The sequence below is a fragment of the Leucopleurus acutus genome (assembly GCF_964270905.1).
Source record: "Leucopleurus acutus genome assembly, chromosome: 1".
Taxonomy (NCBI): Eukaryota; Metazoa; Chordata; class Mammalia; order Artiodactyla; family Delphinidae; genus Leucopleurus; species Leucopleurus acutus.
Window position 1 is genome coordinate 5381443 of NC_139142.1, and position 141961 is coordinate 5523403.

A 141961-nucleotide genomic window follows, 5' to 3' on the forward strand; every position below is an offset into this window, starting at 1 on the left:
GAGATTAAAACTCAGACATACCCTGAGGGAAGGTGGCCATCTACAAGCCAAGGAGAGAAGCCTCAGAAGAATCCAACCCTGCTGACATCTTGGTCTTGGACTTCACCGTTCAGAATGGTGAGGAAATAAATGTCAGCTGTTTGAGCCCCTCAGACTGTGGTACTGTGTTATGACAGCCCTAGAAAGCTAATACAGTAACCAGCCTTACTAGTCCCTGATTTATCTTTCCTGTTCCTTGTTGTTCAAATGAGCAGATGTATGTATATTTTCTTATGTCTCCCTTTCTTTTACACCAAATGTAATGTGCTATACATACTCTTCTGCTTTTTCAACTTATACTATATCCTAGAGGTCATTCCACATCAGTACATCAATTGCTGAATAGTAAGTCAAACATACATTCCCAGAATAAATCCCGCTTGGTCATGATGTAAATTCTCCTTTTCATACATTGTGGTATTAAATTTTCTAATACTTTGCTTAGGATTTTCACCTCTATGTTCATGAGGGGTAAAGGACTGTCATTTTCTTTTCTCGTAATATCCTTGTCAGGCGTTAAGTATCAGCATTATTTGCCCTTATAAAATGAGTTAGGAAGTGTTCCCTCTTTCTCTATTTCCTGGAAGAGTTTGAGAAAAATTGGTATCATTTCTTCCTTTAAATGTTTGGAAAAATTCACCAGTGAATTCTTCTGGGCGTAAAGGTTTGTTTTTGGTTGGGGTGCGGGGAGGCAAGGAAAAAGGTGGGAAGGGAGGAAAGTTTTAAGTTACAGATTCAATCTTTAATAGACATGACTGTTGAGATTTTCTGTTTCTTTTATGTCAGTTTTGATAAGTTGTGTTTTTCAAGAACTTAGTTAATTTCATCTAAGTTGTCTGTGTTTTAATGTAAAATAGGCTGGACCAGGAGGGCTTCACTGAGCAGAGACCTGAAGGAGGGAGGGAAGTACGTCACGCGGATATCGGGGGAGGGGGCGGGTATAGCAGAGAGAGGAAACAGAAGGTGCAAAGGCCCTGAGGCCTGCGTGTGCCTGGTGAATTGAGGAACAAAATGCAGGCCAGTGGAGAGCAAGAGAGATGAAGAGCGATGGAGATGAGGTCAGAGAGGTGATGGAGATGAGGTCAGAGAGGTGATGGAGCCCAGACCGCCTAAGACCACCCAGGCCATTGTAGGGTCTTTGGCTTTTACTCTGAGTGATTGAGGGTTTAGAGTAGAATATCGTGGTGGTCTGACTTACGTTTCAAATGGTCAGACTGGCTATTGGGAACAGACTCAAAGATGGAGAGGGAAAGCCCAGACAGAAGGTTCTTGGTCCAGGGAGGTGGCAGTGGAGGTGGTAAGCAATGGTCACGTCTGGAAAGACTTTTAAGGTAGAACTAGTAAGATGTACTGACGGATTGGATGTCAGGCGTGGAAGAAAGAGAAAGGTCAGGGTGGACTCTCTGGACTTTAGCCTGAGCTATGACCATTTTCCCAGTTAGGGAATATTGTGGGAGGGGGAAGTTGGGTGAGGAAGTTCAGGACTGTTTTGGAGGGCTTACGGGTGAGGCGATTATCAGGCACCCCGTGAGGAGGTCAGCAGGGCATTGGGTAGATGGAGTGAGAGTTCAGGGGATGGCAATATAAGTTTGGGAGTCATTGGCATGTAGATAGCTTTTAAAGGACTTGACAGGTTGGTGTCACCAAACAGGTGAGTGTAAATTGAGAAAAAGGCCAAGGCATGAGCCCTGGGGCTGTGCTATGTCCAGAGGTCGAGAGACGAAGAGGGGCCAGAAAAGAGACTGCTGACTAGTGAGATGGGGTTAAAGAAAACCAGGGGCATATGGCCTCCTGTGAGCCCATTGAAGAAGAGGGAGTGGTCAGCTGGACTATAGGCTGCAGATGGGTCTGGTAGAGTGCGGACTGAGCTCTGACCACTGGGTTTAGCAACATGGAGGACAGTGGTGACCTTGACAAGAGCAGCTGGCTGGAGCTGGCTGAGCCAAACCTGATGGAGTGGCTTCCAGAGGGAATGAGAGAGGGTAATTCAACCGAGTAAGTGTACACAACTTCTTTCAAGAATCTTCTCTTCTTGGAGAAATGGGGTGGTACCTGGGGGAGATGGGGGAAAATCACAGCATGTTTTAATTACAGCCCAGAATATAGGAGCCATTTACTCTGTACTTAGGATGTGTCTTTCATGTGAGACTCTGTGGACTCCGGCGTGAAGGAGACACCACCTCTGCCCCGGGCAGTTTGGCAGCAGCAATGGATCTATAGAAATTTACAGCCCAGGGAAGGATGCAGTGTGATGGATGAAGCCCAGGGCTGGTGGAAGCTCTGCAGGGGGACCTGACCCAGCTGAGCAGTCACAGAAGTCTTCCTGGAGGAAGTGATGCTCGGCTGAGCCTTGAAAGGGAGGCAAGAGGCCTCCACCTCTGGGAAGCCTTCCCTGATCTGCCTAGTCAAGCTATCTTGCCTTTGTTCTTGCACAACGTCCCCCATCTTCATCTCCTTAGAACTTGCTTCATTCTGCTTGGTATTGGTCATTTATCTGGATCCCATTTACTTGTATCGGGAACCTTCCATACCCAGATGCTCAGCTTGGTACTTTTGACTGCGTTATCTCAGTGAGTTCTCAGGGGGTCTGAGGTCCTGCTATGACTCCCACTTTACAGATGAGCAAACTGAGGTGCTGAGGGGTGAAGTATCTTGCCCAAGGTCACCCTGCAGGCAGTATCAGAGCTCTGATTTGGATTCGGTTTGGTCCCTACCCAGCAAGCCTTGTCCTTCACTTCAGGAGCCTTTACACAGAGTAGGGGCTCAGGAAATGATTTTTTGAGATGATGTAAAAAAGAAGTGAGGCTGGCTGCGCAGATAACAACTAAGAGCATGTCTTGCATCCGTGCTAGCCCATCGCAGGACCTGCTGCGGGCGAGTTGAGTGGTTTACACCTGGTTGCCTGAGCTAAGCGGTGAGAACTGGGGAGAACTGAGGCATGACCCTTGCTCCAGGCTAACTCCAGGGGGCCCTGTGTGGCACCAAATCCTCCAGTGCCCCACTTCTGCCTAGACCCCTCCAGGGGCCCCTGAGGATCAAGTTCAGTGAAATTAGCCTGGCGCATCTTCTAGTCTGTCTTTGCCTCCCTCTCTCGGCCCCTTCCCTCCCTCCTGTCCCTTCCTTCTCCTTCTCCCCCTTCTTCCCACCTTCCCATCCTTCATTCTTTCTCTCTCTCTTCTTTTTTTCTTTCTTTCCTTCTTCCTGCCTTTTTAATCCCACCCTCCCTTTCTTCTTTTTCTCTCTGTTCCTTGCCTTCTTTTCCTTTTATTAAAAATACCATAAACTATTTTCTTTTATACGTTTCTTTTTCTTAGTTGAGATCATGCAGTGCGTTGGGTTTTGCATTCTGGTGAGGAAGCAGGTCCCAGCGAGGGCAGCACTTCCGTGGGTCACTCACTGGTCCAGCCTCATCATCCTGCCCCTCCCCCATCAGCGTCTTTGCACCCTCATCCTCTGCTTCACCTGCTACCTCTCCCCTCGCTGCTCCGTGCATTAACCCTGGGAGCCTCCTTTGTGGGGGTGGGGCGAAGCCGGTAACACACGGTTGAGTGAGCCCTGGTCTCTGCCCGCAGTTACTGTCTGGGTGAGGGGATGAGGGAGAACCCTTGAAGACTGGGAGGGGTTGCTGCTTCTGGAGCAGGGCTAATTGCTGCGGAAGCAGGAGGACAGAGCGAGCGCCTAAGCAAGGTGGGCCGAGGGGGACTGGCTTCCAGGATGGGGCCCTGAATGATGAGCTGCCGCCTGTCACCTGCTGCAGGAGCCAGGCCAGAGCCCCCCAGGCAGAGGGAACGGGTTCAGGCAGGGAGGCCGTGCTTGGTTTGCAGCGAGGAGGTGGCCCGACTGGAGATGAGGTTTCAGTGGGCCTCAGTTTCCCCATCCGTCACCAGCTGGCACTAAACCACTCATCCCGGGGTTCCTTTAGCTCTCAGTGTTCCCTGGGGGAGCTTGTCCATTCTGACCCATCCGGACAATGAGTCCCTGGCAGTTTGGAGGGTTCTATTTCCCACTCAGAGGGGTGCTGGGCCTCCCGACCCACGAGGACATGGCAGAGTGGTGAGACTCACCTCTGGGTGGCCTGTGTTCCAAGGCAAGACCCCTGGGAGAGGCCCCTATCCCGACCGGGACCCCGCCAGGCCTCAGTGAGGTCCCATGTGGCCTGGGTGGTGCTCTTTGCTGCCCCCTGACACCCTTGTCCCTCCTGAGTCAGTCTCTTTAGGTCCTGAGGACCTGGTGGCCTTCCTGAAGGGAGACACCTTGTTTGAGGTGAGGTCTGGCCAGTCTGACCTCAAGCACGGCATGGGTGGCACCCAGTGCTGCGGGGAGACTGGGAGAAGATGGCCTGGAGGGAGGGAAGCACCGTGTTGAGTCGCCCCTTTCCTTCCCTGACAATGGAAGGTTCCCATCACGCCCGCCATTTTCCTGTCACCAGCTGTCGTCCTAGGTGACTGGGATTTGTGAGCTCTTCCAAGCCTTTGTCAGGCCTAATGGTGACAAAGTCCTGTGGTTTCTTAACAGCTTATTTCACATTTGTTGACTGACAGATCAAAAGGGCATTTGGGGAATCTGGGGCTGCAGCCACGGCCCGGGAGCCGGGGCCAGTGGGGCCCACCCTCCAGGCTCGGGCTCTCCCTCTGTGCATGGGCCCCTTCCCGCAGCCTCAGACTCCCCCTGAGGTAGGTGGACAGCATCATCTCTTGACTCCTCCCAGCCTAAAAGTTCTCTGATCTAAATCCATCCATCAAACACTATTTTGAGGGTTTTGAAGTGAAGCCTGGGTGTTTTACATCATCCCACACACCTACTTCACACCTTCCAGAGTTTCAAAGTCTTTTTGACTGTCATGTCAAATGGACACATTTCTGGACCAGAGGGGCTCCATCCATTATCCTCTTTTTTCTGAGGAGCTGACTGGTCACCTCTACATCCTGTAGGTTTGTTTGCTCCCAGTGGCAAGTTGCACAATGAGGAATAAAGTCTTCTAGATTAAGATCTCTGTGTTGCCTTGAAGGTCCTCCCTTCTTCCATGTGATGGGGGCAAGCCTGGTGAGAGATGGATAAAGAAACAGTGCCATGAGTAAATATCAGAAGATGGGGAAAAAAAAAAAAGCTCAGAATAAGAATCCTAAGTACAGTTATGTAACAAATCAGGCTATTAATCAGGTTATTACTGTCATGGAGCCATGCTTCTGCTCCCCAAACTGACTGGTAGAGAAATTTCCAGTTAAGGCCCATTTGCCTGTTTATTCAAGTAAGTGCTGTTTCTGGATATGGTGGCAACAGGCACAGACTTCCAATATCCCAGGTGCTGGTCCACATTTCTCAGCCTCCCTTGCAGTTATGCTGGGTCACATGACTAGCTCTGGCCAATGGGCTGTGAGTAGAAGTGATGTGTGTCACTTCTGGCTGTGGCAGTTAAGAGCCAGTGGCCTCTTTGATGTCCTTCTTCAGCCGCTATGGCCCTGGAGGCCACTTGGAGTGGCTAGAGGGGCAGGAGGGCCGCTAACATGCAAAGTATAGGACATCAGGAAAACTGTGTGCCTTTCTCGTGTCAAACTCTTCCTGTAAGAGATTATTTTGTTTCTGCAGCACAGCCTGCCTAAACCTAATGTGAGGATATAGAAATGAATGGTACCCGCACTACCACACTTGGAATCCTAACTGCTGCTTCTGGCTGTGCAGCACGGGGCTGGCTATGTAACTTGGTTTTTCTCTCCTGTAAAATGCGATATACTGATATGTACCTGACAGGGTGCATGTGTTGGAAGAGTAGGTGTCAACTGTTCAACTGTAGATGTCAGCTGTACCCCTACTATGTGTACTAGGCCTGGCACATAGTAGGGGTACAGACCATGTCCGTTCCAGACCATGTCTGGAAGCCCATCCCCATTTCTCCACTCCCTCACAGCCTAGCAGGAAGAGAGTCCCTGCATTAGCTAAGTAATATCCACTTGTCATTCATCCCTGCGTCTGGTCAAAGTTGCAGATGCCTGCGTCTGGGTGTGAACCCAACACTTCTCAGAAGTGTGAACTCTCCATCTGGCTCCCCAGTGGCTGTACACACAGGCCAGAAATTGGTAGAGCCATCCGGAGCCAGTCCTGCCCAGGCTGGACCTTTCTTAAGAGGGTCCGTGGGGAAGAAGGTAAAAAGTTGTCTTTCCTCTCTGGCACATGTAGGAGCAGGGCTGTTTGTTTGACTGGATGATTCATGGGGGGGGGGAGGGGAAGAGAAAGCAGTGGGTCTTCTACTTCACCCCAAGGGGTTTTCAGTAAAACTCCACGGACCCAACTTTTATCCAGTTCCATTTCCTTAGTCCTGCATGGTCATTGGCTACCACCGCTACGAAGTGGGCTGTTCTTTGTTGTCTCTTGCTTTTTATCCTTTGTTTATTAAACCCCAAAATGAAAATGAAACCCAACCACACACCAAGCTAACACCTCAAGCGGCTGCAGAGTTTCAGAGGTGGCGGCTCATTTTAGAGTCAACCTTGTGGCCATGCTGGGTGCGAGCTTACTGGGGGGCATGTGATCTGAGGGCCGATGGGAAGCCCTCCCATCCCAGAATCTCCTCGCTGAAGTCCTGCTTTTCCCCAAGTTCTGCCATTATAACTGGAGTCTGAAGTTTGTGCAAGTACCGAGAGAGGATGAGAGGGCAGCGTGGGTGTATGAGTGGGGCTTCAGGGTGGAAGGAGGGACCCGCCATCGTCTTGGCATCGGGGTGTTTCTAGTCCAGTCATCACTGCTCTTTTTAGGGTGACAAGGAGGACTGACAGTTCTTGTCAACATTCTCTTTGCAAATGTGAAACTCTTGGGAAGCTTCTCACAGCGTTTCACGGCCTTCAAGAAAAGGCCGGCAGCCTCTGAGCCGCCTGAGAGCAGCGCCCTCATCTGCGTGGTCCAGCTCTGTTTCCCGTGCCTCGCTCACGCTTTGCACATGGCAGGAGCGCGTATCCGCTTCCTAGAGCTGCCGTAACAAAAGCATCATGAACTGGGAGACTTAAAACAACAGACATTTATCGTCTCACAGTTCTGGAGGCCTGAAGTCTGAGATCAAGGTGTCGGCAGGGCCACACCCCCTCTGAAGGTCTAGGGGAGGATGCTTCCTTTTTTTTTTTTTTTTTTTTTTTGCGGTACGCGGGCCTCTCACTGTTGTGGCCTCTCCCGTCGCGGAGCACAGGCTCCGGACGCGCAGGCTCAGCGGCCATGGCCCACGGGCCCAGCCGCTCCGCGGTCTGTGGGATCCTCCCGGACCGGGGCACGAACCCGTGTCCCCTGCACCGGCAGGCGGACTCTCAACCACCGCGCCACCAGGGAAACCCTAGGGTGCTTCCTTGCCTCTCTAGTTTCAGGTGGCTGCTGGGCTAGTCTTTGTCTCCGTGGACATGACCGCCCTCTCTGTGTTTCTCTCTGCGTGTCCCCTCCTTTTCTTATAAGGACTCAAGTCATATTGGATTAAGGGTTCACCCTAATCCAGTGTAAGGTCACCTTAACTAATGATATCTACAAAGACTGCTCCCAAATAAGGTTACATTCACAGGTACAGGGGTTAGGATTTCAACATATTTTTTTTGGGGGGAGACACAATTCAACCCACAGCAGAGCACAACCCATATTTACCAAGTGAATGATTAGACATCTGGGGAGCAGAGAGGCCACTGGAAAATGAGGCAGAGCTGGCCACAGAGAGGAGGGCTCAGCACTTAAGATGAGCGGATACATGCGAACATCGAGTGCGCTGGGCTGTGTGAGAAAGGCTGCCGTTTACCCAGCTCACCACTCTGCTGAGGACCAGGGTCCTTCCCTTCTGAGGGTCATTGTGCACTTTTGCTGGCCGTTCATTTGTTCATTAAGCAACTATAGAGAGGCCAGCCTCCCAAGCCGAGTTCTGATGAGATGGAGAAGGAAAAGACACAGTTTCGGCTCCCAAGGAGCCCCCAGCCAAGCACGGAAGATAGCTCTGATGATAATTTTGATACCATAGGCTGGTAGATGTAGATCTAGAATTCTAAGTGGAATTCGGGGAAGATGTGGCAGAGCAAGATTTTTTAAAAACTGTGGTAGGACTTCCCTGGTGGCGCAGTGGTTAGGACTCTGTGCTCCCAGTGCGGGGGGCCCAGGTTCGATCCCGTCAGGGAACTAGATCCCACGTGCATGCCACAACTAAGGAGCTGGTATGCTGCAACAGAAGAGCCCTCGAGCCGCAACTAAGACCCGGAGCGACCAAATAAATAAATATTAAAAAAAACCCAAAAAACGAAAACATTGTGGTTTAAAAAATAACTTTTATTTTATCCAAGTCAGGCCCCCTTGATCTGAAAAATACTTGACCTCACAACTGCTGGGGAAAATCTGGGCACTCTGACTAGGGTCAGGATTTTCTCTGCAAATACCAGGGCTTGGGTGTCGCTGACGGGAGCACACTTCCCCGCAATGGCTCGGGGCTGGAAGAAAAAGTGTCTCACACGCTGGCTGTGAAGTTTCCAGGGGAGAATGTCCTCTGCAGGAGGAACAAGAGCTACCCTGTAGCCTTCCCTGTTCCAGAAGGCTCCGTGGTGAATACATAATTAGGCCCTCTGTAATTACCGGTTTGAATCTGCCTAGGACACTAGGGCTCCCACCCCCTAATTTACCTTATAAATTTATTCTGTTAAAAAAGTCGAAAATGTCAGTCTTCTGTGAAAGCTGCATAAATGAATTATCTCCCGGGATGACAGAAGGTGGGAAAGAGGGCGAAGCTTCGAGAGGACATTCTTTATCGTGCGTGTCTAAAACTACCCCCACTGAGCACGTACCCTGCACAGAGCCCGGCCAGCCGGCTCCCTGTTGCTGATGGCAGAGGGGGAAGGGAAGGATGCCAGCTCCTTGGTGTCCCCAGCAGGTGGGGAGAGGGGGCATTTAACACCTGCCCCTTTGGACTTCTGAGAGTCTTACCCGATGTGCAGTTTCCAGTGATGGAGGCCTCCAAACAGAAGGGAATGAAGGGAAAAAACGAGGGAGCTTCTTAAAAAGGATCCCATCCAACCTCGTCTCGCCGTGGCCCCTGCCCCCAGGACGGTCCCTGTGTCAGGACAGTGTCCGCCAACCACTGCGTCTTAAGGCCAGATGAGCCCACAGAGCTCTTCAGAGCCCAAGGACTGCTCCTGGGATGCTTTTGCAAAACTTTATTAAAAATGTATGGCAAATCTTCTACGACATTTTAGAAGATTTGGAAAATTAAGTTTTTTTAAAAAGACACTCTAATCCCATAATCCTAACACAATAGTGGTCATTATTTCTGTATCTCCTTCCAGTCTTTTTTTCATAGGTGGTGAGTTTATCTCCCCCCTCTCTGCTAACACAAAGTACTGTGGCCACAACCTTTTTTAATTTCTTGTGGCTGATTATAAAAGCCATAAATGTTGACTACGGGGAATTTGGAGATTGAGAGAAGGAAATGGTGAGGCTCTGCTCCCCATCTCTGAGATGGCTCCCGCGTACACACCAAAGGGTGTCTTCTCGGTCTTATTTCTGCATGCTTGGCTTTTTCAGGGCCCCCGTGCAGACCTATTAAGTCTTGTATGGACGTCTTGCTGTCTTGTTCATTGATAACCTATTATATGCCCGTCATGGGCGGAGGAGAAAAGACAGACTCTGCCATCTGCTTTGAGGAGCTCAGAGTCCAGTGATGTGCTGTAGCCTGCTTGCTGTTAAAGACAAGGTTAACCTCTGGGTCTGCCCAGAGGTTAGCCTGGTCCCTGACACATAGTAGGCGCTTCACCAACATTAGTTAAATACGCTCATGAAAGAAATCCAGGGAGAATTATTCTTTTCACTCCTGAAATGAAGTGCTCAAGTGTATACCATAGATTGGGTTGGATGTGAATTTCCTCTTGATCTCAGCGTCAGGCTCCATGAAAAGAATAATATCTATAATTTATTAAATTCCTACTATGTGTCAGGCCCCGTGATCTGGGCTTTCAAATAGATTATCTGATGTAATCCTTGCTGAGAGTCTGGGACATAACATAGGAGGACCTGGGATGCTGGGAAGGGAAGCAGCTCTCCTGAGGTTTCCCAGCAAACAGTGGGTACAGCAGGGGCTCAACCCCTGTGCCTCTCGGAGGTGTGGATCAAGATGCTTGTGCCCCGCCCTGCACGTCTCACAAGGTTGCTGGAAGCAGAAACTCAAGTCTGGGTGGCGACCGGGCTCTGCACTCTGTAACAGTCTGTACCAGTATTAGTATTTGTCTATTCTGAAATTTAACCAGAAGACCCCTCTGTCTACCCCCACTCCCTCTGGCTGGACTTCAAGCCCCTTTCTTCTGTTGAGCCATCTCTGAGACTCAGCACATCCAGACCTTCTTTAGTTTTGCTCCTTCATCCCATTTCTAGATTACGTGGCTTCAGAGCCATGGTCGTGCTTTCCTGGATCTTGCTGTCCCCAGTGGAAGAAAACATCCTCTCCTAACCCCATCCTTGCTTCTCTTTAAATTTTCTCTTTCTTCTTGGGTTCCGTTCCTGCACTCACTTTGCTTTGCTGACTTAGTTCCACACCCAGTGGTACCTCCAGTCACCTGCTGCTGCCTTGCAGGACGGCTGGGAGTCCAATCTGGGCAGAGGCTGGTGGCACGGCTGTACCCGAGACAAACCTGGTGGTGATTCTGGCCCGGCCTCTTCACGAGTGGCCTTGGGCTTCCTGGGGATGAAGGTCCTTCTCTTCCCAGGATTAGATAAGATAAACTGCCCGAGTCTCTCTCTGACCTAGCAGGCCTTGAGGGTCTGGGGAAAATTCTGTACTCTGTTCAGGACCCCTGCCTCCTACTCCTTCGCTCCTATAGCACTTAGAATGCATGGCCACGAGACCCTTTGGTGGGCTAGGTTACAACTACTGCAGTCCTGTAACTGTGTCTGCTTCACCACGTGGTCCTCGGAGCGGGGGTGGTGTGGCAAATTCAGGCCTGTCTGAACGAGGAACCACACAGCAGTCTCTGGACCTCAGCGTGCTTGGCACACGGCAGGCACCCATCAGTGTGCATTGTTGAAAGGATGAGTCACAGCGATCCTTACGGGGTGACTGCTACGTGCCAGGGACTGGGCCAGCACTTACCTCCGCTCAGCCAGTAGCCCACAGGGGCTCTGGAGCCCCATCTGACAAGGGAGGTCACCGAGCTGAGAATGAAGGCCCTCCCCCCTCTCCCCAGAGCACCCAGCCAGTGGGCACCTGGTACACAGTCCAAGACCCCAGGTCTGCGCCCCTGGCTGCACGCAGTGGCAGGATCGTGCAAGGCAGGGGGAGAAACTCTAGTAGGAGGCAGTCGGCAGCCCTCTCGGGAGCTGACAAGTGGTCTGGCCTTCCCTCCTGGCAGGGAGGGTTTAGGGGGTAGATGACTCAACCAGATCCAGCCTCCATTTTTCATTCTGGAGGAAACCCTTGATGGGCCCTGGAGGCTAATTGCACGGCACTGGGAGTAATGCAGCTGCTGTAATCCTTGTCACCTCCAACAACGCAGTGGGAGCTTCCGCTGGATCACACGGGGCGTTTGGGGGCTATGTACATCCGTGGCGGGTGTCACTGTCAGAGGTCGGGCAGGGCACTGGGGCAGGCAGGGAAGCAGCGCCACCTCACATGTCTTTAATTAAAAGAGGCCCTCCGTGACCACTGCCCAGCCTAATAAGTCATTTCCAGTCGCAGAGAAAGTTTCTGTTAAAGACCTTGATGAGAAGCGGCAACTCAGAACATCCCAGCTGATCTCAGGAGGAGACTGCCTTTCCTTACAGTTTCTGGGGAAGAAATCGCTACCTGGCCCGGATATTCCAGATTTGGGGGTCTCCCTGCGGCCCCCCTTGGGAATCTGGGGGCAGGCCTGCCTTCCCTTACTTGGGAAGTGTAATCCTTAGAGATCAGAAGGAACCTGAGAATAAGACAATTCAATAAAGTCACAATAAAACATCCAAAGCCTTTCATACTTTTTCACTTTCTTTAACTCAATTTATTTTTCATTTTGTGGACAGAGATTTAGTCTGGGTATTAGTTTATGATTTTTTGCCGAAGGAATTACTCAACACACACACATATAAAAAGGAAATATTATTTTTATCATTTATTTTGTGCCATGTATACCATAGGAGAAAAAAAAAAACAACTGAGCGAAATCACTTCAGTACCGCTGTGTTTTTCATTACAAAGTTATTACATATAGAAATTACTCCAAATTATCTGAAATGAATGGAAATTATGAGGTTTAAATTCCCCAGGTTACTGCAGGCACAGCTCTGGAAATTTATTTTGTCATCTTGCTGAACATAATTGCTACAACAAAATTTCTTCCATTTTACAACTGCAGCATAACTTATTTATACCGGTGTAGCTATAATTTTACATCAATAAGTTGCATGGGAAGGAATACACAGGTGGTAATTGAAAACAATAATTTGTGCTGAGGTCCATGTGGAATGGTTGGCTGAAGGAAAAGACTTCAGTTACCATCGGCAACGGCTTCGTGTCACCGTGGCTTCTTCCCATCCCATTAGCTGACACCCGTCAAACCATCCAAACATCCTCCATTTTGTATTCCATGGCCGCCGTGGTGAGAGTCGGGGCTCTCTTCGCACCACGGCCCGTACATCCTGGTCCTGAAACTGAGGCCACAGGACCCTGGGGGGAACTCAGGGAGTCCCCGGCCACCCTTGTGCAGCTCCTGCCCTTGTGTTCTCCTGGATTTCCAACTTGCTTCTGGGTTGGGTGCCTTTAGGTACCCAGAGCTAATTAAGGTGTTTGATAGATTTCAGTTGGAGTATGAGTTCTTGCCAGAAACATCAACAATTCGATTCCCCAAACACGATGCCGAGCGTTAAATCCACTACTGCTTTCTCCATTACTGTGTTCCTTCCCAGCTGGAATGTGTGGTCTGGGTACAATACCGAAACGGTCCCCAAACAGGCGTCCTCACTCTTCAGTTCTCTAATTGTTCCTGTTAATCAGATACAAATAATGAAACTGCAGACGCCTGTGCTAAATCTCAACAGTTGATGAATCTATGGGTTGGAATCTGGAAGTCCAAATTCAGATGTGAAAAAATCGACCATAGATCTGCCCTGTGTAGATGGTGGACCATTGGACACAGGTCAAAGGTGGGTGTCTTTGCTCCTGTGCAGTGTTCCATTTCAGGACACATACGGGAGAGAAAGAGAGAGAGAGAGAGAGAGAGAGAGAGAGAGAGAGAGAGAGAGAGAGAAAGAGAGAGAGAGAGAGAGAAGCAGAGGGGCTTTGTTGCAAGTTCAAATCGGAAACATTATTTGCCACATCCATATTTTAGAAGCCATTGTTGTTTCAACGATTCCAAAGGCTTAAAATCACACTGAAATCATGTTTTTAAAGGACCCAGCTTAAACTAATACCAGAATGCACAGCAATCCAGCGTCTCAATCTTCCCTCTACAGCATTAATTATCTTTTGTTGCAGCAAATTGTCTGCCTTGTAAGTTGAGCCCCGTAAATTGCGTCTTCAAGCAGATGCAATGTTTTAGAATGCGCACAATGGGAGAACTTTGATAACTTCCACGTACTGTAGATACATTATTCCACCTCCAATAATGCACCTGCAGTTCAAACTTTGTGTTGTAGAGGTTGTTTATTTGTCAGTTTGCAACCTTAACTCTCCGCTTTGAATAGAGGGAATGGCCCTTAAGTGTTTTCTAGGATACAAACTACCTTTGTTGAATTCACTTGAAAGCGTACTGTGGGTCTTTCTAAAACTATGAGACAGCCGATGAGCTCTCCCAGATTCCCTCATCTTTTCCAGCTCTGGAAGGCATATCTGAAAACAAGGTGTTGGCCGGTTTTCAGTTTTATTTTTTTGGTAAGTGACCCCTTGCAGCATCCTCATTAACGGTGCCTTTGCCTTTCAGAGGGATGCTCGCCTGACTCATGCCTCTCTCTCCTCTGCTCCTCCCTAATTGAGTGCTTCCCCCTTACTTCCCTTTTTCACCGCTTCCTTTGTAGAGCATCACAGCACAGACAGGAGCATTCAGAGCCTACATTGTTGGGTGGGGGGAGGGGGGAGGGGCGCAGAGCTCACAACTGAGTCAGTCAGAGATGTCTACAACTCCAGCTTAGCATTTACTGAAACTTCCTCTTTCTCAAACTGCTTAAGGATACAAACTAATTAATCCTCACAGCTTCATAAAACCCTTGTTAAGAAGGTGATCATTATTGCCTCCCTCCTCGGCGCCTCCCCGTTTCTTATCACCAAGTCACCTCATTGTAGCGCCAGGTCTGACGACAGCCGCTGACAGCCAGAGTTGGAACAGAAAATTCCCTTCTGAATCCCAGTTCTTTCCCCAAATGAACCATTTTAACTCTCTTTCTCTTCCCTGTCTGTGCTCTAAATAGGGTAGATTGACGGTCACTAGCCCACTGAATTCAAACTGGTGTCTGTGTGTGCGTTTTGCATTTTCAGATATACAATTTGGAGACTTGGTGACAGGACGGAAAGCAGCAGAGAGACCCTTTTTGTACAACACACACACACACACACACACACACTCACACACCACACTCCCCACAGCCACTCTGATCTCTGTGTATGTGTGTGTGTGGGGGGGATTGGTGCGGTTTGATCATCTTCGTGAACAATGTTTCTACCAAGTCGACCAACTGGGTGATGCCAATCCCTACCAAATTTGAATTGATGACTCAACTAAAGAATTAAAATTAGCAAGGCAAGAAAATTCCAAATGAGGTGAGAAAGCTGTAGAAATAGTTCCAGATCCCCTAGTACTGAGCCATTCAATATCATTTCTGATGACAGGGACAGAGCTAGGAACATTCGATGTGGGCGTAAGTCTTTTTCATATACGGAGAGCTGGGTAAGTATTTTTTAAGGAAAATAATACATGAATCAGGAACAGTGACTTTGGTTTAACCCCTTGCAGGCTGCAGCTATAAAGCCTGCAGGCAGGGATGCCTCAATTTCCTAGAGCTTCCATGCTTCCCGTAGTCGGAAATCTACCACTGTATCAAGCCCAGGTATTACTGCAGAAACAAATAAGGTGCAAATTAAGCCCTGTTTTAACAAAAGCAATGTTGCTAAATTCAGTGCATGGAAAGAATCAACCTCACACTTGTTGGAAGGCAAGTTTTGTGGGCCTGTCTCTGCTGTAAGGTGACAATGCAAAAAACTTCTCCAAATCTAGCAAAGCCTTAATTGAGAGCTATGGCTCCTAGAAATTTGCTGTAATTTTCAGAAATGACATAAAATAATTCTAGAGGATATGCCAGGAAGCTTAAAATGCCTCTTTTGTCTTTTTAGGCTTTGGGATTTGATAGCTCCTAGAGATTCTGGAACAGTAAAGAAGGAGATAAAGGCCATCTTGGGAACCTTATTAATATGTACATAAATATGACTTGCATAGGACTTCCATTGCAGTTTCTTCGAAAGTTAAAACAAGTCAATCCACTGATCAGATCGATGTGTTTTATTTATCCTCATCTTTGCAGTCAATAGCGTTTATAGACTCCAAGGAATAGAAATCAGCAGACACAGTTTGCCTCTGAGTTTGCCCTACACCTGTGAATACGAAAAGATCTGCCTTCTCTTTGCCTGGATTTTTTTCTTTTTTAAAGCATCAGAAATGAAGCCCAAGGTAATTTGATAAGATATGTTGTTGAGTTTTTATATTGCTACAAAGTTATCTGACTACATTTTAGAGGGTGGATCCGTGTTTAAAAACCAAACAAACAAATGAAACGACGATTTTCTTTCTGCAGAAATATTGAGTTCCCATTTTTACTGACACTACACATCTCGATTCGTTCCAATTTTCTGTAAAGACATAATATAAAATATAACAGCTCAGAAGGCAAAGATAACATTGCAGAATCTCGAATAGAGCCCCACCTTAGCTAAGAGTTAAGCACTGAGAATCGTTCAAAAAATTTTAAATAAGAAGCTCGGCTAGGGGGTCACGTGACTGTTTAATCTGCCCCCATTGCATGGCGTGGTCCACGCAGCACACACTGGGAATCAGAGCCCCACACAAGGTTAGTAAAAAGACGCTCTGATTTGATAAATGATTTCCGAACTAGTCCTCAATAAAGAAATTTAAAGAAACTGAAAAATATTAAGGATTATCTGCTGGAACGCACTGTGAAGCTAGAAATATTTGTGAGTTCAAAAAGCTTTCTGACCTCTCCTTTTTTTTGAAAGATGGTGCAGAAAATGTGGCATTTCTTTCTGTCTGATTGCAGTCTGCACAAAGCCCCAGCTCTGGGCGGAGCACACAGTAGGTCTACAGCACGTTCTGAAGAAAAGAGTCGGAAGGATTGTGGTATTACTTTAGGACCACATTTGTACTTGCAATTTCCCATTTATATTTTCATATGTTAAGCACCTGCCTCCCCCCCATCCCCTCATTTTGGGGATGGGAGTGACTTTTACTCTAAACAAAGGCTTGGTAGGTCAGGGAGTGGTGTGTGTGTGTGTGTGTGTGTGTGTGTGTGTGTGTGTGTGTGTGTGTGTGTAGTAACCTTCTCAGAAGGGTCTTGGATCCCCTGCCTGCCAGGGGTCCTGAAGACGGGGTAGGGACGGGGCTGTGACCCGAGCTCCGCCACCCCACTTTCGCTCTGCCCGCCTGTTGTCTGGGCATCGAGAGAGTGGGGAAACTGGGGGCCAGCTGCCGTAGCCGGGCGGGGTCGAGGGAGAGGTCAAGGTCGGCGGAGAGGCAGCTATTGATCCTACTTGGAACGCGAGACAGGGAGCATAGCAAGACTAAAGGGGGAGCTGTGAGACCAGACATTAACAGCTTTCAGCGCTAATGATGCCCGTGCCAGACGGGCAGAGGGAAAAAAAGGAGACTGGAGCGGCAGCTGGGATCGCTCGCTGCATGCGCCCGGCCGCCTCTCCCGAGAGGAGGAGAAGTAGGAGGAGGGGGAGGAGGGCGAAGGGGCCAGCACAGGGCTGGGCAGGGGCAGGGCAGCCTCTCCCTGGCCGCCGCGAGGTGGAGCGCGCCGGCGGGCTGCGGCGTGTCCAGCCCTGCGCCGGCCCGCCCGCGCGTCCCTCTTCCCGCCGTCGGGGCAGCGTGGGGCCAATGAGGAAGTGCTCCCCGGGTCAGTCGCGGCCCGCGCCGCCCCCTGCCCGCTACTTCCTGCTGGGGGTGGGGCGGGGGTGCCCCATCCCTGGACCCAGCCGCCCGAGCGCGCGCGATTAGGCAGCTGCAGCCGGGGGCCCCGGGCACCCTGCACAGTCCGCGGAGGGGCCCCCTTCCTAGGAGGGGGCTGCCCCATTCCCCCAGGCCACAGACCGGGTCCCCCATCCTTGTAATCGGCCCCGGGAGGGTGAGGGTCGCGTGCTGGGATTTCGGGCGCCGGAGCGCCGGCGGCGCGGAGAGGCAGGCCAGCCGCGGCGATTTGAGTCCAGACCTGCCCCCGTGCGCTGTGTGACCTTGGGCAAAGCGCTGTCCCTCTCTGGACTTCATACCACCAGTGCTCAGAGAGCTCTCCCAAATTTAAGAATGTGGGCAAGTTGGGATGGCCGGTTTACGGTTTTCTTAAGAAGTTTATTCAAGGTGCGTGTGGGCATTTTTTTCTTACTTAGGCCACTTTCCTGGAAAGATTTTCGTGGTAGGGCTGCATGGGAGGAGGTGCTTCCAGACTTTGGACCACGTGGAGGTGGGGTGTAGGTGGTGGGTGATGGGCTGCAGCGCGCAGCCCCGGGTGGGTAGCTAGTGCGGACTGGCTCGCCCCCCGCGCCCCTTCGCCCCCCACGCCGCCCCCTCCGCCCAGTCTCCACCCGCTCGTCCGCCGACCCTGCCGCCCGGTCCGCAGAGCTGCACGCTAGGGCACATTTTATTGTTATTAGTTTTTAGGTGGGGGTGGCTTGGGCTGAGAGGTTTTTCTGTCCTCGCCAATGGGCGCTGCGCTCTGTTAAGTTGTTGGTGCCGTCGCCCGACCCACGACCTTGGGGGCGAACGCCCCCACCCCCGTATCCTCCCCAGAGGAAAAGGCCCTGAGGGAGGCGGCGCTCCCGGAGGCGTCACGGCCCAGCCTTTCGCTCCGGTGAGGCCGCCAGGGCCCGGCCTGGGGGCGGGGTGGGGTGGGTGCAGCTGGGCTCGCCCGCGAAGCCCAGTCCGGAGCCAGGCCCGGACCCGCCCTCGCCGCCTCCCGGCCCAGACCCGAGATGCCCTGGGAACGGTGAGGGGGCCGGCCGCGTGGCACGCCCAGCCGGGAGGGCAAGTCGCGAAATAGATGAAGTTGGCTGCGGCCTGGGGAGGGACGAGGAGGTTGGAGTGGGGGTGGAGGTCCACGCGGACTGCGGCCTGGCCTTGTCCCCGGGCCACGGACAGGCGCCCACAACTCCTCTTGTCCTCGCCGGCTGCAGATCAAACGGCTGACAAGGCAGCTGTGTCCTTCCCAGTCTGACGGGCGATTTCCAGTCCTGCCCTGGGCGGAGGAGCCCTGGGGGAGGGGGGCGTTACTTCCAGGCTGCAGTAATTGTCAGGGGGTGGGAGGGAACTGGGGGACCTGAGGGGGTCACCCACACGAGTGGGTCCAGAGATCCGGCCACACCTATTTCTGGGTCAGCAGGTACGAGAACCTCTCCCACGTGGAGCAGCCCTGCCCTTCACCCCCACGCTTCCCACAGATCTCGACGTTGGGGCCGGGGTGTCCGTGTACACCGCAAGGAGTTAATGGGATGAGGTGGAGGGAGCGCACAGATTGGGGTGAACATTCCTTCCGGAATGCGACTCAGACAAGGTCTCGCGTTTCCCCTCCCCCAAATGTGCCCTTAATTCTCTGCTCTTAGCATCTTTTATTTTGTCCGCTCCGCTCTCGCCGAGTTTGGAATATCAGGATTTATATGGAGACACTTTTTGGAAGTTTAACCCCGACCCCTCGATAAAACAAAAGTGAAAACAACCAAGCTACTTTTCTAGGGACATGAAGCAATTGACCATCTGCCTCCAGTCCCCGTGTCGACCCCAACCCTCTTTCACAGCCATCCCCACGCCCCCCCCCCAAGAGCTTTCGGATGAGTGGGTGGGGACTTGCGTTGATTCAACTTACTTCCACGCACAGCGCACTCCGCCCCTCTTCTCTCGGGGTCCAGCTCCCTGGAGGGGAGGAGGGATGGAGGATTTTCTTTTATTTAAAAATATCCTGCCCAGCGTCCTCCCTCCCCCCCCTCCCCCAGGCGTTTTGCGCTGGCAGTGCAAGGGGAGGAGAGGAGCGCTCTAAAACGCTGCACGTGTGGCCGGCCTGGACTGCGGGTGTGCGCACGGGCGAATGTGTGTGTGAGTGTGTGTGAGTGTGTGTGTGTGTGTGTGTGTGTGTGTGTGCGCTTTCTTGTTCTCTTACAGGGTACAATGTTAAAAAGCCACCGCTAGTCGCCCCCAGTGCTCCGACTCTCTGGGTCTTTTTGTCTCTAGTGCAGATTAAACGTCACGTCCGCACTTGAACTTGAATTTTATCCCATTGTACAGAGGCAGCCCCAGCCATAGAGAGACCGAGAGCTCCCAGAGAACCCGGACTCCGCCATCTTCACGTTGCAATCTATAGCTCCCAGTCCGCGCCCGCACCGACCCAGGCGCACTGGGCGAGCCGCCCCTCGGCCCAGCTCCCCTCGGGCCCGCGGCGCCAGGGGAGCGCTGGGGAGCGCTCGCGGGGACCCGGCAGCCTCTCCGGCCGGCGCCAGCCTGCCAGGTGAACTGGGAAGGAGCCGCTCCTGGAGTCCCCCCAGAGCCTCGGAAGGGTCAGTCTCCGAGAAAAAAACAGGCAGCCCGCAGAAAACCCAGAAACAACCGAACCGGGGCAGTTTTACATTGCTTTGGGTTTCTGGAGGGGGCGGGGCGAGGGGGTACGAGACAAGTCCCCAAGTTTTCTTTGCTTTTTTTTCTTTTCTTTTTCTTCTATTTTTTATTTGTTTGCATTTTTTTTTTCCTTTTTCCCCCTCCTGGTAGAAGTGCGCTTTCCACCTACCAGACCCTGAAAGAAAGTGTCAGGAGCCGGTGCAAAATCCGGTTTAAGTTCAAGAAGACATTTGCAAGTCCAGGAGGCCAAGCAGTTTGAAGAAGTGTAAGCAATTTTTTTTTCCTTGAAAAGAATATATTTTTGAAGAAACCAGCCAGTCCACGGCAAGCAAGAGCAGATTTTTTTTTTGCCTTTCTCCTATTTTAGATCGAGAGGTTTTCCTTTTTCCTTCTCTATTTCTTTTTTTTGCAAACAAAACAAAAAACAGCATAGAAGAAAGCGCAAAATAAAGAAGAAGAAGAGGAGGAAGAGAGGGCAAGAGGGGAAGGAAAAAAAAAAAAAAACCAAAACACCAACCCGGGCAGAGGAGGCGCGGCGGCGGCGGCGGCGGCGGCAGCGGCGGCGGCAGCGGCGCGGCGCGGCGGCAGCGGCGGCGGCTCGGACCCCTCCCCCGGCTCCCCCCATCGGTGCAGCTCTCCGGGCGATGCCAGAATAGATGCCGGGGCAATGTCCCGCCGCAAACAGGGCAACCCGCAGCACTTGTCCCAGAGGGAGCTCATCACCCGTAAGTGTCTGCGGCGTGCGCGCGAGGGGCCGGAGGATGGGGCTCCGGGCGCCCGGGGCTGGGGACACCGAGCCAGGCGCAGCCGGGCCGGGCGCCGGGGAGGCCCGCGGGCTCGCAGCGTCGGCCCAGAGCATGGTAGGGGGCGGGGGGCCTTGGGAAAGTTTCTTTGCAGCCCGGAGAGTCCGGGCTCTGCGCACTCAGACGCGCCTCGGGCTCGGGGGCCTGCGGAGCGGGCTCCGGGCCGGGGAGGGGGCGCGCGGGCTGGAGGAGGTGTGTGTGTGCGCGCGGATCCCGGCTGGACGCTCGCCCCTCCGAGCGGCGTGTGTGGCGGCGGCGGCGCTGGTGGCGGGGTTTGGAGAGGAGGGGGAGGGGGCTGGGGGAGCGGAGGGGGAGGGGAGCCGGGAAGTGGGGAAAAGTTGGCTAGCGCGTGGGTCCGCGCTGACGGCGCGGGCGGAGGAGAGCGGGGTGCGCTCGGGCCTGGGGGAGATGCGGGGCGAGGGGCGGCCGCCGGCTCCGAGTCCCCCAGGCGCTGCACCCGGCCGGGCAGGGCGCCGGCCACGCCGGTCCTAGGATTCCGCAGCCGCCTTTCTCTCCCCTCCTCTTGCTATTTGCAAAAGAATCCAGCTGCGTGGCTGTTTGCCGGGCTCCTGCACCCCAACCCCCATTTCCCCACCTCCGTCTGTCTCCTGGGATGATCTTGTCTTCTTTCCCCCACTCCAAAAGAAGGTGGGGGCATCGGGGGCTGGTGAAAAATCCCCGCCACGGGGGGAAAAAAAGCGTTGTTAGCTAGGAGTGGGATGTGCTTGTACAATAGTGGAGGGGGGGAAGAAAAAAAGAAAAAAGGAAAGAGATCTATCAATCTCTCACCCATCTTCCTATCTCGGATCTTTCATCTCCCCTATCTAAATAAACAAGGCAGGTCGCAGTGGAAATCCACCGGCTGAAATCGTGTGGATTTCAAGCAAGTGGCGGGGCGGGCAAAGTCAGGCAGCGGGGCAGAGACGCAGCAGCTTCCAGCGCCCCAGTCGGGTTTATTTAGCAAAGGGAAGAAGCGTGCGGGAGCGGGCCAGGTACGGGGTTTGCAGGGGAGCTCGCCCGGCTGCCTGCACGCTTGCACCCCCGGAAGGTCGGCTCGCAGCGCTCCCCGCCCGCCGCAGCCCGCGGGGCCGCTGCTCCGCGGCGCGCAAACCTTTCCCCGCGGTCCTTTCTCTCGCGGTGCCTGGGTCGCCTTTGCTTTTTTTTTTTTTTTTTTTTAATTTTTTTGAAACTGCAATAGAAATAAAACGTCCTCTGGGTGCCATCGAAACAGCGGGCAGGTTGTGTTCCTGCAGTCCTTGGAGCACCTCGTCAGGCTGGGGCCGGGCTGCCGGCGCGGAGCTGGAGAAGGGCTGCGCGCCCAGCCGCCGCCGAGGACCGGCTGCGGGGCGGCCGAGAGCCGAATATTTATGTTATATTTTAAAAAATTTAAATAAATAAATAAATATATAAAGGGGTTCTCCCCTCCCCTGAAAACCCAGCATAGGCGCCATCTGCTCGGAGCATTTGCTGCTGCCATCTCTCCTTTGTTACAGCAGATACATTAGTAAGAATTTGTGGATTTATTATTATTTTGGGGGGAAGGGAATAGATATTAAAGTGGGCTTGCCTTGGGAGAGGGATACATTTCTGGAGGGAGGGAAGAGGACTTCTATTTTTCATCATTGTAACATCAAAGGAGACTCGCTGGTTGCATTTAAAACAAAATGTTTTGCGACCATATTTGAACCTGGTTTGGTCAAGGTCCTCATCGCCAGTTGACATTTCGTCCTTTACCAATCCTTTAGCAATCGCTTATTCTACCCCCCTCCCCCGTTTAGATGGTGGAGTGGCTGTTAGAATGTCTGTACTTGCAGACGCCTAATTTCTCCAGGAGGCAATTTGCCCCACAGAGCCTCTGTATAATTGCAAGGGTTGTTTTTGAGGAGGGGGAAGTTGGGGGTGGGGGAGTCCTGGAAGGGGGAGCTGTCTGGGGTGCACTGCCAAGCTGGCAGCAGCGAAGGAGCCAGGAGTGTTTGCAGTTGTGTGTAAAGGGGGAGAGAAGCAGGTAGGTTCGCTTTGCTTTTCCTCTGTCCTCTCTGGTGTTCCTGGGACCTCAGGAGCAAGCCCTGGCCAGGAGGACTGGCGGCAGCTGGGCATGGGGGTCGAGGGGTGCCTCGTGCAACATCCTTCCATCCTTCATTTGTTTCACGGCTGTTTCAGTCTTGCTCAGAGCAGTGCTGGGGAAAGCCGGCTGACACTGGAGCAGTGGCAGGGAAGGAGAGGTGGGGAGGAGACCAGGGGGCAAAGGATATCCCACCTGCCTTCCTGGAGTGCACGGAGCCCAGGGCATATGCAGGGGTTTAAGCAGGGAGAGTGGTCCAACCAGTTTTCAGACAAGGCTATTTATTATCCAAAAGCAGCTGGCTTTTCTGTCTGTCCTATGTCACCCGGGAGGTGGGAGTGCAGGCAGGGGAAAGGCAAGAATTGGATGCAGTTTCGGCTGTAGGGCCTGTGCAAGTGTGCCTTTCCACAGTGATGCAGGAGTTGTGGGTCTCGTGTGCTCTGGAGCCCTGGCCAGCAAAATGAGTGCCGCCACAGCCCCGATCTGGTGTCCACATTTTAGGTTTCAAATGTGAAAGAAACAGCCTAAAACGTGGTGCATCTTCAGTTGGGTGGCAGCCCGCCGGCCTCAGGTTCTTTAGAGATGATGCAACTTAGTATAACTGATGGTTTGAGAAACAGAAGAGCACACAAACAGCATTGATCATCTTGCAGGGGGGTTGGCAAGTGGGAGAAGGGCTCCATAATGAGCTAGTTAAATTTACAGACAGGGCCAGTGAGAAGAGGAGTGAGGTAGAAAAGAGAGAGTGGGAGACAGCTGGGGATGAAGACTGAGGCTTCTGGTTTGTTTCAAAATGTTTGACCCAGATGGATATGGCTTTTAAAACCGGAGGACAGACACAGCTTTCAAGAAAAACAAACACAAAACAACACAGTGACAGTAGTGGACAGGGTAGGATGAGGACCAGTGACTGGCCAGGCAGAGGGAAGGGCCGTGAGCCCACTGTGCCAGGCCGGGTGAGTGGGGAGGCGGATGAACCCCAGGCCGTGCAGGAGCTCTGAGGCTTCCCGAAGGAAATAAGAAGGCCAGGGTAGATTACACAGCCCCAGCGAAGGTGATTTTTTCGACAACCCACCAACAGGTTTCCTTGGAAGGTTAGTAATTTTCCGTATGAATTCACGATTTTGCAGAACTACTAGAGACCCCAGATTTGACACGGAAGTTAGGGTGTGTTAATTCCATGGTTGCCTTTTAAATTAGGCTTTGCTGTGGCTGTGTGTTTTGAAGGCCACTGTGCTTACAATTATCTTAACTCCCCAGGGTAGAGTATATCTCCAGGTGTCCACATATCTTTCGAAATTGGGCCGCTGATAAATTTCATAAGACCTGGGTCCCTCTTTTTTTTTGGTAGTTGGTGGGGGGAGTGAAGTTTGTCTCCCTTCTGCACAGAAGGGAACCCCATATCATTAGAAGTGTGATATAAGTCAGCTGCTCTGATTCTAAGGGAGAATAGAAATGTGTTCATCCAAGGTGTTACGCCAGGCGGACTTTATTCATTTGTAATTCACACCTGAGAGAAAAAATAGCCATGAGCATATTTTAACAACCCATAATATTTTTAAAGTGTAGTCTTTCCCTCCCTGAAAATTACGCACGGGGGCATATTTCCTTTTTTTTTGAGGGTGGGAGGTGGCTCTCTGTGCTTTGGCCTTGGCGATTTTTGTCTGGCCTTCAAAATATTTCGTAACAGAAAACGAGTCATTTCTCAAGTGCTGGAGTGAATGCAGTTGCTTTGGTGAAGGCGGCCTTAGGAACATGGAGGGAGGCTGAGTCAGATGCTGGGGTGTGATGCTTTGCTGACCACTGTGCAGGGCCAGATGGGTCTCATTGACCAAAGGGGAGGCCAATTTTGGGTGCCCCGGACAGTAATTAGCATCTGTCTCAGGTGAGATGGAAGCGCGCAAAGCAATCGATCAGTTTCCCACTGTAGAGGGCACTGGTTTCTAGCGCCTTATCAGAATCGAGCTCTTGGCACTGTCTTTGGGCTTAGAACACGGCTTGCACCCGCCTTCTCTTTTTCCTTTTCATCTCCTTTCTCCGATCGCTTTGCATTCTCTGTTGCTTGTTGTGATAAAATACTTTCCAAAATAAACTTTCAGTTGAATTGGCTTTTAGTTGATGGCAAGGCTGCAACGCCCAGCAGCGTCTGGCGCCTCTTGGCAGCTAGGGGGAGCTCGGTGCCCGTGTCATGCGTGGAGCCGTCGCTGCGAGGGGCCGGGACCCGGCTTCCATCAGCCGCGAAAGCAGTTTACGTTGCTGCAAAATGTCCTAAGTGTGAAGTTGTAATATTGATTTTCCTGCAGAGAGTCGAGCAGGACAAAATGAGAATATAAGTTTGAGAAATCTATTTTCAAGCCATCGGCATTGATTTACAAGCCCTCACTAGGCAGATGGGGACAATTTTCTTTTTTTAAATTTTTTTTTTTAAACAGTTACAATTGTTAGCTTTGAATGGGCGTGTTTCCTCCGGTTAGTCTGTGGTCTTGACTTTCTGAATTGCATTAGGTCGTTGAGGCATGCCTGATGGGGTGAGGGGGTCTGGGAAGAGTGAACCTCGTTTTGTCCATTCCTGTGTTGCATGTCACAGACCTGGGGATCTGCCACTGCTCTGGGGAGTCATGCGTCTCAAACAGCTTGATGAGTGGAAATCTTTTCAGCTCAGATTTTATAACACTTGGATCCTCAATTCCATTTATTAGGTAATGTTCCCACTGTACTAAGTGAAATAGCACCATTTTCCAAAGAGATAAAATGCCAACTCAAATAATGTGTAAAACTTTGTCTGGAAGGAGTATGTGCTTGCTAGACCCAGCGTTGCTAATACCTTTCACCCCAAACGGTGCCCTTAATGGATGGCTTTTAATGACACGATTTCTCCCCTAACCGTGTAATTTTGTGCTGGGGAATATGTGTGCTTTTGATCACGGAATTTGTGGATCTATAATGTCTTCTTCTCCAAGTTCAAGAAATCTGCAGAGGGCTTCCCAGGTGGCGCAGTGGTTGAGGGTCTGCCTACCGATGCAGGGGACACGGGTTCGTGCCCCGGTCTGGGAAGATACCACATGCCGCGGAGCGGCTGGGCCCGTGAGCCATGGCCGCTGAGCCTGCGCGTCCGGAGCCTGTGCTCCGCAACGGGAGAGGCCACAGCACTGAGAGGCCCGCGTACCGCAAAAAAAAAAAAAAAAAAAAAAAAAAAGAAATCTGCAGACAGCACAGTTAACCCAGAGTCTTCTGCTTGAGTTCAATATATGGGCAGAAGAGGTTACGTGGCGACAGGAAAGGAGTGCTTTATTCTAACCTGAAAGAGAAATAAATTAGGTCAGACAAAAGCCTAGCGCTGTCATCAGGCAGAGCAAGAGCCTTCACTCTCCAGTACAGAGGGCCAGCAATTTATCTGATGATTTCTCGACTTCATTTAATGTTTGAATCGAGCCTGCTGTAAGCATATTGTGGCAGCGAGCTCATTTGACGACTGAGAGACGAGGCGTCACTGTCACCTCGAAGCCTTGGGCTGGGACAGTTGCCTCTGGCCTGCAGAAAACCGTTAAAAAAATTCATTTCAGAAATCCCCAGTCCTTTGCCTTGGAACTTGGGGGAGTTTCACAAGCTGTAACTAAACACAGACTACAGATACCACAATGTGTGAAGAAAAATATTATATGGGGGAGGGTAAAGATGGGGTCCTTGACCTTTGGGGACTATCTCCTCCATCTCCTATGGCTTAAGGAAGGACCTTCTGGCTGTCCAGTTAGGTCTTACCGTTAGCTGAAACTCTCCAGGGACTTTGGACTAAGTTGAATGCTGTTGTCACATCTGGGAGGACAAGGGACAGTAAATGCTCTTTGGGGACCATGCCCACGGTCAAGTTGTTGATGCCGGCCAAGCATGTGCAGGTGGTGTTAGCTGTGGGCCCACTGGGGTATTTTTTTCATGGGGAGAGGGCACATCAGAAGACCAGGGATGAATGTCTGTGTCACCGGCTGCTCTGAGCATGGCTTTGTCACTTTCCAGCTCTATTTACTCACACGCTTGGGCCTGGGGGCCTGTGTGTCCTTTTCCCCACCCCCTGCTCCCAATCCCACACATCTTCCTTCCTTCCCAGAGAGCCAAACCTCAGTGAGATCTACCCGAGCTGTCGTCCCCTCCCCAAGAAAAGCCATTTGTTGACCGCCTCCCTGGAGCAGTAGTTTTCCCCAGGCGAGTATAAAAAGTGCCGAGAGCAGGCTATTTGGAGACACATGAAAAGCAGAGGGACACACTTCGTGTGTCTTCTGCACGAGCCTGCGAGCGGGGTGAGGGGAACAGCATCGTTTTTACTGGCAAAAGTGACACCAGATTGCGCTTTGATTAATGGTGCTACATTCACGGGGACTCTCGTCCGGCATTTTGACATATGCAAGTCTTTTGTGTAGTTGCTGAAATTCAAGAAATTCATTCTTTATTTCTTTTTCCGAGGCAGCTGATCATCTGCTTGGGTGTTGAATCAGACAGACTGAGCTCTGGTACTGTAATGAAATCCCAGACCACACAAAATTAGGTAACTTCAAAGTAAAAAAAAAAAAAAAAAAAAAAAATCCTCTGTTTTACACAACTTTTTTATGACCCCCTTCAATTGAACTGCTGAAATGCAAATACACTTGAGAATGTTCTAACAACTTCTGTGCTAAAACAACACACAAAAATGACTCAAGGAAGTTGAATGCCAGTGTTACTGTGATGAACGTGCACCTCAGAAATGGATGCCCTGCTGAGAATTAAAAAAGTGGTGGAGGATCACGTTTAAATTTCTCCCTTGGAAACGAGATGCTGAAAGCAGCTTCCACTCTTTCTAGTTTGCTGTCAGCCTCAGAGACTCTCCTCCAGTTAAGGGCTTGTAGCTCAGCGTCCTGTATGGATGGTCCCTTTCTTCTGCTGAGCACCTTTGGAAAAGCACAGCGTTAAATAAAACAAATCTCTTCGCTGGGCCCCGAAGAATGCTTTTACGTCGCATCGTTGTGAGCTCTGTTGTGTCTCTGAAGATTTAAGGCGTTTGCAATTTTCTGGAATCTTCTGAATGTGTTTAGAAGTATTTCTGTACCTTTCCTTTTTTTTTCTCTTTTCTTTAAAGAACTATTTTATTTCTCAAATCATAGGTCACTCCATTCTTTGGTCTCATGGACTTGACTTTTTTCTTAGTAACCTTTTAGTAGTGGACGGGCTCTGTGAATACACCTGAACGCTGCTCTCCTCAATGGGCTCTTTTTCCTGCTTTTGACTGTGTGAGACCCGGCCTCCGGAGCTCAGTTTTGCGGGATCTGGAGAGGTGGATGCAGTGGGGGAGGGGGGAGAGGTTGGACTGAGTCCATGGAGCAAGTTAGGGTGTGTTGCAGCGAGCTGATTTTAACACGCTAAAGTATTCTGAAACCAGGCAGGGGGCATGGAGGACAATATGTGTATGTGTATGGGGGTGCCCCTCACACCCTCAGAACTCCCCACCTGGAGTCTACCGGCTGGGTTCTTCCTGCACCCCAAACCTCTCCTCGGATCAGGAATCCCCGCCTTCCTGAAAGGCAGGCCAAGCCTTCACCATGATGGGCCCGGTCAGCCAGACCCTGGGTCATTTTCACGGGAAGGGAAATCCACGTTACAGATAAGGTTGTGCCCTGGCATCCTTCTCTCTGCCCAGATGTCAGAAATCTTGAACATTTCATTTTGAGGCGTGTGCTGTGTCTGGCATGGAGCAGATGGGGCCTTGAGGGGTGGTGGCCGGCCCTGGTGTGTGCCCGTCCCTGCAGCGGATTTGAGGGCGCTGGGGAGGTGGCCTTTGAGGGTCTCAAGGAGGCTCGGGGTCTGGGTGACACCTGGAACAGGCTGGAGTCCTTAGCCCTTCTCCCTGGAGGGCAGGTGGTCCGGGAAGAGAGAGCTCGTCTCTCTGCGGAACCCATCTCTCACCAGCCTGGCTGCACCCCCCCGGGTCGGGTCCTTGCTTGGAGGCGGGAGTTTGGTGGGCAGACGGGGGGCAGGGACCCGGCTGCGTCCTGACCCTTCGTGGCCCCTCGAGGAACGTCCTCGGGACACGTGCCTGGCTCAGCTGAGGCTCCCCGCTTATCTGCGACTCCTCTGCCGGGCGCTGCGCGATTCCCTCTGTGCGGAGAACTTCATAAATGTCTTGTCGAGCCTTTAAGCGTCATCTAGTCATAGATTATTTTCTCCACCAAGAATTGATTCCTTCTCTCTCCCATCCACCCCTCCCCCCGCCACACACGGTTGTTATTTTCTCTTGGAGCCAATAAATTAAACATTGATGGAAGCTCAGAAAGTGTTGTGCTCCGTCGAGTTCGCGTTTTAGTGGCGTTTAGGTGTCGCCTGGGGTCTCGGCCCCTCCCTGACTGTGCGCGGGGAGGAGAGTGAAAAGATCCTTTTGCAGATTACTGGTGAGCATGGGCCGGCTGGCAAAGGCTCCGTCTTCGTAGGAAGCAGGTGTAACGTCTCCAGTCAGAGGCAGGGCTCCGGCAGGCGGATGGGTGCTCAACGTTTCTTGTAAACACTCGTGCAAATAGGATGGCGGCTGTGACGTTGGTGGCCCAAGATTTTGAGAGCCTGGCACCCCTCCTCCCCACATCCTTCCCCTATCCACCCACGCCCCCATCACTGAATCGATAACTCTATGTAGGTGTCTCCTGGTCTGTGGCTTAGCCATTAAGGACAGCGATTTGGATTTGAATCAGTGCAGGGGTAAGGGGACACGGGCCTGTGCGCTGTGTGTGCAGCAGGGCACACACACTGTGCTCTGGGGACAGAGGCCCGCCCCTTGGCTGGAATTCCCCGAAGGGCAGGTGCAGGGGCAGTTGTTAGGGGAGACCCAGGGTGGGCGGGGCCCTTGGAGCCCAGCGTGTGTGTAGGGCAGTCACTGACCAGGTAAGGCTCGCTAGGCCTTTGCAGCTGCCGGGGGCCTGTGGGCTGCTTGGCTGGGCCGGTGTTAATGATGTCTTTCCATCTGTCTTCTGCCCACATTCCTTCTCAGCCAAGCATGGGGGAGCGAGTCTTAGGACCAAGTGCTTCCTCGTCCACTTAACAACAACGTCCATTATTATCTGCGAACCCTGATTTCATTGCTTCTGAATGCATTTATCAGCTGGGAGGAGGCCTCGCCTTGTGAATTAAATGTGGTTTTGTTGTAAAGGAAAATTACAACAAATGTGTAAGTGTGTGTGTGTGAATACACGTTTGTCCATGTGCTTTCGGACGTCACATTTCAGGACCCACCCCAATCTGATACCTGACGTTTAAACAGGTCGTCTGCTGCATTCATTCATCTTTCCTCCTAATGAGTCAAACATTTTAGCGATCCCGCTACTTTATTCAGCTCGTACTAGTGAGGGCAGCAGTATTTTCCAGGGCTACCTGACACTCGGGGAGCTTTGTGTGAAAGCCAAAATCCTCTCAGGGGGAAAGACCTCATCTTCACCTTCTTTTTTGGAAGAAGTTTGCCGGACAGGGCAGCCTGAGGGACTGGTTTGTAGGGTCTGGGAATTTGAAAGGCTGTTTCGTTTGTCTGTGGCTTTCCACTTTTCTGGTGCCTTCTCATCGCTGGGTGCCTGTCCCAGCAGGGGCCGGGTTCTCTGAGGCTGTGTGGGCTCCATCGAGGTGCCCACAGGTCAGAGGAAGGAAGGTTCTGGGGTGGGGGCCAGGCCCATCTCACTTTGCCCTCCTCTGAGCTTGAGCAAGTGGTTCTTTCTCCTTTTATTTCTTCTGTGAGGGACAGGGTTCTAAGAAGGGACACACACACAGACACACACACGCACACACATGCGCCCCACACGCCCAGCTCGGTATCCGCCTGCCAGCGGAAGTGAAACCACAGCCCTTTGGGGGTGTCTCCGAAGGCCTTGAACATGAGATTCAGCAAGCTGTCTTGGTCCACCTGCTCTGGCCTAGAAATTTGACAGTTTTGGGGTTCGGGGTGACGTCGCTGCCTTCCTGGGAAGCGCCTCCTGAAGAGTCAGAGCCCAGAGCTCCCCGTGCCAGGGGCTGGGCAGAGGGAACCCCATTATTGGAGTTGGGTGAAAACCCCTGTCATCCTAGGGAGTTTTGCTTTCAGCACTGCAAGTGGGGAGGGGGGGAAGGGGATTTTTTTGTGTTTCTTTTTCTCCTGCACGCCCTTGGAGGAGGCAGTGAGCTGGACCCAGGGTCTGGAGACCCGAGTTCAGAGCCGTCTGCAGGATGGGACGCCAGCAGCGCCTGGCTGCTCAGGCTGGTTGGCTGGAGGGAAAAATTAGACCTGCAGCCCAGTGAACGGCTTCGGCTATTTTCAAACTCAATTACTGGGGCTCACAAGGGCTTGCTGCGTGAGGAAAGTGAAAAGGCAGAGGCCGCCAAATAAAGGAAAGAATACCAGATGTTACCGAAAACAGCAAAACAAAAAAAAAGGAGAAAAAGGAAAAAGTACTGGTACAGAGTCCTTAGCAAAAGATGGAGGGGCGAGGGAGGGATACTTATGAACAGGTGACCTTTGCTCATTTTTAAATTCGTCTGTGTTTCTTTTTAAAGAGAAAAGAAATTTGAAATTACGTAGCTTAAAACCTCCCAACGGAGAGGAGATATTCATGCTTCTTCCCAAAACTCCCACCAGGAGTACGGATGGACGGACTTGGCTGAAAAGTTAATGAAAAGCAAAACCAAGCACAACCAAAACAAGGAAACCACAGATGAGATTAGACGGCAGAAAACACCGCCCCCTCCTCAGAAAGGATGAGCAAGTTGGGATTTGGATGGATGAGCTGTTGTCTCTGTTTATTTTTATCAAATGCCCTTATGGAGGCAGCCGGCTGCCAGGCCCGCTCAGGAGGGCCCGGGTACCTCCACAGAACTCACCCCTGTTTCATTTGAATTCTCAATTTCATTTTGTCCTTTTTCTTTTGCGTTTTAGCGCATTTCCTTTGTGCCTCTCTCTCTCTCTCTTTTTAACGAAACAGTATTTTGACATTCTCCCCCCCATTTATTAGAGTTCCTTTTCTAGAAATGGCCTACAATACATCCTTATATTTCTAAAGAACTGTTTTCACAGCCCTCTCCTTTGGCTCTGAAATTATGTATATGTAATTGGTAATTAAAGGTGCGAGCTTTTCAATATAAACAGTATTGCTCAATGTTAGATCATTAAAGGGGAAAGAGGCACTGAATAATTACCTTTCACACTCTGGCAAACCGTTCACAGGAACCTGGAACCCAGTCCCCCCTAGAACCACTGTTCGGCGTGAGGGTTGTGATTACATTTTAACCATAGCAAAGCGTCTTTTCATAAAATAAATGGGTAAATGAATCATGTAGCATTGTCTTCCAACTCTTTTTAAAATAAACCCCGATTTCTTTTTAAAGTGTAATTAGTGGTTTCTGGGGCTGCCTTTGTGCACTGTTTCTCATACCTTATAGGTTCTTTTTGTTAGAGGTATGCAGACGAGAGATTTCGGATTTCCTCATCTGCGGGGTGTTTCTGTGCGGTCACATTTCCAGTGCGTTTCTACGTGTAATTCATCGAGGGTTCTGTCTGCTTTTCTATAAGCACAGGCGGGATCTCAAATTGTCACTTCCCTTCTCAGCAATACCTGTGCACTGACCCGTGCATGCCTAGTTCATACATGTTACATGTGCCGTCTATCCGGTCTTACACATGGACTCTCACAGGCCCTGGAGAAGCTTGTATTCAGAAAATACAGAGCAGTGATTTATATGTAGGATGGAAGATGCCACAGAATTTTTTCCTTAAATTGTCTGTTCTTTGGCTCTGACCCGTCAATAACTTCACTGCCACGGAATGTGTTTTCCCCCATTCCATTTCTTCCCTCTGTTCTGTGGTTTTCATTATCCTTTCCTAAATACCGTACAACAGAAAATGTACCTGCCTCCTCGGGTTTCAGACCTCTGGCCGCCCTCTTGCTTCTCTGAAGACCCTGCCGCTTGTGCTATCTACATGACGACTGACATTTGCTCTCGAAAAATTCCACCCCGAATTTGCTCAGACCCCGAGGAAGGATGCAACCTCACTGTCCGCGTCCCTTATTTATGACAGTTTCGGCTGCCGTGTCTCCCAGTTTTCCCTGAGGGGGTTGCTGCGTTTTGAGGCATTTATTAGCTTCAAAATAGTTGGGTCCCGTGCCCCCTACAAAAAAGAATGAAAGGAGATATATCGGCTGCTAAAGAAATATGAAAACGTACAGCCCGTTGAAAGTGTGGTTCGTCCTCTGCCAAGAAATGCTTTTGTAGTCTGAAGAATTATTTTTTTTTCTTTTCTTTTTTCTGGGAGTGACAATAAAACCAACAAACAAAAAAGGACAGTGGGGAGTTGGTGAGTGTCGGGAAATCTACAAAGCAATGGAAGGCTGACCGGGAGCAGAGTAGTTTGGCAGGAAAGCCGGCTCCCGCTTTCAGCCAGCCAACTCCCAGCGTCTCTTCCCTGCATTTTTCTTTTTTTTTCTTTCAATATTTCTTTTTGAACCAACGCTCACTTGTTGCTTTCTGAGCCCGTGGGTTCCTTTCTCTCGCAAGGACTGGCCCTGGGACGCCCGTCTGGGTTTCTGTTTTCTTGTCTGGTGTGCAGCCAGGTCTCAGGTAGAGGAATGCAAGCAGGACTCTTATGAATGGGGAGGACGTGAATGAAAGGTGGGAGGGAAGGGAGGGGGCAGCCTGAGCCTAAGCGGGGAGAGACAGCTCTGGCTCCCGGTTCTCAGCCTTGGCCGCCCGTCGGAATCACCTGGGAATCTTACAAAAAAAAAAAAAAAAAAAAGGAAAAGACTGATTGATGTTTGGCTCTCAGTGTAGTTGGTCTGGGGTGCAGCCTGGGTGTTGGGGGTTGTCAAAGCTCCCAGGTGGTTCTTTGATGTTGCAGAGTTTGAGAGACACCTCTCTAGACGGCCCAGTCTCTGGTGAAACCAAGATGTGTGTGGATGTGCGGGTGGTCATGTGTGTGTGTCCCTATGCTGAGTTGGTGGTGGTGGGGGAGGCGGAATTGGCAGGAAATAAACTAGAAAGCAGTAAGATCAGTACCACTTAAGCAACAACCTCTGGGAGCTGCAGCGCTGCTCCCAGAGCCTCAGTTTGCCCATCTGTTGCACGCAGGATGGTGAACCCCCTGCCTCCAGGAGTTGTGGGGAGGACGTGGTGACGTCTAGCATCCTGCAGCGGAGGGGCCTGCCTCTTGGTGGGGAAGGGTTGGAATGAGCGCTGGGTGCCTGTGATTGCCTAAGCCCATCTTGTCTTCTCTGCCCCCCCCTCCCTTCTCCTTTCTCTCTCCAGCAGAGCCTGAGCATGTGGAGGCCACCATCCTCGAGGAAGATGAGGGTCTGGAGATAGAGGAGCCCAGCAGCCTGGGGCTGATGGTGGGGGGCCCCGACCCTGACCTGCTCACCTGTGGACAGTGTCAGATGAACTTCCCCCTGGGGGACATCCTGGTTTTTATAGAGCACAAGAAGAAGCAGTGTGGCGGCAGCCTGGGTGGCTGCTATGACAAAGGCCTGGACAAGGGCAGCCCGCCGCCCTCCTCACGCTCTGAGCTCAGGAAAGTGTCCGAGCCGGTGGAGATCGGGATCCAGGTCACCCCCGACGAAGATGACCACCTGCTCTCACCCACGAAAGGCATCTGCCCCAAGCAGGAGAACATTGCAGGTATGGAACGTTGCACTCGTCTGGCCGCTGCCGAAGCCACCTCTCGGGTCCCAGGCCTGCCCTCGCCCCTCGCACTGCGGGGGGGCTCGCCCTCTGTCTGAGGGTGCTGGTGCTGGGAGGGCCCGGGGGCTACCAGGACGGGGCCACAGGTGGGCTCGCCCTTGCTGTCCAGTGACCCTCAGGAGGAGACGGGCCTGGAGCTCGGAGAGGCCCGGTGGGCTGATGATGGCCGCTGTGCTTTTGGCCACAGGCTCCATGGTGGGGCCTGATCCGTGGGCGGCCAGGAGGACAGGATGGACGTTCGGAAGGCTAGCTGGCCCTCCCCTTGCAGGCGTTCTTGGCCTAGTCTCTGGCTTTGGAAGCAGATAGTCTTGGGTGGAATTCGTTCTTCACAACTTGGACAAGTCAGTTTCCACATCTGCGCAGTGGAGCGAATGAGACCCATCTCGTCGGGGTGGTTGTGAGGCTTATGAGATGTTGCGTGTGGGTGGGGCCTTCATTTCTCCTCCCCTCTCTGGCCTCCGTTTCCCATCTGTCGAAAGAGGCTCCTTCTGATGTTGCCTGGTCCTAGGCGTAGGTCTGGGGAGGGGCCTGTGAGAACTTGCTGGAGCACGTGCCCCTTGGGGGAGGTTGGCCGTCCCTTCTGCCATGCCCACTTGGCCGGTCATCTGGACAGCTGGCTTTTAGCACCTGAAGCACAGGCGTAGAGGCGTGCGTCCTCGGGCAGTCCGGCTTATGCAGCAAGTCCTCTCCGGGTCAAGGTCACGGCGCACCAGAGCCTCTTCCAGGGAGCCTGTGCTCCGTGCAGCCCAGAGTGTTTGCTTCCGGTTCATACTTCTGAGCTCAGGGCCCTGGCTGTCCTGTGTTTCCTAGAAACAGCAGTCTGTCCTGCAGCAAGACGCTATCGGAGTTCATGCAGGTGAGGGTTTAGACCCTGCCGATAGACTTTGGACTACCTTCAGGGTCAGAGCCGCAGTTTCTCCACGTGTCACCAGGAGGGACGATCCTGGCAGGCCTGGTGTGTGGGTGAAAGGAGCAGAGGCTCCGCAAATGCTTTGCTGGTGGAACTTTTCTCCTGGGGGTCCCTTCTGGTGTGGCAGCGCACAAGCAGCTGCTTGGCTGGCAAGTTTGTGTGTCCGTCTCCACCGTGTCTTGGTCCAAAACAGACTGGATGGACTGAGGCTTTGGGTGGTCCTTGTGGGGTGAGCCTGAGGGAAGTGGGGCACTCTGCTCCCACGGTGAGATGGGTGGGCATGGCCAGGAACCCCCCATCACCCAGCAGGCAGTTAGGGTGATGCAGCAAGCCCAGCTGCTCTGTGGCAACCACCTGGCAGCTCTGTGACCTTGGGCCTCCCTTTGCCCATCTGTACAGTGGGATTAATGGACTCTCTCTCCTGTGAAGAGACTGTGGTGGTGTGCAGATTCCTGCAGGCACCGGCTGGGCCCTGGGGAGACCCCGTCTAACCAGACTGGCCTGTGCGGCCGGCCTTCTTGTGGGTGTCCTAGCACGAAGTCTCCCACACTCTTAAGTCGCCAGGGGCCTTGAGAAAAGTGTCTGACACGTTCAGGCCAAAGTCCTGTAAACCCTGGTTTCTCAGAGCACCGTGTAGATCTGAGTGATCCTTCCTTAGGGCCAGAGCCACGATCCACAAAGGTGTTGGGCCCCTTTTGTCCGTGTTTCTTTTCTTTGTCTGACGCTAGAGGGGTAGTTCTCACCAGTGGTATAAACACCTGGCATCAGTGCACACAGACCTTTCAGGGTGGCTTCTGCCGATGAGACGGTCCCCTATTCATGTTTCAGTGGAAGGGCTTTCTTCCTGCTTTCTCCAGAACCCATGCGAATCCTCATTTCGCATGGAAGGTATTTTCCAATGAGAGGCTGCAGATCATTGTGGGTAGGTTTGTTTGTTTGCAGATCATTGTGGGTAGGTTTGTTTATGATTTCATAAACGTTAATCTTCAAGGCAGCTTTGTCCTCACCCCCCTGTCCCCCCGTCCCCCACCATCCCCCCCTTTTTTGGGTTGTAATACTGCAGTGGCCTACAGTATTTTTATTCTCTGTGTGACGAAAGATATTCTTGGCCCTTTCTGTTCAGCAACAGGACGAATGGATTTCTTCATTCTTGAAGAAATATGTAAAATAATCCCTTAGAAGTCTAAAGAGATATGTTTGTTCAAAGCATTTAAAATGTTATTTTAATCGAAAGCACAAGACAGTCTCCATGCTGTGTCAGCTGAAGACGACCATTCCATTTTAACAGCCCATCATGCTCTTTCCTTCCCAGTTTCCCTTTTTGCTTTTTCCCCTCCCTACTTTGGCACCAACTTTTCTTTTCTTTTTTTTTTAATAAAAAGGAAAGATTAAAGAACAAAACTTCAGTGGCTCCAATGTATAGTCATTTAATATGGTGGGAGCATTAATTATTTTAGCTTAATTGAATTCTGAGGACGGCAGGAGTTGCATTTTTGTAGACAAGCCCTGTTTATTATTTCTCTGTGTAGATTAACAGTAAAGGAAACACAGATAACTTTCAGTTATTTATTGTAAAATAAATGTGTCAATTCATGTGTAAAGCAAGCTGCTCAGAGATAATTGAGTCTTTATATTTTAAGAGGGGGACTAAGAATTACAGGCGCTTCTCCACCCGGGCTTCCGGAAATCCACACAGCTGCTGCCCCGGCCGCTGGCACCGCTGGCCTCGCCCAGGCCTCTCCTGTCCCTGCTCCCCGGCCGTGGCAGGGGCATGCTCCGGCCAGTCCGTGCTCCGCTGTTGTCCCCAGAGCTGGCCCCGCTCGGTAGCTGGTCAGGGCGGGGAGGGCTGATCCCTGGGACTCCGCCTCTGGCTTGGCTGTCTGAGGCGAGGTGCCCAGGTGGTCGTGAGGGTCCCGCCTTTCCCGGAGCCCACAATCTGAGTGTGGTCCAGACAGGCAGGTCCCAGCTCTCCTCCTGCCAGGTGCTTCTAGAGGTAGGGCTCCAGAGATGGATGGGCAGGGCTGGCCTGTAAATATGTGGGATCCCTTCCACCGTTAAGGGCAGCCCCAGGGTGAGAACTGTGTTGGAATTCCGTAGATCATGACACCAGGCTTGGACCCTTTCTTGGAGATGGTATTCTGGAGACGGGTATAAAAGAAATAGTTAATTCTTCCTTTTTAATTTTTTTTTAATGATAGAGAAGTAGGAGAGTAGAAAGAGGACGTTTCTGAAGCCTTGTCTCCTGGAGGATATTCATTCATTCATTCATTCATTCATTCATTCATTCAACCAACAACTGAGCACCTACTGCCGTTCCCCCACCCCGGACATCCCCACCTGAAAGAACATCCAGGGGGTGGGAGCATGTGGGAGGATGGCCATCTGGGCCGCTGCTCTGTCCCGCTTGGGGGACACGGCCGGAGTGTGAGCGGCCCTGCCCTTGATGTGTGCGGTCGAGGCCCGGGGCGCTGCTCCTTGACCATGAGCTGCGGGTGGAGGAGGTCCCTGGAGCTTGTGTGCAAGGCGCATCTGCAGACAGAGGGCTGGCATGGGTCAGAGGTGAGGGCTTTGGCTGGAGACCTGACTCAGGGGCAAGCATCGGATACATGTCTGCCTGAATAGGAGTTCTTTACGTTTCTCAAGATCCCTTCGTGCTGCATTCTCCCTGCCTCTGTGGAGGGTTCTGATGGAGCTGGGGGACCCATGCATCAAGGGGAGCAGGAAGAGGAAAGCCTGGGAGGGGAGATGAGTGGGGCCCAGGCTTCGCCAAGAGCATGAGTCTCTGAGCTGTTATCTGGGATGGGCATCCTGGGAAGGGGTGAGGAGAAGGGGGTATAGGGGTGTCCAGGTTTGCGGCCTCCACTGGAGAGCCCAAGTCTGCGCCCCAGCCTGCTGCTTGCCGGCCCCTCGCATTGTGAGTTGACCTTCTGAGCTGCAGCTTCCTCATCTGGGAACCTACCTGACAACACTCATGGCGTTTAAATGACATGTGCCTGGTGCACGGTGCACGTACTGCAAATATGAACACCCTCCCCCTTCCCTCACGGATGCTCTGCTCTCTCCCTGGCTCCGTCGTCTCCTGGTGTTAGTACTGTAGGTCTCCCTGGGATCGGGGAGAAATTTCCATGGGGTTCTGAGGATGCCATCATCAGAAACAACCTCAGGACGACTGTCCCGTCTGGTGTGTCACCCCTCCTTCCCCTGTCTCCAGTCACATTACTGTCATATGGTGACAGCTCTGAGGGCGGGTCGCCCTGGGGGTAGGGTCCGGGGGCGGGGGTGGGGGGGTTGAAGGAGCACAGGCTCTGCTGCCAGTCGGCCAGGGTGGGATTTACGCGCTCACCCAGGCAAGTCACTTTACTTTTCTGGGCCTCAGTTTCCTTGTCTGCACTTACTTTTTTGGCTTCAGCTCAGAATTCAATGAGGTGAGGGTGTTAAGCGCCCCCCTAGCACAGGGTCTGGCCTTGGATAGACCACTGAGAAGTGGAAGCATCTAGAAATCTTTTAAAAGAGCGTGGACCCTGCCTGGTGGCATGAGGTGCTTGCTTTTCTAAGTCAGAACCTTGAAAACTTACTTTGGATATCTCTCTCAGCCGTTCTCTCCAGATTCCTCCTTAGAATTCCTATTTTATAGCCCCCGATCACAGGTATTTTATTTTTGCATGTTACCACCCCTTCCGCAACCAAAAGAAGCTGTCACGGAAGGAGTGAGCTATCAGCTGCCAGAAACACGTTTGCCTTTTGCCGTTTTTTTTGTTGTTGTTGTTGTTGTTTTTTTTGCTCCTCCTCCAAAACCCCAAATGTCAGATTTCTGGAGAAATGCAGGAGACAGGCAGTGGGTGACAGGACGTGGCCGGTCCCCCTGGGCTGGAGGTGGCGGGCAGGTCCTTGGTGTGACGGCTCCACCCGCTCTGTACGTCTTTATTGGGAACCCGGGAAGGGCCGGGGGTGTGTCTGCGGGTAGGGGGTGGGGTTCACGTAGCAGGCAGGGCACAGACCAGAGCTTTGGTTTGGGGTCCCAGTGACAAAATGCGTTGCAGAAAAGGGCTTCTGCTCAGCTGGAGGATTTACGTGCTGCTCTGAGAACGTTTGTTTCAGACTGTAAAAAATAAATGAGTGTGAAAAAAAGAATATTAGCTTGGCCAGTGGGAGGAGCTAAATAACTTGCTTGTGCTGGAAACTGGAGATAAACCCCACTTGCAGGTTGTCTTAAAAAACTTGCATTTGATATATTTGGAGTTGTTATTTTCCCTTCAAATTAAGATTAGTTAAATCCATGTGTGCTGGGGCCTGGATTATCTTTTTTATTATTAAATCGTGACAGCTAATTACTAGTTCTGTCTGCACCAAGGAGTCATGGAGTGTTCTAGACATGGCCCTGGGTTCCGGCTGGGGTGCTGGGCATTGCAGGGCTGACCTCAGAGCTTGGGCAGGGCCTGTGGGTTGTGGGGAAGAGGGGGCCAACTTGGTCACCCACACCGTGCCAGGTGCTTTTCTTGGGTTATCTCACCTTGAAATAGACGTCAGTCTTGAAACAGATACCATTAACCCCACTCTGAAATCTAGATATTTCTAATCCCACTTTGAGCTGGGGCTCAGAGAGGTTAAGGGTCACACAGCAAAGTGGAATCAGATTCAGGTCTGCCTGGCTTCCTCGGATAGCACAGGGTGTGGAGGCCTTGAGGGAGAAGAGGTATTCTAATTCTGCCTGGCTGGTGGAGCCATTGGTGGCAGGCACTATCTCTAGACCCCATTCAAGGAGGTCTTTGAAGACTGTCCCGGGTATGACACTTGGAGATACTGCCAGGAGGCCTCAGGCCCCCAGAAACCTTGATGCACAAGCCCAGGCATCTTCATACAGTTGCCCATACTTCCTGGTGAAGGTGGCAGAAAAGCAAGCAATAAAATGTGAATTCAGATGGACCAGGGCTGGAATTTGGGTTTTGCCAGTGACTTGTATGATCTACAGCCAAATGTTCACGTCTCCAAATCTGTTTGCTGTACAATGGAGATAATCTTTCTTACCATTCAGGCTTGTTATAAGGTTTGGTTTAGACAATGTATGCATATAATAGGTCCCTGTAGATTCTTAACTGTTAATAATAGAGCTGCCAGTGGGGTGCATGGGGGTTCTGGCCTCCTGGCCTGAGCTGGAAGGATCTCTTTGCTGATTCCCCATTCTTGCCTATTACGGGACTTGTCTGAGCTTGTGTAACTGGTTGCTGGCGGGGCTGAGTCCAGACCCCGTTTATCTTGAATAGGGACAGGTGACCTTTGGCCACACCAGGCTGCCCAGCCCTGCGGCTTGAGGCAAGCCATTTCCCCTCACGGAGTTCTGGTTTCCTCACCTGTAAACGGGGGGTGAGTGGTCCCTGTCCTGCTGGCCTCCCAGGGAGGCAGGAGATGGCAGGTACCTTGGTAAACTGTCCAAACCATGGCAAAGAGTGTCAGCAGCTACGCAACATGACCGTAGCACTGAGTCGTAGTTGGAAGTTGTATTGAATTAAGAAGACATGAAGTACCGGTCAGCTAGAGGGTCATTGTTTTCTCTCCTTTTTAGGTCTTGGACCTTATTATCTGTGATTTATATAGGTGGATCCCTGCTTCCAGCAGTAGGGCAGGAAGGGAGAAGGAAAGTAAAGCAAGAGAGTGAGAGGAAAAGGCACTGGGCTCCCAAGCGGAGAACCTAACCAGCATTCAGCCTCAATTATTATTATTATTATTATTATTTATTATTAGGGTTTTTATTTGACAGTAAATAGTTAGTAGTTGACTTAAGTTTTTTATTAGGCATTTGACAGCTTTTCCCCCCCTAATTTTCGTGCCTGACTAATGCATAACCAGCAGCTGTAGAATCTCTTTGGAGTGGGCTCTACGTCAGTAAGTTATATAAATAAGGCAGCCTGGCTGTCACCCCCTGTGCCCTTGGATTTCTCTTTTCACCGAGGAGACAAAAAGACTGAGTTTTTCATATTTGGATTTTTAATTTAACGCATCCTTATTAGAACTTCCAACATGCCAGTCACTGAAGGGTTTTGCACATATCAACTGATTTAATCCTCCTAGCAACCTCACTTTACAGAAAAGGAAACTGAAGCACAGAGACGTTAAGTCATTTGCCCAAGGTCACACAGCCAGTGAACAGAGGCCCATGGTGTAAACTCCGGCAGTCATGCTCTTTCCTGTGGTGAGGCATGGGCTGCCGGTGGTTATATTTCATCCCACGTTCCCATCCACTGTCTCTGCCCCACCAAGGCGGTAAATCAGATATTACTTTCATTTTGTAGACGAGGAAACTGAGTCCTAGAGACGTTAGGCGCCTTGCACAGCCACCCTGTGAGTCAGTGGCACGGTTGTGTCTAGAGACCAGGCTCCTGACTTCCAGCCAGTGACCTTCGCAGGGTGGCATGGGGTCCTCACCGGGTCATCTCCAGGGAGCCCAGTCCGCCCGGGGTTCACGTGGGTCTTTGTGGCTCGCACGGGCCCCTTCTGCTCCCGATTTCCACCCTAAGGGTGAAGCTCTGTGATGGCCCCTGGGGTCTAGTGTGGGGTGCAGGAATCAGGACAGTGGACCCCCCAGCCCTGTCTTAGGCATGTCTGTGTGCCTACCGCCATCTGTGCAAAAAAACTGTCTTGTTGGGAGCTGACCCCCACCCAGGGTAGGGTTAGTAACAGGCAGGTGAGCTTATTGGATGCAGTGTGGGGAGGGGCAGGCCCCAAACCTGTGGCCCGCATGCTGTGTGACCTTGAGCAGACCCTACCCCTCTCTGGGCCTGAACTTCCTTAGCCAAAATATGAGAAGGAGCCCCCAGTGGTTTCTGACAGCTTCTGAAGCCTGGCAGCAGGGTAGGGGGTGGACTCCAACTTTCCACCTAAATTCCCTTCCTTTTTTTTTTTTTTTTTTAAAGAAGTCAAAAAGTTTAATTTTATTGAATAAAGCAAGTTTATTCAGGCACTTTCCTCATTTGTTACATATTGGGCTTGGAAGTAGGTTTTCTTTGAAGAAATTGGTGGCTGAAAATGAAAACTGTTACACTAAAGGATAAACAGGGTCTCCTTCTGCTCCAAGCTGTGAAGATTCTTCTGGGAGGATCTGGTGCACGCACTGTGAGACTGATGGAATTTAGGCTCAGGGTACCTTGAGTGCCCAGGCCCCTTCTGGGCACTGTCCCCACTGTTGTAGATATGGCTTGTTAAGAGGACCGCCCCGCATTGTATAAACCTCAGGTCCCACAGAATCTGGACCCATCCTGGTCCAGGCACTGCTAGGTGGCCGCCAGTGACCTAAGGGGCAGGAGTGTCAGCTTTGCTGGAATTGAGCCCAGCGGGGAGCTCCAGATGGCAGGGTGGGGTGGTTCAGGACTTGGAGGCCCTAAGCTGGACTCAGGGGTAGGGAGGCCTTTTTGGAGAAGGCAAGGCTTCGTTTTTTTGTTTTTTGTTTTTTTTTGTGGCCTCTCCTGCTGCGGAGAACAGGCTCCGGACGCGCAGGCTCAGTGGCCGTGGCTTACGGGCCCAGCCGCTCCGCGGCATGTGGGATCTTCCCGGACCGGGGCAGGAACCCGCGTCCCCTGCATCGGCAGGCGGACTCTCAACCACTGCGCCACCAGGGAAGCCCAAGGCTTCGTTTTATTTTGTTTTTAAGTGGGTGTCCTTAGGGCTGTCTTCCTGGTCTGCTGGTTTTGCTCTGCAGGCTCCCCTGCGTGGAGGCGCTCAGGAAGGAGGAGTCTGTGCTGAGGCTAGGTGGGTGTGGGAGGGGAGGCCTGGGAGGGAGAGGTGGGACCACTTGAATGAGAGACAGGTCTGGGAGAAGAGCTGCCTGCCGCTGCTCAGACAGCATGGAAACTGGGACCCCAGGCTCCTTTGGGTGACCCCAGCTACAAAAGGGCCTTTCGTTGGACGTGAGAAGTCAGAATCCCCCCCTCCTGGTGTGGAGAGGAGAAGGCAGTTGTTTGGATGTACCACCAAGGGCGGGGTGCATCCCCCAGCCTGAGACAGCAAGCTGGTTCTCTAAGCCGAGGCAGTATTTGATCAGGGCTGCTGACCCTGGCTGAATACCCTGGGCAGCTTCCACCGCCTTCATGTTCCAAGTGTGGACACAGCCTTAGGTGTAGGCAGATGAATCCAGGCTCAAAGGTGCCAACAGGTGCGTGGGTCCTCGCCCACCCAAGAAGGACCCGCACGTGCAGAGCCCTGCGGCCCGACAGCCTCAGTGCCTGGGCTGTGATGGAGCATGAGGGAGGATGCCTGTCTAACCCAGCAGTGTCCAGAAAACAGGCTTGTTCTCCTGACATCAGGTACCAAGGGGATCCTTGAAAGTAGTGGAGGAAACGCTGGCTTTATTTCAAAGGCTTTTCTGGGCCAGAGCATGGCGTCTGGAGAGCATAGCCCCCAGCTGGGTTCTAGGGGTCCTCCCCTGGGGCTGGGGGCCAGGGACTGCCTGTCCTGGGCTCAGTGTGACCACAGTCATCTAGGGTTCTTCCTCTCCCTTAAGGAGAAACAGGACAGAGCTTTGATGACCCCCTCCCACCCCAGCAACTGGCTAAAACGTTTGAGGTTGGTAGACCCCACAAAACTAAGTTCTCCAAGGGAGCCAGAGTGGATTCTTTCCCCCTCCCACCCCGAGTTCAAAGCCAGCCAATTAAGAAATCTAAACAGTGTGGTCTTCTCCCTGCATCACTGACATCACTGGCTTGTAAAACTTTCCCTGCAAAGGAGGCGAGGCGACTTTATTCGCTGGGAAAAAGAAGTATGTAATTTTCCTGACCTGACCTGTGCTTCGGAGGGAAGGGGAGAGGAAACAGATGGGGCCTAAGACAGCAAACAAGGTCCACACTCTGGCGTCGGGATCGTGCTGCCCGCCCGGAGCACGGCGGTTCCAGACACCGAAAGCAGCCTGCTGTGGGGATTGCCCGACTCCGAGGGGTTACGAGGCTGCCCTGTGCTTTGGGGCCTGGGTCTTTGGCGCGTTACGGGGGAGGGTGGGAAGATGGACACCTAAATCCTCCCAACTCTGAGACTGGATCCCTTTCTCCCGCTCCCATGAAACCAGCCGGCACCTGCCTCACCACGAACGCAATTTCCCACGTGTCCTGACGGTTACAAAATGTAAGACTCCTCTGGCCGCCTCTCCGGATCTCCAGCGACTCCCCCACCCCCAGCCTAGTCCCCTCCCCTCCCCCCGACGGTGCCCACCACCTGCAAACCATCCCCTCCCCCGTGGGAGGGGGCGAGGACGGAGCGCCTCCTGCCACACCGGCGGGGGACTTTAGGCCCCGCCCCCCGGGGCGGCCTCCAAGGTTGGGGTCCATTAGTCTCCCTTCCCTGCCAAGACGGGACACACAATGGCCTTCTCCACGGCGGGTGGTGCAGAGCTCAGGCAGGGGCGAGGGGGCGGCCGGAACCCTCCCCTCCCGCCCCTCCCCCCCCCCCGACCTCGTACGGGAAATGGGCGGACACTCTGGCAACTTCGTGACCGCTCCGGGGGCCTCTCCCGGCCGGTCCTGGTCCCGCCGGGGGTGCAGAGGCTCTGCTCGAGGGCCTTTGGGCGCGTCTGGCCCCCGCGGGGCAGCCGGGCTCGCCGACTCTCCAGCGGCCTCTCCGGTCTGCGCCCCGGGCGCGCGGCTGTGCGACCATCAGCCACTCCTTCCTGCCCTCCCGGCCCCCGGCCGCCGCCCACGTAGATTGCGTCTTCCAGGGGCGGGAGTGCCGAGGGGACTTCAGGCCCATGCATAATTCGGGGGCTTAATGGGCCAGCTGCCCGAGCTGGGCGGCGAGGGGCGGGCGGAGGCGCAGCTGACCCTGCCCGCGTCTGGCCTGGCCGGGAAGGCGCGCTCCTTTCTTCCTCCCGTGACAGCTCCCCTCCCCCTCTCGGCCCGGGTCCGTGGAAGGCGGGGGACGGGCGAGTCGTAGGGTTAGCCAAGGGGAGGGGGCTTCCTTCGCTCCTCCGTGCAACTTTTCCTCGGGGGCGGAGGCGTGCAGTGAATCGGAGACGCCCCAAGACCCGGCTCGGCTCCCGAAGGAGCCGGGGGAGTTGGAATGCAGGTTTCTTCGGAGCACTTTGCTGCCCTTGAGTCTTTCTTTCCGATATCCTCCCCCCTGGTCCCCGGCTCCGAAGCCGTCCGGCGAGCTCGCCCCTGGCCCCGGGCCAGCCCTCTTCCCTGGCAGCGCCTGGAGATGGATGGAGGCGGAGACCCAAGGTCAAGGGCGGGGAGGCCGCGGGCCCGGGGGCCCTTTGTGCGCGCAGGGCCGCCTTTCCTCCACCCGCCGCCGCCGCCCCCTCCCCAGACCCCCGGCGTGCGCCCGCGCTGGCGACCTTTCCGTGCGTGGGGAATTGCATTTCAGGACTCCTGAAAACTCCTGCCAGTGGACCCCTCTTTCACAACCGCCGCGCGCGAGGGGCGGGCCTCCTAGGCTGGGGTGGCATTCCTTCCCTGGCGTTGGTCCCGGGTCTTGGGGGCGCCTGGGGATCCCCTCTCCTCCTGCCGCCAGTGCTCTAGAGGGTCGTGCCGCCCTCATCAACCCGCCTTGGCCCGGCCCGACAGAGCCCCACAGTTCCCTAGATCCAGGTGAGGCCCGGTTGGAAGGTGCCTCAAAGAGTTCCCTTGTGCCTTTTATGTCCATCCCGGGCCAAAAGCCCTGTCCCAGAGTGGTTTTCTTTGGAGTTTTGTTTTGTTTTTGCGGGAGAGGAGAGGGAGTCTGCTTTTCTAGAGGGAATTCCTGGGGCTGGGATTTTAAAGCACTCAGGAACAAAAGTGTTTTCCCAATTGTGTGGGAATGGAACCCTCCACTAGAATGGGGCACAAAGCCTCCTGGAATTACAGGGAATTAATGTCAGTCCTTCTTCCAGCCTGACCTCTTACAATAACCCCCCCAAAGAGAATTTGAATGCAAATGGTCACCGTCTTAGGAGTCGCTCTTTATTTTTGCTTCCTAAAAATTGGCCTCCAATTGTTTAAAGCACTCCAACAGGCCCTTAAAGACCCAGAAAAGCATTGGTTGGACGCCCAATGTATTTACCACAAAGCTCTTAAGAGAATGTTCAAACATTTCCCCAAAGCTGCTGCTCTGGAAATAAAAATGTATGCTGTTTGCCTATAGAAGATTAAAAGTTTACCTTCACCATGACAGCTTTTCTAGCTAGAATTGGAACCATGTCTCTATTTTCCATTATTCAGAAGTAGGTCTGAACCAAGCAGAATATATTTGCTGTAACGAGAGTCAAGGTAATTAAAAAAAAATGTATATACATATATATTTATGATGTGGGCTGGCGCAGATCATACCAGAATATTCGTACGGCACGTTCTGCGCTCTCAAAGGCTAAAGTGTTTTGCAAACAATGCTTTCATGGCATTTTGAGCAACAGTTGATCTCAAAAGATCTCAGATTTAGCTCACCCGAACTTCCAGCAGCTTTTCTGCTGCAGGCATCTGTCCATTTTTTTTTTTTTTGAAAGGCCTACGGAAAAGGTAACAATTCAACACTTGGGAACTCAAAGCCGCTGCCAGTCCTGGACAGGAAGGTTTTCATATCTGCCTGAACTTGCTCGTTGATTTCTCAGACGTCCGTTTATAACAGTTCTAACAAGATAGAATCTGCCTTTGAATATCTGTAAATACGGGTAGAAGATCACAGTCCGACACTCGTAAGAGTCCAAGACCGAAGAGGCAGATTCTCATGTGTGATTAATATTTATGTTACCGGATTCCTTTACAGAAAGAAACATGAAACACTAATTATGGGTGTGTATTCGAGGGGCCTCCTCTTGGGTCTCTGCAGTTCCTTTGGAGGGATGTCCATTTCAGGATTTTTGGAGACCAGGTGTGTGTGTGTGTGTGCGGGTGTGATTGTTCATGTTTGGCCTGCAAGACAGGTAAACGTGTGATTGGCTGAGTTAATGGCTATCGCGGGGAGGAGGAGGCCACCTTATTTCTGTTTTCTTTATTTTGACGGCTTAACAATGATAAAAATGACGAGTGATTTCGCCCGCTAGTTTTTTGGTTAAGGCTTGGGGCAGAGTGGTGGAAGGTTCTCGTTCAGGATCCTCGAAGAGAGCTCGCAGCCCCTCTGGGTCCTCTCCCTCCTCTGGAGGACACACACCTTTCAGTGTTGGAGTGGCAGGTGGGCTGCTTTTGCGGCATGTGGTTTTGAGCCTGGGACAGGTCTGCGGGGCACAGGTGACTAGCCTTGCTTCGATCAGGAGCCACGTTCTGGAGATTTGCTTGCGAACGGGGGATTTTGTCGGCTGGATCGTGTGGGAATACCCGTGGAATTGGTAGCCAGAGGGATCCCGGGGAGGCCTCCTCCAGAGGTGCAGTTAAGCATCTTCAATGTTACTGCTGTGAGCAATCTAGATTTTCTTAGAGGATTTTCTGTGAGCATCGCCTCCCAGGCAGCACCTGAGTCTGGGTTAGACTTGTGATCAGTATTAGCTGTTGCTGTTGTGCTGGGGGCCGTGTTGAAGCATCCTAGATGTAGGCAAGGACCTGCAAGTCTGAAATGGGTTTGTTCCTAAAAAGCGCAGGGCAAACCAGTTCATCTCTTCCTTTCTTCATCTGTAAAATGGGGCTATCCAATTGTTTAATGCGCCTGCCGCCATCCAGATACGAGAACAAATCATTCTGGAGGAGTGAAGTAATTGCTGATTGTAAAGACATCATAAAAGTGTAAACTGTCCTTGTTTATTAGTCCATGGGGGCAGGGTGACTAATTTGCAAAGGAAAGGAATCAAATAGCTACTTGTGTAGCTTGTCGTTTTCAATGGGAGGGGGAAGAATTGGGAGATTTAGGAGGGGTGTGAGGGGCAGGACTTGAATGTCCACTTTAGGAACCTAATACCAATAGGAAACACCTCTCCCTGTCCCCATTCATTTTAGGGAGCTGCCCCCTCTCCCTCAGCTCCTTGTTATTGTTGGGGACTGTCATGTGATTCAGAATCCTAATACAGAGTTGTTGTCCTTGGCCTGAATACACCAGAAAAGGTATCTTTCCTGACATTTGGTGTCTGGCCTCGAGAGAAGAGTGGAGCAAAGGGAGTGTAGATTTGTGTTGGGGAAGAGTGCATACAGCAGGCAGCCTTTAAGTGCACAGTCTTGCTGAATGCAGGTGAGGAAGGAACTCAGTGCAGACCGGTGAGGAAATCCTCGGTTTGCTATACCACCACGTCACAAAGCTAACAAAAATTGGCATTTATGCCCACTGAGCACACAGCTGGCTGCACTGAAATGGTGCCTTCACAGGGGAAATGGGAGGCCCCAAGTGTCCTGTTGGGGCTTCGTCTTACATTTTTGTTGCCGTTTTTCTTTTGAAGAGGCTTGGATTCTTTTTCCAGCAAATGCTGAATGACTTGAATTCGACTTTTAATAGGAATCACCTCTGGCAAAGGCCCCAAACCTCTGGCTTAGTTTTGCTAGTTGGAAAATACGGATGCTTTCTTTACGTATGTGGTCGGTTCACCCCAGGAGGGCTGAGACCCCAGGCTTGAGGGTTGGGGTCGGGGTGGGGGAGTGTGGCACTCCGCCTTCTCCACGGGGGATGCGATGGAGCCCTAGTTCCCTGGCATGGGCGTGGGAGCTGGAGGGGGCTGGAGGAGGCACGGCAGATCCCGTAGCCTGTGTTGGTGCAGGCTTGGAGCCAGAAGCTGTCTGGTGCTCCTTAATTGAATACAGAGCTCGGTCAATTCCACGTGGGCATGCAAGGGTGGGCAGGGAAGGCAGTGAGATTTCCCCCTGGACTTGGAAGCTCGGAACCCCCCAACCCGGAGGGCCTCCTTGCCGTTGCCTGCACCCAGCCCACGTGGTTTGCAAAAGAGGAAGGCAACTGTGGGGGGCTGGGGACAGGATCTCGCAGCTCCCATGTAAATATTGTTTGTATGAACTGGGTTTTCCATCTTTTGTTAGTGGCAGCTCGTTAATTAACCAGCAGATTACTGCTGCCTTCTTTTGACACATGCATATATTTTGGGGCTAAAGATTCTTGTTCTCCTAAAACTCTGAACGGAGCCGTTCAGGAAGTCCTCGTCCAGGGCCGCCCCCCACTCCACGGTCCCCTGCTGTTCCCCCAGCTACCCGCACCCCCCAGTTCTGTCCCATCCTCCCCACCCTTCCTTCAACCCAAGCGGTCTTGTAGCTGTGTGGAGGACAGACGTTAAACACAGCTAAATAAATCATGTTTACGGTTGGCGCTCTTGGTAGTGAAAAATCTGTTGGCTGTTTTTACTTCCTTATTTCTCAGCATTTGCTTCCTACCTGTTTTTGAGCACATGCCCAGAAATAGTAGTTTTGTCAAATGAGGGGATAATGCCAGCCAGCCTCTCTTGCTGCCAAGGAAGCTGCTGGATTTTGCAAAACAGAGTGACGTTTTTTAAGTGTCACTAATTTTTTTTTTTCTCCCCAAAGAAATTAGGATGTATTGTAGAATAAGGGTATTAAAATGCACTTAGGGAAGGGGAAAAAGAACCCCACTGAGTCACCTGCGCAGCACGGGGGCCTGCGGCGAGCAGGCTTAGAAATCGTCTCACTTTTGTTTGCTCGGCCCGGAGAGCTGAGTCGGGTTCATTTCTGCCCCAAGACTTAATTTTCTCTGCCATTTTGGACGATGTGGTACAAAGATTTTTTTTTTTTCTGTTTTCGGGTTGGTGTTGTGTCTGTTTAGTTTCGGAGGCCTCCTGAGCATAGTGCTTTGCTGTAATCATCCTCTGAGGTGATAGCTCAATTCTTGTCCAGGTTCGGGGTTTGGAGCTTGTTGGAATTCTAGCTACACTATCGTTGTTTATATTTAAGAACAGCTAGGGAGGCCTCCCTTCCTTTGGGTTTTTATCCATAATGTTGTTTGGGGGGTATCTGAAAAGTCATTTTCACGACGTGATGCTGTTTGCTGGGCACAGAATTACAGCCGAATGTAGACTAGAGATTAAAAGCAATTTTTTTTTAACAGTTTCAAATTCAAAACAATGGCACATAAATGTTGGGTGCTGCTTCCAGGAGTCTAGGCGGGTCTTATCAGGGAATCTTTGCAGTGCGTTCAGTCTGAGGTCCAGGACATCAGCTCTGTTTCAGAGAGAGCCAGGGGAAAAGAAAATTACAACAAAATCAAAGTCAGCGTGCTCTGATTTCCCCCAATTTCTAATGGGAATACTCCGCAATAGAAATGATATTTCCATTGAGGACTGTACTATCGGTTTCTTTAATTACATTAAATGGCGGTGTAAACCTCAGCTGAACGTAAACCCCTGTTACAGCGACACCGGGAACGCGGCTAGATTGAATCGCAAGGAGCAATGTTATTGGTGTTAATGTGCTAACTATCTTTATTAAATTAATCTGGCGAAGTGTTAATTTTTACAAATTTTGTTGTGCACACACTGTACGTCACTGTTGGTGTGTTAGGAAAGGAAAATGATTTTACGTCGAAAAAGAAGGTGGCTGTCAGATGGCTCCCTGAGAAGAAACATTTGTGATTTTCGCCATCAAATGCTACCTGCGCTGAAAGGAAGGCTCACAATATGTATATGAAATGCCATCTACATACAGAAAACTCAGTTAAAGGAAGTATTTTGTTGAAAGTAATTATAGGCCTGTTCAGTGTGTTTTAGTCAGTGACATTTCAGACTTGGCTTAGAAACATAAAGAGGCCATAGAAAGATTTTGTTCTTACGTGATGCAGAGCATTGAACCTCAGTGTTTTATATGTCCATTAGCAAAAGGTGAAAAGAAATGAAGGGAGAAAAAGAAGATTCAATCAACAACAAAATGCAGGGGAGAGCTGGGTTTTTTTATTACAATAGTAGAGATCAATTGCATGTAACTCTAATAAATGCAACTAAAACCAAAAAAATGCATTTACACCGTAGCAGGGTTTGTTTTTTTTTAATACAATTGGATTTTTTTCTTCTTTTTCTTTCTCTTCCTCCCTCCCTCTCTCCCTTTATTATTTTTTAAAACGTCCTTGTAATCGGGTTAAATTTCTAGTCCATCTAAAGCAAGGACCTCCACTGGCCCTTGTGGTTGTTGCATGTTCCCATATTGCCCAGGTAGAATTTTATGGTCTAAAAAAAAAAAAAACGGCAGAGCTGAAAAAAAGGTTGGTGATACCTACATTCCTCAAACCCACAACTCCATCAACACCTGGAATTGTAATCCCTTTTCCTGCCTGCTCCTCTCAGACTGAGTCATCGGGTAACCTCCTTGCTGGGCACCTTGCTGGGCATTCCAGCGGCGTGATGTTCTCTTCATTGGCTGTGCTGCCTTATTTTCGTTCTTAATTCTCTGGGATTCTCATAGTTCAGACTTTGTCCTGTGGTTCCATTGTGCACTCTGCACATGGCAAAGCCAGTGTTGGAGTTGGTGGGACCTGCAAACCACGACACCTTATGAACTCACCAGTTTATAAACAAATGTGAGGGTTCAGTGTTCCCAGGCGTCCCTCAGACACCAGGCCCCGCGGATGCTGGTGCGAAACAAAAACATGCCCTTAGTGTAAAACTCACTGTAGGCGCCAAATCTGAAGAATCACCTCCTGGCTTATTTCCCTTCATGGGACACGTGACTTCTGTCTTGACTGTGGGTTTCCCCCTCCCCCCTCCCCCCAGGCTGAAATGAATGGGGACATGGCTAAGGCCTGCCTGGCCGAGCTGGTCATTGGAGCTTGGCCATCTGGGAAAGGGCTGCAGGGTCCTGACCCCAGGTCCCAAAGTCTTCCTGCTTGAAATCCAAACGATTTAACCAGCTTCTGACTTCCACGTGTAGACTGAGCTTCTTGCCCAGGGGTGTTTCATGAAGATACGCGCTTATGCTGTGTGTGGCTCCTGATACAGCCCAAGAGAAGATTCCTTGAGGATCTTGCATGCATTGTGTTTTAGGGCAGAAACTGCTGAAGATGGAAGCCGCTACCCAGCTTCTGATCAGAAGGCCCAAATCAGGGGGAGAGGGGAACTTCCTCTGCTAGGTACTGGTCGGCTGTTTTTGCTGGTGAGATTCACAGAATCTGTCAACTCTGGTTTGTCCTTGGCCTCTATAGATTGCGTGGAATGCATGCAGACATTTTAACATGCCCACGTTGCTGATGTATGCGTGCCTGTGTGTGTGTGTGTGTGTGTGTGTGTATGCATATATGTACAATCTCTCTATAATAGATGTGCATGCATACATTTTTCTAGCTAGTGAGACACATGGTTTCACCTTCCGTTGTCCCCAGGCCTGCCCATTCCAGGATCGTGGGCTCCAATTTGGCCGACCCTTCCTGCTGAGGTCATCCCAGAGGACTCATACCTGTTTATCTGTGTGTGTCTCGAAGCCACGGTGCCTAGGCCTTACCTCCCGGCTGGAGAACAAGTGATTGTGTTTACTGGCATCCCAGCAGTTCAGAGAGCTCCAGGGATTTCCCCGAAAGACAGCAGAAGGAGAGTTGAAGCTGTGCACTTTCTCCTGCAGGTGCCCACTAGGGGTTGGCATGGTCAGCCCGAGTACTTGCCCAGCTGCCTCCATCTTACCCCGAAATGGTTCCCAGAATATGGTTCAGCCACACCCTGCCTCCTCAGCAGTGCCTGAGGTTTCCTCTGATCCCTTACTGGACCTTTTGGAAGGGCCAGGGAAGGTTTTGGAATTTGTGATGTAACCTCACTGATCCTTGGCTCAGGGCGCAGGAAAGGGGATCTGCTGCCCTGGCGTATTTCAGCTGCTTGCATCTTGAGGAAATTGTGGTTGGTAGTCATTGGAACAGGTGCTTTTGGACCTGGCCAGGGGGTGTGCGTGTGTGCCTGCTTCTAACTGCAAGATGCAGCTGCCGGGGAGGGTGTTCCCTTTTCGAGCCCCGGTGGAAGGAGGAAAGCGGGTGTGGCGGTGTTTTTGGGGGGCAAGGTTGTTCCTGTGCCTCGCCTCTCCCTTTTCTGGGATGCATTAAATGTGCCGCGTACTGCAGAGCAAAAATAGTTGAAGTGGTGATTCACCGTGACAGATCTCAGGAGCACAGGAGGTGGGAGGCGCACCAGGGGGAGGTGGCCAGGCCTGGGGTGTCGGGAGGGCTGTGCTTCTGGCCTCCTCTCGGTGGCCAAGCCTTCTGGAGAATGTGGGTGCAGGAAGATGCCCTGGTGTTAACCCAGGGCTCTGGGCGGTCTCTGGATGTTCACTGGGGGAGTGGCAGTGGACCTGGCCTTAGGCCCAGAGATGTTCTTGCAGGCTCCTCCCTCCTGCTGCCCGGCACTGGGTACCCACCGTGTTCCTAAGCCTGGACAGGCCCAGGCTGCAGGGAGGGAAGCCAAGCAGCCCCTTCCACCTGCATTGGAACCTCCACTCTCCCAGGCAGGCGAGAGGGCTGCTGTTGGCAGCATGCAGCCTCAGTAAAGGCCGGACGTGGATTGGAGCTACGTGTTTTGTCTCTCCTGTAATGACCGTAAGGGAAGGCTTGAAACACAGCTGTGCAAACCCCGTGAGACCTCATTTCTCCTTTTCCTTGCTTCTCCTCTAAAGGACCTTACACATGCACCCCCACACCCAAACCTGCTGCAGCTAGGGACACCCTGGTGGGTGCTCAGACTTGCCTGACTAAATGTGAATCTGGTAGTGGGAAGTGGGACTTGGGGAGCCGCAGCTCCCCATAGAGGATGTTTAGGTCCCCCAAATGCTCTGGTGCAGTGACCAAGCCATGCCCCACACCCACTCACCCTCAGGGCCTGCCCTGGGGACCTGAACTTGGGCTTGTGTGTTCTCACGGCGACTTACCGCGTTCACTTAAAGCCTTGGATTCCCTTTCTGCTTTGTCTTATTTTATATATCTATATCTATATCTATATCTATATCTGTATCTATATCTATATCTATATCTAGAATGAAATGAAAAACAACTTCTAGTCTTCGCTGGTTCCTAGAGCTTGGTTATGAAAAACTAAGAAAAAGACATGAAATAATACCTGTGGAGTGAAGGAATTTATTTTTTGAGTACCCCTCCCCCAGGACCCTTGTAGCTCAGAAATTGAGTAACAAAGAAGCCTCCTTAGAATCTTTCTTCCCTATTCCCACTGTCTCAACCACTCCCTACTCTCTACCCACCCCTCCCCAGTCCCCGGAAAAGAGGGAGAGAGAGAAAGAGACAGATGATGGAAAGGCCTGGGTTTATTGGGTAAGTATCCACTGCCTGTGTCTAAGGTAGCGCTCTGCTTCTTTCAAATAGGAAATCGCCAAAATGGATGTCATCGGCTGCTAATTAGATGTGTTTTAACCGCAGGGTCGTTTTACTAGCTAATACTGTTATTATGTGCTTCACCGTGAACCCGTGGTGGAGCTGTTAAAATAGGAGCCCTAGCAGACAGCTCATGGAGGCTGCTGGATTGATGGAGCCCTTTCCCTCGATGGCCCTGCAGAGGCCCAGGCCGGACCCCATGCTAGAGTCTGAGTCGGCTCACCTTCTCGAGATGTACCTGTTATTCCCTATGACTACTTTCCTTAGGTGTTTTGACCAGGGTCTGAGTCCAGAGGAGGCCCTGAGCTCTCCAGGTTGGAGACCCCAAGAATCACACCCCCTCCACCTCTAGATGTCATGGTCTCCTGCCTTTGAGCCTCTGGACCAGCCTCGAAGCAACAAATGACCACTTGCCGCGGACATGCCAACCCCAGGCCATATCCCCACCACGCAGTGCCCCCGACAGGCAGGCCAGAACCTCCATCACTGGGTTTTCAAGTCTAAGGTGGCTTCCCTCCATCTTCTCTCTCTAGCAAACCAGAAAGAGTCCCAGTTTCCCATCGGGGTGCGGGGAGGTGGGCTAGGACGAGGATTCTTCTTCAGTGTGAGCAGAGCATTTGACTTCATGCGATTTCTCTCTCTTTCTCCCTCCCTGCTACCCCCTCCTGCTTAATACGTAATATTTTTATCATCCTTAAGACAAAGTAGCTGGCAAAATATTTAAGCGATCGAAAGAAATGTTTTTATTTGCCCGCGTGCGAACTGGGTTATCTGCCTATCTTGTTTATGAAATTTGGGGCTGCCTTTCCTGCAGTCTGTTTGCCTCTCGAATCCTTCCCGGCTCCCATTTCCATATTTCTGCGTGCATGTTCTTTGTTAATCACTTGGCAAGTGCTTATTTGAATATTAAAAATTTCTTTAATCATCAAAGGCAGGAGCACAGCCTCATGAATATTCATATTTTCCCCCTCCTCAGACTGGAGTCTAGTTCATTACCCTGCAGTAAAAGCCAAAGAGCCATCAATCGCCCTCATTACAGGCTCTGGCGTTTTGATTGGCTGCCTGCTGCCCAGAGCTTTTTTTTTAATTTTTTTACTTTTTCCTCTTCTCCTATGAGCTGTCTTGTACCTGCCAGCAGCATTCCCCCGCAAAAAAAAAAAAAAAAAATCAACAATGCAAGAATAAATTTCTCTGGTTGAAAAACAACTCTGCAGACTTGTCAAACAGACCTCGTGGTTTGCTGCCACCGAAGTGGCCACCAGCCCTACCTGCCCCCGACCTGCAAAAAAAAAAAAAAAAAATCGGAAAACCAAACCAAACCACCAGGAAAAAAAAAAGGTGGGGGTGGGGTGGGGAGAGAAATTAAATAAATAAATAAAAAGGAAGAAACTTGAGCCTCAGAGATGAATATTTGTCAAGAGAGTTGACGTAAGTCTCATTTGCATAATGACTTTGTACTTCTGCATTAATAAAATTTGCATATGAAGCCATGTTAATTACTCCTGATCATGCTTTTTGCATTCATGCATAGTAATTTTCTCCGACTTGTGAGAATTAATGTCTTGGCATGGGGGGAGGGGGCGCGGGGACTGTCAGGTTTCCTTGCCAGTGGCCCTCACTCACATGCACTCGCTCCCTGGCTCCCTGTCTGTCTCCCTCCTTGATCTATGACTCATTTTTGCACCATCAGTAGGAGTTCTTGGCTTATAAAATGTATCCATTGAAAGGCATCAGTAGGGAGAAAAATATACATCTCCTACACAGTGTATTCTAGAACTCCTCTTGCTAGCTAGGAATCTGTAACCCTCCCATGTGGGAGGGGACACCGAGGATGCAGCGTTGGGAAAGGCTCGCTTTCCCCTCGAAACCAGGCTGGGGCTTTTCCAGGGAGTTTTTTGTGTCTGCATCAGTCGGTGTGGGCGTGTTTGCTGGGTAGTGCGCATGTGTGCAGAGTGAGGCAGGACCATCTGCAGGGCCCCTCTAGAAGGGAGATGGGTGGTTACAGACTCCCGCAGAATGGAGGCATTCCAAATCACCCGGATTTGGAGCTTAGGAAATATCTTAGGGGTCTTAATTTTGGTCATTTTGTACCTTTCTGTATGGATTGCATAGAGCTAGAGTCTCAGCCCTCTGAGCCTTGTGGTGTTGGACACCCAGCCTCAGTTTCCTTGTCTGTGAGAGGAGGGTCCTAATAGCTCTCTGATAGGAAGGCTGCTGGGCTTAAATGAGATGACATGTGTAGCCATTGTTTATTTCTTTTTCCTTTAACCAAAGTGAACTTCCATGATAAGGAATCGTGCCAGCCGGGATTTTATCTTTAAGCCACCTGGATCCCACGTAAAGCTGAGGTGGCGTCTTGGCGTCCCTCTGCCACATACCTCGGTACACGTGTGTCTGTTCCAGCTCCAGAGGGGAGCCGGCCTAGACCTCAGAAGAAAGTACCTTTTTAAAGGAGTGCCTTTCAGGGCTTTGTGGGGACGGGTGGTGTGGCCTTTGCTGCCATGCTGTGGGGAGGACCCATAGGGAGTTAGAGAAAGTTCCGGAATGGAAAATAAATGAAGGATAGTGACGGTTATTGGGTGTTTACTAGATGGCCAGGCGTGTCTTGACCTTCCTTTAAAGGCGAGGCTCTGAGACAGTGACTCAAACCGGGTCATGCGGCCAGGAGATGGCAGAGGAGGAGACGGACGTGGGCCTCTCTCCGAGGCAGCGTAGCCTCTGTGCTCTGGGCTTCTTCCGCCTGTGGTTAGGTGCACAGTCTCATCACAGGGTCTCAAGTCCTCCGTCAAGTGCGTTCTGGATTCCCTGGCTGCGCTTCTCAAGGCAGCCACCCCCAGGGCTGGGAGGTGGCCTGGGACAGGTGCTGCAGCCAGAGACAGTCTTCACGTTGGGCTTTAAAAAAAGTTGAGATAAGAGTCACATCATGTAAAAGTCACCAGTTTAAGGTGTGCAGTCAGTGGTTTTGAGTATGTTCACCATGTTGTGCAGCTGTACACTGACACCAGAGCATTTCCATCATCCCCCCAAAGAAATCCTCCACCCTTTAGCCCTTACTCCCCCGGCCCCCCTCCCCAGCCCTTGGCGGCCACTCCTCTGCTTTCTGTCTCCGTCTCCGTGGATTTGCTCTTCTGGACACTTCCTCTCATCATACAATAGGTGGCTCTTGGCATCACCTTGGGCTTTTGCAGCTTCAGAAGAGTGTTTTTGGAGTTCCACCTTTGGGGCAGGATTCCGGTTTAAGCTGCTCCGGCTGGCATGAGGGGACCTCCCCCAGGGCAGAGGGTCCCTCTGAGAGCACCCTGAGGGTCCTCTGTGGGCAGCTTAGGATTGGAAGCCCCTGACCCTTGCTTCCCTCTCCCCTGCGTCCACTGAGCCAGTCCCTGGAGCAGGTGGGCTTCATGGAGGCCAGAAGTCTAATGAGGCCACTCAGAAGCCCCTCCAGGGGGCGGCCCAGCCCCCCAGCCCTACCTGAGTTGGAGGATGACGTTTTGCCTTTACAGACTCTGGCCCTAACTCAGCCCGACCTTTCCAGAAGGAGAGGGGTGCGGCCAGACACGCCCTTTGGTCCTTCCTCCCAAGCATGGACACACAGGTTCTGCACCCTTCCGGCCTGGGACAGCAGTTACCTGGGCATCCTGCTGGTTTTCTCAGCCATGGTAAACGGTGGTGGCTGTGCTGTGGCCTCACCCAGAACCTGGGGGCCCGGAGTTGTTTTTTGTAACCTCCAGCAGCCCGACTCAGCCCAAGGACCCTCAGGCTCCCTCCCACCCTTCCTCTCAAGATTCTGGGGTTCCCTGGTTACTCCACCCCAGCTGCAGCCCCAGGCGGAGGCAGGGCACATCGAGGCTTTGGAGACACACTGGGTTCGAGTCCAGACCTCCCCGAGCCTCAGTTTCCGCCCTGTGGAAGGGGGGTGGTCTTCCCTGCCGAGTGGGGTGTTTGAGGTGAAGTGAGCCCAGCTCCTTGTGGTAGGGACCCACCACAGAGCCGCTGTCACAGTTACGATGACCCGGAGCTTTCCATGGTGTGAAGTGGGGCTGACGTGGTTGACAAGGACGGACATGCTATGTCCACTGCTGGGGAGTTTCAGGCAAGGACCAGCCAGGGCAGGCTTCCGGGAGGAGGTGGCCGACGTTGGTCTCAGGTGCTGACGTTTCTCGAGGGCCTGCACCAGATCTGGGACTCGGCCTTGCTCTCAGTGTCTGTCACTGGAACAGCGCATGAGGTCTTGGCCACACCTTCCAGGGCTGTGTCATGGGCTCAGAAATGGCCTGGGCCCTGAGCCTAGCCTAGCACAAGGTCTTCATTGGCCCAGAGGGGCCAGGTGCTGGTGGTGGTGTTAGCGTTGGCCTCTTGGCAGGACATGTGCAAGTGGTCCTCAAATGCTCTAATGCCCCCGGTCCTGGATAATACCTGTTTTGGAGAGACAGGGGGCACAGAGAAAGAGCCCTGCTTCTGGAGCCAGGCAGCCAGCCGGGGTTTTGGTGGGGCTGTCTGCTGCTGTCTGCAGTTTTCTGCAGTCATGTCCTCAGCTTCCTGGTCTGTGCAGTGGGTCTGCTGAGCCCTGCCCCCAAGGGCATGCCGGGAAGCTCACTCACGATCAAGATTGATAGGCTGCTGGCTCACGGTGGGCTTGCAGGGCCCTGTGGCTCTTCCGGACGGGGTACTCCCTCACGGGGGCCGTAGAGTGGGCAGATCCCCGCCCCTGTAGACCTGTGCGGGGCACTGACAGCCTGGGGGTGCGGGGTGGCACCCCTGGCAGGGCCGGCCCGGGGCCCAGCTGCCCGTCATCTTCTTGATGTTTTCCTTTTGTCTGATGCTTCTCCGCTCAATTATTTACCCAGGGAATTTGGGCTTCTTCACTTGTGGTTTTGGCAAGGGCTCCACACAAATGTTGTGCCCTGGTGGTCTCTTAGCCATTGAAGATAAACGGCCAAATGAAACGCAGGCCTCGCCGGGGAGCCCGGGCGAGCCGTAGGGCTGCTGGAGACAGGCAGGCCCCTGGCCCTGCGCTGCGGCTGTCAGACCCGGGGAGGTGTGAAGAGGGGTGCTGGGCGGTGCCGGTGCTTTCTCGGGGAGGAGGTTCAGAGCCGTCCCACAGGCCTCGGGGCTTGGGTGCTGCGTGTAGGTGTCGGTTGCTGGGGACTGTGGGCCGGAGGGGGCACCGGCTGGCAGTCCTCCAGGCTGGAGGCTCAGCCAGTGCCCAGGCGCTGGGAGGTGGCCTGGAGGTGTCCGAGGCCTGCACCAGCAGCCCATCCTGCTGGAGCGAACAGTGGTGGCCTGGAACTTACTCCAGAGGGGGGTGGCCCAGATTTGGGGAAACAGATCCCCAAATGGATCTGCTCCAGAACACTCCAGAAGTCCCTACCTGGGGAGACCTTCCTGGGATCAGGGGCCCCCAACAGCTCCTATCTGTCCCGGCCCCGGCATTAGGCCTCCCTGGGATGGAAGTCTGGTCCCAAGACAGCCCAGCCTGGCAGCTGAGGACGTAGGAGCCCCTCAGGCCCCTCCCGCTTCCCTGCCCCCTGCCCCCACCCGAGTCCCAGCTGCATCCCCCTTCTCCACCCCCGCCAAGCCCCCCACAGGGGCTGGCACCCTGAGCCTCCCACCCTGGAAGGGCAGCCTGCAGCCCTCTGCCCCGGGCCCCGTTCCACACCCTGAAGCCCTTGCCCAGTCCAGGGTCCGACTGACCAGCCTTTTCTATTGTTTTCTCTCCAGGGCCGTGCAGGCCTGCCCAGCTGCCAGCGATGGCCCCCATAGCTGCTTCCTCCTCCCACCCTCACACATCTGTGATTACTTCACCTCTTCGTGCCCTGGGCGCTCTACCGCCCTGCTTCCCCCTGCCGTGCTGCAGCGCGCGCCCTGTCTCGGGTGACGGGACTCAGGGTGAGGGTCAGACGGAGGCTCCCTTTGGATGCCAGTGTCAGTTGTCAGGTAACCGACGGCCGCGGTGGGGGCGGGCTCCCGGGGATGGCGGGGGTGCCCTGGGCAGGGCTGGCGGCTGCCTCTCCCAGGTGGGCTGGGGCAAGGTGGGGACCCAGGGGAGATGTGCAACTGGCACCCCAGAAGGCACTTTTGGGGAGGTGCCGGGGAAATGGCGAAGGATGTCGGCAGAGCTGTACCCGGGTGCCCTGGTCCCCACTGGTCAGGAGATACCCCCGTGCCTCCACCCATCCTGAGGTCTCACTCCCAGAACGCCTTCCCCCAGCCCCCAAATTTCGTCTCTTTGGGCTGTTTAGCTAAAGTTTAATTGGATAACGCTTAACATCTGAGGTTTTCTTCTGCCCTCGCCACTGCCGCCCCCCCTCCCCAACCCCAACCAGTACCCTCACCCCCAGCTCATGGCTAGGAGAAGATTCTTTGGTTGTCTGTGTACATCCCTGGAGCCGTCCAAAATGCTGAGTTTCTCTTTGCGAGAATGTGTTGCCCATTAACTTTTAGAAAAAAGTTTTCTCTGAAGGAGCCTGTTAGCTTCGGCTCTGGGAGGGAGTGAAACATTGTGGGGTGTGTCGGGGGTGGGGGTAGGGGTAGGGGGCGGGGCTGAGCGCCCAGCTCCGGGTCGGCGTGGCTGCCCCTTATACAGATGGGCAGACAGCGCAGTGTGGCGACCCGACCTGCTCTCTGTTACATCCCTTCTCCCTCCCCAAGCAAAACCCAAACTCCTGCCCTGGCCTGGGGTCCCTGGAATTTGCAGGCAGGGACCTCTCATTCCAGCCTCTCCTGCCCAGTATCTTTGCGGAGCCTGATGCAAAAAGCACTGAGGCCACGGGAGCCGGGATGCTGACACAGACACCGGTGGTGGGGAATGTCCTGCAGGGGCCGGGGGAGGAGAGGGTGGGTGCCGAGCCGGGGCAGATTCTTTGTGTCCCTGCTTTCTCACCGGGCATGTTGCAGGCTTTCTCTTGACTCGAGTGGTAAAAGGAAAACTGTTTATTGGGCAGGTTTTGCTTTTAATTGAAGCTGTCCCAAGGGATGGTCCCTGTTAGAGCCACAGCTCTGCAGAGGGCCACAGGTGGCCCAGCTCCAGGGTCAAGAGCTCCCCGGGCCTTCCTGCTGGTGGGGTGGCCTGCAGCCTTCAGCACCCCTTGCTGTGACAGATCGTGACATCATAGGTACTGGGCTTGTGTCTTGAACGCACAAAGCAAAGACTGAATCACCTGGGAAGGAGTCCGCACAGCTTACAGAGAAGCCGGCTCCCTGCCCCGGGCTGCCTGGGTGCCCACGGTGATTGGGGCTCCGGTCCCAGCTCCGCAGGTCTGTGCTGTGATCCCTGCTTGCTGAGTGTGGGATGCCTACTCCGTCTGGGTGGCTGCCCTGCTCTAATGGCTTCCTGTAATCAGTGCTGCAGCCCTGCAACCACTCGGGGGGCCGTACTGTCGAAGATCAGCCTGAGCGTTCATGACTGGACTTGGTTAAGTTCTGTGGTGCGGGAACACGCTCTCCCTGGCAGTGGAGTGCCTGGGGCTTCGCTTAACTTTCCACTTTGCTTAACTTCTGGCTCTGCTTAGAAGCTGTGGTGCCGAGCAGGAGCTGTTACACCCCTGTTTTACAGATGGGGAAACAGAGGCTTGGGGAGGGTGAGGGGCTGGGCCCAGGTTGCAGAACTGGGATTTGTGGTCAGGGTGCCTCCCGACAAGGCCACCCCTCTTCCCGCTGAGCCCCATGCCTCTGCCTACATCCTGGGGACGTTCTCACCCAGTCACTCTCTCAGCCACAGTGCCACCCGCTTCCTTGTAGGGACCGTGAATTGAGGGCCTACTGTGTGCTGCCTTGTGCTAGGCATTTTGTGTGCGTTCTTGAATTTAATGCTCACAGCCACCTTAGGAGGTGGGTTTACTGTCCCCACTTTACAGTTGAGAAAATGAGGCTCACCTTCATTTGTTCACTTATTCATTCGTTCATTCTTTTTTTTTTTTGCCACACTGCGCATCTTGTGGGATCTTAGTTTCCCGACCAGGGATCGAACCTTGGCCCCCAGCACTGGAAGTGCGGAGTCCTAACCACTGGACCGCTGGGGAACCCCCCCATTCATTCATTCTTGTGCAGACCACAGTGCGGTCCATCATGGCAGGTCCCGGCCCTCCTGCAGCTTGCAGTCTGGTGGGCCGGGTGGTGGAGTGGGAATGGGGACCTGTAGGGAGGGGATGGAAGGGCAGAGGTGGGGTTTGATCCTGGGTCACTCATCCTGCACCTGCTTCACCTTTGGCGTTGGCTCACCTGGCTTAGAGCCTTCTTCGATTTTAGAATTTGATGCCGTGAGGGCTCAGAGCCTGCAAACAGCCCCTATGCTTGCTGGCAGTGCTGGGGAGGGGAGTGAGGTGGGGCTGTGTCTGTTCCTGGGGTCCCTGGGACCTCTCCTCCTGACCTGCTAAGGGGCCGACCCTCAGCTTCCGACGCTCTACCCTGATCGCCGGGCACTGATCTCTCATCGATGGGTCTGCGGTAATTAGCCTGCACCAGGTTGTGCCATCGTATATTCAGATCAGTTTCAGTACCTGAAAATATCCTATTCCAGTGGTTTTGGTCCCTTTGTGGCTTCTGTCCCTGGCACTGGGCTGCTTGCTAAAGTGTTTTTAGTGCCTGTTTAATTAGTAGTTTGAATGGAGCCATTAAATTCCCAGTAACCCGTTAGGAAGAAGCGGTCCTCTGTAAAGATGGAAAGGGGCCGCCGTCCTTACTTTGTTCTGTCCCTTTTCAGATCAGGATGCACTGAACCTATCTCTTCAAATTAATATGGAAAACCCTGATGTAACTGTGTTTCACACAGGTTAATTGCATGCCCGTGAATGCATTTGAGGTTATTTATAGAAGGATGTGATATTATGGGGGAGAAAACCACACAGGTATGTGTGTTTGTGTACCTTTCCGGCTGGCGGCATCCCAAACAGCCCCGCCTCCCAGGACCCCAACCCCAGATCTCCTTCTGCTGGTCACAGTGGGAAGGAGGGGTCCCTTTTGCTTTTTTTTTTTTTTTTTTTTTTTGCGGTATGCGGGGCTCTCACTGCCGTGGCCTCTCCCGTTGCGGAGCGCAGGCTCCAGACGCGCAGGCTCAGCGGCCATGGCTCACGGGCCCAGCCGCTCCGCGGCATGTGGGATCCTCCCGGACCGGGGCACGAACCCGCGTCCCCTGCATCGGCAGGCGGACTCTCAACCACTGCGCCACCAGGGGAGCCCCCTTTGCTTTTTGACTCTGTTGAGTTGCGGTGTTCCTGGAAACTGAAATTTCTACCCTGAGAAATTCCACGTAGGAACTTCTCCAAGGTGCCCGGGGAATCAAAAGTCTAAGGCTGTGGTCTTGGCCTTTGCTCCACCTGGCCAGTGACCTTGAATAAGTCATTTCCCCTCTCTGGGCCTCAGTTTCCCCTTGTGTAAATATATATATGTATACACACACACACGTACACACGTGTGTGTGGTACATATGTAGCATTTAAAAACGAGGCTCGTTGGGCTTCCCTGGTGGTGCAGCGGTTGAGAGTCCGCCTGCCGATGCAGGGGACGCGGGTTCGTGCCCTGGTCCGGGAAGATCCCACATGCCGTGGAGCGGCTCGGCCCGTGAGCCATGGTCGCTGAGCCTGCACGTCCGGAGCCTGTGCTCTGCCATGGGGGAGACCACAGCAGTGAGAGGCCCGCGTACCGCAAAAAAACAAAACAAAACAAAACAAAACAAACAAAAAAACGAGGCTCCTCATATTGAGAACATATTGATCAGTGTCAATTACTGAGATGCTAGGGATGCCTGGGTATGGGACTTGGCGGGGGTTCCCAAGGCAGGGGTGGGGTGTTCAGAGAACCACTGGGCTTTGGACCCCTGAACCCTTCCCTATTCTGAGGTTTCTACCATTGGGAGGCAGTCATCAGAGTATCAGACTGCAGGGTGAAGGCTGCTCCGTCCTGTATGGCTCTGTGACCTTGGACAAGTCATTTCCACCCTCTGCCTCAGTTTCCCCACCTGTAAAATGGGGGTCACTGAAGACTTGTTCTGAGGACTGGCTGAGGTCATACACGCCAGGTGCTGAGAACAATGCGTCTTGCTGAGTGAGCCCTCCAGACATTCTGACTCATGCCTGAGCAGGATGGATTTCACATCATTATATCATTACCTGCTCGGCTCTGTTTGGAATCAAGCTGGATCCCTAGTTTCCATTCTTAAAGGCATTTAGCCTCTTGGCTGGCTCAGATCATGTACCAGCATTGGGAAGTGGAAAAGGAACTGAGAAACTTCATTGCATATTTAAAAGCCGCAAATGGTCATCAGCCATGATGATTAATACATGCGCTTGGTGAAGTTCAAGGTCTTCAGCAAGAACGCACGGGATCCTGGCTCGGGGAAGTGAAGTGTTTGGATTTAATAGAAGGAGTCAGTTGCAGTCATTAGGATATGCTGAAATCACAGGGCAATCTTGTAAAGTTAAATTCAATTTACTTTTCTACTGAAATTGTGCTTGCTGTGTTATTTAACTAGTCTGGGGTGTCTTGGCATGGGTTAAAGGGACAATAAAGATAAAAGAATACCTGTAAGTACATAGTAGGATTTCACAGTAGAATCTGTCGTTTTCTCCTCTTTCAGTTATATCCCAGTGTTCATTTTGCGTTGGTTTTTATAACCGAATCCTTCCAATGGGATGCCATAGCTTAGACCACCCTAGCTGTGGAAGCTTGATGCAATTAATACAGTCTGTCTGGAAAGTGGTCTTATTTCTGGAAGTTTTATGTTAATGATATGGTCTGTGCTTTGCACATTTCATACCAGAACAAGAAGCAGGCCGTAGTTTCATTTCGGTCTGGGTTTGATTGACACTGGAGGATCAGTGGGCAGCCGCAGGGCGATGTGGCCCAAGATGGCAACGCTCTCCAGGCCCCTGCTGGTGCATATGCCTCCAGTCTGGGGCAGGGGGTGCAGAGGCGCTCCGATGGGGCGTGGGGGCCTCCATGGAGACCTTGGAGGGAGGGGTGAGTATGGGGTGAAGAAGAGAAGTGAGTGTGGGTGAGTGTGGGTGGACAGAAGCACTCTTTCGGGGAAGGTTCCAGACACTCCCTTGCCTTTCTTCTGATTCTGCAAAGTCCCATTCCTTGTGGGGTGTTTCTGGGCTCACCAGGTCCCAGGGGCCATGGTGGTTGGATCGCTGTGGAGGAAGAGCTTTCAGGGGAATTATTAAAAATTTAAAGAGTCGTCTGTACGCCCTGCGCCGGTGTCTACATCGTGCAAGGGGCTGTGGGTCCAGCTTATCAGTGGTTCCTGGAGTCTGCTCTGGTGTCTGCTGCCTTCTTGGAATCACGCTGCTGCAGAGGCTGCCCTTGACCACCTGCCTTTAGAACCCAGGCACCCCCTTCAGTAATCGGAGGAAGTGCTGGGAGAGGCCATGGAGAGCTGCAAGGCTCCCGGGACGGAGGGTGGCAGGGCTTGGGTGGACTCCAGAAAAGTCCCCTGTCCGCCAGAGCTGCAGACTCACATCTCCTCCAGCACCACCGGGCGCCAGACGGGGATTGGGGGCCAGAAGGAGTGCGATGCTGCCTAGTGGGGGGCAGGGGCACCTACCCGCATGACTGTCCTTAGATAAAAGGGGGGTCCCAGCAACATCCCGGAGTGGAGACCGGTGCAGCCTCACCAGATTCCGTTTCCCTCTGCAAGCCGGCCCTTCAGACGTTCTGAAGGCAGAGCTAAATCAAAGAGTTCTGTTCAAATCCGCACAAGATGTTGCTGTTTTTCTGCTCTGACAGGAGAGGCCTTTGGAAGTGCAGTTTCTTTCTTTCTTTCTTTTTTTTTATAGCTGTCTTAAAAAGGAGTTTGGCTGTTTAGCACAGCTGGTGCTCATTACATTATGCACTGGCAATAAAATAGCATGTGTAATTAATTTTTAATGCAGCGCCGGGTGCAGCGCTTTAAAGCAGTTAGTGGATGTGAAGAAGCAGCACTGGCCACCGACATCAGAGATCTCAGAGCGAGGCGGCCACGTTCTGCAGCTTGAAAGGGAATCCGAAAGGGGCAGAGGAGGCTGTGCGCCCTCTGCTTGGATGGGATGGTCCAGAAATGGGTCCACCTCTGGTGACCTGACGGCTTGAGTTAATTTTAAACGATCTAGGATCAGGGGTCCCGAGAGATCATCTCACCCAACCCCTTCATTGTCTAGATGGGGACACCGAGGCAGAGAGTGGGGAAGAGACCACAAGGTGTGTGGGGCAGAGCCGGCTTGGACCGAGTCCCCTGGGCTCTGCCCACTAGGCTATACTGCCCCTCTTGAGTTCATATTGAAAACTGGAGAAGGAAATTCATCGTCTAGCTGAAGCCATGTGAAACGTGCAGTTAGATTTGGCAACGGAGAGAAATTTTGCTTTGGGGAGCCCTGTACCTAGCCTCTCGGGCCCCCAGTTTTGCCATCTGCAGTGGGGACCTGCCTCTGTGCATCCCAGGTTTGAGACATTCTGTGGTTGTGCTTTGATCGCTGGCAGCTCCATCTCTTCTTGGGCGTCTCTTCTGTGGCTTGGATTTATGCTTGAACTTAAATGCCATAGTAGACACATATTGGCGGAAGAGCTGCAGGCATTGTGGGAAGCTCCAGAGATGGGACCGTGCTTAGTCCTTGTTCTCAAGGTGCACAGGTGTCAATATGTGACCCTGGGCCAGCTGCTTTCTTTCTCCAAGCCTCAGTTTCCCCATCTGGGAAATGGGGACACTAGAAGTATCCACTCTTGATCCCTGCCTTGGAGGGTCCCCTGATGGGCTTCCCCTCTGGGGTGGCCACTGCTGATCACCAGCACGTGGGGAAGCAGAGGCAAAGGGAAGTGGGGGGGGGCAGGAAGGAGAAGGCTGGGCTGTCGAAAAGCCTGGGTACCCCGTACCTCGATGATGACTTGGTTGCCATCCGTTTGAAAGTCCTGCCTGGGAGGTGTTCTTAGCATGAATGAAAGAGGAGGACGGCCCACCGCCATCGCTGCTCCTAAGACTTGCCGCCGTGTCTAAAGGGCCTGCTAGTTCCCAGCACTGTCCTGGGCACTTTGCATACCTCACTCAGTCACCCGTCGTCATAACACCTGTAAGGAAAGGCAGCTCCATCCTTTTGCTCATGAGGATACTGGAGCTCAGAGAGGCCAAGCAATGCCCCGGGGGTCACACAGCACACAAACAGCAGAACTGAGATCGGAACTCAGGTCTGGCCAGCTGTGAAGTCGTGTTCTCGGCTCTCCCTTCCGGCTTCACGTTGGGCTGCTTGGTGGCTCAGACGTGGGCAACAGAAAAGCAGCTCACCCGTGAGAGACCAGACCACATTCGGACACGATCCTGGGAGAGTCCCCTGCGTCTTCCTTCCTTCACCGATCATGCTGGTGCCTGATCTGGGCTGAACTCCAGGGATCCAGGAATGAGCTCCCTGGGGTCTCTGCCCTAGAGGAGCTCACGGCAGTGGGGGAGCACAGAGTGCGAGGTACACACTCCATGATGCCTTTCTCTGCTTAAAGGAAGTTAAACACCTGGGCTTGTGGGAGCTGGGAGGGCCCCCGAGGACCACTGGGATTTTCCTGATGGAGAAGGTGAGGCTGGCGGAGGGGACAGGCTTCTTCCAAGGCGTGGGTCAGTGACAGATGTGGGTGTGGGTACCTGCCAGGAGGGGTCCTGCTGACCCAGTGAGCCTTCTGTAGCCCCGGCTGGCCCCTAAGCGGTCTGAGTTGTTAGTGACTTGCGGGGACACAGAGTGTTTCTGGACCCTCAGACCACCAGAGGGAAGTTTTGACATTGATGAAGAGGCCTGGAACATGGGAAAAGCTTTTATCATTAAATCAACCTCAGATTCCTTCACACACCAGGTTGACTTATATCCCTATTTTGGTCTTCCCAGTGCTTGGGCTGGCCGAGCCCTCTAGGTGCTGGTGGATGACGAAGACCCAGAAAAGGTGTGTTCATGCTTGTGAGAGCAAGCCGAAGAAATACAGGGCATGCTGTTCCCGTCTCATTTTCATACACAGTTCCCTAGAAGCGATTTCTCCTCCTTCAGGAGAAACCAACTTTTCATCGTCCTTACAGCTGGAGGTGTTCTTTGTTGCTTTTTTGGTGGGAGGAACAAGATGTACTTGACTTTTCAAACCCCAGGGCCGGTCAGGGCAGAGGGGCTGTGTACTGTACACATTTCACGATCAAACCCAAATAATCTAAACCATGAAATAAAGTTGATCCAAACATAATCAAGGCTGGCCAATTTAATCCAAAAAGCGATGGGAAGACACCCTTGGCGGGCAAGGGTCCCTCTGTGTGGGGTTTAGCTGCTCGGAGCTGCCCGGCGTTACACCTGCGGGGAATCATAGCCTGCCCGTCACTCCCACCCCCTCCTTGGGTGTTATTTAATAATAACCGAGAGCCCGGGGTGGGGGTGTGTGGTCAGGGTGGGTGATGCATCCACCGTGATTTCCTCTCCCATCAGCGTCCTTACACGCAGCAGGGGGCCACCGGGTCATGGCCTGGTCATCATTTTTGTGTCCCCACTGTGCATCAGGCTCTCTGCAGGGGCCTTCCCACACATGTAAGCTTCTCCCTTAGGAAGGCAACCTATTCTGTAGTTCACAGGTGACGAGACTGTGACCAGAGAGGTGATGCGACTTGCCCGAAGTTGCACAGCTGGTAGACGGCAGAGGTGGGATTTGAACCCGGGTCTCCTTGGGTCTGGGAACCACAGCCTGCTCCTTTTCTTGCTTTCTGGCTCCCAGACTGCCCACCTGCTGGCCTTGTACCTGGCAGGTGTGAGGGAGAGGAGCAAGTTATGAATCACAGAGCAGCTCGGGGTGATAAGAATGCCTGTGTTTTATGATTTCAGCGGAAGGGATCAGAGGTCTCGGGACTTCTCCAGGGAGATTAATGCAAAAACGGAGTCACCACCTGCGGAGGCAGGGGCAGTTGGAGTCTTTCCATAAGTCCAGACATTTTTAATGATTGCCTTTGTTCGTAAGAGGTGAGGAGTGGCTGGTGGGACCAGGCCCCCGGGTGCCTGAGTCGCCCTTGGAGCTGTGTGTGAGCAGCGCTGACGCAGGCGCCCTCGTCTTGAGTTTCCTTGTGCTTTATTAACCGGCGCCTTGTTTTAGTCTTGCTTTACGAGTGAAGGGAACCACTGCTTGAGGGCCCACTGTGTGCAGGGGCTGCATACGATCATCTGCACCGATTCTTTCTCGCAATGTTTTTTTTTTTGTTGCGGTACGCGGGCCTCTCACTGTTGTGGCCTCTCCCGTTGCGGAGCACAGGCTCCCGACGCACAGGCTCAGCGGCCATGGCTCACGGGCCCAGCCACTCCACAGCATGTGGGATCTTCCCGGACCGGGGCACGAACCCGCGTCCCCTGCATCGGCAGGCGGACTCTCAACCACTGCGCCACCAGGGAAGCCCTCTCGCAACGGTTTGAGCCTATGTGTGCTGGAATTTTTTTATTTTTTATCATGGTAAACTATGCAAAACATGAAATGTACCATCTTAACCCTTTTTAGTCAAGTCACATTAAGTACAGTCACATTGTTCTGCTACCATCACCACCATCCATCGCCAGCACTTTTTTGTCACCCCAAATGGAAGCTCTGTCCCCATTAAACACTCATCCCCGCCCCCCCACAACTCCAGCCCACAGCCATCACTCCACTTCCTGTCTCTATGAGTCTGACCACTCTGGGGCTCTCCTGTGAGTGGAATCACGGTCTTTTTGGTGTCTGGCTGGTGTCACTCAGTATTAGGTCCTCAAGGTTACAGCGTGTGTCAGAATCACCTTCCTTTTTATTTATTTCTTTCTTTAAATACAATTGTTACTTCTTGTTGGAGTAGAGCTGATTTACAATGTTGTGTTAGTTTCAGGTATACAGCTAAGTGATGCAGTTATACATATACATATATTCATTCTTTTTCAGATTCTTTTCCCATAGAGGTTACACCTTCCTTTTGAAGGTTGAGTAATATTCCTTGTGTGGCTGGACCAGAGTTGATCCATTCATCCTATGATGGACACGGCTTATTTCCACCTTCTGGCTACTGTGTATAGTGCTGCTGGGAGTGTGGGTGTACGCGTACTAGTGGGAGACCCTGCCTTCAGTTCTTTGGGTGAATACCCAGGGTGGAATTGCTGGACCATATGGTAATCTGAGTGTCAGGGATGTGGACACCAGCTGGCTCAGGTTATGTGGTTAATAGGCCTGAGCGTCCGGCGTGGAACCGGCCCCCACTGACTCGGGCTTGGTGCTCGTGGCCCTGGTCACGGGCCAGTGTCTTCAGTTCCTTTCAGGGTCTCTAACATCAGTCTCTCTTGTAAATGCTTCCCCACCGTGGCCCCATCTCCCAGATGCTGGGTTTTGGCTGTCGGCTAAACATTTCACTAGCTTGAGAGTTGAGGGGAAGAAAATTTTGCAAATGGACAGTTTTCACTTTCCTTCCTGCTGTGTCCTCAGGGCGTTGATTTCGGTTCAGTTCAGCAGAAAGTGTATTTAGAGTGGGGACACCTGGGGGCAAGGTTAAGGCTGGCTGGTGTCCCGGGGCCTGTGCTGCCCCTCTCTGAGCCTCTCCTATCTGCCTCTGCTTGGGGGTCATCATGCCAACCTTGCTAAGATGTCAGCAGGGCTGTGCTCTCTCTGAAGGGGAGAATCTGCCCCTGGCCTCTTCCAGCTTCTGGTGGCTCCGGGCATGCCTTGGCTTGTGGCCGCATCCTTCCCGTCTCTGCCTCCATGGTCACGTGGCCTCCTCCTTGGGGGTCTGTTTTCTCTCCTGGATAATTAAAAGGACAACTGTCATTGGATTTAGAGCCCACCCGGGTAATCTAGGGCGACATCTCAGATTCTGAACTTAATTATGTCTGCAATGACCCTTTTTCCAAATAAGGTCATATTCACAGATTCTAAGGATTTGGTTATGGGTGTTTCATTTCGGGGGGCCGCCATTCAACCCACGACATACCCCTTCCTGGATTGTGAGCCCCTCCAGGCCAGGAACCCCAGTTTGGTGCCCTCTGTGAACTCCTGAGGTCTGGGACAGATTCAGGCGCATGCGGGGAGTCCCCCAAATGCGTGGTGGGTTGAACTTGGAGCTGGTCTCTGAAGGAATGGCCACATGTTCCTTTCCCCAGGAATTCGGTGATTCTCAGATGCTGTCACCTCTGGGCAGCACTCAGACCTGCATGGTTTACGGAAGGTTGTGTGCCCTCCCTCCCAATCCCCCGTGCCAAGTCAGAACACAGCTATTAACAGAGAGGCGGGTGGCTTTAAAAAAAAAAAGTCTGCAATGATTATTATGAGAAAAAATTAGTAGAGTTGAATAGAAGCTAAAAATAGCCGGACACATACTTGCCTATAATCTACTTTTTTTTAAGAAAATATAATTATTTTTGTAAACCGGCTCTGAGAAGCCAGGGGTATTTTTAGTCTGCATTTTCTAAGACGTCGAGCATCTTTTCAGGAAGATGCACATGTATGATGTCACCAAGTCAGGGTGCAGTAGCCTGTGGAGCAGGGTGGGGACGGGGGTGGGTCAGAGGGTCAGGAACCCCCATTTGGCCGCGCATATCTTTGCTGGGAGGGTAGTCCCTGAGCGGCCTGACTGTGGCCACACCTGGTCCGCTGGGAGGATTGAAGCTGGTTTAACTCCGGAACCAGGAGGGTCAGGGCTTCCCTCTGGGCGAGGCTGTGATGAGCCGGGTCTGAGCGGACCTGCAAGAAATAACCAAGACTTGAGGGAAAACATTCCATGGCTTTTTCATTTGGAGCAAAACATCGCCTCATGTAATATTCTCCCTGGTTTTTCCCATTGCCTCTGCCAGGTCCTTGGGCCTGGCACAGACCCCGTAACAGGAGGCCCTGTGTGTTTGTGTGTTAATATCTGAGTGTATATTTGTGTGTATAAATGTGTGTATTTGTGCATGTGTGTGTATGTATACGCAGGTGCGTGTATTTTGTATGTATATGTGAGTGCATGTGTTTATATGTCTGTACATGCATACGTGTGTGTGTATACGTGAGTGTGTGTATGTATGCATGTGTGTGTGCGCGCGTTGTGTGTGTGTGTGTGTGTGGTGGTGTGGAAGCACTGTCAGCACAGAACAGGGCCCTCCCCCACCTGCACCTCCGCCCAGTGCCGGGTGTTTATGGTGGAGACACTTCTGATTATTTTTCTTCCCTGAACTTTGCAGTTCTTCCTGGATTGCGGTGTGTGCGATCATGTTTCAGCGCTGAGGTCCGCTGAAGCCTTTGAGGGCAAGTCTCTCTCTGGGGATGAACTGGCCTTCTCAGTACCTTCTGGGGGAGACTGCGGCCCCTGCCCCACCCCAATCTCAGAGGGCGCCCGCAGTTCCCAGTCCGGAAAATCTGGCCAGTCCCGTGGGTGCCCTGCCCAGGAGAGTGTGGCAGGGGGCTGCCAGCTTTGCCTTAGGATGGCTGAGTTCAAGTCCCGACTCTGACAGGGGTGCTTTGCTAAATGCTTACCGTGGGCTGCATCCTCAGCATCCCTCAGCCCAGCTCTGTGAGGAAGGCACTGTTATCCCCATTTTACACATTTGGAAACTGAGGCAAGTCTGACTTCAGAGCCCTTAACCCCTTGATTAGACTTTAGAACTGTCCCTGTTATACTATACCACATTCAGCCGCAGCTGGTATATGAAAGGTGGTGCACAGTAGCAGGTATTACTGTACTATTTTTATTGTTGCTATAATTATTATCAAAATCCTTACCATTGCTGTTTCCCTGGGTGGGGGTATTCCGGCATCCACATGGCTTTCCCCCTGTGGCCGAGTCCCGCCCCCTGATGTTTCTGGTTTCTGGGGGGGGGGCGTTTTCATCTTTCCAGTGCAATGGGCATTCCTACCTTGCATCCCTCGGGCCCTCCCTCACCTTCCCCTCCCTTTTGGGTTTGTGTGTACTTGAGGTCTGACAGTCTTTCTCCTCTAATTGAGATAATGAACACAGTATTTCCAGAACGGCTGTACTAAAAGTCAAGTGCAAAGTGATGGTTTTCATTTCTCCTTCTCTCTTTCTCTCTCTCCTAATATGCATCTCTTTAAGGAGGGATTGGCTGAAAGCAAACAGCTAATAACCTATGGATTTATGGAGCCAGTGTGAGCCGGCTTAATAAGCTTTTCTACCTGGAACCAGCGTTCTGTCCCTTTAAGTTGAAACTCCAACTTGCTTGGTATTTTACAGTGCCTGGTTTCATTTATGCTGGAGCCAGACTTACTATGTGAGAGCCGTCCGCATGCTGGAATTAGTCTTAAGCTTGCTTCTGTGGCGTTGCCAAATTCCATGTTTGTGTTTTATTTAGAATTCTTTTCACGGCCAGCCGATTCTGTTCCGGCACACACAGGCGCTGTCGCGCCCCACAGAGAAAATAAGCAAGCTTGCGTTTTCTTTGGCAGAGGCCATGGCCACAATAGACTGCGGTCTCCGAAACATTTTTTAAAAGCTATTTTAACCCATAACAGATGCATAAAGTCGGCACAGGCATGCCAGTTTTCTTAGTTTTAATTAAAAAATAATTACTGTCTAATGGGATGTAACTGACACATTTGGATGAATGGTGGGTGACATTATCTGCAACTTATAAATGAGCGCCTCTCCCTTGGCCGGAGCAGAGGTGGGGAAGAGTTGGGGAGGGGATCTGGATATCTGTTCTCCATTGCAGGGTTGGGGTAGGGGTGGCAGGCGCCATCCCGGTCACCGTCGGGTCCTGCGGAAGCCTTGGTGAAGGGTGCGCAGCACAGAGAAGGGACTCCTGCTGCGGCCAGTCAGGTAACAGAGCTGCCAGGATGCGGTGATGAGCACCTGAGGATTGGTGGTATCTTGGAGCATCCTCTGTCCAGAAATGCTTGATGGGAAATTCTCACCTGTGGGGCTCTTCCGTGGTGTGACGGTGGTACTCGGGGGCTGCAGCCTCAAGCCGGCCCCCATGATCCCTGCTCCCCTTCAGGAACCGTCCATCAGCTAGGTGCTGTGGGCGCTAGGGACCTGCTGGGGGCAATGTAAATAAGAAAATACAGCTGGGAAGGTAGAGAGGCAGAAAAGCAGAGGCTTGCCAGGTACTGCTGGTTGCAAGAAATCTGCACCCCAGATGCTCATCGTGGGTTCAGTTTTTAGGTAAAACTCAACACGTGTTGGAATCCGGAGTGGGGTGGGGTGTCTGGAGGGTCCCTGGGAGGCAGGGTCTCTGTGGGGCTCAGGGCAGGGACACGGACGTGGGCACACGGGTGGTGCGAGGAGGGCGGGGTCTGGGAAGGGATGGGTGTTTCTGGAGCTTCTGTGATGTCTCATCACGGAGGTAGGGAATCTTGCCTCCACTAATTAGGCAGCTGATGGGTGGTGACAGGTTGTCCTGACCTCTGAGCCCTGGTTCCATCGGCCCCTGCTGGGCGTGAGGGGCCAGGCTCAGGCAGGGGCAGGAGTCAGTGTCCTGGGGCGCGATCTCCTGGGAGCCACTGCTGCTGGGCGGAGGATGCCAGAGGGTCGGGCTATGGAGACCGTCCCTCTTCAGGAGGCTCACATCCTGCCCACACAGTGTCTCATGCCAGGGGCTGCTGTGCAGTGTTGCCAGGTGCCTCTGGGTAGGCCCGGCCTGAGCAGTGCCTTCGAGACGGAAAGGGCCACCACGCCAAGTTAGGACCTGCCTGGTTGACCTCAGGCCCCACCCTCTCCCCTGAGACCTCGTGCTCTGTCCCAGCGTGTGGAGGCTCCGCCCGGTGGATTCTGGGAGACGGGACAGGCTGGGGGACCTTTATTTTTACTTTCGGGGTGGCGGTACTTCTCGTCGGTGGAGCAAAACGAGTGTTTCTTAGACGATGTTTCCCGGAGCCCAAATTCCTCAGAAGTGAAAATTAAGTTCCTCTATTAAAACATGAGTCATACCAGACCAGATGAGAGTCGTTTTGGCGTTCCTCGAATTTTTGGAAGGGAAACATCGCCTTCATGTTAATCCTTCCAATTATACCTTACTGCAGAATAATCCACTGAGCGTTTTGCAGCGCAGCCCTCTGCCATCTGATCACAGTTGGGGCTTTGCATGCGGCAGGTGAGAGAGAGCAACCCGGGGCCTTTATCTCCCTTCGTGTCGGCACACGTAGGTTGGCACAGCCGCGCTACTTAGCGCTTCGGGCCTTCCTTCCTTCCTGGGCTCGTCGCACTCCCTCTGCGAGGTCTTGGGGATCTAATTGCTGTGAATGATTAATGTCCAGTTGAAAGGGTTCCATATCTGTCTGCTCATGTGAATTGGAAGCAGATGGGCGTGGGGTACAGTGAGCTCTCCGCTCCGTGCCCGGCCCTGGCACAGAATCCCAGGGTCCCCTCTGCTGGTGGGTTTCCTGCTCAGGTGAGGGTGCAGAAGACAGGCTAGGTTTTGTTCCCTCAAAGAAACTGGTCTTGAGAATTCCCTGGTGGTCCAGTGGTTAGGACTCGGGGCTTTCACTGCCCGGCCCCGAGTCCAATCCCTGGTTATGCAACTAAGTTCCCGCAAGCTGTGCAGCACGGAAAAAAAGAAAGGAAGGGAGGGAGGGAGGGAGGGAGGGGCGAGGGAGGAAGGAAGGAAGGAAGGAAGGAAGAAGGAGAAGAAAAACTGGTCTCTAGATTTGGGATATCTTTCCCAGGAGCCTCCGATGCCCAAGTCCTAAACCAAGGCAGGGAGGTGTCACTGGAGGGGAGGGGCCAGACCCAGAGACTTCTGGTCTGAAGGCCGTGCATCCTGCTTTGGGGGAAAGCAACCAAAGCAGGCGGGGAGGTTGAAGAGTGCAGTGAGGCTGGGGTCAGCCCCTGGGCTGTTGTCTCCTGTGCCTCCCACCCTCTCATCCTCTCACCACGGGCCTGGGCAACAGGTAAGCTGACCTTTGGCCCCAGATGCAGCTTGCAGGGGGGCAGGGAGGGAGGGAGTGTCATCTGGGAAGTCTCTGCTGGGCCAGGGGAAACAGCAGCTTTGCATATTGAAGAAATACGAGACTTGAGTTCTGTAAGATGTAGCCGTCAGGCCAACCTGGAGTTGCGTCTCTCTGGCTTTGGGCGCGTCACTTGATGTTTGGAATTTAGCCTTTTTTGGGGGGTCCATTTTGCTTCTCTTTATTCCACAAGATGCTCCAGCCCGCCCACCGCTCAGGTGAATCCTCAGGTAGGAGGACAGTGCTTAGGGGCACATCTGAGAAAGACAGCGACGGAAGGCGTGTGGGGAGGATGGACCCGTGAAGTCAGCAGTCAGGATAGGGGAAGGCTCTTGGTTTGGAATGGGATACAGAGTTTGGTTTCTTGAGTTTGGCACCATCACATCTTTTGGGGGATGCGTGTGGGGCAGTAGGAGTGGGCAGGGGTTCAAGTTCATTTACCTTTATTAAGTTGAAGTTTTCTCTTTTTATGAGTAAGAAGAAAAAGCCCGTGTAGACCATGAGAAGCGCAGGCTGGAAAAGCAGTTCGTTTACCCATTAAATTTCCCATAAAATAAACAAAGGCTTAGATCGGAGGAACCCATGATGGAGGACTCCGAAGGGTGGGTAAACATTTCAGGTGAACTTCTGGGTTAGAGGTGGGCCAGCATGTCAGAGCCTTGGACCCTACAGCAGCAGGTTCATTTATGTTAAGGAGGTCACCCTGGGGAGTAAGGGCAATGGACTTGAGTATCCAGAAGGAGGCATGTGTGTGTGCATGCACGCATGTACATGTGTGTGTGTGTCCGCATGTGTGCATGCCTACGTGTGTGTGTTTGCGTGCACGGACGCATGTGCATGTGTGTGCATGAACGGTGCTTCCGCCCTCCATCCTGCAGACCAGGCTCCACGGTCAGCTGCTCTGTTGCTTTGTGAAGGGCCAGGGAGCAGTGAAACATGCACAGGACCAAGAGGGAGTGAGACCCAAATGATGCCCTAGTGTGTGAATGCAGGCTTTCCTGGGGGCCCCGGCTCTTACTCTCCGGGTGCGTATTGGCCACCGTGCTGGTGCTTTCAGGGGCAGAGATGGGCGGGCAGAGAACCCTGCCGGGGAGTTGCCAGGCCTGGGCTTGCCCTGGTCTGCCCCTTCCTAACTGGGTGACCGTGGCCTTTCGCTTCCGTCTTGGAGCCTGGGTTCCTCACTTACTAGGAGGAGATGATGGTGTTACCTAGTTTCCAGTGTGTGCACAGCGCTAAGCACGGGGCCTGGCCCGTGGAAGGCCCCAGCAAGGGCACCTTTACTGACTGTCCTATGATGATCGTTGTGATTGTCGATAGAGAGGAAGGTGTCTTCTCCATGATGACCCATCCTGGGGACAGCTGAGCAGAGGGGGTGATGGTGAGGGCCGGGCCCCTGCCTCCGGGTCCTCTCATGTCCTATGTGTGGAGGCCCCAGGCTTTGGAGTACCCAGGTGTCCCCTGCTAGACCAGTGTGAGCTGCTCTTTGGGGCTCGCCTGGCCCTCCTTGTCCCCTGTGGGAAGCCGTGCCCTGTCCTGGCTTTCCGACTTTGCTGCCTGTGTCTCCTCTTTGAATGGCCCTGTGCACCTCGCCACGAACCCAGACCTCAGGATGGCGGTTTCCTGGTCCTTGGGCACGAGCTGCTTGGGTGCCTTTGGGAGCCTGTTCCAGACCCAGAGCAGAGGGGCCAGAGCCAGGGAGGTGGCTCGCTGAGCGGAGAGATCTATTCTCAGTCATTTCTCCCTGGAGAAAACCTTCTCAGTAAACACCTCTGTGGAAAACCCGTGGCCTTGTGTTTATTGTTGCTGGTAAAATTCAGAGGTTTATGGAAATTCTGGGCAACTCTTCTTCCTCCTTTCCCTGGTCTTGGCCATCCTTTTGGACCAGCTGTCCCGGCTTTCCGATTTTCTACAATCCGTGTTCTGCCTGTGTTCGTTTGTTTCTTCCTGAAGACATGGCATGCTGTTGTCCAGAGATGTGTTGGGGTCAGGTGTGTATAGCACGTGTGCCTCCGTTGCCCCCTCCTGTACCTCTGACAGCTATTACTCGTCCATCACGGTACCTCTGTCCTTTGGGCCTGGGCGCCTTAAGTGGCTAAGCGAGGCTGCCACTACTAACTGATCACACCAGCCCAGAAGTTGAAATTTCATTTCCATCCTGGCATGACTTTGCCGTGAGGGAATTGATAGGAGAGGAGACACCACCTTGCACTGTGTCCTCAGCCCTTGAGGCGAATGCCTGCATCTTGTGGGTCTTTCCAAGTCATTGGACAATTGGGCGGAGGTAGTTGGGAGGCCTCGGCTTAAGTGTAGCCGTTGTAAAAATGATGCTGTCTCACTGAGGGCTGGTGTGTGCCGGAGCCAGTCTGACCCTCTGGAGCAGACCGCATTGCCCAGTGTTGCGGTGAGGATGCAGAGAAGGAAAGGCCTGGCGTGAGCTCACAGACTTAGAGGCAGAGAGGATGGTTGACCCGGCCAGTTCAACCCCAGGCCTCTCACCTCTCACTGAGCTACGGGTGCCTCACCCTCCCAGATCTTGCTCTGGCCTGGCTGCCTGGGGTGGTGGGCACTGGCCCACCCGAGGCTGAGGTTTCCCCTCCCGGCCCCCGCGGACCCGTGTTCTCTGGTACCTGGTTGAGATCACTGTGAGCCCTAGAGCGCAGGTGCGGGACGGTGGCCGCCCGGTTCTCTTCTCTGCTCGTCCCAGCTGCCACGGGCTGGGGAGGCCCTTGCGCTGACCTGGTCCTGGCTCGGGACTCGGCTTGTTCCGTCACATGGTCTCCGTGGTCTCTAGGGGTTTGCACCCCAGAGACGAGCCTGCTCTTCAGTCACCTGAGAACTCCCGGCTGATGTCAGCTGAGGCTGTATGTTTTGATCAACAAAAAGAGTTTTGGGGTCCAGTAGGAATGTGAGCTGAGAGAGACGGGACCCATGGGCCCCGTCTTTCCAATCCTTTGCCTCCTGAATCCTCGTCACAGTGGCCACTCCCATCTTACAGATGCGGAAACTGAGGCAACTCTCCTATAGAACCGCACGGCTATGAAGCAGCAGAGGGAAGCTCATCCCAGGTCTCCGAGGCCACAGCCTTTCTTTTCCTCCCTCTAGATGTGGTTTGAATTTGCCTCCCTCCTGTGCAGCCGTCTCTGTGCTCTGCTCCCCCGGGACGTGCTCCCTGCCGGGAGCCTTCCCTCCCTCCTCTTGGGTGCCCTGGCCTGGCTGCAGTGTAGGTGTCTGCCTGCATGTCCCCCTCTCTAGACTGAGGCAGGGACCTTGTCTAGTGACTTCTGTATCTCTGGTGTGAGCATCCTGCCTGGCTCACTGAAGGGGCCTGCTGATGTCTGGGGGATGGGTGGATGGACAGCCAGAGTGGTCCTTCAGCAAATACACCTTCACGCTACCCCATTGCGCCCTGGGTCAGGAATGCTTCAAGCAAGTCTGGCTGAATTCTGGGCAGAGGCTCTGTCCCCAGCCTCCCTGGACAGGATGGAGGCGGCTGGGCGTGTCACCCCCCAAGGGAGGCTTGTTAGCCGGAATCCTGAAGTCGAGCCAGAGAGAGCCCGAAAGCCCCTTTCCTCTCGTTAAACGCAGCCCCGTGCTTGGTTTTGCTTGGGTTAGCCTCCCCGCCAGCGGCGCGAAGCAACGGCCCTTTTATTACTTCCTCACTTGGGGAGACCTCGGGAAAGCTAGGTGTAAATATGAGAGCCTGCCAGCAGCCAGTGGCAGCAACTGCCTATAAACTCCAGGTAAATAGTGTGGTGATTAGCGGCGCGGTGGCCCTGGAGACGCTGGCCTCTGCGGGGGCGGGTCCCTGTCCGCACCTGGGATCCAGGGCTCAGTGAAGTCCCAGGGCCTGTGGCTGGCACCCCGGTGACACCTGGGCTTTTCCATAGCGGGGAAGGGGTGGCAGGCCTAGCTGAGCTCAAGTTCAAACTGTGCTGCTGGGGAGGACGAGGGATTGGATCCTGAGCTCTTGCTTTTAAATGTCAGGACCCTTGGGGATGCCCAGGGGAAAGTAAGCTCCTCGTTGCAGCCTTCACGGCCTCCGGGACCTCTGGCCTCACCCTCCAGGGCTGTCCCTGGGCTCCACCACCCAGCCAGGCCGTGCATCGCAGCTTCAATTGATAAACTACTCGCGTCTTCCTAAGGCTGCTGCTGCAACGTTGGTGTGAGTACAGGAAACATCTGTAGCTGGCTCAGGGTCACCCAGCCCACACACCTGGTTTCTGGGTGGAGCCGTGGGACACTGCTAGGCCCGAACCCCGTTGGTGGTGGTTGGCAGGTGGCTGAGCTCGGCCTCCGGGCTCCTTGCTGAGCCCTGGGCACCTCTGCCCTTTGGCCTGGCTGCGCTCTACCCGGCAAGCCCCTCAGGCACTCTGGGTAGCCTGTTGACTCCCAAAGAGCCAGCTCTCGTCCGCATCTCCGGGACTAGCTCCCCTGGGCGGCATTTAGTACACACCTCTGGACTGAGTCCATCACCTTCTTGTGTGGAATGGGGGGCTCCCAGGGCACAGACTGTGCTTTGAGCTTTGTGTTTCTGTCTCTGAGTCTTAGCATGTAAGTGGGCCTTACTGTCCAGGAGGGTCTGAGTGAATGAGTGTCTTGCCCATCAGAAGCAGGTAGGGCACTGGAAGTGACCAGAGCGAGTGCCTAAAGCTCACCTAGCTTCACGCAGGAATTCCTGGTCCAGAGGACTCAGCTGGAGGGAGTTGAGATTGGAAGGGAAGGAATGGGGGGGTCCCTTGCCTGGGTGAATTCGAGAGCGGGGTCTGCAAAGACTTATCATGATGCAGAGGGACCCCTGAGCTGGAGTGTCATCCTGTCCTCATGCTCTTTTTCTCTTTATGATTTATACCGTAGCCGCATCGATAATAAAGGGATATAAAGTCTCTTACTTTAAGTAAACCAGTAACAGAAGCATTAAAGCAATGATGAAACAATGGGAGTCATACATTCGAGCGATTGGAAAGGTTATCCCAGTAAACTACACAGCAGAGGAGCACAGAATTTAGCTCTGAGCTTCCTGGCAGCCTTGGCAAAAAGGGAAACATGGTGACTTCTGATTTGCTTATGGAACAAAGCATAATGGTTCAAGACAGAGAGATTTTTGCATCAACTTCAAGTCTGGGAGACTTCATCTCAGGGTTTTTTAGATAAGACAGGGCTTTATCTAAGATAAAGGTCCAGGTAGTAACTATGTTATGCTCTGTGGGCCCCAACCATCTCTGTTGCAACTACTCAACTCTGCCATTACAGGGCAAGAGCATCCATGGACAGTGTGTACTGAAAGGGTGTGGCTGTTTCAATAAAACTTTATTTACAAAAACAGGTAGCCAGGCCAAGGCTTGTAGTTTGAGGATCCCTGAGATGAGGAATAGTGACTGTCACACTGCAGGTCACCATGGCACTTAGCACACAGAAACGGAGACAGGTTCTCATACTGACCCTGGTAGAAGTTGAGACAGAACATAAAGTGGAGGGTCTGGTCCTTTTATTCCTCATCCCCAGACCTCATTCAGCATCTTTGTCCCTAGAGAGAGAGAATCGGGTCGAAGAGGCCACCGGCTCCAGCCCCGGGCAGATGCACCTCGCTGGCTTAGATGTTCCCTTCCCGAAGCCCTGGCCTCAGGTGTTCAGGAAGCCCTGGCCTTGCGGGTTCCCTTCCTGTGAGACCTCACTGTAAAGGGCGGCCCCTTACGGGGTGACCTTGACCTTCCTTCAGCAACTTGTTCTGCAAAGAAAAGGTGTTTGAAGGAAGGCCTTGGGGCTGGCTTTATGGCTTCACAGTGGTTAAGAGGTAGTTGGGCTGGTATTTTCTTTTGATTGTTAGAGGCGCTGTATGGGAATAGAAGATTGTGCATGCCATGACCCCGTTACTCTGTTTGTTTACTTATTCCTGACCTAATTCCCCAAAGGCTGGGAGGGGGGCGAGGACTGCTAAGATATACATATGTTTGAGCTGCTTTTCCTCCTCTGGAAAGTGGAGGTTTGTAAAGCTCCCAGGGCGGGACCTGGCACACAGGAGGTGCGGGGAATTGACTTTCCCCTTTCCTTAGATGCCAGTGTAGCTGACACCTTGCAGTGTGGCTGCTTTTAACTAACTGTTGTCAGAAGTGGGCAGTACAGCCTTTGGGAAAATCCTTGAATTTCCCCAAACTGTATAAAACCTGCATGGGACACCCAGAGTAGATGGGAGTTCTCCATGGGCCCAGCCGGCCCTGGATTCTGAGTTAGGGATGTCCCCGGACGCTCATTTTTAGGGTCTGAAGAACCACTGGCCACACCACCCTGCAGTAATGGCCGAGGATAAAGCAGCGTCAGAGGTACCAGCCCCAGAATTCTCTCTCGTCTTCCCAGGACAGCCCTACCCTTCCTTCAAGGAACTGTTTTAATTCCCCCCTCCCACTGCTGTGAAAAATCACGTTTCATTAAGTAACGGTCATTTCAGCCTCCCTTTAAAAGTAATTTAATGGAGGTGCATCTTCCGAACACCTGCCCACAGGTCTGGGACCTGGCCCACCTGTCCCATCCCAGGTACCTTTGATAAGAGGTGTTGTCACACCAGGTGGGCTTAAATTAGGAAGCAAGCCAAGCAACTGTGTTCACATTGCCCACGTGACCTTATTGTGAATGAGTTCATGAGTTTCTTTCGGGTTTTAGCGTATTTAACATTTTTGAACAAGGAATGCCCTTCGTGACCACCTTCAGGGACCCAAGGGTGGAACTTAAGATGTTGGCGCTCAGTTTAGTCTGAAACATTCCTTCCCCAACTTTGGCTGAAGCTCCCCCTCTGCCTGGGTGCAGGGAAAGAGGGAAGTCACCTTTCAGGGAGAAGGTTCTGGACTTTTGTCGGACGCATGTCAATGCCCAGCTCCTGGCTGCCCAGCGGTGGCCCTATCACTGAGGATGTGCTGAGTGAGCAGCTGAGGGGTCACGGTGGGTAACTGGCAGGACATCTGTGGAGCAAGTCCTGGGGGGAGGGGTCGCCATGCACCCCCTACCTGTGCGCTGTTGGGGTGAAATGCCAGGGCGGGGGGAGCAAAGTTCTGGGTCCCCCACCTGCCTCCCTGCCCCTGGGCCTCCATCCCCCCTGCACTGTAGGGCGAGATGCCCTCAGTCACGGCAGAAAAGAGGAGCTCAGGGCACTCGGTACAGGCTAGCTGGGGCTTCATAGGAGCCTCAGCCTCTGCCTTCACCCCAGACCCCCGGGAAATAGCCGGTCTCCAAAGTTCACCAGGCGCCACCACGCAGCTGGGGCATTGGTCTTAACTGCAGCAACTGGCCAGGATGGGGACTGCACACCCCATCGTCATGCCCAACGCGGCCTTTTCCGTTCCAAGGTCAGCTCTGACTGTGCCCACACTCTGGGGGCCAGGAAGAGCCTGGAAGTCTGGGGCAGGGGCAGTGGCCCAAACCATGAGGAAGAAGCCTTTCCATCTGCAGCGGCCTGGGAGGACAGGACCACATGGTACCCCGGACCTTTCTGCGATGCCTGTTGGCTCGAAGGTAGGGGTGAGAGGGGCTGGGGCAGGGGTGCTGCGAAAGGATTTATCCGGCCCCAAGGGGTAGAGGTAATTGCTTGCTGCTGCGCTGTAATGATGCATTCAGGTGTGTGTGTTGGGGGGGTCCCTTTATAACTGCATGCCCCCCCCCCCGCAGCTCAGAGCCTGGGGATGCCTGCACCGTTTCCGCCCGTGACGGTGGGATTTGCGGGTGCAAACCTGAGATGAGTGTGGACCCTCTGGTGGGTCCGTGCTCATGTGGCCATCGAGGCCTGTTCTGCCTGCTGTGGCAGCAGGGACGAGAACGGGGCTGGTGGGCTGTGCAGCAGCCGCTGGCTTCCTGCTCGGTGGCTGGGAACCTCCTTCCCATGTCTGAGCCTCAGTTTCTTCCTCCGGGAAATGGGGAGTTCATTGAGATGACATGTGGAAGGGCCCAGCCTGGTGCCTGGGCGTGCTGGAGGCTTGGAAAAGGCAGCTGACATTTGTCCTGTCCAAGTGGGCTGTGGTATTGGACGGCCGAGGGCAGGGACCAGGGAGCCCTACACGATTCTCCGTGGACATAGCTTTTCAGTGGCCACCCCTGCCCCAGAGCTCTCGGGCTCTGCGGCCCTGGATTCTGGGTGGAGGGTGGGGAGTTGTCTGGCCTGACTCCCTCCCCAGCCAGAGACCCAGGTCCAGAGTGGGGAAGGGCCTTGCTCAGGCCACTCACTGTTCTAGGCACTGGGATCCAGGGACAAGGGAGGCAGCCCCTGGAGGACACCAGGTAAATGACCAGGGAACAGTGCAATGCATCCAGGGACCATCATGGGAGGCCAAGACTTTCCCCAGGCTGCACGGAGGATGGGAGGCCACTGTAGGCAAAGGGAGCGACAGCGCACAGGGTGTGAGGGAACAGACACTTCTGGGCTCTACGAGTAGCCAGCTTGACGTCGGGGGCCTGGGACAAAGTGCACAGCGGGTGGAGCAGGCCGCTGGCAGCAGATCAGGAGGTACCCAGGTGCCAGCTTTGGGGGTCTGCTGTTTCTCCTAATGGGAGACCGAGGGCTCCCGGCTGTGTGACCTTGGATAAGTCACTTCACCTCTCTGAATCTTAGCTTGTCATCTGTAAACTGGAGGAAGCACCCCGGTGGAATAATGATGATGACGATGGTGATGTCTCATCAGATTGTTGCAAGGCTCAACTAGGGATCCAGATGTGCACATGCCTAGTACTTGGGAGGGCTGGTGTCGCCATTTGTGTCATCCCCCCTCCAAAAACCCCTCCCAGTATTTGATGTGTTAATCGTGCGTGACAGCTTTTCAACTACCGATCCATTTTAAGCAGTGGATGGTCAATTTGTTTTTCAGGCGTTCTTTAAAATGAGTCTCGGTTTGGCTTTCAGGGGTAGAAATCCCTGGCTAGAGTCGCATTTTCCTCTGTAGAAATATTTGCATGGGCCACTGGCCACTTCTCCTGGGAAACTGGATGCTCTGTGGTGTTAATCCGGTCCTTAGGAGAATGCTGGGGGCCTGGAAAGTTGGGGCCATGTCTGTCCACTCTCTGACCTGCCTCAGCGCCCAGGCGTCTCCTCACCACGCTGGGCCTGGCTGTCCCCATGTCAGCAAAGCGTGGTGTAGGAGGAGAAAGGCCCGAGGGCCTCCCCGAGGCCCCTGGCTGTGGACAGGGAGGCCTGGCTCCCTCTGGCCAGCCCGTGGACAACTGGGAGGCTGTTGCCTACTCAGTCTGGATCAGCAGATATTGACGGAGGGCCGGCTGCTCTGTGCCAGGCCCGGGAGAGGGCCCAACAGGTGACCCGCATGCAGGCCCTGCCCTCGGGGAGCTCCCCGTCGGGACCCCTGCTTCTGATGCCGTTCTGGGTTGACTTGGAAGTGGCCGTGCCAGCCTCTTGCCCTGTGCCGGGGGCACGTGTCCCTAGTGGCTGTGGCCCAGACCTGGAACAGGCGTTTGCCCTGGCCATGGTCCTGGCTGGAGTGGTGGGCCTCACGGTGTGAACACAGATGGCCCACACCCCAGCGTCACGGGCAAGGTGGCTTCCCTGGGCCCTGGGCAGAGAATCCTCCACCTTTGCGGGGGCAAAGTGCCCAGGCCTCCAGAGGAGGTCTGTCGTGGTTGGAGGGCTTCCAGATGTGGGTTCCTGAGCCACGGGCGGGGAGTAGACCCCTGGCCCTGATAGTCGATGTGCCCGGGGTCTCAGCCGCCGCCCACATACACGGGCTCTGGCCATGCGACCAGCCTTTCAGTGCTTGGCACGCGCTCAGCTGTGGGCTTTCGGAACAGGGATGACGAATCTCCAAATGGGCTTTCAGCCGGGCCCCTACCTCCCCGCCCACCGGGGTGGAATCAATCGGCCCTCCCTTCAAGTCTGACCAGGCCTGGGCTCGGGGGCCAGGGAAGTGGGTGGGCTCTCTTCTCCATGATGTGGACCCCCGCGGCATCCCAGATTTCTAAACACTCATGGGTGGGCCTAGAGGGGTTTTATCGCTCACCCGTGCTGTGTGTCAATAAGATTGTTAAAAAAAACACAAAACAAACCACAGCCAGACAAGAGTCCCTGTCCGTGGTGGAATTTGGTGCCTTTAGAAGCAGAGGGATGGAGAAGTAAGGGGGAGCTCTTTCACAAGAAATAGACTCTCATATCTTGGGATTTGGGAAAACAGAACTGGTGAGGGTTTTTTTTTTTTTCTTCCCAGGCACTCCGTATTATTAAGACACTCTGTCTTATAAGGGATGTTGGATAATTAATCCTGTGGTGAGACAATAGCAACAAACGTTCAAATATATTTAAATGATGAACAAGCTCTTTAATGTGGACCTGTAAGATCATTGTGGGCCAGTGGCACGAAGGAGGGGGGATTTGGATTTATTGAAATGTACTTTTCCCCTTCAGAAGATGCGACTTTCTTTTGTGTACGCACACACACATACACAACGCACACACGCATGCACAGAGCATTTAGCCAGAACCCTGCTAAGTCTTTTCCCTTTTCAGTCGAAAAGAATCAATTATGCCTTGTGGTCTCTTTCCAAAAACCACTTTTGATGGTGTGATTTTGTTTCAGTCGAGAGCGCTCCAATCAGCCCCTCAGAAACAAGCAGGGGGAAAAAAATGCCCTCTCACCAAATTTCTGGGCGTCTGCACAGATTCTCAGCAATTGAGAATATTGACAGCAGTCAGAATTCCGTGGCTGTTGAAACTTCGCCTCTAATTGAACTGGGAAAGGTAAACCCAGATTCAGGGCTCTGCACGCTGTAATTGCAATAATTTAATTTAGCTATTTAACCTGTAATTCAGTGGTATTTATTAAGGAGCATGGGAGAAAATGAGGCCATTAGGAGCCAGAGATGAATACATTGAAATGAAAATGAACACTTCTAACTGCCAGTTGACCTTCGGTTTGTAGCAGTTTTTATTAGGCTGGTCACGGTAATTACCAGGACGTGAATCGGGGAGGAAAGTGAATAATTCCGTAATGAACATTTTTATTCATTATCTCACATTTTCAGGAAGCGGACAAGTTATCTCGCTGAAGTATTGGCCTACACACCCTTTCTGTTTGTTTTTTAAAAAATGATTGTTTGTGGACAATAGCATCATTCCATGTGGAGGGAGGTGGCGTCCAGGGCGTCCAGAGAGGCACGCTGGTGGGTCATCGGTGCTGGGTGTACTTCTAGGGTGCACGGGGGAGACAGCTGTACCGTACAATAGGTACAATAGGTATTGTCAGCCTGGCAGGGACCAGGAGAGTGCATGCCTGCCAGCCCCTCTGGGAAATGTTTTTCCAAAATTATCGATCGGGTGGAAAGCTTTCCTGACTTGAGAATACGTAGGTATTCTTGTGTCCTTTTAGGGTGGGTTGTAAAGCAGTTCAGTATTTAGAGGGCTGGAGACATAGCTGGGAACATGTAGAGAGATCCCTCATGCCCTTGGGTCCAGGAATTCTACTTCTGGGTCACCATCCTGAAGATTAACTAGGTATATGCCTGAAAACATGGGCACGCACTGCAGTGTCCTTGTCACAGTGGAAAGTTTTGGAAGCAAGTCGATTCCAGTAGGAGGAGAATGGCTACATGAACGGTGTCCCAGCCGTATGATGGGAAACATCACATAGCAATGAAAAATAAGGATTTTACGGCGTTTCTCCCAACGTGGGAAAATGCTCCCAATGTAATATCAAGAGAGAAAAGCACAAACCAAAACGGTATACAGTAATAGCTCAATCAGTAGATGTCTGTTTGTACAAGTCCACTGAAAAGGGACTGGAAGGGAGCACCGAAATGTTAATGGAAGTTACTTTGGTGGTCTCTATTTTCCTTCTGTATCCTGGTCTGTATCTGTAAAATTTTCTACAAGAAGAAAGTGTTCCTTTAAAAATCAGAAGACGCAGTAACATTGATTTAAAGTTGTGGTGACTTTAGCTGATCGGAAAGAGAAGTTTCTAGCCGGACACCCTGCCTCGGGCTCTGCCAACCTTGTGGTTTCATTAGCTCCTCCCACTTCCCAGAAAACCATTCAGCCCTTAGATGTAACAGGGGGATACGAGCTGAAAACACTTGTGTCAGCCCAGTGGTGATGGATAGCTTCCCATCACGGAAGGCTTGGATCCCTGTGCGTTTGGGAGGCGTCTTCTTTTTATTGGCTTCATTTCCATTCCCTTCTTGTGGCCCCGAATTGGGAGTCAGAGGCCCTCCTCCTCTGGGTCTGGGGCTGCACGGTCCAGAAGTGGGGGCATATGGTGAGGACATCTGTTGAGTTGATGGGCCCCAGTCTCTGCATCTTCTTCGCTCCAGCGTCTGCCCAGTCTCTGGCAGTGGTCATTTCCATTCTGATAGAGATGTTAGAAAGAATCATATCTGTTCATGCAGCTAGGAAGAGGGAGTGTGCGGTTTGTGTGTGTATCTTAGCGTTGTCAGAAGAACCTTATTAGATACTCGGATGATATCCACCCCCCCAAACAGCGTCTTCATTTCCTCCCTGAGTGCCCCTTACCCTCTGATACCCACAGGAACCTCCTGGAGGCTTGCCTTCCGGAAAAGAAATGATTCTCTTTCCAATTTTCAATTTTCCAACTTCACTCCTTTTCTTTATTAAGTGCACTATGGTTACTGGAGAGAAAGAAAGAAAATGACAGCTCTGCCCTGAATTCAGAGTGCCTGGACCCTGCTTTGCATACCGACTTCAGCCGGCTGGCAGGAAGGGGCCAGGGCGTTCTTTCGACCCGGGGCGGCGCCTGGCAGGCTCTGGGCCCTCTGCAGATGTGCCCGTCTGCCCGTGGTCCTCTTCTCACTTATCTGCTCGACGCCACCAACCGTAATCCTACACAGTGCCCCAAGATGAGATGACGGCTGGCAAAGGCTCCGTCATGAACCCTGGGAAGGGCACAGGTGAGGGAGGCAGGAAGCCACACAGTTGCCCCCCTGGTTGTGCATCTTGGGTCTCCTACCAGGCTGAGAATAAAGTTCACGAGATTATACAAATCCTCCGGACCAAGTTCCTAGCAAGTTCCTAGCTCGGGGTACATGTTCCTGCAACCCCCTCTAGCCCTGAGCCTCGATGCTGCCATGATCCGCATGGTAATCATGATACCCACCTAACTGGTGTGGACCCAGTATCGCCTTGGATGTGAGGACACCTGGCTTATGGCAAACGCCCAGGGAAAGGGCTCTCGAGGTGTCTAATACAGCTTGAAAGCATTTTGACTTGTCAGAGCGGACGGGTACACGTGCTCCCTGCACACAGAGCTTCCATTTTGTCGGTTGAGAACCCCAACATCCTTTTTCCGTTGCCTCCCCCGCACCATGGATACAGGGCATTCTCTTTGTAGGCACATGTTTGCCCAAAGTGCAGCTGACCCGGTGGAACCTCTGAGGCTCCCTGGAATCTTGGGAGCATTTGTTAAGACAGCTACAGGTGTCAGATAGGCAAGGAGGATGGCCGCCGCAGAGCGAGAGCTTTTCTGGAAAGACTGTGGCCCTGGGACCTTCCGTTACAGGTCCGTCCATAGCCATGGTTGTCATTGGGGGAGACGTGGAGACATGGAAACCTGTCTCCCTGAAAAGCTGGCCGCTGGCCTAGCTTGGGAGGGGGAGGGAGGACGCCAGAGCACTTGTTTTCATGGTGGGGGGATAGCTCGTGCACCTGCCCCCTCCCCCAGTTTTTTTAAGGTCCGGAAGAGGGTGTCACGGCGCTGCATCCCGGGAGCCACGCTCAGCAGAACGCAGCCGTCCGCGCTCCAGTGGAGGAACTCTGGAACCTTTCCTCCGCCTGGTTGCCTGGTTACAAGATCATCTGTCACCAGTTCCCTGAGGAGGGGGCTTGGCTGGGGAGACACGAGAGGGGGAGTTGGGAGATAGTGTCTGCTGTTGGGAGTGCAATGAGTACACTCGATCATATCTAATTCCCATTTATATTACGCCGGACAGCCCCACTGCCCAGCTGCCCTCTTGAAGCCTCGGACCGCTGGGGTTTTTTGATGCATGAATGAAGACTGGGAAGTGGGCCAGGACTTGGCTCATGGGCTTCTCCATCATTTATTAGCTTCTAGTTTTAATTGTTTCCCGACTTCTTTCCAGATATTTATCTAGGAAGAATTGTCAGTTCTTGCTGCGCCGTGCAGATGCGCGGGGCAGGCGCCGGCTGCAGAATTTTAATGGCTTTTCTGGACGCAGGCAGGATTCAGTTCAGCAGGTGTTGGTAGAGCACCTACTATGTGTCAAGACGGTGCCAAGTGATGAAGGGATTCCGGGATGGATGGAGAGAGGCTCCCACTCTGGAGGGATCTGCTGTCCCTTGGGAGCGGAGTCGGGGCGCTTTACTGGGAAATGTATTTACATTTAGTTTGAGCGCCGCTGTGGCTGCTGGCCGCTGGATGGGTTTGAGCTGTGTGACCTCAGGCAGATTGCTTTATGTCTCTGAGCCTTGGATTCTCCATCTGAACCCGAGGCAATGACCCTAGTAGGAGTTATCAAACAAATGCTGAGACATGCAGGCTGTTGTATTTGGGGCCCCAGGGAAGGGTCCTGGGTCTCAGGGGTTGTGGGGTGGGCTGATGACAGGGTGCTGGGTGGCGAAGTGTAGGCCGTGGGCCTGCTGTCCGCCCCATGCATTCTGGTCTCATCTGTGAAATGGGGGTGCTGGGGGAGACCCCACGAAGGAGGCGTGGGGAATATCGGGGGAGCCATTGGTGGCTTCTCTTTCTTTTCTTCAGAAGAAGCCTGGGTCAGGGCAGACCAGCCTGTTGGTGCCTGGGGTGGGTTTGTCGAGGGGACTCAGAAGCACAGGTTAGGAGCCAGAGCTTGGCTCACCGAACACACGTGTGACTTGGGAAGTCTTTCTTCCACTGGGCAGCCTCAGTTTCCCCATCCGGTGCGTGGGGAGGGCTGGATGACCTTGCTGTTGCCTGCCTTAATTTTACACTTTGGATGGCCTTAGACAGACATGAGTAAATTCTCAGCCACAGGCTTCTCGTCCATGGACTGCAGTGAAAGCACGTAACTTGTGGGATGAAACGAGGTCTTGCTGACCTGGTGCCCGTGGGTGCCCAGTGCCCCTCAGGGTCTGTCGGCTCCCGGGGGCTGCTGTCCCCGGTTGAGAAGACTGGCCCGTGGTCTCTGCTCCCTCACTTCCTACAGGAGCTCGGGCCAGACACCTAAACCCTTTGAATCTCACTTTTCTTCCTGTAAGACACAGACATTTGCTTCCTCTTGGGGCCATTTCACAGATGAGGAATGTCACACTGGAGACGGATCCAGAGGAGAGGAGAAGCTTGCCCAGGGTCACCCAGCTAACACCCACCGAGTCAGGAATAGAGCCGTGCCTTATGCGTGGTTCAAGGCGCAGGGGCGGCGCTGGATGGAGTCCTGAGTGGTCCAGAGGGATGCCTCCACGGTGGGCTGTTTGTCCAGAAGCCCCAGCTTCTTGGCTGGCCAGGTGGAAGTGTGGGCCGTTCACTGACTGCTCCCTCAGCGGCTGGGAACAGTCTGGGGCTGGGAGCGTTTGCTCTGTGCTCGGGTTCAAAGGATGGAAGACAGGTGACTGGTGTGGTGGCCCTGCCACAGCCCTGAGCTTTCCGACGTGGCTTCTTCTCCATCATTTTGGGAGATGGTTCGTGTACGGGGACACACAACGTTTCTCACAGGGTTCCCAAGGAAATGGGAGCTCCTTGAATTTCGACTTTGCTGTGGCACCATATTGGTGGGCAGAAACCATCAACGTCGGGCCCATAGAATGACTGGATTTCGTCGGGGCAGCTGCAGGAAAAGCTGGGAGAAAAATTCCTTCGATTTCTCAGATTGCTTCTTGAACATGAGGTTAAAAGTCCATTTTTGATTTGGGGGTTTTTAAGAGAGATCCCTTTTGAAATTTGGCCGAATGATCTGAAACAAAATGATCCCGGACTTGGTTAAAAAGTGGTGACGTCAGACTCTTTTCATGGTCTGGACTAGAGCTTCTGTTAATGGTGGAGTTTGTAAATATGTGTGTTTGGCTTTTGCTTTTTCACTCTGTTTCACTTATTATGTCAGAGTTGGGTTTAGTCATTTATTTTATTTTTTAGAAGAGAAGCGTTTTTACAGAAAAGGGTGGTGAGAGGACTGGGGGGAGGTCAGCCCTCTGCAGCCGGAATCTGAGTTCTCCAGCATGTTATACCAAGTCGATGGTTATTATTCCCCCCGAAAATAATGTCCTTTTTTACTTGTTTTTTAACATTCTGCCCTTGGCATCTGTTCCAGGCATTGTGGATGAACGTAGACTGTGTTCTGACAATGGGTTAAAGCAAGCACTTACTGAAAAGCATTCTCTACTTAATTACATTTCCTTCTTCTGGAAGCTATTTTAATTTTTTTTTATAATCACATGTTAATTGTGTATTAGCGGGGCCTTTCTGATGAGTTGAAAACAGAGTGAAACCTTTGTAAACAACACAGAGAGAAAGAAAAGGGAATGTGTGAAGCAAGACAGTGGTAATGAGCCAGTTCCAAGAGGCCGAAATAACTACACTTCTTGACGCCAGGGAGGGGAGGAAGTGGTACCTGGAAGTCATTTTTCTGAGTGACAGCTCCCCTGATGGGGAGGGCGGGACCACGGCTGCTGATCAGTGATGATGAAGGGCGGTCTCATGGGTGCCACCTACTCATTCATTCACCCACTCATTCGTTCACTCACTCATTTATTCATTTAATCATTCACTCATTCATTCACTGACTCACTCATTCATTCACTCATTCACATTCTTACCCATGAATAGCTTCCTCTGTTGGGTGCCGGCCAGATGTAAGATTCTTTACATGCGTGCCCGAGATCCTCAAGACAGGTATTAACCTCATTCGTGCAGAAGGAAACTGTAGCTCAGAGTTGAGTTCACGCATTCACGTTCAGCCAGAGCTCCCAAGCAGGAGATTCAGATCTGTCAGGCCCAAGGGACTCAGCCTCGGTGAGGTTCTGAAGTGGCCGTGTCCCTTCCCATGCAGACTTCAGATGGTCCAGAGATAATCTGGTACCTGTGTGGGCAGTGGGAGGGAAGGAGGAGCCATCAGGGCTGGGTGCGTGTGCGTGTGTGTGTGTGTGTGTGTGTGTGTGAGTGTGCGTGTGCGTGTGCGTGTGTGTGTGTGTGTGTGTGTGTGGTGGGGGTGAGGTGAAAGGTCGCCAGAACTCGCTGGCATTGTTTTCTTTTCCGCCTTTTAACAGCTTTATTGAAAGCACCAGCCCCGGTTTACAATCCCTCTTGTGGCGAGAGGGGCCCCCCGAAAGCCCGTCTCTGTTCCCCGTGTAAAGGGCTGGGCTTGCAGGGGCTTTGCAGTTCCCAGGCTGTTATTAGGGAAGCGTGGCCCGGGCGCTTCAGATGAAAGTGCTACTGTGCGAGCGCCAGGTTCACCGCGCGCGATCCAAGGAAAGCCTGCCAAGACAGCGTTGTGAACGGGCGCCAAGCAAAACACACGCATTCCGTCCCGTGGAGCCAGCTCACTTCTGCAAATAGAGGAAAAATTGACTTTCTGATTGGGAGTGTTTCTACAACTCAGAAGAATCACTCCAGTGATTGTTCTAAAAATATTCCGGAGGCGGCACGTTCTCCAAGGCCTCGGGATTCTGAGCGGTCCTTAATTGTACTTTTTATGTAATCTCTCCGGATCGCGTTTTTTTTTTTTTTTTTTTTAATGGACTCAAGCTTGCGTGGTCATCCTCTCTGCTCCCTCCTCTCCCTCCCCCAACGCGGCAGGATTGCTGCCTTGTTAAAGAGTGGTGTACGCAGCAGAAACTGTATTTTTATCTCTTTGACTTCAGGAAGTGTATTCGGTTTTTCATCTCCTGCAGCCGCTGTTGCAAGGCTCACGTCTGAGCAGCTGAATCTAGGGCAGCCCCTGACGTCCTGGCGTTGGTGGCCGAGCCCAGTTCTGGAGGGAGGCGTCCGTCAGGCGGACGGTGTTTTGGTGGCAGGCTCGGGGGAGGGGGTGCTGCTCCCTCTGCCTGTTGAGGCTGGCATTCCCCTTTCCGAGGCACAGAGCTCCCTAGAAGCCCCGGATATTTGCAGCTCCAGGCCGTTCTGGAATTCATATGATTTCTATAATGACGAAATTGACTGGGATTCCACAAGTCCGCTTTCTGCCAAAAGTCAGTGATGTGGGCCCCTCCTTCTCTTCTCTGGTCTCAGAGTTTCTCTCCACCCTCTTTCTCCCCTCTTTCTCCTCCCCTTCCCACTCTCTGCCTTACCCGCGACTCCCACTTTCCCCTTGCAGTCAGCTTTGCCAGGTGCAGCTTCTGTGCTGCTGGGGAAGCCGGGGCACGTCCAGCTTCGGATTGGCAGCCCCAGAGCTGCTGACCTTTGTAGGATGTTCGACCGCATCCCTGCCTCTACCCACTAGATGCCAGTAACACCGCCACCCTCCTAATCGTGGCCATCAAAAATATCTCCAGACATTGCCAAAATCCCCGAGGGGGGCGAAATAGTCCTCAGTTGAGAACCACTGTTCGAGCTCTTTTTTCCAAACTGGCACTCGCTACAGCCAGGAAAAGGACTGGGGAATATTAGTATCTATTTTTAGGTTCACGGATCACCAGAAATAATAGGGTGGAATCAAAGGCCTTGGAAATGGAGAAAGAATCCCCGCTGTTGAATTTCCCCCCACAAAATGTATTTTAAGAAGTCCTGATCCTGGTTTGAGGGGCGACGACGGTGGGTGGTGGATGCTGGGTGGTGAGCTGTTTGTCGCGGTGATACCTGCAGGATTTGGAACAGCCAGAGTCTGTACCTTCAAATAATCAAGCAGTTTTCCTCTAAAATAAATCTCCCAGACTGAGCTTATGAGACAAATCTGCTAGAATTAGGTAACTGATAGTCTTCTTGGTAAGTGGACAATTCTGAGGAATTGGTAGTGTTTCTGGCAACGTACGCCAGGATTTTCTCAGTGTTGTCGCCTCTCTTTCCTTCCTCTCTCCCCGCCTGCCTCCTTGCTTCCCTTAGAGGTTGTTTCCCCCATGTTAGGAGTGGGACCGGGCCCGCTCACGGGCAGCAGCGGCCTCATTTGGATGGCATATGCTGTACCCACGTACAGGAATCCTGTTCTGTGGCCTTAAATGTTGACTGGTTAGTGGGGCATCCAATAGGGTCAGGCGCCAGGCGCCAGGTTTCATCTCACCCATCGGCAGCCTATCTGTGAGAAATCTAGAATTCGGTGGTCAGCGGGTTTCGCGCTGGGCTTCTCTGGAACGCCATGTGGCCAAGTGCGCACGTGACAGCGTCAGAGTGATTTCCTGGGCTCAGCCAAAACCCGTGCTTCCGCCGGCTTCTTCCCGCCAGCTGGCCGTCCGAGCCAGCCTTGAGGTGCTCCGGCCATTTGGAATTGGCGGGACTCCACCTCCCCTGGGGCCTGAGCTCCTCAGCTTCACATTCTCCAGTGCGAACCCGACAGGACATCCTGGGGGCCTCCTGGCTCCAGATGTACAGTCGGTTTGGGCTGCAGCTCCTCTGCCCCTCCCACCCCGCCTCCTCTGTCGCCAGCCAGCCTCCGCTTGCCCCTGCACATTTCCTCCCGCCCTTGGCGTTGCTGCCGCCTTCCTCTGCCCTTGTGGGGTGGGGGCGTGGGGCGGTGCTGTGACAACCGCGTGCAGGAGGCGCGTCTGGTCCAACCCAGTGCCTTGGTTGGGTCTAACGATTGGGCCACCCAGCCACATTGCTGGGGTTAGTGGTGTTTGGAGAGAGGCTGAGTGGTGAGCCCTCACCCGTGTGTGTGTGTGTGTGTGTACACGCGCACACCCCTGCATGTGAACCTGTGTGCAGCCGTGTGGGGGCTGCTAGGTTTCTCTCCCATAACCTCCCGTGGCATTCGGTGCGTCTCCGAACGCCCTGATTTTCTGATCATGCCGGGCAGCTCCGCCGTGCAGAGGGGCATCTGGGAACTTCGACACTGTGAGCCGAGGCTGGCGAGGATGACCATCTCCCCACCGCCCGCGGGCTGCAGGAAGCTGGCACCGTGGCAGAGGCAAAGCACCGCAGAAGTGCTGCAGGTTTTTCATATGGAAATGTGAAATAATGGGGTGATTAAATAGAGCTGTATATTAAAGTACATCTGACATTAGAATTACCATAATGTGCTGTAGCCTTAGGCTGAGTACTTTATTTGCCATCTGCGTCGGCCCAAAATCCCCCGGGGAAGCGCTAAAATATTCTGAATAAACTCAGCTCGAGTTCTTATTGAGAGTAAAATACCATTTGTGGCCCGTCGTATTGATTCGTCTTAATTGTGGTGCAGAAAAGAACATTCACTCGCTGGTGACTTTTGTGCTCGGTGACAGGCTGTCTGGAGTTACTGTAACATTGCAGTTGGTTAACCTGGATGGGGCCAGGCGGGCACCTCGGCTCCAGCCGGGATGCCAAGGTGCCAGCCCGGGCGCGCGGCACAGCTGGTGCTTCCTGCCAGCCCCCCTGCTCGCCTCCAGGGAGGGTGCTGGGGAGCAGGGCGCCCACACGGGGGCCGAGGCCCCTCCCTACGCCTGGCCTCGGCTCTCCGGGTCCGGAAAGGTGGCCCACTGGAGGAGGCTGTCCTGGAGGGGCATGACTTCAGTCTCAGCTCTTGGTTGCAGGGAGATACTAGACATATTTAAGAAAACAAAACTAAAAAAAGAAAAGAATCCACCCACCCAGGCAAAGTCAAGCTTGGGTGGTTACCGGTTCGTGGCGGTGGGGTCTGGTAACAGTCCCTGCAGCCCTTTTGTGGGGGTGGGGGGAGCACGTGGCGTGGAAGTGCTCGTGCGTTAAAGATAAATGACTCAGCGGTGGGAAGCACTTGGTGATCCAGACAGTGCCCCCTGCCCCGTTCATAAGGTCCAGTTTTTATCCTATAATCGCCTATCATTATACACAACTTAAATATTCAGATATTCTCCACAAACCTTGGGCTAGCATGTTTTTATCACTAATTCCGAACAAGGGAATAACCTTTCACTTCAGAGACAAATGAGACACATTTACAGGTGCGCATCTGCTGTTTCCTTGTGTTTTATCAATCCCAGCGGACCCGCACACTTTTGCTCTAACGCACGCCGCTCAGAACAATCTATGTAACATATTACTGCTTGTTTGTGGTGTGTGGCTGTGGGTCCCCTCTGTGTTAGCTAACCCGTATAACTCGGCCTCCAGGCTCTCCATAACGTCAGTTACCTCCTCCGGGCTAAACGTACACTCCATTAAAACGAGGTTTACTGCCCCTGCAATACTTCTTGGGGTGGAACGTGGAGACTTCTGTGGATTTAAGGAAAGGAAGGATGGAGACCTGCCTCGTGAAGGAAGTCATGAATTACAGAGAAGGGAGACTTCCTGTGTCAGCCAGAATGTGTGTGTGAGATGTGCTTGGCGTGTGTACGTGTGTGCACAACTGTGTACACACCGGCGCTCAAGCACCCAAGCAGCTCGCTGCGTGATGGGTTTTGCCTGTGTATTTCTTAATTCACTCTTTATTTTATTAAGTGATAAGGATGGTTTGCTCTATGCCGCCTCTTCATGTTCTCTGCTAAATTCCCGTCCCCAGAATTCTAGAATCCTTTCAGAAAACCCTATATTGGGGGGGAGAGGGCTGGGGAAGTACATTCATCTCTCAGTCCACCAACACCCACTGGAAAAGTGTAGGTCCTTTACAGAGAAGTCTACAGAAAGCAGATTTCAAGGGAGTCTGACGATGCATTCATTTGTCTTGGGGAAGACATTATCTCCAACGCGTGTGAGAGCCTGGTGTAAAGCGGGGGGGACTGTGTAGAGATGATCTTGAGGAGTGCGCTGTAGTCTCTCAAGAATGCTGTAAGTGAGTTGCCACGTATAAAATCACTCTGTGTGTCTTGCCTCCGGCTCTTCCATCTGACTAGCAAACACCACGGCTCTCACCCTGCCCCGAGACGCCCCCTCCACAGTTAGAGGTATTGCTTTGTTTCAGGGCTGGGTGGCTGTTTCCTGAGCCTGAACTGCACACCTGGTGTGACCGCAGAATCGAGCAGTTGAAGTCAAGACTGTTTGGGGGAAATCTTGGGTGTATGGGGCCTGCAGCCGTAGTGCAGTTTTCATACTTCCCTGTTTCCCCAAGAGTCTGGACCACCCCATTCCTGAAGGCGGGCTTCTCAGCCGTGGGTGTTCAGATAAGAGGCTTTTGCTGGAATGATAGAACTTCTGCTGGAGACGGTGATGTAGAAGCCGCCTCGCTTCCTAAGCTCGTGGTCCTCGTAGATTGGACCTGAAGTCCCCTCTTTGTGTTTTCCACCCCCCAGTGTCATTTCTTTATACATTATGGTTTCTTAGTTTGGGAAGGGCAGGTCTGGCCTGCAACCAAACTCTCCGAGGGGTTTACCTCCATCCTTTCGTTGTACTGAGATTTTGTTGTACTGAACAGTTCGTGATTCAAATAGACCTTGAGTGTGGGCTTGAAAATCTTCATTTAAAAAAAAAAAAAATCAAAGTTTTCATTGCGATGGAATGTGCAGCAATGGACTTTGGTCTCTCTCCAGCTCAGTTTCTTTGTGTGTTTTCAGAGCCTCCTCAGGTGGATCCCCCATCGCCTCTTCAGTTCCACATCCAGGTCCTCGCCTCCACGAATCTTAAGATCCCACCTCCATGTTTTTGTTCCTGCAGTTTCCTCCGCTGGGCACACACTTTCTGCCCTTTCTCTACACAATGGACTCATTGAGCTCCAGGGTCTCCTCCTGCGAGACGTCTCCCCCGATCCTCCCAGGCCATCAGTCTCTCCTCCTCTGGGCCCTGCACCGTGTGGCACACCCTTTCTTAGTGAACTAGTGGCCTGAGCCCTTACTGCATGTTTGTGGAGTCAAGAGCCTCTTGTCCTGGACCGCAGGCTCTGCGTGGGCATCCCTCCTGAGCTCAGTGCGGGCCTGGCAGACGACACACGCTGCCTGCACGTGTAGAGTAAAGGGAGGAAGGGAGGAAGGAGCAAACGAACAGACGTGTGGACAAGAGCCTCTCAGCTTTTGCTCCAGTGGTTCGGTTTCCGGGTGCAGACGTAGTGTTGTGCAGACGTTGGGTGTTGTCCTGAGGGGCTTCCTGGCTTTTTAGGAGGAGAATGCGAACACCGAGAGCGGGGCATCTTTTTCACGTTTACGATTTAGCCCTGGGTTTGGAGGGTGAGTGTGGGTGAGTGAGGACAGCCCTGCACGGGAAACCCTGCAGAACGAGCAGGGGATGCATTGGATGGAAACACTTGCACAATTCTCCGCAGGTCCTTGCCTTTCTCATCGCCTCTCCCATCTCCCTGCCCCTGCCTGCTTCTGCAGCCAACAGACCTGCTTTCTCTTTGGTGCACCCCGAGGGTGCTCACACAGGGCTCTCCACCCCGAGTGCCTTCCCTGCTGGATCTGGGCTGGTGCCACTGTCCCTGTGTCTGGCTTGAACTCACCTCCACGCGGTGTTTCCTGCCTGCCTCTTCCCTGGATGCTCTGAGGTCACTCGGCAGATCCTGCTCTGCCTCAGAATCCTTTATGTCCACAGCTTAACCCACCCCTGCTCCCCCCGACCCCCACCTGTGGCTGATCCCTCCAAGTAAGTAGGTCCTGTTGTGGGTCCTAGCGCCTGGCACATGGTGACCGGATGGACGAGTGAATGAATGAATGGGAAAGGGATGTCCCTAGAACATTTTGGACAAGATTAGGTTTCCTTGGCCTTAGTAACTTCCCAGGATGCTGCTTTTGCTCTGCTGGGGTTCTTGTGCCCCTGGCTGTCTAGGGGGATGCTGGGGCCTCAGTTTGAGGCTGTGGTGAAGCCTGAAGGCCCAGTCCTCCAGCCCGAGGTAACTTGGGCATCAGAAGCACAAAGCTGACCTCTGCCGCATGGGTGCTCTCAGGGTGAGTGGACCGCAGCCGGGTGAGGTTTCTTACTTGTGGGGCCTCTTGATTCTCAGCCAAGCTCCACGTGGCATTTCCTGCACAGAGCCTCCAGCTCGCGGCACCGGCCAGCTCGCTGGTGTGCGCGGGGGCAGGGGGAATGGTGTGCTGTGGCTGGTCCAGGGCCGGTTACGGCGGAGTTTGCAAGCCCGGTGGAGGGGCAGCCAGGTGTGCGTCAGACACGACCCAGGCCCTGGGCTCAGACCCAGCTGTGAATCTGGGCTCTGCGACCCACAGGCTGTCTGACCCAGGGCCCCTCACTTAGCTGCGATGAGACTGAGTTTCTCTTTTATATAAGATCTGGATTAGAGCCCACTTTCCAGAGTGGCTGTGAGCGCCCACAAGTCCACCTCTGGCACGTGCAGTGGTATGTGAGTCAAGCCCACCAGAGTCAAGGGCAGGTGATACCAGTGTGGTGATCAGTGTCGAGCGGCATTCCCCCAAGGCTATGGGGATTCAGAGGGGGCTACGCTTGGGCTGTGTCTAAGAAGATGTTTTGCAGGGAGAGGAGGAAAGGCAGGTATTCCAGGCAGCTGAAACGGCAGGTGCAAGGAGGGCAAGGAGAGGACCAGGAGGGTGGGGGTCCAGCGCGTGAATGGGCGGTGAGTCCGGCCGGATCCTGAAGGCTGAGAGCCCGGTGCTTCCTCCGGGCAGCAGCGGCTGTCAGGGCTGTGATTTGGGAGGATCGCTGGGCCGCTTGCGCCCTCTGCCAGGGCGGCTTAGAGGTGGATGGGGGCGGTGGCGGAGCGTCTGGCTTCTTTGGAGTCACCTGGATCCCAGCATCCTCTGGTGGTTGGAACACAGCCAGCGGGGAGGCGTGGGCACGCTGGGTGGGGTCCTGCCCAGCGAGCCCGGGAAGCGGGGTCGTGGTGAGTGCTGAGCTGGGCCCTGCTCCAGAGGCGGCCTCACCTGGAGGGCAGACTGTGCAGCCTGGGAAGGTTCACCCAGACCTGGGCAGACGCCCTTGTTCTGCCTGTGATGACTTTAGCCACGCTGACCACGGCGGGAGCAAACAGACAGAACACAGCTAACACAGGTGCTGGCAATTCTGAAGCACGTGTGCGTTCGTCACCCTGCTGGTGGCCGGAGTTGCAGCAGTAGCAAGATCAGCTCAGCCCCGGTCCTCAGGGAGCTTGGAATCCAGACCAGATGATGAATTTTAAATAAATGACCCAAGGCCAGTCATGTGGCCTCCGGCAACTTACTTGCAGTCTCTGAGCCTCCTTTATTGCTCCTGTGTGGTCACGGGCACAGAGTTATCATGAGAATGAGACTACATGGGGTGATGCAGGTTCTAACCCCCAAAGGCAGCCAAGCCCTTGCGTGCTTTTCTCTCCCTGTACCTTGAGCTTGGTCCTAGCAGCACTCTTACTTTTCATGAAATAACTGAGAGGGTTATTAGGTGCTCTCGTCTCCCCCTGGAATTTGAGAGCTGCATCCCTCGATACCAGCAGAATACCTAGTGGATAAAGGGTGCCCAGCTCCTACGTGTTTCAATGAATGAATGAAAGGCAGGCGTAGGCATTGCTCTCAGCAGGACACACCCTGCTACCTAGTCCGCTCAGCTCTATCTATCTTGGTCCCCCCACTTAGTGGGCTTATGTGAGCTGGGATCCAGGGGTGGCAAAGAGGCAGACGCACGCTCTGTGTGGTGGTAATGGCTGTCTGGAGCTCTGGGTTAAGGAGGATTCTGAGGCCTGGTGGGGGAGTGTGGGGATGGATTGGCAATGTCCGCCACGGGCATTGGCTGTGCTAGACTGAGGCTGGCTCAGCACTTCACCACCAGGGAGACCATTTAGTAGCAGTAGTAGTGCTACTACTGTCACCACCAGAACCAACACCCAACAAAGGGCATCTATTACTTTTCCATGAGATGATTGGCCTGAGTTCACCAAGTTGTTGCAATTCTAGCCGAGAACAACACGTCTCCACGTTTCACTAGCATGTGGCTGGAACCAAAGGTAAGATCCCGAGGCACACACAACTGCCCTGTCTCCTCCCCTGGGGTCCCTTGTCTTGGGAGGGGCCCAGGTCCGCACCCTTTCCTCTTCTGACTAAGCTTTTATCTAGAGCACGGCTGTCTGTGTGGCTCTGGGCTGATGACCTCATCTCTTCCAGTCTTCAGTTTCCTCACCTGTGAGATGGTGCTGCTGACAGTTCTTGACCTTGGGAGTTGTGAGGACAGTTCTCCTTAGCTGCAGGCAGCTCATGTAAGGGTTTAATAATGGTTTCTTGTTACTGCTGTTATTCTTCCCTTAGCTCCACCTTCTCTCTTGGAGAGGCTGAGGTTTTGTTTGATAGGATGCTTTCAGAACAAGCAGGGGTGCTTATAGATTTCATAGGTGACTGTGCTGAGAAATGATATGAACATGAAACTTACAGAGTTCCCCAAGGAAACCAACTGACATTTTCTTTCTGGGGGATCATGAAAGGGAAGACAGTCTTTAAACTAATAAGGGGTCTACACATCTAGAGATAATAGTGACAATAATTATTAACATTTTGGCGCTGAGGAGATGGCATTGCTAGTGGGCATAGATTCTGGAGGAGGATTGGGTGGTCGGCCAATGAATCCAGCCCTCTCCTTGGGCACCGGGAACCCTAAAATCCAGAGAGGGGAAGGGGCCTGCCCCAGGGAGACCCTGGATCTAACAGCCTGCCCCAGAACCTGGCTGCCAGTGTCTCATGACCCCTTCACCAGGTCCTGAGTGGCACGTTGCCCTGTAGGCTCACCTGCTCTCTTAAACATCTCCACTCCAGGGACAAGGCCCGTGGTGGACCCGACTGGGCTCCATCAAAGGGTCATCGATGCCCTTCCCTGGGAGGACACACAGTGTGATGGGAGGACCTTTTCATTGTGAAACAAGTGTAAAGAGAACGATCTCAGGGGGTGCTGGGGGGTGCCGCTGGGATGGAGCCAGGTCTCTGGAAGCCCGAGCAGGGACATGGCCCTCCCCTTGCTGGCTGGGGGACTCTGCCTCTCTGAGCTGTCGCATCATCACGTGCCAGCAGGGAGGTGGTCCTCGCCTGGCCTCCCTCAGCGGTCGTGTGAGTGACAATGAAATGCGCTAATGGCTGTGAAAATGCCAAACCAACTGTCAAGTGCTTTGCAAACTGTAGAGGGCCACGTGAAGCCAAGACCCAGTTCTTTCTTCAGTGTCCAAGTGTCAGGGCTCTCATTTTTGCCTCCAGCTTTGGGAGGAGAAAGGCCCTCCTTTCTCCTCAGATCACCCCAGGCCCTGCTTGAGCTGGGAGGTGGTGTCTGCTCGTGGCTTTTGAGCAGCCGTGAACCACTAAATCCCCTGCAGGCAGGAATACCCTTCTACTGGGTATCACTTGGCTTTAGGAGAGCCCTCTTAAATTATTGCTCTCAATTATGGCCTTTTTATTGAATAATAACTCAGTTAAAGGTGTGCTTTTTATTGAACATCCCTGATACCTTTATTGGTATTATTAGAGTAACCAGCATAATAAGGAAGAACAATTATTTAAATGCTCATTAAAAAAATAAAAAAACAGCTCCTACTAGCAGAGGTGGGGAGGCGGTAGCACTTCATTGCAGGAGCCCAGTTGCGTGTTGGTTCCCAAGAGTCACAATAAAAAATGACGTTTCCTCAACGTTTGCAAGTTTCTACTTCCCTGGAACCTCTAATGCGTTAGGCAGGCTGCATTAAAATTCCTCCAGGGGAGAGGGTGTGGAGAAAAGGGAACCCTCTTGCACTGTTGGTGGGAATGCAAATTGATACAGCCACTATGGAGAACAGTATGGAGGTTCCTTAAAAAACTAAAAATAGAACTACCATATGACCCAGCAATCCCACTACTGGGCATATACCCTGAGAAAACCATAATTCAAAAGAGTCGTGTACCAAAATGTTCATTGCAGCACTATTTACAATAGCCAGGACATGGAAGCAACCTAAGTGTCCATCAACAGATGAATGGATAAAGAAGATGTGGCACATATATACAATGGAATATTCCTCAGCCATAAAAAGAAACGAAATTGAGTTATTTGTAGTGAGGTGGCTGGACCTAGAGACTGTCCCACAGAGTGAAGTAAGTCAGAAAGAGAAAAACAAATACCGTATGCTAACACATATATATGGAATCTAAAAAAAAAAAAAAGTTTCTGAAGAACCTAGGGGCAGGAGAGGAATAAAGATGCAGATGTAGAGAATGGACTTGAGGACACAGGGAGGGGGAAGGGTAAGCTGGGACGAAGTGAGAGAGTGGTATGGACATATATACACTACCAAATGTAAAACAGATAGCTAGTGGGAAGCAGCCGCATAGCACAGGGAGATCAGCTCGGTGCTTTGTGACCACCTAGAGGGGTGGGGTAGGGAGGGTGGGAGGGAGACGCAAGAGGGAGGAGATATGGGGATATATGTATATGTATAGCTGATTCACTTTGTTATACAGCAGAAACTAACACAGCATTGTAAAGCAATTATACTCCAATAAAGATGTTAAAAAATAAAAAAGAAAAGAAAATTCCTCCAGGGTTTTATTACTGCCAGAGTTAGACTGAAAGGCATCCCTGAAGTGTCCACTGCCAGGTACGAGATGGATAATAAACAAAACACGCAAAGCCCAACCGTAACACGTGCGCAGTGATGTGTGCATTTTGTAGGGTGTGTCCACATGCGCGATCTCATTTGCTCCCCCGGCCCTCTTTGGAAGCAGATATGTTATTCCCACTCTACTGATGAGGAAACAGAGGCTCAGAGAGGTTAAGTGACTTGCTCAACATCACTCTGCTGGGAATGTCAAGGCGGAGGTATGAACTCACGCTGCTGTCCAGGGTTCTCTTCAACAGAGATCACTGGGAGGGTTTTGAATTTGAGAAAAACACAGGGCCTCCCTTGAAAGCCAGGAGAGCCAAAGAAGACCCAGTGTGGGTTTCTGCCAATGGATACCAAAAATGTCCGAGGAAGAAAGAAGGAAGGAAGCAAGCAAACAAGACACGGGCCCTGGGTTCTGAGTCACCAAGCCTGATGCAGTGATCCAAACGCAGCTGACGTTTCTAGCCCTGTAGGCCAGGTTTGGCGTCGCTGGGTAAGTCGCTTCAAAATAACCGCGGCATCGGGCTTCCCTGGTGGCGTAGTGGTTGGGAGTCCGCCTGCCGATGCAGGGGGTGCGGGTTCGTGCCCCGGTCCGGGAAGATCCCACGTGCCGCGGAGTGGCTGGGCCCGTGAGCCATGGCCACTGAGCCTGCGCGTCAGGAGCCTGTGCTCCGCAATGGGAGAGGCCACAACAGTGAGAGGCCCGCGTACCGCAAAAAAATAAAATAAAATAAAAATAAAAATAACCTAGGCGTCGACCTCTCAGTTGGAACGTCGGCAGCCACAGTGGCAGCGTGTCGGGACATGGACCCTGTCTGGGCCACCAGCAAAGTCGGCACGTGGTAGAGCTTCCAGCTCACCTCTGGGCGGGTGGCCCTGAGCTCCAGGAGCGGGGACAGCCTTGAGTCCGAAGCAGCCCTCTCACCGAGGGTCTTCCGCTGCATTTAAAAATGAGCCATTGGTGACTGTGTGTGTTGGGGCTTTAAAATATTTAGTGAGTTTTTGAACAGAAAAATGTTCCGAGCGGCTCTTCAGGGGCTTCCTGACATTGTTCAGTTCTCAAAAGTGAGCAGCCCCAGTGCTCAAGGCTACTTCTAGGTAAGAGATAACCATGAAGTGGTAATATGGAAATGAACATTTTACTTAAAAGAGAAGGTTACGGAGGAGAGTGGAAAGTGCATTGTCTAGGGAGGGCCTTTGAGGGCTGGGAGATTTTAAAAACATCGGAAGCTGTCAGATCCTGGGAAGACCGGCACCTGCAGTGAATCTTGCCATGGCGTGGAGAGAAGTGTGGGCGCCAGATGGGTTCAGGGGTGCGGGAAAAGAGCTTACCCTGGCTTGACGAGGGACCCTGGAATCCTATTCAAGGGATACGCACAGAGCTTTTCTCCCCCTGATGGTGAATTCCGGACAGTTAACTTCCTCCCGGTTGCTCCAAGTTAGAGTTTTAGCAGTGTCTTTTGCTCTTTTTTTTTATACAAAAAGTGGAAACATCTGAACTCTTTAGAACACGCAGCTACATGCTTCTCAGCAGCTGCCGTTTGAGTTAAAAAATATATATATTTTAATTGGCCATTTCATTCCTGGCCTGCCTAAGAGTTTTGCATCGTCTTCTGATACCCACATTCCTCACGGGCAGTAGAACTTTCTAGAAAATGTGTAGCCATCAGAAGAAGAAACAGGAAGTGCTCTGGAGAGACCAAGGAAATGAAGATGATGAAAAAGGAGATTGGGGGAAGGGAGGCGGCCCGTCGTCTTAAAAACATGAGGAACCAGAGCAGCTGTGTGCAGTAGCCTGGTTAATGAGAGTGGCTGGAGCGGAGGTGAAGGGTACAGACTGCGCTTTAATTGGAAGATCTGTGACCTTGCGGGAGGTGGGGCTTCACTTGTGTTATGAGCTCCTGTGTCAGAAAGGGACTTTTCCTTTATCTTCTTCTTTATTACTCGTTTATTCTGCCTAGCTCCAGAAAAGGATTTGCGGAGGGCTCTAAATATCATGGCTTCTGGCCAGCTTTCCTGTGAGGCTGTCTGAGGTGAAGAGTTCTGCTCCCCACACGCGTTAACTAATAAGCGAGGACAGGAGATGCTGCCTCCAAGAAGCTGGCGCTCTCTGCCATAGCGGGGTGGCACGCAGGACGGGAAGGCCGGGGTGTCCGTGTGGCCTTACTGCTCCCGCAGTAAGGACCACGGCCGCCCAGGGCCTTGGGAAGGAAAGGCCCTGTTTCCAGGTGGGGAAATTCTCCCCAGGGGCTCCAGCATGGGGAACTGAATTACACAGACATACTGGGAGGAGGAAGTTGCCAAGACACCCTGGAGAAAGAAAATTGCCTCAGAAGTTCTCCTGGAGCTGTGTTTAAAAGTGAGGTGAAGCTGACCTTCGGAATTCTTTTTTCCTTTTTGTCCTCCCTGCCCACCGCACCCCTCTTGGTCTCCTCACTACCAAACACACAGACACATGTCCTGTTGCACGTGAGCGTGCAGTGATGCCCATAGACCACCAGACCTGGAAGGCAGGTCTTGGTTTCCAGTGGTGGGTGATCTGGCCCAGTTGCTTCTGTGTCTGGGAGAATCTCCACCCTGCCCCCCTGCCCCCTGGACAGCCCGCACACACTGCATGGCTCAGGGAGGTCCAGGCCCCTTGGACCTTGGACCTTGGGAGAGGTCAAGTTTAACCTGCATGGAACTCGGGACGTTTGGTCCCAGAGCCACTTGGATTTTACTGCTAAGGGTGAAGCCCCCAAGAAACATAATTTGTGGCTGGAAAACCAAAAAAATACATCTCTATACGGGATTTCAGAAGTCCTTAATCTTCCAGGGAGTGGCTGAGATGGGGCTTGTCTGCTCCAGCCCGCCCCGTGTACTCCCCCCTCCCCTTCCCGATACGGGGGTATGGAAACTAACATGCACGTTTGGCTCCACCAGGGAGCTTGCGGCTACCGTGCTTTATCAGCGTTCAAATCTTCCAGGTATAAGAAAGTTTGAAAAAACAAAAGGGTATTTCAAGATCTCAGCTGTGATGTCGTGTTCCCTTTTCCTTTCCCGGCCAGTGAGCAAATCTGATGTTGGAAAGCAGGACCTGCCCACACCCGTCCTGTTCACGTGAAGCATGAGAAGAGGTTCAGGCTGGAGAAGCAGCCAGTTTCACCCGCAGGTTCAGGACGTTGGCCACAAAAGACGTTCTGGTTGGAAGGTCTAGGCTTCATTTTGTGATGACCCTAATGATGGACAAAGACAGGGACGTCTTGGCTCTATGCCACCAGCGTCCACTAAGACTGGCTCCCGATGTCACCAGAGCCAGTTTGTAACAATTCCACACTTGCCACCATTAATCCTGACCGTCCTGTCAGATGTGACATTCTTTCACTCAGTGTTTCTGGCAAAGGACCGCACCCCTCCCCCTCCCCAGGGGTCTCTGGAGGCCAGATTCCACACTGTGGTTAGGAGTGTGTGTGAGGCCAGGAGAGCAATGGTGGGGGACAGCTGTCACCCAGTAGTGATGTTCATGACATGCTGCATCCTTCTGTTCCTACGCATCCGTGTTTAAATCTGACAGCGCTTTCTGCATGGACCCTGGTGTGTGAAACCTTGGGATTTCCTGTAGTTAAAAATCCCGAGTGATGCAGAGGTATCAGCCGTTTCTCTTAAAATGTTCGGGCGGGTTTCCCTGGTGGCCCAGTGGTTGAGAGTCCGCCTGCCGATGCAGGGGACGCGGGTTCGTGCCCCGGTCCGGGAAGATCCCACATGCCGCGGAGCGGCTGGGCCCGTGAGCCATGGCCGCTGAGCTTGCGCGTCCGGAGCCTGTGCTCTGCAATGGGAGAGGCCACAACAGTGAGAGGCCCGCGTACGGCCAAAAAAAAAAAAAAAAAAAAAAAAAATGTTCGCAAGGCGATTTGGTTTGATTTATGCTTCTTAGAATTTTATTGGATCAAAGATTGCCTAGTCAGTGACTGGGGGGGGAGGGGACAGTTTTGCCCCCCAGGGAGGCTTGGCAGTGCCTGGAGAGATTTTGGATCCTCATGATTGGGAGGGGAGGGAGTGCTACTGGCTTCTAGTGGGTAGAGGCCAGGGATGCTGCTGAACACCCTACAAGGCACAGGGCGGCCCCCGGCCCCCAGGCGGAGAATCATCAGGGTCTACATGTCAGTAGTGCCTTGCTTGACAATCCCTGGTCTAGACCGTGGCCAGTGTGACGGTAGCCCTGAACGGCTGAAATCTGCCCTGCTATCTTTTATGCAGTCCAGCCTTCCCGTACTTCCTATTACTGGAATCAGGCATTCTCACAAACACATCTCCTTTGGCTTCTGAGGTGATGGGCTTAAGGACACCGTATTTTAGGGGCACAGAGGGATGTCTACCGAATTGCAGTAACTTGCTGAGGATGCATGCCTGGTCCGGGCTTTGCCAGGGCCGCCAGCCCACATAGCAGGCTTCTTCAGCCCCTCTGCCGGGGACCTGCCAGGGGGTCGCAGGCCTGGGCCTGCTCAGAAGCCGTCCCGCTGCTGCCGCCCTCAAGGGCCGGAGGTCCCGGGACACACTCGGCTCCGGCTCGCCTCCAGGTCAGTGGCCCCGTGGTGCGCGAGCCCCCGTCCACCGCTTCTCACGCTCTCTCTGCCTTTCCGTCCGTGTGTCTCCCCAGGTAAAGATGAGCCTTCCAGCTACATTTGCACAACATGCAAGCAGCCCTTCAACAGCGCGTGGTTCCTGCTGCAGCACGCGCAGAACACGCACGGCTTCCGCATCTACCTGGAGCCCGGGCCGGCCAGCAGCTCGCTCACGCCGCGGCTCACCATCCCGCCGCCGCTCGGGCCCGAGGCCGTGGCCCAGTCCCCGCTCATGAATTTCCTGGGCGACAGCAACCCCTTCAACCTGCTGCGCATGACGGGCCCCATCCTGCGGGACCACCCGGGCTTCGGCGAGGGCCGCCTGCCCGGCACGCCGCCGCTCTTCAGCCCGCCGCCGCGCCACCACCTGGACCCGCACCGCCTCAGCGCCGAGGAGATGGGGCTCGTCGCCCAGCACCCCAGTGCCTTCGACCGAGTCATGCGCCTGAACCCCATGGCCATCGACTCGCCCGCCATGGACTTCTCGCGGCGGCTCCGCGAGCTGGCGGGCAACAGCTCCACGCCGCCGCCCGTGTCCCCGGGCCGCGGCAACCCTATGCACCGGCTCCTGAACCCCTTCCAGCCCAGCCCCAAGTCCCCGTTCCTGAGCACTCCGCCGCTGCCGCCCATGCCCCCCGGCGGCACGCCGCCGCCCCAGCCGCCGGCCAAGAGCAAGTCGTGCGAGTTCTGCGGCAAGACCTTCAAGTTCCAGAGCAATCTCATCGTGCACCGGCGCAGCCACACGGGCGAGAAGCCCTACAAGTGCCAGCTGTGCGACCACGCGTGCTCGCAGGCGAGCAAGCTCAAGCGCCACATGAAGACGCACATGCACAAGGCCGGCTCCCTGGCCGGCCGCTCCGACGACGGGCTCTCGGCCGCCAGCTCCCCGGAGCCCGGCACCAGCGAGCTGGCCGGCGAGGGCCTCAAGGCGGCCGACGGCGACTTCCGCCACCACGAGAGCGACCCGTCGCTGGGCCACGAGCCTGAGGAGGAAGACGAGGAGGAGGAGGACGAGGAGGAGGAGCTGCTGCTGGAGAACGAGAGCCGGCCCGAGTCGAGCTTCAGCATGGACTCGGAGCTGAGCCGCAACCGGGAGAACGGCGGCGGCGGTGGCGGCGGCGGCGGCGGCGTGGCCGGGGTGCCGGGCGCGGGCGGCGGCGTGGGCGGCGCGGCCAAGGCGCTGGCCGACGAGAAGGCGCTGGTGCTGGGCAAGGTCATGGAGAACGTGGGCCTGGGCGCGCTGCCGCCCTACGGCGAGCTGCTGGCCGACAAGCAGAAGCGCGGCGCCTTCCTGAAGCGCTCGGCGGGCGGCGGGGACCCGGGCGACGACGACGACGCGGGCGGCTGCGGCGACGCGGGCCCGGGCGGCGCGGTCAACGGGCGCGGCGGCGGCTTTGCGCCGGGCGCCGAGCCCTTCCCGGGCCTCTTCCCGCGCAAGCCGGCGCCTCTGCCCAGCCCCGGGCTCAACAGCGCGGCCAAGCGCATCAAGGTGGAGAAGGACCTGGAGCTGCCGCCCGCCGCGCTCATCCCATCCGAGAACGTGTACTCGCAGTGGCTCGTGGGCTACGCGGCGTCGCGGCACTTCATGAAGGACCCCTTCCTGGGCTTCACGGACGCGCGCCAGTCGCCCTTCGCCACGTCGTCCGAGCACTCGTCCGAGAACGGCAGCCTGCGCTTCTCCACGCCGCCCGGGGACCTGCTGGACGGCGGGCTGTCGGGCCGCAGCGGCACGGCCAGCGGGGGCAGCACGCCGCACCTGGGCGGCCCGGGCCCCGGGAGGCCGAGCTCCAAGGAGGGCCGGCGCAGCGACACGTGCGAGTACTGCGGCAAGGTGTTCAAGAACTGCAGCAACCTGACGGTGCACCGGCGGAGCCACACCGGCGAGCGGCCTTACAAGTGCGAGCTGTGCAACTACGCGTGCGCGCAGAGCAGCAAGCTCACGCGCCACATGAAGACGCACGGGCAGATCGGCAAGGAGGTGTACCGCTGCGACATCTGCCAGATGCCCTTCAGCGTCTACAGCACCCTGGAGAAACACATGAAAAAGTGGCACGGCGAGCACTTGCTGACTAACGACGTCAAAATCGAGCAGGCCGAGAGGAGCTAAGCGCGCGCGGCCCCCGCGCACCTGTACAGTAGCCCCGTCGCCAAGCGAGAGAATGCTGACCTGACACTTGCCTCCGTGTCGCCGCCGCCGCTCGGCACCCCCTGCGAGCCCCCGGGGCCCCAGGGGAGGCGGCCCTCCAACCTAACCTGTGTCTGCGAAGTCCTATAGAAACCCGAGGGTTGATTAAGGCAGTAAAAATTGTGGAGCCTTTTAACTGTGCAATAATTTCTGTATTTATTGGGTTTTGTAATTTTTTTGGCATGTGCAGGTACTTTTTATTATTATTCTTTCTGTTGAAATTGCTTTAAGAGATTTTGTTGGGTATCCATCCCTTCTTCAGTTTCTTGTTTCTTTTTTTTTGTTTCTTTTTTTGTTTGTTTTTTAAAAACTCAGTAGTAGCCTGAGCGATGACTCCCGAGCTATGTAGAGGGGAAGCATATATTTTAAATTATAATTTGGGGGGGGGGAGGGTGCTGCTTTTTTGAAATCTAAGCTAAGCATGTGTAATTTCTTGTGAAGAAGCCAACACTTAAATGACTTTTAAAGTTGTTTACTTTTTTATTCCTTTTTTTTTTTTGTCCTGAAATAAAAAGTGGCATGCGTTTTTGTTTTTGTTTTGGGGGAGGGGGTGGATGAACAGCGGATAACAATCTTTAAAGTTGTAGCACTTTGTTTCAGAATCGGAAAGGAGATGTAGCACTGATGATGTCCCGAGTAACAGAGGCCTTTTCTGTGTTGATTTCAACTTTGCAATACATAAGGAAACCTTTGCGTGGTGGTGGTGGGGAGAGGCCCTCAGAAAACTCAGCACTGCCAGAGAAACAGGAGTTTTTGAGGGCTGCCCCTGGGAAATGGCCCAAGAGCATTCTAAAATTGTGCATTCCCAGCAGATCCCGTACTTTTCTTGGAATGTCGGTGGGCCCTGGGATGCCATCTCTGCTATTTGCCGTAGATTAGACTAAATAAAATGGGCTGAGGGTACTTTTGGGGGTAGATGGTGGTGGCCTGCAGTGACACAGAAAGGAGAGAAACCAGTGGTGTTCTTTCAGGCTTCTTCTGGCTTGACAGCTTCTCTCTCTCTCTCTATCACCCCCACCACAGAAATCCTAAGTCATACATTGCTGCCAGTGACAACTGATCGTTTCCCAAGCAGACAAGTGTACTGATGGTGAATTGAGGGAAGTTACTATTCTCTCACGGAATGCACACTGATGACATTGTACGGACGCGGGGCGGGGGGGGGGGTGGGGGGGGGCGGGGAGTAGGGGGAGGATCTTGCCAATTTCAGTTCCCTTTTACTGGAGAACGGGAAGAGTTCCATCCGAAGATGACCAGCGCTACTTCCCAGGTTTTTTTGGTTTTTTTTTTTCTTCTATCCCATTAGGTTGGAAGGTACTAAACATTGGACTGTTAAGATTAGACATTTGAATTCTGTTGACCCGCACTTTAAAGCTTTTGTTTGCATTTAAATTAAATGGCTTCTAAACAAGAAATTGCAGCATCTTCTTCGTTTTGGCCCAGAGGTGGGTTAAACTGTAAGGGATGGCTGAGATGGAGTGTCAGTATTGCTAAGCGTGGCATTCACAATACTGGCACTATAAAGAACAAAATAAAATAATTTATTGGACAGTTTTTCTACTGCCATTCAATTTGATGTGAGTGCCTTGAAAACTGATCTTCCTATTTGAGTCTCTTGAGACAAATGCAAAACTTTTTTTTTTTTGGAAATGAAAAGACTTTTTTTTAAAAAAAAAGTAAAACGAGAAAAGTACATTTCTTTAGAAACAAACAAAGCCACATTTACTTTAAATAAATTTTCAAAAATCCTGGTTGAAGACATGAAAATGCCATAAGACCCAATCAAATGAAGAAATAAACCCAGCACAACCTTGGATATCCATTAGCTGAATTATCCTCAGCCCCTTTTGTCTGTGGGACAACGCTGCTTAGATGTGGAGTGGAGGTGATTTACTGCTGAATTAAAACTCAAGTGACACAAGGTACAAGTTGATATCGTTGAATGAAAAACAGAACAAAAACAATTCAGGAACAACGGCTAATTTTTTTCTAACGTTAAATTTAGTGCACTCTGTCTTAAAAATACGTTTACAGTATTGGATACATACAAGGGTAAAAAAAAAATTGTGTGTATGTGTGTTGGAGCGATCGTTTTTTTCAGAGTTTGCTTAATAGGTTATAAAAAGATGCCACAGTGGCTGCGTGTATATTGTTTTCTTTTGGTGACGGGGTTTTAGTATATATTATATATATGAAAATTTCTTGATTACTGTAAAAGTGGACCAGTATTTGTAATAATCGAGAATGCCTGGGCATTTGACAAAACAAGAAAAAAAAAAAAAACCCTTTTCTTTTCCTTGAAAATGTTGCAGTAAAATTTAAATGGTGGGGTCTATAATAATTTGTTCTTGTCACAGTAACTGTAAAGTCGGAGTTTTAGTAAATTTTTTTCTGCCTTGGGTGTTGAATTTTTATTTCAAAAAAAAATGTATAGAAACTTGTATTTGGGGATTAAAAGGGGATTGCTACACCATGTAGAAAAAGTATGTAGAAAAAAAAGTGCTTAATATTGTTATTGCTTTGCAGAAAAAAAAATCCACATTTCTGATCTGTACTTATTTTCCTCCTCCCGCCTCTCTCTGGAATGGATATTGGTTGGTTCATATGATGTAAGCACTTGCTGTATTTTTACTGGAGCTTGTAATTTTTTAACTGTAAGCTTGTCCTTTTAAAAGGATTTAATGTACCTTTTTGTTAGTGAATTTGGAAATAAAAAGAAAAAAAAAACAAAAACAAGCAGGCTGCCATAATATATTTTTTTAATTTGGCAGGATAAAATATTGCAAAAAAAAATTTGTATGTTAAGTCCTATTGTACAGGAGAAAAAAGGGTTGTTTGACAACCTTTGAGGAAAAGAAACAAAAGGAAGTAGCTAAATGCTTTGGTTCACAAATCATTTTAGTTGTATATATTTTTGTCGGAATTGGCCTCTACAAAGGACTGTTCGAATAGGGCTTCACTCTGAATGCCCTGAACCTTGCATCAAGGCTCCCTGGTGTGGCCACAGCAAACCAGATGGGAAATTCTTTATTTGTGTTGAGTGGAAAAATCAGTGTTTGTCAAGGTATAGGTACCATTTCACAGAGCCCTCCCTTTCTTTAAGAGGCATCCGTAAAAGATGTCAGATGTAGAGGAGAGCCCAGCGCATCTTCCTCCTCTGCCGTCACCCTGCCCTTCAGAGCAGAGAGAAACGCAAGCTGAGCTTTCTTTAGTCCTTGAGAAAGCATTAAACAAACAAGCAAACAAAAATTGTAATAAAGGGAGCTGGTGTATCAGCTAGGCGCAGGTGACGTGATCTGTGGCTGGGGCCAGCGCAAATCGGATTTCAGGAAGGAGTCCCCCTCACAACCAGGACCTTTTATCCCTTGGAGAGTGTTGGCCTGTTGTCTTTCTTACCTGCGTTGCTGCTTTTCTCTCCGAAACCTACATTCCGTCAAGTTTCCGAATGCCTAGGGCCTGGGACGAATTCGGTGCCTTTCCATAGCTTTCTCTTTCCTTCCTCTGTGTTTCCTCTCCATCCTTACGCCTCTGTCAGTCCTTTATTTGTTCTTTTCGTTTCTATTCGATTTATTTCTCCCTCTCTGTCCCCCCACTCCTTTTTTTTTTTTTTGTAAAGCCAAGTAGCTTTAAGATAATAAAATGGTGTTTTTTTGGATGAGGGAATAATACGTTTTTTAAAAAATACCTATATCAGGAAGCCATTTTTTATTTCAGGAACTCTAAGAAACCATTTCAGGTTACGAAAGTATAACCAAGCATCCTGTTGGGCAATTCTTTACCAAATGCAGAAATCTTTCTTCTGGGCGCTTTTCTGTTTAGTATGCTCTTTGCTCCTTGCCATTTACCTTTGCAAAGTAGAAAGAAAGGGAGAGGAAGTGGAAGATAAAGCTGAGATGTCCATTTCCTACCTGCTTGATCCGAAGACCCAGGGGCCCGTCCTTTCCTCCGGATGCCCTGGGAAGGTCCTTTAGAGCCTCCAAGGCGATCCTCCTGTAGTTAACAGAAGCTAGCCAGATCTCACCAGCTTCCGCAAAGTCACCACGATTCCAGGACTAAGCCATCCTAAAGCACAAAGATTTTGTCTCTGTCGACTGCAGAGAAATGAGCATTTTGCTTCTCTGTCATGTTTAAAAAGCCAACACTGAAGCAGATGACCCAGTGAGAGAGGCCCCGAGCCTGGGGGACCCAGCTGACCCTGCCGGTTTCCACACTGCCACAACTTGGTTCAAAGTTGCCACAACTTGGTTCAAAGTTGCCCCAAATTGGAACCTGCCACTTGCCATTTGAGGGTCTTTCACGGGGGGAGGAGGAAGCTGAATTCCTCTAAGCAAAAATGTGAAAAGTAGGGAAATCAGCCTTTCGTCCCTGTCCTAAGTGACAGTCAAAGATTTTGTGGAACACAGGCAAACCCATGATTTTGGTGCTCTTTGTATCAGCTCTGTGAAGCAAAGTTACATTGAGTTAAGTTGTTTGCATTTGTACTGGCAAGGCGAAATATTTTTATTACCTTTTCTATTACTTATTGTATGAGATTTTGTTGTTTACTTGGAGGTTCTGTCTTTTACTACAAGTTTGGAACTATTTATTATTGCTTGGTATTTGTGCCCTGTTTAAGAAACAGGCACTTTTTTTTTTTTATTATGGATAAAATGTTGAGATGACAGGAGGTCATTTCAATATGGCTTAGTAAAATATTTATTGTTCCTTTTATTCTCTGTACAAGATTTTGGGCCTCTTTTTTCCCTTAATGTCACAATGTTCAGTTCAGCATGTGTCTGCCATTTCATTTGTACGCTTGTTCAAAACCAAGTTTGTTCTGGTTTCAAGTTATAAAAATAAATTGGACATTTAACTTGATCTCCAAACCTTGTCCTTTTCTGTGTCTTTCAAGGGTAGGGAATGGACAGCTTATTTCCAAGAGTGACTTAAAGGTCTTTCTCCATTTTCCTCCTGACTCAACCCCTCACTGCTGTATTTGGGCGGACAGGAAATAATGCCATGAGAGACCAACAGTGCTCCTCGTTTACCCCTGTGAAGCACTGTGATGTGGAATAGTGGTTCTCCATCCTGCCTGCACATTGGAATCACATGGAAATTTTTCAAAATTCCACTGCCAAGGCCTCACCCCAGACAAATTTCTATCAGAATCTGGAGGTGAGATCCAGACATCAATATTTTTGAAAATGACCCAGGTGACTCTTACACAGGCAAGTTTGAGAACAAGTCGTTTAAAACTAAAAGCCCTTGTCTGGGAATGACAAGGCTCAGGTCTAGTATAATTCAGCTAACGTTTCCTGAATTCCCAGGGAGAGCCACTGGGTGAGGCACCGAGGGGTCAGAAATGAGTGGGACAGAGACCCTGCTGCTCTGGGTCCTTGGTCTGGTCTGGTCCCCTGGGGTTCCCATCATGAAGGGAGGCTGTTGGACTAGAGAGCATCTCCACCCATCCATGGGTTTTAATAGAATCACACAGGAGGACCACCCTCCCTCCCCCTGTGCGAGAGGTTGATAGAGTTGAGGATGCCTTCTTTAGGGATAATCTCAGATCCGGAGGAGGAGGCAATGTCTTTCAGGAGGAAGTAGCCTTTAGCTTGGCTTTTCCGCCTGCTGGGCCCAGAGCAACTGACAAGATGGAAGATTTCCTTTGGGTTTCACCCACTTAGGAAACTGTTGCTTTCCTCCAATGAGTGAGGGTCAGAGCCCACCCCTGTGTGAAACGGGATCAAAGACCCACTGGGTTCTCGGCCACTCTTCCTTTTTTCTGCCGCACTCTGCGGCATGTGGGATCCTAGTTCCGCAACGAGGGCTCGAACCCACGCCCCCTGCAGCCGAAATGCAGAGTCTTAACCACCTACCAGGGACGTCCCCCTCGACCACTCTTCTTATGTTTCCTGTTCTTCAAGACACAAAGAACATTCCAGTCAAGTCACTTTTCTGCAAACTCACTGGGCACCATCCACAAAGCAGATACCAAGGTAGGCAACCTGGGAATCTTCACAAGGAGACTGCAGAAAGGGAAAACACTGAGCCATGCTTGCAAAGATGCTGTGTGGGTTCTGGCCAGATGATAGGAAGAATGAGGGAGATGTGTTCCTCTGTGTGCTGTCTTCAAAAAGTCACCATGCTCCCAAGGCCATATCTAACCACCGGATGAATAGAGGTAGGATTTAAAGTCCAGCACTAAACACGGAGTGGGTAGCCATTCAGGGCAGGTGGCCTGCCCTGCTCTCTAGGGGTGTAGAGAATAAGAATTCCCCGATAAGAATTCTCTTCTTTTCCGTAAGTCCTGCCTATCCCCCACTGACTTGTGATTTTTCCCGCCCAGAAAACGGTGCAAATAGCAGAACTGAAATGGTCAGTTGCTTTCTGATAGGGATACACGGAGATGTGGTCATTTGGGGAAGAACCTCCATCTTAGGGTTGAGGAACAGACATCTAAACTGAGTAAAAAAAAATATATGCTTGGGATGATGTGTGAATGCCTGACATTCACACTCATGGCCTGTCCCTTCCCTCAGCCCAATTTGGAGATCACCAGCAGGGCAAAGGAAAAGCTCCATTCAATTCTCATTGTCCCATCCGTAGCTCTGTGACCTCAGGCCAGTCCTTTCCCTTTTCTGGGCCTCAGTTTTCCCACCTGTAAAATGGAGAGTTAAGGTGATCTGGAAGGAACCATTCTGCCTTCAGTTGCCGTGTGTGCACAGAGTAACAAAATTTGATGGGAAAGTTAAGGTCAGAAATGTGCCCTATTCAGATGACAAAACACAGGGTAAGAATGGGTTCTCAAGAACAGAAAATCCCATGTTTTTGCTGGTTTTACCTCGGGGTCTTCCGCCACCTTGCAAGTCACAGGGTTTCCCCATTTTCTAAGCGGTCCCGAGGACGTTGGGGACCTCAGAGTAGGCTGCTAAACAGCTCACTCTTCAACTGTAAGTTCAGCAATTAAAGCTAGAAAACATCTTCTTCTGCTTTGGAGTTAAAACTAGATGAATAGAACTTTTAAAAAAATGTTAATGTGATGAAATATATAATGAAACGCATGTAACTTTCAAGCCAGGGAGGATCAAATTCTGACTTTCTTGTGTGCAGGTGAAATCTTAGTCACTAATTGTCTGCTCTGTCTAGCCTTCAAAACAATTTTATAGCATTCTGGTTAAAGATCATCTAGGATGCGCTGAAGAAGTCAAAGCAGGTTGAGCTCAAAAGTCTATTTAATTCCCAAAGCAAACAATGAGCTGGAGGTCAGACCTGAGCACACAGGGAGGTCTAGGGCCTGGTCTTTGCTCTCGAGGGACTCCTTGTTTAATGAAAGAAATGCATTATGAAACAAGGCTGCAGGATGGGGCCATGTGGGCAGTGAGAGCAGCCCAGAAGAGGGAGCAACTAATCCACTGGGGGGAGGGCAGACTAGGGAAATTGTGCTGCTCCTTGAAAGATGAGTAAGGATTCACTGGGAAGTTGAGGACAGGTGAGGGAGAAATGGCATGTCTTGCAGAGGGTATGGCACAGGAGAATGCATGGATGTTGGGAAAGCACAGTGAAGCCCATGGAGAAGCAAAATCTTATCGTTGGCTGGGACCCTTAGAAGTCATCTATTACAAGCCCATCTAATATAGGAATCCTCTCCCAAACCCTAAATTATAGCACATCCATCCATCCATCCACCCTTCCATCCTTCTATCTATATATCCATTTATTTTTCCATCCATTCATCCATTCCACGCATCAACCATTCATCCATCCACCTACCCATTTATCCATTCATCCTTCCATTCCATTCCATCCATCCATCCATCCATCCTTCCATTTATCCATCCAGCCACCCACCCACAAGTTATTCACTTAATAAACATTTATCAAAGACATATGCTGTGTCACATACTCTGCTGGGAAGTTACAGATCAGTAAGACTCACCCCTGCCTTCCAAGGCTTTACCTTTCAGTTGGCAGGATGGGACATCAATCCATCTATTCAGTTATTTATTTCCTTAATGACCCTGGAGTTCCTACTGAGTGTCCCATGCTCCTAGACCCTGGAGATGTAGTCCACAGCATGGATGACTCCCAGTTAGCTGGGGAGGCAGTGAGTGAACAGACAAGCAGGGTTCTGTCTTTTGGATGGGAGCTCAGGGTCCAACATGAGGCTGGGGGAGACATTCATGTCTTCATTACAGATTAGAAACACAGTCCTTGCCCCATTGTGTCCTGCTGCCGTCCAAACAGTCTCCCTTTACTGTGATCTCTTTCTCACAGGCCATGATGAAAATATACTTGTGTTTCTGTGACCTTTTATAACCAAAGATGTAAAAAATAAGAAATGTCTAGTTTGGGACACATCCAGGATGTGAATGCAGGGGTCCTGTCTAGAGGAAGTGGGTGGTCTCCCTTCCAGTCTAAATCCCATGATGTGATAACAATGCTGGCATGTCGCTCATGGGACAGGCCATATGGAACTTTTTTGGCACCAAATGCATTGCAGGCTGAAGTTTCCAAAGGGTAGGCAGGTCTTCCAGCAAAGCCAGGAACTACTGAGGATCGGGGATGGTGTCTCCTTCCTCCTTCTTTCTTCATAGCCCTTCTTCCTCCTTCCATTGACAAGATTGTACAAAGCATCTACTCCATGGCCCATGGTACAGTGTGGAAACAGATCCAAGGAATTGGTAAGTGAAAGGAAGAAATTCAGAGGTAGACTGCAGGTGACAGTCCCAGCCGTTCAACCACTTTTGGCACTCAGCCTTTCGGCCTGTGTTTGGTGGTGTAATTGAGGGTTCAGTTTTGTTACCTCTGTCGTGCTTCAACCACGTTCGCCTCTTTCCTTCTGAAAGCTCTGGGGTAGCACATATCAAGGGCTTAATGGTATTGTGATTATTCAATTTGGTCATGTTATTCTCAGCAACTGTACTAAGTACACTCGTCAGCGATTCCTAGAGAGAGGAAGAGCTATATGCTTACAGATGGTCACTCTGACATGTCATTAAATTCTTTTGCAATGATTCCACAAAGCTCTGAGGAGGCCAATAGGAAACATAATAAAATATAAGTAAGCAGCAAAACATCAAGACCAGAGAGAAGAAAAGGTAGAGCAAGGCGTCCGCACCTGTGTACAAGTATATCATAGAGAAGCAGGCTATACGGTGCTGCACTGAAATCACAGATCTGAGTCTAAGCTTCTCACTAGCCAAAGGGAAAGAAGAAACATAGACACACTGCTTATTCTTCATGAAGAGAACTTCCAGCCAATGACATGCATGACGGCCAAACGTTGGAAGCAGCCTCTGTGTTCAATAAAAAAGAAGTGAATGATTGAAAAAGACTTTGTTCAAATGGAATGTTTATATCCATTTAAAATGAGGGGGTTGACTTTGGTAATAGTAGAAAAACTGTATGTGAGATAATGCTAACTTTAAAAAAATTTCGATTGGAATATAGTTGATTTACAATGTTGTGTTAGTGTCAGGCGTACAGCAAACTGAATCAGTTATACATATACATATATCTACCCTTTGTTAAGATTCTTTTCCCATATAGGCCATTACAGAGTATTGAGTAGAGTTCCCTGTGCTATACGGTAGGTTCTTATTAGTTATCTATTTTACATATAGTAGTTTGCATATGTCAATCCCAATCTCCCAATTTATCCCTTCCCTTCCCCCCAGTAACCATAAGTTTGTTTTCTACATCTGTAACTCTATTTCTGTTTTGTATAAGTTCATTTGTACCCTTTTTTTAAGATTCCACATATAAGCAATATCATAAGATATTTGTCTTTCTCTGTCTGACTTACTTCACTCAGTATGACAATCTCTAGGTCCATTCATGTTGCTGCAAATGACATTATTTCATTCTTTTTTATGGCTGAGTAATATTCCATTGTATATATGTACCACATCTTCTTTATCCATTCCTCTGTTGATGGACACTTAGGTTGCTTTCATGTCCTGGCTATTGTAAATAGTGCTGCAATGAACATTGGGGTGCATGTATCTTTTCGAATTATGGTTTTCTCCGGATATATGCCCAGGAGTGGGATTGCTGGATCATATGGTAGTTCTATGTTTAGTTTTCTAACGAGCGTCCATACTGTTTTCCATAGTGGCTGTACCAATTTACCTTCCCACCAACAGTGTAGGAGGGTTCCCTTTTCTCCACACTCTCTCCAGCATTTATTGTTCATAGATTTTTTTGATAATGGCCATTCTGACCAGTGTGAGGTGATATCTCACTGTAGTTTTGATTTGCATTTCTCTAATAATTAGTGATGATGAGCACCTTTTCATGTGTTTTTGGCCATCTGTACGTCTTCTTTGGAGAAATGTCTGTTCAGATCTTCTGCCCTACCTAATGTTAACTCGTAAAAGAATAGAAAATGTTCATATGCTATGATTCCAAATTATCTAGCTAAACGTGTGTGTGGCTATGGAAGTACATCAGATGTGGCTGCTTCAGGGAGAGCCTCATTTCTCCTACCTTTTCCACAGTTTCAGGAGGTTAGTGCTATTGCCTTTGCAACTGAAAATATTCAAGTGAATAATGTGTGTCAGAGAGGCTCTAATAAATGTCTCTCCAGTATTTGCCCTCTCTTGGAGCCCTTTGCTCTAGCAGATGATTTTCTAAGACATATAAAGGCTCCATACAGAATTACCATTGGGCAATTTGGAAATGCCTATACATCCCTAAACCTAGCGTGGATCACAACACAAGCAAACTTGCCTTTTTTTTTTTTATTAATCTCTGACATAATGTCTCTTCTAGAAAATCATCCTCAAGAAACTATAATTTTGTCACAAATTTAACTAAAAAGACGTTCACTGTGCTGGAAATCTAGAAAATGCCCCCAAACACGGGATGAGATAAGTAAGTGATAGAACATCCATGCAATGGAATATTTTTTCAGGTATCAAAAATAATGCTATTGGACCGACTTAAATGGCACTGCAAAGGTGTTCGTGATGGAATGTTAGGTTTTAAAATAAACACATTACAGGATCTGTTATATACTTGTGATTTTATGAAGACACATATGAGTCAAAACAAGTGCCAGGAGGAAATGCGCGGGAAGGATACTGGTGGCTGATTCTGGATTACATTTTAGTGGGACTCTTCCGGCTGCATGTGGAGGGCGGACTGTCATGGACAGGAGGTAAAGCAGGTGATGGAGGACAGAAGATAGTAGTATTTTGTTATGGCAGCGTGAGCTGATCGAGACGCTGTGTCATAGAGTTATGATGAGGATTCAATTAATAACTCTTGTAAACGTGCCTCCATATCCAGTGAGCCAACCACTTGGAAACCTCTGAGCACCTGTAACTGGGCTTATGACTGTCCCCTTTCTTAAAGAGGACCAGAACTTAGACTCTCACCAGAGTCTGACCACTTGTATCCTTCAAGATGTCCAGTTCTCTCTGAATTTCACGATCTACCTCATTTCCAGGTACAACATCACAAAACTGCACGAGCAATTAACTTTTCTCTATGGCTACACCTAAAATGGGGTTCATTATAATGTGATACTTTCATCTGCCATGGATGGTCATTTCTAGGGCTGGCTACAAAAACAATTATTGTCACTTAACAATTCTCTCAACCATGGCCAATGAAAACAAACAAAAAGTTTGTTAAAGACACGTTCTGTTATGTTGTTTGACATCCTTCGAACACAGTAGTTTGATCTCTTGCTCAGCTCTTTGCATCATTCTGAGTTCTCTCTGGTTTGTTTCCTCCAAGGACTCTCATGGATCTGATGCCATGGTGGTTTGTGATTTCGGATTGTGAATTCATCTTCGTGGGTTCCCCCTCTGAGTGAATCTGATGACTTCTGCTATAAAAACATCCTTCAGAACACATTGCTGGCTGCTTCTGTGGGACTCCAGCAACTTCAGCTGGTCTAGAGAGGGAGTGTAAACCTGAATCCCACACATGCTTGGCCCCAGCACTTTTTTCCACCTAAGGCCCAGAGAGGCCACACACTTCTTTACTACATTCCAGTGGGTATAGTGTTTCTTGTCCTGTTTTTGCCAACAGAGCAGCTCTTCAGAATCCAGGCTTTATATAGAAGGATCCAGTCTACGTGCCCAGCATCACAGGGACTGATGCCAGAACTCCAGTCCCTAGTTCCAGGTTCTGTTTGTGGGTCTGCAACCCATGAGCTGTGGAGTCAGTTCTCACCACTCTGGCTTTGATTCCTTTTTCTTTCCAGGATTCCTTTTTTTTTTTTTATTAGGTACATGCAACTTAATTTTTTTAAAAACTTATAATTGACTTCCAATGTTGTGCTAGTTTCTGGTGTACAGCATAGTGATGCAGTTATACATATATATATATATATATTCTTTTTCATATTCTTTTCCATTATGGTTTATTACAGGAAGGATTCCCTTTCTTTTGGGTTTAGACACAGACACACACACACACACACACACACACACACAGGCACATGCTATATATAACTATGTACCATATAACTATATACTATTTAGCTCTATTGCTACAGTTGTATATATAACTATACAGTTATATACTGTATTTACAATTATATATATATAACTATAAGAGTATATAGAGTTACATATACAAGTTTTATATACAACTATACTTGTATAGTTATATGGTTGTATAACTGTGTAATTACACAACTATATTGTTATATACACACATGTTTTATATATGTAGTTATATATGTGTGTGTGTCTGAGTGTATAACAAGTATTTGTGATATTTTATCCATCTGGAACTCTTATCCCTGATTTCTAGGACTTAGCATTGAGAAATAAACATCTCTTTTGATAAGTCCATATAGCTCATCTTGTATTTGAATCATGTAACTTGTTGCATTTCCCTTTTTGCCACAACTGCCAGGAAGCTCCGTGTAAATTTAGTGTTCAACCACAGCATCCACATAGTTTGAGATTTAAAAAAAAATATTCCTCCTTCGATTGCTGTAGTGATGTTGAAAAAAAATTCCTTCTTCTATATTATTTTTGAGTTTCTATTTTGACCGCTTTATTGTATATGTGATCTTATTGTAACCTCTTCAATACTTTTTAGAAGATGGTGAGATAGAGAATTATAAATAAGTAGATAACTCCCTTCACCCCATGGAGCCTTCCCAAGACATTATGCTGAAGCTACTCTTCTTTCCCCCAGATTCCCAAACATGCCTGTCTATGATTGGTCATGATTGCCTTGTGATGGCTCTGGTATTGCCAACTTGCACTGTTTTCAAAATCTCCTGTACTGTTCTTTGTCTTCTTATGAACTTAGAAACTTTTGTGCAGTGGAAAGAATATGGAATTTAGAATTGGATGCACTTGAGACTGATCAGGAATCTCGGCTCTGCTTCTCACCAGCTAAATACCTGGGGTCTGTAGTCTCTTAGCCTCAGTTTCCTTATCTGTAATATGGGGACAAGATCACTTCACTGCAGAGTTGTGAGGCTCAAATAGCAAAAGGTAGCCAAGGCCCCTGGTACAAGCAAGGTGCCCAGCAAAATTCCATTGCTTTCCCTTACCTTTTCTGGTTGTGGTCCCATGTTCCCAGCAAGCCCTGGACCTCACCCCTCACCACTCCAGCCTCCTTGCCCCCTGCCTCCCACCCGTGACACCCTGCAGTCTGCAGCCTCCGGATCGCCATTGGGATTGGACTCGGGAAGGCTGGCTCCATCACTGCACCCCCCACCATGTGTGTGTCTGGGGGAGCCTTGCCGGGCACAGTCATGGAAACACCCACTTGCCCCAGCCCTGAGTGCCAGGCAGCTGGGCAGGGGGTGGCTGGCATGTGGGGTGGGCGCTGCTCCGGAGGGGGGGCGCTGATCCGGCCTGGCCAGCCCCCGCTCGCAGGAGGGGCCAGAGACCTGGCAGATGGGAGCCGTCACGTTGCACCATCTCCTCTGTCTTCTAGTCTTTCTTATGCTCCCTCCCCTCCCTCTCCCTCCAATTTCTCATTCTGTCTGTCTGTCTGTCATCACTGAGTCTCACTCGCCTCCGTCTCTCCTTCTGTTCTTTCATCTCCGATCCTTTCCTCCCTCCCCTGTGCTGCACACCCAGTGCACCCACCCTGGCGAGCATCTTCTGGGCAAAGATGCTGTGTGGCACCCACCCAGGTCATCCTGAGGGCTCTAGGGACCAGTGACCCTGTCCAGAGGCTGCTGCCTCTTGGAGAAAGTCTCACAGGCTCCCTGAAGATGTGGAGCCCCCAAAACCTGATGAGTCTGCTGGTTCTCACACTTTAACTAGTAGAAGCATCATGCATGGAGGTTGTATTTAAAATACAGATTTCCAGCTCATGCTGCTTGGAGACCCTGAGTCTGCAGGTCTGGGTCCTGGAATATGCATTTTTTAATTGGAGTAGAGTTGATTTACAATGTTGTGTTAGTTTCAGGTGTACAGCAAAGTGATTCAGTTATACATATACATATATTCATTCTTTTTCAGATTCTTTTCCCATATAGGTTATTGTAGAATATTGAGTAGAGTTCCCTGTATACAGTAGGTCCTTTTTGGTTATCTATCTTATATAGTAGTGCGCGTATGTGAATTCCAAGCTCGTGTTTTATCTCTTCCCACCACGTTTCCCCTTTGGTAACCATAAGTTTCTTTTCTAAGTCTGTAAGTCTGTTTCTGTTTTGTAAATAGGTTCATTTGTATCATATTTTAAAAGTTAGATTCCACATATAAGTGATATCATATGATATTTGTCTTTCTCTGTCTGACTTCCTTCACTTAGTATGATCATCTCTAGGTCCATCCATGTTGCTGCAAATGGCATTATTTCATTCTTTTTTTGTGGCTGAGTAGTATGGAGTATGCATTTTAAACATAAATCCTGAGAGATTCTGATGCTGGGTTTTTGGGGAGGTTCACATGCAAGAAGCCCCATGTGGGTTAAATGAGTGCTAGTCTCCGGAGCTGGTGCGGTCCATTTCAGGCCTATGAGAAGCGAGGGAGAGTTGGCCTTGCCCCCGTCAGCTGGCGCCTCCTGGTTCCACGTTTTTTTCTGAGGCCTCACCCGGGACGGGTCCCGTCACTTCTCAGCCTGCTTCCTTCTGTGCAAACAGGGGTGGATGTACGGTCCTCACAGCACGGTTGGAAGATTGATGAGGTGATGCATGAGGAAGGCTCTGAAGGACTTATGCTCCTAGACATATATCAGAAAATGACGGATGTATTAAATAAACAACCAAATGAACGATGGCAACCCCAAGTCCACCTCACCTGCCACAGCACATCCCTCAGAGGAAGCCTCCTGCCCCTGTGAACACTGCAAGCTCTTCCCAGACATCTGGCCTTTCTCCACGCTGTCCCCGCCTTCAGGAATACGTGTCCCCTCCCATTCATGTCCTATGGGATGTATGATTCGAGATCCTCTCCTGCCCCGTCTCCTGGACCTCCTGCACCCCAGACCATGTGCTGCTTTCTCACCTATGGGCACATAGGCCCTGGCATGGTCCCCTGTAGCTTTTAGCATCCCGGGTCCTGGAGGGCTATGAGTTGAGGAAGGAGGACGTGTCCCGTTGTGCTCAGTGCGGGGGACACCCATCTGTGTGTGTGAGGGTACAGAACCCTGGGGAATCAGCTACCCTCCCCTCAGAGGCACTGTCAAAGCAGCATGGCAAGGAGGATTTCAGAGCTAGGAACAGGACCACCAGGTACCCGGTGCCTCTTTTGCCAAGGGGCCTTCTTGTCTGAGCTCCCTTAGATTATAGAACTCTTAGGGGTTCATCTCCAATGTAGCCACTGCCTTCCAGCTGGGTCCCGCCAAGAACATCCCTCATGGATCCCTTGGTTTTAACCTTGGAGGGGCTCTGAAGCCGGATGTCTTGTGTTGTAATCCCATTCAGCCTCTTTCCATATGTGTGACCACCCGACACCTCAGTTTCCTAATCTGTAACATGTGGGTAATAATGCTACACACCTTCTTCAGTTGTTGGGATGACTGAATGCGGTACGGCATGCAAAGTGCTCAGCACGGTGCACTGAGTCAACACCCAATAGGCACCAGTGAGTCAGCCAGGATCATTCACACTTCTGCTGGCACAACCTCAAAATCCCAGTGACTCAATGTAATGAAGGTTGATTTCTTGTTAATGTCACAGTCCCATAAAGTGAATGATGGGCAGCTTCCTATGGAGAGAGTCAGGGATTCCAGCCCCTTCTGTCTTGTTTTGTTGCCATCTTCTAGAACTGTGCTGTCCAATATGGTAGCTACCAGTAACTATTTAAATTCAAGTGAATTTTAACAATCAATAAAATTAAAAATTCAGGTCCTCAGTTGCACTGGCCACCTTTCAAGGGCTCAGTAGCCACATGTGGCTAGTGGTCATCATATTGGGCAGTACAGACATAGGACATTTCCACCGTCACAGAAAGTTCTGTTGGATGGAGCTGATCAGGGTCTCCTCGGGGGTCTCTGCTGGATCCTCTGTGCTGAGCCATCAGTACTGGGAAATACGGAGAGTCACACGCAGATGTCCTACTGGATCAGGACAGGGAGTGGTGAGTATCACTTCTGTCCCCATCCCCTTGGCCAGAAAGCAATGACATGGCCTCAACCTAACTTTAGGGGGGGCTGCGGAGGCTTCAGCATGGCATTCTAATCCTGCATAGCTGGGTTCAGCGTACCTTCCCCGTTTCATCTCCTTCTATTCCATTTCCTATCCCCACCTCACGTGGTCCCGAGGAGTGAGGGTACAGGTTTCTAGGGGCTCTCTCAGAAGAGGGAGGAACCCCCTTTCCTAGAATTCCCCAGCCAACTCTGCCTCACCTCTCTTTGGCCTGAAATGGACCGCACGGCTATTTCTGAACCAATTCCTTGGCCAGAAGAAAGCCATGTGCCAACTGGCTTAATCCTGGTTTTCTAAACCAATCAGGGTGGCCAGGGGTCTAGGACTGGGATGCTGGGGGCGCATTTCTACCCTACCCTAGATCTGTAGCTGCTGCCCAGTGCAAGAAGGGTGGAAGGGATGCTGGGGAGAGACCATAAAGCCCTCCAGTTTGCCCTGCTCAGTGCTGGGTGCTCTGCTGGGCACTGGAGGGGCCCATCTGACTTGGGTGTGGCCTCTGCCACCAGGGAGTTCAGAGATGTGTAGGTAATGAGGTTGGAGAACCCGGCACAGATGAGGGTCAGAGCTGGGGCCCTCGAGAAGCTTAGAATTGCACAGAATCTCTAAGCACGTCTTCCGGGGCCTCGGGAACCTTGCTGGTTAATGTTTAGATGCTCTGATTTTTGTGATTTTTAGACAATTGGCCATCTCAGATCCTCCCAAGGAGTGATCGTGCGTCAGCCTGGCTGACGCTCATTCCTCTTTGCTTTTGGGTTCTGAGGTCCCTGAGTCCTTCCTCCTCTGCTTCGCCCAGACTAGCAGCCTCACCCTCTACCTTCCCTCAGCTAGGTATTAGCATCCCAGGTAGTTTTTCATATTTTTTCCCCCTAATGAATGCAGAGTGCTTTATTTATTTATTTATTTTGTCAGAAGGCGCCCAAGCATTTAGCAGTTACCAATGATCAACAGTACATTTTGCAAACAAGTCATAAATTTTAACAGCAATTTGTCTACGAATTGTGACCTTTTGATGATGTATTTGATTTTTCCCGAGTTGAACTTCTTTGTCATCCAAGTTTGATTCATATTTTAATTTTTTTAAAAGCAAATGGTCTGCATAACACATTGCCACATTGCGCTGATTGCAAATGCTGTTTGGGTTGCAGTCAATATTTTTAATTTATGCCATGCAAGATACACCAGGAGCCCCTGGCCCACTTCACCAACAGCTGCAAATCCACACATCTCTGTCCCTGACATTTTCTACTCTGTAGTTTTCTTAATGTTATATGGATTTTTTTTAAAAAAGGAAGGATAATTTATGCCAGTGCCTTTTAATGAGGCACCTTTAAGCAGAGATAAAACACTTCCTCACTTCTCCAGATTCCACCCTTTTGGCCTGGGTGTTGCCGATCATTTTCCTATGGAAAATGTTGTTGGCTCTTTGAATCCCCCAACTGGTGCATTACTTTGTGTTAATTACCTCAGGACGAGAGTGGCTCAGAAGCAATCATCTTTGTTTGTTAACACACCCTCGATGTGCCACCACTCCCCATAAATAAAACATAACTGAGATTACAATGTCATGTTCGCCGGGACTCCAGACCCCGGTAACTGCTCTAGCAGAATGCACAAGGCATCCCCCGGCTTCCACTGCGATGCCATGTGACCAGGATTGCTTTTCATTTCTCAGTCATCTCATGCCCACCAGGCCCTGGCCGTGTCTGCAATTCTGGGATGTTCTTATGCTGGGATAGCTGGCAGGGAGCTGACTTTGTTTCTCCTCTATCTGAAAAGAGTTAAGTACGCAAGGGTATTTTTAGCAGCTTGGAAGGGGCCAGAGGGGACTAGCAGAATGCAAAGCTGGGGTCGGAGTTTTGCATTCAAGGATGGTGGGAATATCTGAAGCGACCCACAGAGAGTCATGCATTTATTTATTCATGTCAGTGCTTTGTTCAACACACACACAAATAAGAAAAAAGATAAAGAGATGGCTGATACGAGCAATGTTTAATAATCAGAACAGTATGAATAATACGATTAGGGTAAATTCTGCTTTAAATAAAAGAAGTGAGAATGAAAACACGCAAGACAATTTGAAAGTTTGGCTCCGAGCTTCCTGGCTGTCAAAGAGAAAAGGGATACAATGAGTATAGTCATCAGTGTGAACCCATTGTACTGCTTCAGGGGAAGCAGAGTGTTTCCTGGTACTTTAGTCTGAAAGCAGTTTCTCTAATGAATCCTTGCATGGAGTTGTGGTTCTAAGTGTGTGGTCCACCGCACACTGGTGGGAAGCAAGGGACTCCTGGAAAGTCACAAGCTAATTAGAAATGTACATTCTGAGTCCAGTTCATAGTTGTGAATGATGCACAAGCCCATTTATTTTTGTTGTTATGCATGGCTGATGTTTACTTAGCAATAACTCATTGAGTTATTCAAAGTTAACAAATATAGTTCTCATAAATTAAATTTAGTGCATTACCGGGGTTTACCAAGAACTTTATTTTAGCATTCCATCAAGGAACCTGACTTCCTGACACTGATGCAAAATTACAGTAGATCAAATACATAGGTAAAGAGTTGAAATTTCCCTAGTTTTGGGTAGGGACACTTTGTTATTAGTGAATTATCAGTGTGGTCTTGAATTCAAGTGGTTTTCAATGGTTTCTAGTCTCACATTGGTAAATATACTGGTGGAATAGCTTCTAGGTTTTCATTTTGTTAATCTTTTTTTTTCTTGGTAATTACTTTGGAAAATGGGAATGGGCAGGGTAATGAACTTCAGGATCATTTGCTCCAACTAAGTGGGCAAAAAAGTTGAGCATCACTTATAAAGGGGACCATGATAACCCTCAAGAGGGTATAATAATCCTAAATGCATATGTATATAATAATAGAATTTTATGTTCAGAAAACCTGAAAAAATTAAAAAGAGAAATAGACAAATCTATGATTACAATTGGAGATTTCATACTCCTTTCTTGATACTTGATAGAACAAATAGATAGAAAATGAAAAAGGATGTAGAAGACATTACTACCAACCAACACTATCACCTCAACCTAATTGACATTTATAGAACACTTCAACAACAAAAGCAAAGTACACATTTTTTTAAAGAACGTAAGGAACATTCACTAAGAGAGATAATATCCTGGGCTATAAAAACAAGTCTTAATAAATTTTAGTGGTAAGAAATCATACAAATGTTCTCTGATCACAGTAGGATTAAACTGGAAGTCAATAACAAAAAGAGATCTGGAAAATTCCCAAAATATTTGGAAAGTAAATATCACACTTAATGATTCATGCATCAAAGAAGAAATCACAAGAAAATTTAAAAAATATTTTGAACTGAATAAAAATGTAAACAAAACATAAAAATTTGTGAGACACAGCTAAAGTAGTACTTAAAGAGAAATTTACAGCGCTAAATATTTATATAAGAAAATAAGTTATCAAATCAGTGACAATCTTCCACTTTAAGAAACTAGAAAAAATAGAGCAAACTGAACCTCAAGTAATCAGAAAAAAGGAATAAAGATAAGAGCAGAAAGCACTGAAATAGAAAAAAGAAAAACAATAGAGAAAATCAATAAAAACAAAATCTAGTTCTTTGTGAGATCAATAAAATGGATAAGTCTCTAGCTAGACTGATCAGGAAAAAGAGAGACAACACAAATTATCCATATCAAGAATGAGAGAGTAGGCATCACTACATGTCCTACAGATATTAAAATAATAATAAGAGAATACTATGAACACCTTAATGCCAATATATTCCACAACTTATATGAAATGGACAAGTTCTCTAAACTACACTAGCTACAAAAGCTCAGTCAAGAATAAATAGACAACCTGAATAGCTCTATATCTAGCAAATAAATTGAATTTGTAGTTTAAATCTTTCCCACGAAAATAAACCAACAAAAATCCCTCCAGGCTCAGCTGGCTTCACTGGTGAATTCTATCTACCATTTAAGAAGGAAATAATGTTAATTGCATACCAATTCTTGCTGTAAATAGAAGAAGAGGGGATAATACAACTTATTTTATGAGGCTAGCATTACCCTGATACCCAAACCGTATAAAGATATTACAAGAAAGAAGACTACAGACTAATATCCTTCTTGGATATAAATATTTAAAATTTTAGCCAGTTGAATCCAGTAATATATAAAATGACAATACATCATGACCAAGTGGGTTTTATGCCAGGAATTAAAATATCAATTAATGCAATTCACCACATTAGCAGACTAGAAAGTAAATCATAATGATCATCTCAATGTACGCAGAAAATGCATTTGACAAAATTCAGTACCTAGTAATGATTAAAACGCTTAGCAAAGTAGTTACAGAAAGAAACTTTCTAAGTTAGCTTATAGCTAACATCCTATTTAATGGTGAAAAACTGAATGCTTTTCCCTAAGATCATGAACAAGGCAATGATGTCTGCATTTACCACTTCTGTTCATCATTATATGTGAGATTCTAGACAATGCCATAAGGTAAGAAAAAGCAATAAAAGCCTTATGAACTAGAAAGGAAGGAGTAAAGCTGTTTCTTCCCAGATGACATTATCTTCCACATAGAAAATCCCAAAGAATCTACAAAAAAGCTACTAGAACAGATAAGTGAATTTGATAAGGTTGCAGAATACAAGGTCAATATGCAAAAGTCAATGGTATTTCTATAAATACCAATGAATAATTGTCATATAAATTTTAAAAAGCAATACAAGCATAACTTGTTTTATTGTGCTTCATTTTATTGCACTTCACAGATATTTCATTTTTCACAAATTGAAGGTTTGTGGCAATTCTGTACTGAGCAAGTCAATAGACACCATTTTTCCAATGGCATTTGCTCACTTCCAGTCTCTGTGTCACATACTGGTACTTCCCACAATATTTCAAACTTTTTCATTATTATTAAATTTGTTATGGTAATTTGTGATCAGTGATCTTTAATCTTACTACTAAGACTTATTGATGGTTCAGATGAGGGTTAGCATTTTTTTAGCAATAAACTATTTTTTAAAGTATGTACTTATTTTAGAGATAATGCTATTACACACTTACTACAGTATAGCGTAAACACAACTTTTATATACATTGGGAAACCAAAAAATTCATGTGACTGACATTATTGCAATGTTTGCTTTATTGTGGCAATCTGAGGCCAAACCTGCAATTTCTCTGAGGTATGCCTGTACAATTTACAATCATATAAAAAAAGAAATTTCAAGGAATAAATTTAACAAAAAATGCATGTGTGTGCACTGAACACTACAAAACCCTGCTTAGAGAAATTAAAGTAATGAAGAGATATACTATGTTCATAGATGGCAAGACACAATATTAATTCTCCCTATATTTATCTATGTATTCAAAACAATACTAATTGAAATTCCATCAGGATTTCTAAAGTAGAAATTGACAAACTGATTCTAAAATTTATGTAGAAATATTAAGGATTCAGAATAATCTAAATAATTTAAAAAATTGGAGCACCCACATTACTTGATTTCAAAACTTACTGTAAAGTTATAATAATCAAGACTGTTGGTATTACCATAAAGGTGGATTTATAGATCAATGGGATAGAATATAGAGTCCAGAAATAGAACCATACATACATATTGGTTTTTGACTATTGTCCCAAGGTAGTATCCATATACTAAAAAATGAACCTCAACCCTTACTTCCCACATTAAAATTAACATAAAATGTATCACATGCTTAAATGTAAGAGCTAAAATTATAAAACTTAAAAAAAAAAAAAACAAGAGGGCTTCCCTGGTGGCGCAGTGATTGAGAGTCCACCTGCTGATGCAGGGGACACGGGTTCGTGTCCCGGTCCAGGAAGATCCCAGCCGCAGAGCAGCTAGGCCCGTGAGCCATGGCTGCTGAGCCTGCGCGTCTGGAGCCTGTGCTCTGCAACGGGACAGGCCACAACAGTGAGAGGCCCGCGTACTACAAAAAACAAAAAACAAGAGAAAATCTCCATGACCTTGTATTAATTAGGTAAAGATTTAAAAAATAAAACACAAAGCAGGTGAACTAAAAAACAAACAAACAAACAAATCAGTGGATTTCAAATTTAAAACATTTGCTCTTCAAAAGACCCCATTAAGGAAATGAAAAGGCAAGACACAAATTGGGAAATAATAGTTGCAAAACAGCTATCTAATAAAGAACTAGTATCCAGAATATAAAAAGAACTTCCACAATTCAATAATAAAAAGACAATAAGATAAAAACAACAGGCAAAGTATTTGAACAGACACTATTCCAAAGAAGATACATGAATGTCAAACAAGCACATGAAAACGTGCACAACATCATCCGTCAATGGCTAAAATTAAAAAAGACAGACAGAGACTGACAAAAGCCAAGAAGAATGAAGAGCAACTGGAACGCTCATATATTGCTAATGGGGATGCGAAATAATACACAGCTTTGGAAAAGAGCTTGACAGTTTCTTAAAAGTCAGGTACACCCTTGCTGTATGACCCACAATTGCATTTCTAGATATTTACCTAAGGGAAATAAAAACATGGGTTCATATGAAGGCTTTGCCTAACTTTATTTATAATAGCCAAAAACCCTGGGTAAACTTTGATGTTCATCAGTGCTTGAATGGATAAACAGTGGAATGGTAGTCAGCAATAAAATGTATTGAATTATTCATATGTGCAAGAACATGGATGAATCTCAAATGCATTATGTTAAATGAGAGAAACCAAGTGAAAGAAGCCAAAGATTCTATATGAATGCTTTTCATTTATGTAAAATTCTAGAAAAGGCAAAGCTTCAGTGATAGACAGCAGACTAGTGAGTAGGAGGGGGCCACTGGGTGGGAGGAGGGGATTGACTTCCAAAGGGCACAAGGGAACTTTCAGGGTGATGGAAATGTCCTATATCATGAATGTAGTGGTGGTTACATGACTCTGTACATTTGCAGAAACTTACCAAATTGTACACTTATGATTGGTGAATTCTATTGTATGTAAATTATACTTCACTAAAGCTAATTTAAAAGAAAAAAATAATGCCTAAACTTCAGATATGCCCAGGAGAGCAGGAAATGTGGAGAATTGGTGAGCAGCATGCCACCTCGCAATATTTCAGACAATTTTAAATATCTTGAGGAGTTAATATAACAAAAGTTTTGATCAAGTTGATTGAATCTGAGGACTTGGAATCAGGTGAGAGATTTTATTGCTCCAACACCTCCTCTCACGACCATGCAGACCTGACTAATCTATCATTGCTCTTTTCCCCGTGAACCCAATTGTAACATCAAATCCTTCTCAGTTTACTCCTGGCACTCACCAACTTCTTATTGGGTTTAGCCTGGGAGATGGGATCATCTCTAGGTGACATCTACATCAGCTAATACACAGAATCCTGACACTTGGGGTAGATGGGACCTCAGACATCACCTTCTCCAGTAGGTCACAAATATATTCTGGAGGGAGCACCCACATCTGGATGTCACGGGGCTCTTTGTGATACACTAGGAACTATAGATTCTCCTAATTCCTGAAATGTGAACCAGAAACACTTTCACTAACAAGATATATGACTCTGGCATGTGATATAAGCAAATGTCTATGTCACAGAATTACTAATTCATAAATATTTTTGTGAAATTACTTTGGAGTAGGATGAAAATACACACTTTCAGCCCAGGTCCCCATTTTAATGTGAGGGGTGTCCTGAGTGAGCTGAGCCAGTGTCTGATATCAGGGTGATGTTGGGATTACACCCTCCTTTCCGGCCCTGCAGTCATGACAGAGGAATGCACAAAGTGTCCCCCACCACTGACTCTTTCCTATGCCCCAGTTTCTATTTTTTAGAATAATTATCATTGTTTTTTTAATAAAATGATGGATGTTCATTATTTTGAAGATTTAACCAATATATAAAAGTACAAAGGTAAAAGGAAAACAATCTCATACACCACAAATCTTGTCACTCGCCCCACCCCCCAATAAGCATCACTAACCTTAAGTGGCCATCATTCAAGATCCTCCGTATACATAAATCCGGGAGAAGCAAGAGTGGTCCTTAGTCATGTCACTTCACAGCGAGAGAGAGATGTTTAGAAAAGATGTTTCTAGGATTAAAAGAAAAATGCTTGTTATTTTAGACCAGTCACTTCACCTTTGTACGCCTCTGTCTCCTCCTCTCTAAAAGGGACTGATGACACTTGTATCACAGGATTGTTTATGAGGATCCAATGAGATGACACAGCCAAAGTGCCTGGCCTGATGTGGGCACTCTACAAATTCCAGACTTGCATCCTTTTCTTCTCCATGGTTGAGTAGATGAATCGAGACTGTGGGGGATGTAGGTCTGGGTCCTGGTGGGGAGCAGTTGACATGCTCAGAAGGGGTGACTGGAGAGTTTGAGAGGACATTTACAAAGTTGTGGGCAGAACTAAACGAAACCAACAAGGGCTGGTGAGTGCCTCCTGGCCTGGCACCAGTGGTGAGCTGCCCCTGCCAGACCTGAGAGGGCAAAGGGGCATGGACCCGGAGAGAGGGGCAGATAGACAGAGGCTGTGGCCTTTGGCAGATGAATGTGTCAAAGTCAGGACCTTTGTACACACTGTACCCCCTGCTCGAAATGCCCTTCCCGGTTTCCCCCAGGCTAGCCCTACTTAACGCCATCCCGTCCTGCTCTGTAGTCTCCGACAGCTTGGTTCACAGCCATTCTCCACCCGTTCCCAGGAGCCAGTGTCAAATTCATAGCACAATTCTTTTTAAAGCACAAAACAAGTTTATTATTTTTTTTTTAAAGAAATCGGATATGGAACCCAAACAGCTAAAACAGATAAAAAGTGTGACTTAGTAGTAGTTGCTTGCTGTACATGACTGTACATCTGGTATTTACCAGCCATAAGGTATTTACCAGCCATAACTGTGGTGTGAGTGGGAATGAGAGGGCTCTGGACACCATGCCACATGGCCTCCTTCTAAGGCTTGAGGTTGGAATTGGCTTTTCTTGCTTTCAGCTTGATAGATGCAGGAGGAGGACCTGGCTAATGATTGGTGATTGGAGTGAGGCTGTTGGAGGAGTTAATGATTCTGGCAGGATGAGTGGGAGTTTGTCAAGAGAAGGTGGGGGATGGGCAGCATGGATAAAGGTGCAGAGACGTCAAGGACGTGGTACCTTTGGAGCACGGCCCGGTGCTTGTGTGGGGCTGGAGTGTAGGTGTATGTGGAACAAGGTGGCTGATGAGGGAGCCCTCGGGTCATGGAAGACCCTGAGTGCTTCTCCTGGGAGACGGGGTTCAAGCTCTGGTTAGGGAGCCATTGACAGGCTCTTGGAGGCACAAGGAACTAGGGTCTGGTGTCCCTGTATTGCCATGAGAACAGGATTTCCTCGGGAATCTCAGTGTGTGCTCCTTTGATGGTACCCCTGAGAACCTCTTTGCCATGTGGGTGACCCCAGGTGGAGGTGAATTAAACTGCATCAGGCTGCCTGGTGGTGTGATGTCTGGAAATATGGGGAGCATTTTACAGACACGGTCCTGAGGCTCTGAGTCTGTGAGCTACTGAGCTGTCTTGAAAGACGCGAGGAGAGGCAGAACCTGGAGCTGCCGAGGGAGGACCGGGACCTCTGAGCTGAGTTAATTACTGACTTGTAATGTGGTGGGAAATAGGGCCCTGAGGTCCAATTCCACCCTCGGTAACATTTGGACATTTTATGGAAGATGCCGTAGTTTACGACAATGCACAAAACAGGTAATTGTTTAGCAAAATGTGCCTGTCAGAGCTCAGTGACCTCTGTGAATCATATTCTGTTCTTGGTGTCTTCTTATGGTAATGAAATTCACTTCTGTTCTTTCCCTTGAACTCTTCTTGTTCTCCCAGAATAACTGGCAAAAGGAATGGCTGGGGAGGTTTTGATTTTTGTGGGCTGTGTGCTGCGAAAATGTTTAATCGGGTTTTCAGAGAAATTTCCAAAGTTTGGGATAAATAAAATGAGCATAGTGAGATCTTTGAAAGTTCTCCTGGGTTTGGTCAGAATGTCTCCACAACTGTAAGCTCCTTGAGGGCAAGGGATGTTCAGAGATGCTGAGGAGTGCCAGGGTGGGGTTCCAGAGGGGTGGCTCTGATTCCAGTCCTGCCATGTGTGCTTCATCACTATTCAAGTATTTATATCTTGTACCTAGAGGTGTGCAACAAACAGTACAAGAGGAAAGAATTAATAAGGGAGGAAACCAGGGCAGGAGGATAAGAAAGAAGAGAAATGCCAGTCCATGAGATGCCAGCCTGTATCCATTATGTTGTTAGAAATTTGGCTCTGAGCTTGCTAGCTGCTAAAGCAAAGAGGGTAAAACAAGCAAGCCATCCTTAGTTTACAGTGTCCTCCAAGTTAAAATCAAAAGAAAGAAGAGTTGCTCAGAGACCCAACACTAAAACGCCATTTCAGCAAATACCACTCCATAGGGACAGCCTGGGAAAGCCAGAAAAGCCTGAGCTCTCTGGACTCAGGTCTGAGTTTGGTTCCCTGCTGTGATACTTTCTTGCTGGGTGGCCTTAGACAAGTCCCCTCACTTGTCTGAGCTTCTGTGGCCGCATCTCTATGATGAGGGTGTTCGATTTTGCTCTTTTCTTGCTCTAAAAGCTAAAACTCCCTATCTTACAACCTGGGACACTCTGTTCTCTCCAGATCAACAGATCCTGGGTCCCCACCACAGGTCAGGCAGTGCGTTAGGCAGTAGAGGTGGGTAAGAGCCATCCTCGCCTTCCAGCTCCTCACCCTTCTGTGCAAGTTCTCAGTAGCACAAGGGTCAGGAAGCATGGGGGACAGAATGGTTAACTCTGATGGTGTGTGGAGCAAGAAACTTCTCAAGGAGGTGAAATCTGACAGTAAAAGTGAAGAGAGAAGGGGGCGAAGGAGAGAGAGGGGAAGGGAGAGAGAGAGAGAGAGAGGCTGGAGAGAGAGAGGGGAAGGGAGAGAGAGAGAGAGAGAGAGGCTGGAGAGAGAGAGGGGAAGGGAGAGAGAGAGAGAGAGAGAGAGGCTGGAGAGAGAGAGGGGAAGGGAGAGAGAGAGAGAGAGAGGCTGGAGAGAGAGAGGGGAAGGGAGAGAGAGAGAGAGAGGCTGGAGAGAGAGAGGGGAAGGGAGAGAGAGAGAGAGAGGCTGGAGAGAGAGAGGGGAAGGGAGAGAGAGAGAGAGAGAGGGGAAGGGAGAGAGAGAGAGAGAGAGGCTGGAGAGAGAGAGGGGAAGGGAGAGAGAGAGGGGAAGGGAGAGAGAGAGAGAGAGGCTGGAGAGAGAGAGGGGAAGGGAGAGAGAGAGAGAGAGGCTGGAGAGAGAGAGGGGAAGGGAGAGAGAGAGAGAGAGAGGCTGGAGAGAGAGAGGGGAAGGGAGAGAGAGAGAGAGAGAGGCTGGAGAGAGAGAGGGGAAGGGAGAGAGAGAGAGAGAGAGGCTGGAGAGAGAGAGGGGAAGGGAGAGAGAGAGAGAGAGGCTGGAGAGAGAGAGGGGAAGGGAGAGAGAGAGAGAGAGAGGCTGGAGAGAGAGAGGGGAAGGGAGAGAGAGAGAGAGAGAGGGGAAGGGAGAGAGAGAGAGAGAGAGGCTGGAGAGAGAGAGGGGAAGGGAGAGAGAGAGGGGAAGGGAGAGAGAGAGAGAGAGGCTGGAGAGAGAGAGGGGAAGGGAGAGAGAGAGAGAGAGGCTGGAGAGAGAGAGGGGAAGGGAGAGAGAGAGAGAGAGAGGCTGGAGAGAGAGAGGGGAAGGGAGAGAGAGAGAGAGAGAGGCTGGAGAGAGAGAGGGGAAGGGAGAGAGAGAGAGAGAGAGGCTGGAGAGAGAGAGGGGAAGGGAGAGAGAGAGAGAGAGAGGGGAAGGGAGAGAGAGAGAGAGAGGCTGGAGAGAGAGAGGGGAAGGGAGAGAGAGAGAGAGAGGCTGGAGAGAGAGAGGGGAAGGGAGAGAGAGAGAGAGAGGCTGGAGAGAGAGAGGGGAAGGGAGAGAGAGAGAGAGAGGCTGGAGAGAGAGAGGGGAAGGGAGAGAGAGAGAGAGAGGCTGGAGAGAGAGAGGGGAAGGGAGAGAGAGAGAGAGAGGCTGGAGAGAGAGAGAGGAAGGGAGAGAGAGAGAGAGAGAGGCTGGAGAGAGAGAGGGGAAGGGAGAGAGAGAGAGAGAGAGGCTGGAGAGAGAGAGGGGAAGGGAGAGAGAGAGAGAGAGAGGCTGGAGAGAGAGAGGGGAAGGGAGAGAGAGAGAGAGAGAGGCTGGAGAGAGAGAGGGGAAGGGAGAGAGAGAGAGAGAGGCTGGAGAGAGAGAGGGGAAGGGAGAGAGAGAGAGAGAGGCTGGAGAGAGAGAGGGGAAGGGAGAGAGAGAGAGAGAGGCTGGAGAGAGAGAGGGGAAGGGAGAGAGAGAGAGAGAGAGGCTGGAGAGAGAGAGGGGAAGGGAGAGAGAGAGAGAGAGAGGGGAAGGGAGAGAGAGAGAGAGAGAGGCTGGAGAGAGAGAGGGGAAGGGAGAGAGAGAGGGGAAGGGAGAGAGAGAGAGAGAGGCTGGAGAGAGAGAGGGGAAGGGAGAGAGAGAGAGAGAGGCTGGAGAGAGAGAGGGGAAGGGAGAGAGAGAGAGAGAGAGGCTGGAGAGAGAGAGGGGAAGGGAGAGAGAGAGAGAGAGAGGCTGGAGAGAGAGAGGGGAAGGGAGAGAGAGAGAGAGAGAGGCTGGAGAGAGAGAGGGGAAGGGAGAGAGAGAGAGAGAGAGGGGAAGGGAGAGAGAGAGAGAGAGGCTGGAGAGAGAGAGGGGAAGGGAGAGAGAGAGAGAGAGGCTGGAGAGAGAGAGGGGAAGGGAGAGAGAGAGAGAGAGGCTGGAGAGAGAGAGGGGAAGGGAGAGAGAGAGAGAGAGGCTGGAGAGAGAGAGGGGAAGGGAGAGAGAGAGAGAGAGGCTGGAGAGAGAGAGGGGAAGGGAGAGAGAGAGAGAGAGGCTGGAGAGAGAGAGAGGAAGGGAGAGAGAGAGAGAGAGAGGCTGGAGAGAGAGAGGGGAAGGGAGAGAGAGAGAGAGAGAGGCTGGAGAGAGAGAGGGGAAGGGAGAGAGAGAGAGAGAGAGGGGAAGGGAGAGAGAGAGAGAGAGAGGCTGGAGAGAGAGAGGGGAAGGGAGAGAGAGAGAGAGAGGCTGGAGAGAGAGAGGGGAAGGGAGAGAGAGAGAGAGAGGCTGGAGAGAGAGAGGGGAAGGGAGAGAGAGAGAGAGAGAGGCTGGAGAGAGAGAGGGGAAGGGAGAAGGAGAGAGAGAGAGAGGCTGGAGAGAGAGAGGGGAAGGGAGAGAGAGAGAGAGAGGCTGGTAGCCTGGCATTGCAGAGGAATTGAAAAAGTGTTTTGTTCTGGCTAAAGAAGTTGGTAGGAGTGGAGGAGTAGAGATGAGGTCTGGGGGCGGGTGGGGAGACCTGGAGAGCTTGTCAGCCCTTGCTCAGAGTATTGCATAGGAAATGGTCAAGCTGTTTCCAGGGGAAGGTTCGTGATGTTACACAGGAAGTGTCCCAGGAAGCTGCTGTGCCATGTCCTGTTTGGACTCCAACAAGGAAGTGATTTTCCCTACCTCAAGTGCCCAAGTATGTCCCTCCTATCACCACAGTGGGTGGGGCACCAGGGGCACAAATGAAGCTGGCACGTGGGATGTTAGGAACATTCAAGTTTGTGGGGCTGAACTGCAAGATCACGTGGCCAAGGACACAGCCAGATGCTTGTTAGAAATAAAAATTCTTGGGCTGCAGCTGGACCTACAGAATCTGGGTCTGGGACTTCCAGTGATGTCCCAGGTGATCTGTTGCTGCAACTGAGAAGCACAGGTGTAGAGCATATCAGGAGGGAATGAAACTCTGACAGAAACCAACTGAAGGTGGGAATCCTGAAGAAGTACCTTAAACAAG

The 141961-nt window shown here is 51.1% G+C and overlaps 1 protein-coding gene across 5 annotated transcripts; it reads left to right on the plus strand.

The window, feature by feature from the left end:
• Positions 1 to 19548: 19548 nt before the first annotated feature.
• BCL11B (BCL11 transcription factor B) lies at positions 19549 to 111465 on the plus strand (the record flags this gene model as incomplete). 5 transcript variants are annotated; one of them, XM_082849228.1, is made up of 4 exons in its annotated part: positions 19549 to 20545; positions 33957 to 34325; positions 60190 to 60405; positions 109394 to 111465. In XM_082849228.1, exons 1-4 carry the CDS (start codon positions 20488 to 20490, stop codon positions 111463 to 111465), a joined length of 2715 nt encoding a protein of 904 aa, XP_082705354.1. In that variant the 5' UTR covers positions 19549 to 20487. The 5 variants fall into 5 exon arrangements, with proteins under 5 accessions (XP_082705354.1, XP_082705355.1, XP_082705356.1 ...); XM_082849229.1 differs by having other exon boundaries at positions 33960 to 34325; XM_082849230.1 differs by lacking the exon at positions 60190 to 60405.
• Positions 111466 to 141961: the final 30496 nt, after the last annotated feature.